A 126,303-nucleotide genomic window follows, 5' to 3' on the forward strand; every position below is an offset into this window, starting at 1 on the left:
AGCAGCGCTTTGGACGCAGCACATGTCCACTCAGTCCAAAGCGCTGCCGACTTTTGAACCCAGGTGATTGCGCATGTGTTCAATGAACCGTGCGGAATTTCTTCAAATCCCATTCACTATTCTGTAACATCTGGCCGCTGCGGATGTATGCAGCGTTCAACCCACAGGGTTTCCTGACCGTGGGAACATACCTTAGAACTTTTCTTTAAGTGCAATTCTTACTGTCAGCCTCATGATGTCAGCAACATACACCAATGGTTTCCAGTGTCCCCCAACGAAATAACTGAGAAATGTGGTTTTGTATAGAAGCAGTTTCGAGAGTGAAAGGTTATATAAAATTTACTCTGGAAAACCTCCTTTTAGTTTTTATTCTCAATTCTTTAATATTAAGAAAAAAGGGAACATAGACTTAACAGTAGCAGGATAATATCTTTTAAAAGCTTTGAACAATTTCAATTGAAGTTTCGTCTATCCCACAAATAACTGCAATTAAGACATGCCTTTATCTCTCAAACTATCACCTATAATAGTTTTTAAATACTCAGTCACTGATGCTATCGCCTCCACTGACTCTACTAGACGACTAATTTCATGTATCCATAAACAACCATCGTTGATTCAAATGGCTTAGGGATAGGAAACAAAGGGTGGTTATTAATGGAGCACACTCAGACTGGGTCACGGTTAGTAGTGGGGTACCACAGGGGTCAGTATTGGGCCCTCTTCTTTTTAACATATTTATTAATGACCTTGTAGGGGGCATTCAGAGTACAATTTCAATATTTGCAGATGACACTAAACTCTGCAGGGTAATCAATACAGGGGAGGACAATTTTATATTACAGGCTGATTTATGTAAATTAGAAGCTTGGGCTGATAAATGGCAAATGAGCTTTAATGGGGATAAATGTAAGGTCATGCACTTGGGTAGAAGTAATAAGATGTATAACTATGTTTCCTTATTCTAAAACTCTGGGCAAAACCGTCAATGAAAAAGACCTGGGTGTATGGGTGGATGACAAACTCATATTCAGTGTCCAGTGTCAGGCAGCTGCTACAAAGGCAAATAAAATAATGGGATGCATTAAAAGAGGCATAGATGCTCATGAGGAGAACATAATTTTATCTCTATACAAGTCACTAGTGCGACCACACTTAGAATACTGTGCACAGTTCTGGTCTCCGGTGTATAAGAAAGACATAGCTGAACTGGAGCGGGTGCAGAGAAGAGCAACCAAGGTTATTAGAGGACTGGGGGGTCTGCCATACCAAGATAGGTTATTACACTTGGGGCTATTTAGTTTGGAAAAACGAAGACTAAGGGGTGATCTTATGTTAATGTATAAATGCAGCGCCCCAGAGTCCTGGTCGTTGCAGTACTGTGGCTCCGCCACTAAGGGGAGCCATGGTGCGTTCGATGGCACTGAAGGAGTTCCTCCAATCAGGTATCACAGACACCAATATGTTTCACAGCTGGGCCTCCGGGGGGAGCTAAGGGTGCTATTCATTAGGCCACTCCCCACCATAGTGGGTAAACTGGGGGTCAGGCAGGAAGTTAGTGGAGAAAGCTGACTGGATCGAACGAAGCAACACCTAGTGAGAGAGGGTGTTGTGGAGGAAGAGACAGTAGGGTCTCTGCCAGGGGTGGGATCCTGGCAGAGGCTTGGCATTGAAAGAACGTAACGGGACCGTGCCTGCTCAGAATAGCGGCGGTGCCCTAAGAAAGGATTAGAAGCGAGATAGATTGTGCTGAGTGAGAAACGAAATCAAGCAGAAGGAGAATACCAGCAGGGGTTTTGTTGAAAGAGGCAGCACCTTGCTGAGGCGCATTACCGGTGGCCGGAACGCCGAGGGAGTGGAATAATATACAGCTTTAAGCCATACTCCAAACAGCGGCAGGACAGTCAGTCTCAGGCGGGCTGTCTACCACATATCACCTATGAAGTCTTGGGGGGCAATTGCGGGAGAGGGGCGTCTCTAGGGTCCCGGAAGAACTCCAGGCCTACCTGACAAACGGGTGCCGTTCTTACTGTAACATCAGGAAGGGACGGAAGATTAGCAGAAGATCAGTTAATCGAGTTGTGAGGGAACTTAAGAAACAGACACAACAGTTGTGGGGTACTTTCCGTAAGCACAGCAGGGAAGGACTACAACACAAAGCGCTAAGAAGGAAGGCACTGATTTCCACCTGTGAGGAGAACTCTGGAAGTGCCATTGGACCGGCCGGACTTGCGCAGCCTGGTGGACCGGATTCTGGACTGAGGACCGAGAGATCTCCAGTAAAGAGGTAAAGAGACTGCAACCTGGTGTCCTCGTTATTTACCGCGACCTGCACCCCACAACTGCACCGCTATACCACCGTTAACAGCACCTATTTGCAACGGACGTCCCCCACTGACAGACAGGGCCACGGACCGGGTCTAGCCACCGTGACAACCCCAGGACTGAGATCCCAGAGGCCCGGCTCCGGGTACCCCTGGGCCCTGCGGCGGTGTGGGGGCGCTCCAATTCTTGGCGTCACGAACAGGATCTACTTAAGCCTGAGGAATCAGGTCATGTGTGCCTTGGAACTGTGATTTGTTGTGCTTGGACTGTGCTTTATTACAAGGACTGTGTGTTGCCACTTGCCGCCAGAAGTTCCCGCCAAAACCGCCGCCATTACAGCGCTAAGGAGAGCGCAGGAGAAGAAGAAGGGCGTGGAAGTGGGCGTGAACAAGCTGAAGAGCGCGAAAGACAATGGCCGCCCAGTCTAAATATCTCGGCCCCTTGAGGACGTGTCCGTCAGCAGCCGAGATCCGCCTCCTGATCCTTAATGGTGGGCAGAGACAACGAAAACGAAACCGCCCACGAAGAAGAGAGCGGGAAAAGGACCAGGAAGAAGGAGCGAGCGACATGGAGGACGCCATGGCGAGCCGCCCGGAGCCGGAGCGTGGGGTCGGAGCAGAGGACTCCCCCAGCCACCCGGAGGGGCACCGCAACCAGGCCTCCACCGCTGATGCTGAATTCCTGCAGGCCGGAGTGGACGAGCTCAGCGACCGACCCCGGCGGACGCAGCTGAGCACCGAGGCCGGGTGGAAGAAGGCCATCATCAGGAGCCTCACCGGACATCTGTCGGCAGCCTCATCTGGTCCGGAGCAGGGAAGAAGTCCCAGCGCTCCGAAGCTGGAAAGCAAGGCCCTGCCGGAAAGCGAGGTGCTGCAAGCAGAGATGACAGCGTCGCAGAACAAGGCCCTGCAGCCAGCGTTCCAGACCCCAGCGGAGACGGAGCAGACCGGCACCGGAGGAACCGCATCTGAAGCAGGTAGGAAGAGCCACCCTGCCCTGACGACCGACACCACCCCAGCGACTGCTAGTGCCACAGCTGCTGACTCCGTTCCAGTGACTGATCTTGCAGCAGCCGCTACCTCTGCTGCAGCAGATGCCCATACTCAAGCTGCGCAGACCTCCATCGCTGCGCATGATTTAATCGTACATGAAAGACGGATTAACGGCGTTTGTCCAGCACTGGGTGTAACCCTGGACCTCACTTTGCCCAGGCCAAGAAGGGTTAAGTGCCAGGTGCAGCCCTGGAAGCCGTCCAACTAAGCCTCGGAAACCTGAAACTGTAAATAGTTAACTGTTTATTTCCTTGCTGTTTTGCTGCTAAAACCCGTCCTGGGTTAACTCTTAAAGGGATCCCTTTGTTTACCCGGGATCCCTATTGCTTTTTATTTTTGCTTTCACTTTCATTTTTGCTTTTTGTTCCACAATGTTATAAAAACTGCTGAATCATGAACAGTGCATGATTTGAACTTTTTTTGTAAATAGTTTGCACCTTCTTAAAGGTGCTTCCTACTGGTTTTGTTTAAAGACATTTTGCGAAGATACCATTCCGGAGCCTTTACATGGACTGGTAGGCTGAGAAGAAGAGCTACCTCAGAAAGACTTGATCTCCTCTTAAAGGGGAGGTTAGAATTGAACTTGAAAGTGATACTGTTTTAGAACAGTAATGTCAAGATAATGCTTTGAAGGAAATGTAACTGTTTTTCATGGAAAAGTTATGTGTGTTTAATTTGTTTAAAATGTGAAACCTAGATAATGTTCTTTAAAGAGAAAGATGTAGAAAGCCCGTAGGGGTAGATGTAGAGTTCCGTTTAACTGAAAGTAAAGAAGTAATAACGAAGGTGAGGATAGAAGGTAAACCCTGCGTCCCCATAGAAAGTTAGTTCGTTACTAAGGACAGAAAGTAGACCCGTAGGGGTTAGTGAGTGAGTCCTTATAGGAGCCAAGCAGAGTGTGCTCCATGCTCTCAAATTGAAAGGAATGTTATGTCTATACTATGTATAGTAGAGAAAGGCAGTAGGCCCTGGCTGAACGGGGCGGTCCTGTAAAAGAAAGGAGAGGCAGTAGGTCTGGTGCCATAGGGACAGGCGGTCCTGCAGGTTCAAAGTAGGAGAATGTGAAGTTACCTTGCCCTGTAATGTGATTATAGGAAGGCCTTTGATAAACTAAGAGTGTATGTTTCTTAAAGGCAATGTTAATTTATTGTTCCAGCATTTGCACTTAGTAGAATACCCGGTTGGGTAATGAGAGTTAATTGTAGCCTGTTGCTATGATATTTGATTATGTTTTGTAACGTTAAAGTGTCCTCACCTCCCATAAAGGGAAGCCTGTTCAAGTATGCTTATTGTTTTGCACTCAACAAATTTGTATGTCTTTTTGCTAACCCGTATTGTTGTTTTCTTCCCAGTCCCGGAGTACTGTGTTTAACCAGGGGGGAGTGCAGCGCCCCAGAGTCCTGGTCGTTGCAGTACTGTGGCTCCGCCACTAAGGGGAGCCATGGTGCGTTCGATGGCACTGAAGGAGTTCCTCCAATCAGGTATCACAGACACCAATATGTTTCACAGCTGGGCCTCCGGGGGGAGCTAAGGGTGCTATTCATTAGGCCACTCCCCACCATAGTGGGTAAACTGGGGGTCAGGCAGGAAGTTAGTGGAGAAAGCTGACTGGATCGAACGAAGCAACACCTAGTGAGAGAGGGTGTTGTGGAGGAAGAGACAGTAGGGTCTCTGCCAGGGGTGGGATCCTGGCAGAGGCTTGGCATTGAAAGAACGTAACGGGACCGTGCCTGCTCAGAATAGCGGCGGTGCCCTAAGAAAGGATTAGAAGCGAGATAGATTGTGCTGAGTGAGAAACGAAATCAAGCAGAAGGAGAATACCAGCAGGGGTTTTGTTGAAAGAGGCAGCACCTTGCTGAGGCGCATTACCGGTGGCCGGAACGCCGAGGGAGTGGAATAATATACAGCTTTAAGCCATACTCCAAACAGCGGCAGGACAGTCAGTCTCAGGCGGGCTGTCTACCACATATCACCTATGAAGTCTTGGGGGGCAATTGCGGGAGAGGGGCGTCTCTAGGGTCCCGGAAGAACTCCAGGCCTACCTGACAAACGGGTGCCGTTCTTACTGTAACATCAGGAAGGGACGGAAGATTAGCAGAAGATCAGTTAATCGAGTTGTGAGGGAACTTAAGAAACAGACACAACAGTTGTGGGGTACTTTCCGTAAGCACAGCAGGGAAGGACTACAACACAAAGCGCTAAGAAGGAAGGCACTGATTTCCACCTGTGAGGAGAACTCTGGAAGTGCCATTGGACCGGCCGGACTTGCGCAGCCTGGTGGACCGGATTCTGGACTGAGGACCGAGAGATCTCCAGTAAAGAGGTAAAGAGACTGCAACCTGGTGTCCTCGTTATTTACCGCGACCTGCACCCCACAACTGCACCGCTATACCACCGTTAACAGCACCTATTTGCAACGGACGTCCCCCACTGACAGACAGGGCCACGGACCGGGTCTAGCCACCGTGACAACCCCAGGACTGAGATCCCAGAGGCCCGGCTCCGGGTACCCCTGGGCCCTGCGGCGGTGTGGGGGCGCTCCATAAATATATGAGGGGACAGTACAAAGACCTTTCTAGTGGACCCGTGGAAGCGCATAAGCGCGAAACGGCCGTCGTCCTTTCCTTTCCTCCTTTTCCTGTCTCCCTTTCCCAGCCGCCTCTCCACATGACACGTGTTTTATTGTAAAGATGAATAAAGGATATTAATCAAGCAGTGCTGAAGGGTGAGTGCCACATCTCTTCTTGATTCTTTATGGACGATTTTTGTTATTATATGTTGAGCACCCCCGTTTATGCCTGCCATCGTTGCTGCAGTGTGAGACCAATGAACCTCGGTGCCAATAAAGGAAGCATATAGCCACACAGCCTAGTGCCGTCCGCACACCTTGGAATTTTTGCCTTCAACAAAGACCTTTCTGCTGATCTTTTTAATCATAGACCGGTGACAGGGACAAGGGGGCATCCTCTACGTCTGGAGGAAAAAAGGTTTAAGCATAATAACAGACGCGGATTCTTTACTGTAAGAGCAGTGAGACTATGGAACTCTCTGCCGTATGATGTTGTAATGAGTGACTCATTGCTTCAATTTAAGAGGGGACTGGATACCTTTCTGGAAAAGTATAATATTACAGGGTATATATATTAGATTCCTTGATAAGGCGTTGATCCAGGGAACTAGTCTGATTGCCGTATGTGGGGTCGGGAAGGAATTTTTTTCCCCATGATGGAGCTTACTCTTACCACATGGGGTTTTTTTTGCCTTCCCCTGGATCAACATGTTAGGGCATGCTAGGTTAGGCTATGGGTTGAACTAGATGGACTTAAAGTCTCCCTTCAACCTTAATAACTATGTAACATAATCAGGGCTGGCGTTATGCACAGGTAGACCGGGCAGCTGCCTGGGGACCCCGCTCCTCCAAGGGCCCGCTGCTGGTTCCACAATGGAGCTTGCTTAAAATTAAAATAGCACAAGGCAGTGCTTCGCTTTGCAGAAGATGCAGACATAAGTGCATCTTTCTTATCTGTTCTGCAATGTGAGCGTTTCCTGGCGGCGCTGCAGCCTGCATTGCCTTGTGTTATCTATTGTAACGTCAGCTGCAATCCCCGAGGCAGAAGCAGTCAGGCATGTTATAATGACCTGACCTGCGCTCTGCATGTTCTCCTGTTCTTCTGATATGGCCCTCCATCCTCACTCTGCAGCAGGCTTCAGGGTTATCATTTATACTGTGTCCTGGGCTGGCAGCTGCTGTTCAGCGGCAGGACCTTCCTATGTGACACCTGACCACTGACGTTGTCCTGACGCTGCACAGCAGCCCCTGTCAGGATACAGTACAGGAGCTGTGCTGCCACCCAGTAGAAGTGTTCCCATATAGACACTTCACTGCTTACTAGTGAGTTTTTTTTAAACTGCACTACCACACCAATCACACTGGCCACACCACCTCATTTTTTTGTTTCTTTAGCATTTTGTGTCTTGTGTACTGGGGTTTTTCAGCAGTAAAGAAACTGCTAATGGTTTTTGAAGAAAAAAATGCTCAAAAAGATGTCCAGGCGTCTTCTAAGCCACTGACTTGTAAAGTATAGAGTTTCCTCAGAAAAGAAAACCCCTGAGGGTCTCTTGTAACCAGGGCTGGACTGGTCATTGGGCAGTTCTGGCAAATGCCAGAAGGGCCGGTGCCAGTAGTGGGCCGCTGGGTGCCGACTCGCCCCCCCACCAGCGTTTCACCGCCGCATTCAACAATACCGGCATCTATGATGCCGGTACAGTTGAATGCAATGATGGAGGAGAGCGCGTCCGCTGACACTCCCTCTCCCATCATTCCCCGCTCTGCCTCTGACACTGTGGGTGCGCACACGCTGTGTGCCAGGCAGTGCAGCGGCAGCCGGCGAGACAGGCGCAGGGAGCAACGCGGGCACGAAGAGAGGTGAGGAGTGTTTTTTTTTTTTTACTGGACTGTGGGGCCATTCTCGGGGGGGGGGGGGGGGAGAGATGCGTGCTGTGCTGTATACCAGTGTGGGTTGTGCTATATACTACTGTGCGGGTTGTGCTGTATACTACTGTGGGCTGTGCTACATACTACTATGTGGTCTGTGCTATATACTACTGTGTGGGCTGTGCTGTATACTACTGTGTGGGCAGTGCTGTATACTACTGTGTGGGCTGTGCTGTATACTACTGTGTGGGCTGTGCTGTATGCTGCTACATGGGCTGTTATCTGCTATGCGGGTTGTGCTATATGCTATGCGAGTTGTGCTATATACTATGCGGGCTTTGCTATATACTATGTGGGCTTTGCTATATACTATGGGGGTATATATTCTATGGGGGAGGCCGTGTTATATACTATGTGGCTGTGTTATATACTATTGTGGGGGTATATTATATTCTATGGGGGAGGTTGTGTTATATACTATGGGGGGCTGCATTCTATTCTATGGGGGCTACATTATATATTATGGGGAGGTGGGCTGTATTATATTCTATGGGGGTCTGTATTAGATTTAATGAGGGATGATTGCATCATACTCTTTGATGGGGCTGCATTATATTCTGTGGGGAGGTGGGCTGTATTATATTCTATTCGGGGCTACATTATATTCTATGGGGGGCTGTATTATATTTATATTCTTTGAGGGGTGATTGCATTATACTTTATGAAGGTGCTGCATTAAACTATGAGGGGGATGCATTATATTCTGTAGGGTGGTGGCTGCATTATACTATATGTGGGCTGCATTATACTGTATTGAGGACTATGGGGAATACGTTATACTATATGAAGAACTATGGGGTGCATTATACTATGGGAAGTGAATTGTACTACATGGATGACTATGGCAATGCATTATACTATATGGAGCACTATGAGGAGTGTATTATGCTATATGGAGGACTGAGCAGTGTATTTTAATATATGGAGGACTGAGCAGTGTATTTTAATATATGGAGGACTATAGGGAGTGTATTATACTATATGGAGGACTGTGGTGCACATTATAATATATGGAGTACTATGGGGTGTATTTTACTAAATAGTCCAGTCAAAATACGAAAAAAAAATACTTTACCCTGAACAAATTCCAAAAAGCGTTTTATTGTTTTTTTTTTTGTAGTATTCCATATAGGGAAAAATATACTAAAAGTTTACCAAGATAGGGTTACCACAAAGGGTCCAAATGTGACGTCAAAGAATATGGCCGCCAAAGCTGTAAAATGTTAAATGTGACTCGCCTTTCAGTGTCTATCATATTTCTTTTACAATTACTACTATTATATTTATTATTTAACGATGTATCTTCTTTTACAGAGCTGAGAATGATGGAAAGTCAGGAAACTTGCCCCTTATGCAGCCATGAAGTAGAAGATGACGGAGAAAGAGTGGTGATTGGTGCGAAAGGAGCTGAAGGGATCAATAAAGTATTGAGAGGGGCGTTAGCACTGTGGTAGCTGCTGGAGCAGTGGTGCACAAGAGATGTCGTATGAACTACATAAACAAGAAGCAAATAGACTTGCATAAGAAAGCTACTTCCGTTCATCGTTCACCTGCCAAGAGAGGTACATGGGTGTCTACTGGATCCTATGATAGCGCGACGCAGTGTTTGTTCTGTGGACATGAAGTGGTGAAGACAAGATGTAGTAGTGATTTCGATGACTATAGCTTTGTTAAAACAGATGGATTTGTAAGGTCATGTCACATTGCAAACAGCATAATGATGACTGGGCAATCACTATTCAAGGGAGAATCGCGTACTTTGGGAAGGACTTACATGCTGCAGACTGTCCGTATCATCGTTCATGTGACATTAACTTTTGGACAAATTACGGAATTCCAATGCGTCATGGTGGTGGATCTACTACAAAGAAACCGCGGAAGGTAGGGAGGACGATGAACATGGACCAAGAGCAAGCGTTCTTGAGAATGTATGCATTTCTTGAGGACGATGAAGAGCAACTGACTGTCACAGATCTTGCAAAGAAAATGACGGAGTATCTTGTAGAAGGAGACAGTGCTGCCTATAGTAATAAATGGCTGAGGTATGGCGATTTGCTATTCATAGCAGAGTGTGAAGGGTTGCCTAACATTGTAACGTTCCGTGAAAAGACCAGAATAATCCTGAGGGACTATTTCCGTAGTCAGGAAACGGATGAAGCCCAGAAGAGAGCCAACATAGAGACTGCGGCCAAACTAATCAAAAGCGATATCAAGTCTAAGATCCCATCTTCAACCGCTGAATATCCGAAAACTTCTTCGCTTGAATGTCAGTCTGCCTTAGATTATCTCCCCGAGTTTGCTTTGCTTGCTTGAAACCCTCTTCGTTGGAAAGGACATTCACAGGAAGGTCGCAAGCATTAGACAATCAGTTGTTCAGGCTGTACGTCCCAGGGCTGTAGTAGCTCCATTGCAGCTTGGGTTAGCAGTCCAGCTCCATCATCATCTCTTGGTTTTTGGAATCGGAAAAAAAATCGGTCTGTGCTAAAATCTTTTACACACCTAGCAAAAACAGAGCTAAGATTGAAGACGCTGGGTGTAAAGCGATGGTGGCATTGTTCGGGGGCAAACCTGGAGACAATCTGTCTGCAATGAGGTATTCTACTCTCTGCAAAAAAGTTGGTTCAGCCAAAATCTTTGTTACACCTGAATGACTGCCACTAACCTCCTCTGCAACGAAGTATCAGGCCCTTACCTCCAAGTGATGCTTTGGATGGAGAATGGTGAGGCCATGGACACTACTGAATGGGGATGGGAATTGCAGAACAACAGTCTAGTTCCAGTGATCATGGATACTTCACCCGCGCCAGAAACACTTCTGAAAATAATTCACTGCAATTGTTCTCGTGGTTGTAGTACACTTCGGTGCACTTGCAAAAGACACGGACTTACCTGTTCACGGGTATGCGGACCATGTCAAGAAGGGCATTGTGACAATATGAGTGAGGAAGCAGTGTCTGATGATGAATATAGTGACTATTGACCTGACACGCTTATTCAGTGATGAAGTAGGTCTTAAAATGCACTGTGTATTAATTCTATAATTTCTAGAAATGTACATATTGATGACGTCATGACCTCGCCTGTCCATGTAGTTAGTATAAAACTTTGTATAAAAATTGTTATATGAAAATATATAGTATACAAAATGCAAACTCTTCTGTAACCTAAAGCTACAGCTTTGAAATAGGGAAATATTCGTTATTTTTAGTTCGATGGCTGTCATCGTCTTATGATGTCATAGTTAGGACCTTTGTGGTGATCAATATGTTGTTCCCCACATATAATAGTAATAAAAAAAAAAATCATAAAACGCTTTCTTGGAATTTGTTCCGGGTCAAACCGTATTTTGACTGGACTATCTCTCACAGTTTTAATAAAGCCTTTTGAAGGGAAGTATTTGAGGCGAGACTAGAACCGGAGCCCAGAAATGTATATTGTCTATTTTGGAGGGAAAAATAGACTCTCCAATGGCTCTGGATATCTCGAGGATTCTTTTTCATGCATGTAACTGCTGACATATCATTGGCTAGATTTGAAAACTCTAACCTTAACAGAATTAAAAAGTAAAATTATTAATACTATATTTATGGAGAAGAGAAACGTGATGTGTAAATATGAGTCGATGTGGGGACCCTGGTTGAATACTCCTGATTTGCCTTCCTATATACTAAGAGAGCGATTCTTTCTATTCTCAGTCCTATTACACTTAAGTTTTGAGAAAAAAAGGAATCAAAATTGGAACCCAATGACAGAAAAGTCAACGAGAATCAGCTGTTGGTTAGATGGAAGTCTCTACACAAAGGCTAGTTAATACCAATTCCTGTTGCTTTATCATTGTGTTTTATTAATTGTGTGTATTCATACACACACATACCGTATTTTTCCGACTATAAGACGCACTTTTTTTCCTCCAAATTTGGGAGGAAAGTGTGGGTGCGTCTTATAGTACGGAAATAGCATGTAGGGAGGGGGGCAGCAGCCAGTGGGATCGCAATGATATCCCACTTCAGGATATCCCTGCTGCCGGAATCAGCTGCTGGGGAAACCACATGGCCCCGCTTATTAAGTGCAGTGAATATTCATTAGCGGCTCCCCGCCCACCGATCAGCTGAGCGGTGAGCAGCAAATGAATACTGCACTTAAGCAGCGACACACAGTTTCCCCAGCACTGATTCTGGGGAGAATCTGTGTGTCCGGGGGAGGAGGCAGCAGCAGCAGGGGCCAGGAGATCGCTGCATACCTGCCTGTGCTGGACGCTGAGCTGTCTGTGGTGCACAAGGAGGACCTGTGTGATGTCAGGAGTGGGCGGGCTGGAGCATCACATGGCAGCTCAGAGCCCTCCCTCTTCTGACATCATCATAGGTCCTTCAGACTCCCACCTAGAATCTGCAGCTTCCTCTTATGTCCTGCGTGTGCGCTGTGGAAAGGCAACAAGAGAGAGGGCTCTGTGTGTGCAGCCATGGGATGCTCCAGCTTTTACCTCACCACAGGCTGGCTCCCACAATTAAGAGGTTAGTCTTTACAAAACACAATAAAGCACTCTGCCACTTCTTTGGTGAACTATAACTCCCAGCATGTCATAGGATCTGCAGGACATGCTGGGAGTTATAGTTCTCCCATGGGATTTTAAAGCAGCACTCCAGTGTTATTTTGCAGTGCTGGAGTGGTGCTTTCAATATAAGCCCTGTGCCCCCAATTCTTATACTCACCCTCCAGTGTCTTCATATAGTACTTTACAGACACCACACTGGTCCCGCAGCTTCCAACATAATAACGTACTATTATATATAATAACACCACATATAATAGTATGTTATTTATGTTATTAAATATTTTACCACATTTTTTTTGCTTCAAAAATTTTTTTCCCTATTTTCCACCTCTAAAACCTGGGTGTGCCTTATAGTCCGGTGCGTCCTATAGTCCGAAAAATACGGTATATACCATGATTGTCTTGAACTAATCTGTAACTATGTCAATAGCTTATGTTATTATTTCCTCTTCCTATTAACAAAAAGAAAAACAGCATGTAAAGAGGTTTTGTTTAATAAAAAAAATGTGATTCAAAAGAAGCCATTTCTATTACGTCATTCCTAAAACAAAAGAGTAGCCGTAGTACTGCCAACTTTAGTGGGTCAGAAAGTGATACATAATTCTTTATTCTGTAAGTTACAGACCTGGCATATTGTAAAGCGATTGGTGGCATTTTCACAGGTATGAGTATTGCAAACAACTTTGCATCAGAAGGATAAAAAAAAATGCAAGCAGAGACACAAACATACTAAAACTACTAAGATTCATGCTTGTCACTTCTACCTATATTCAACAGAACTTAATAAACCAACATTTTTTGCAATTCTGCTAACATTTAAAGGACGACTGAGTACGAAATGACTGTTCAAACCAAGCATAGGCACTCCGTGTACCCTCAGCGAGCTAAGCAGTTCAGTGCATCTTCTCCCCTTAACTTATTTTCCCATTCATCTCTGCCCCCCTTATTCACTGATTGACAGCTTTGGTTTTACGGGAGCAAGGGTAGGGCAGAGATCGCTGGAAAATAAGTAGGTGGGAAGGTGTACTCAAATGTTTGGCTACACCAAGCGCATGTACTGGGTTTGAACAATCACTCTGATCTTTAACTTCCTTTAACTCACTGAGTAGGCAAATGAAAATATATTTTAAAAAGATGTTTGAATAAGAGCAATTTTTTTATATTGTTGTGAAATTAAACATTTTCTAAAATGATCTAACTTATTTTCAAATGGTTAATAATCTATAGTGTAAACCGTAATCATAACACTTTTTGCAGATACGATTTGTTACAAAACTTCTGGAACGAAGTTCTGTACAATGCAAGTAAATATAATTTTAACAAATTGCATTCAGCACAAAAAATAAAAATCCACATCAGATTGTCGGCTCGGTGTGGATTTTCCCAACTGTTCTGAATTCCATCTACGAAACAGATTAAAGACAGCCAAATCACATAGAAATCGCCAACAGCAGCCACGTATACAGACTGTGCCTGAATTCAGGCTCAAAGTGCAATAAAGAACTTTTACATGAGTCAGACCAACCCTTATTTACTTTCTATTGCAGATTCACAAGCAAGGAAGATATATAAAGTGTTGATTTTATTTCCGAGCACCGTTTTTGCTTTTCCCCATTACAATACACAGTCTACGCCATAAAAAAATAATTATAAAATAATCTGCATTAGTCCTGGTGTGGTCTCCGATGTTCAGTAATGAAAGTCATTACCGCTGCATAGAGCACATATACAAAGAGAAGGAAGAGCGTACAGGATACGGGTCCCATAGATGATAATCCGCAGCACACAAAGTAGAAAAGAAGCAAATACATCAGGACTCGATAACTGGCAAAGAATCGCAGACGTATGCGGGGAACTGTTGGGTCGTAGGTATTACTGGATGGCATGGGGCTCATTCTCCCAATGGGCTTGCTACTCAGATGATAGCTACAAAACTTTCCCATGAAGTCTCGTCTTCTGCATAGTGAAGCCAATGTACTGCCAAACTGAAAGACAAAGCAATTACTAGTGAGAAACTAAAAGAAATTCTGGAAAACAAATCAAGAAGGATATAATTAAAGTACATATTTTGAACACCAATAGCCAAAATTCTGATGACATTACAAGCTTTACAGTGGGAAGGCAACACCAAAATGTAACCTCACCCTTTCATTTAATACACTAGAAAGTTGGTAGAGGAATCGCACTAGTGTAGCATTCTCATAGCTGCGGATGGGCTGGAGCTCAGGATCACCGTAGTACTGTAGGTCAAACTTGCGTAATCCATTTATTATCTGAAATTACAAGACAAAGAGCGTCTTTATTCACACAATGGAGGTTTAATGGGAAGGTAAAAAATTATCCACATCTATAAAAACCCCTCTGCTCTTTAACCTTTTAAAAACGAAGGAATATTTTGTTTTATATCTCGCTTTCTTCAAGAGCCATAACTTTAATTATTCCGTAGCACAGCTGTATGGTGGCTTGTCTTTTTTTTTGTGTGTGGGGGTCGACTTGTAGTTTTGAATAACATCATTTATTTTACCTATAAAATTTCAAGTTTGATGAAATAAAAATAAAAAAATGCTCTTCCACCATTGTTTTTTGAGTTTTGTTTGTACAGCGTTCATTGTGCAGTAAAAATGGTCTGGAAACATGATTGTTCACATCAGTCTGGTTATGGCAATATCAACCATGGATCAATTTTTTTTCTATTTAAGTGATGAAAAAATTCATAATGTAAAAAAAAAAAAAAAAAAATTCTCTTGCTTTTTGTTGCCATTTTCTGAGACCAATAATTTTTTTTTATTTTTCTGTTGATGGGGCTGAATGAGGGCTACTTTTTGTGCAGTGAGCTAAGGTTCTTATTGATACCAATCTTGTATACATATGATAATTCAATTCCTTATTACATTATTTTTATTTATTTTTTTTTAATGGAGGTGACCAGAAAAATGTAATACTGGAGTTCTGTTTTTCTTTTTTGCTCTTTAGAGTGTTTACCGATTGGTTACTTTATTCCATATTTTAAAAGATTGCTCCTTTATGAAAGCGGCAATACCAAATATCAATATTTTTTTTTCCTTTTTAATGAGGAAAGGTGGTGATTTGAACTCCTATATATCTTTTTGCTTTTTAGTTTCCTTTTGACACTTAAACCTTTAATCTCTTATACTAGATGATGCAATACCACAGTGTGAACAAAAAAGAGGGATTTTTTGGTACTTACCGTAAAATCTTTCTTGGAGCCTACATTGGGGGACACAGATAACCGTGGTTGTATGCTGCTGCTAGGAGGCTGACACTATGCAAAAAAGGAAAAAAAGAGGAGCTCCTCCCCGGCAGTATACACCCACCGACAGGCACCAAGTACCTCAGTTGGTGTAAAAAGCAGTAGGAGAAGCGACCAGAACTCAGAACATAAAAGTACCAACTCAACCACGGCGCTTAGACCCAAACACGGTACCAGAAGAAAAACAAGTAGGGAGGGAGCCGAGTCCCCCAATGAAGGCTCCAAGAAAGAGATTTTATGGTAAGTACCAAAAAATCCCTCTTTCTTTCTCGCTTCATTGGGGGACATAGATAACCGTGGGACGTCCAAAAGCAGTCCCAGAAAAGGGTGGGTAGAAAATGACTAAGAGAAAGGGCTCAGGTCGTACGGTGCGCAACCGCCGCCTGCAGTACCTTCCTACCAAAACCTACATCAGATGAGGCCTTGGGTATGAACCCCATAGAACCTCGTAAAAGTGTGCAAGGATGACCAGGTTGCGGCCTTGCAGATCTGTAAGGCGGAAGCCTGGTGGCAAACCGCCCAAGAAGCTCCGACAGCTCTGGTGGAGTGGGCCCGCGCACCCCTGGAGGGGACAGTTTCTCATGAATGCGGTAGGCTTCCTTTATCGCTGAACGAATCCAACGAGAGATCGTGGACTTGAATGCCTGAAGACCTTTCCGACGACCCTCACAGATGACAAACAGAGAATCGGATTGGCGAAAGGAGGCAGTTCTAGAAAGATAGACCCGAATGGCCCGGACCACGTCCAGTTTGTGAAGAGACTTTTCCAGGGGATGAACTGGGGAAGGACAGAATGAGGGAAGAACTATGTCCTCATTGATGTGGAAGGTGGACACCACCTTGGAAATGGACAGGTCTGAGAACTACCTTGTCCTGATGTAGAATCAGAAATGGAAAACGGCAGGATAAAGCTGCCAACTCGGAGAGCCTCCTTATTGATGTAATAGCAATCAGAAAAGCCACCCTTCCAAGGAAAGAAGGAAAAAGGAAATGTCCTGAAGGGGTTCGAAGGGCGCAGCCTGGAGAGCACCCAGAACCAGGTTGAGATCCCAAGGTTCCAACGGGGCCTGGAAAGGAAGGGCAAGATGCGCGACTCCTTGGAAAAAAGTCCATACCTGAGGGATGGAAGACAGGTCCTTCTGAAAAAGAATGGACAGAGCGGAGACCTGACCCTTCAGGGTACTAAGGGATAGTCCCGAGTCGAGACCTGCCTGAAGGAAACCAAGAAAATCCGGAAGGGAAAAAGACATCGGAAAAACATGGTTTGATTCACACCATCGGAAGAAAGCCTTCCAGTACCTGTGGTAAATATGGGAGGAAGCTGGTTTTCTAGCTCTGATCATGGTCTGAATGACCTGGTGCGAAAAACCGGACTCCCTTAAGACCGCGGCCTCAACGGCCATGCCATTAAACAGACTGAGAACTCTGGTGGAAGAGCAGACCTTGTGAGAGAAGGTCTGGGCGGTCTGAGAACCTCCAGGGGGTATCCGAGAGCATGTTCATGAGTTCCGCATACCAAGGGCGCCTTGGCCAGTTTGGCGCTATCAGGATAACCAGAATGCCCTCTGCCTTTATCTTTTTTACGACCCTTGGGATCAAGGGAAGAGGAGGGAACATGTAAGGGAGCGGAAACTGGGACCACGGAATTACCAGGGCATCATGGACGATGGCCAGAGGATCCCGGGATCTGACTACGAACTGAGCTACCTTGTGGTTCATCCGAGACGCCATGAAGTCGACATCCGGAGAGCCCCAACGCTGACATATCTGATCGAAAACCGAGGGATGGAGAGACCACTTGCCTGCTGCCAGGCCTTGGTGGCTTAAGAAATCGGCTACCCAATTCTCGACCCCTGGAATGTGAACGGCTGATATGGCCGGAACGTGACGTTCCGCCCAATGCAGAATCTTTGCAGTTTCCGCCATCTGACTGCCGCGAGTCCCGCCCTGGTGGTTCAAGTACACCAAGGCCGTAGCGTTGTCTGACTGTATGCGGTCAGGCTCGCCTGACAGGAAAGACTGCCAGTGTAATAGGGCAAGAAAGATCGCTCCCTACCAGGACTGAGGAGGACAAAGTCCACCTGGTCAGGGACTGCCGGACTGACAGAGGCAGACGAACTGGATGGTCCAGGAAGTCGTGGTCTTGTTCCAAGTGGACAGAAGGAACAACTGGAGGGGGCGAGTGTGGAACTGGGCGAAAGACACTTCTTCCATGGATGCAACCATCTTTCCCAGGACTCCCATACAGAATCGTAGGGGACGGGGGGATGGGTGTTTTAGAGATCGGACTGCCTTGCGGAGAACTTGTCCTTCGGGAGAAAGACCCGAGCCAAGTTTGTGTCGAACTCCATGCCCAGAAAAGTGAGACGCTGGGAGGGGATCAGGGAGGACTTGTCTCGATTGATGATCCAGCCGAGACGGGTTAATGAGTCCAGAGAAATCTGAAGGCTTTGCGCACAGTCTTGATGAGAAGTACCCTTGATCAGCAGATTGTCCAGGTAAGGGATAATGAGAATCCCCCTGGCACAAAGAATGGCCATGACAGCCGCCATGACCTTGGTCAAAACCCTGGGGGCAGATGCCAGGCCGAAGGGAAGGGCCGTGAATTGATAGTGATCGTCCTGGATTGCAAACCGAAGGAATCTCTGGTGCCTCACACAAATAGGGACATGCAGGTAAGCATCCTGATTGTCGACCGAGCAGAGAAATTCCCCCGGCTCCATGGCGGCGATTACTGACCGCAGGGATTCCATCCTGAAGTGGTGGAGACGAACGTGACAATTCAGCAATTTCAGGTCTCGAATTGGACAGAGAGAATCATCTTTTTTTCATGACTACGAAGAGATTCGAGTAGAACCCCGAAAAAGTTCGTTAGAAGGAACGGGAATTACTACATCAGCGGTGACCAGAGAGGATACTGCTCGGAGAAAAAAGGGTAATTGGGACGGCTGCTTTGGTGGGCGAGAGGGAAAGAAGCGATTTTCTGGGAGGGAAGAAAACTCGATCTTGTAACCGGAGGTAACGATCTCCCTGACCCAGGTATCGCTGACCACCGACAACCAGGCGTCCTTGAAAGAGAGAAGCCTGCCTCCCACCCTGGAAAGACTTCCAGGTGGGGGCGACCCGTCACTTAGAACAGACCCAGTTGGAACGGGACCCAAAGGACCTCGAGGGTTGGCCCTTAGGCCTCCAGCGGGGGGCTCATTTGTAAGAGGGTTTCCTTCGTTCGCCTGAGGCACGCTCATGTTGTGAAGAGGAATATGAAGCTGCAAATGGGCCGAGGACCCTTTCTGTTGAAAAAACGCTTGGGTCTAGACTGAGGGAGAGAGGTGCTTTTGCCCCGGTAGCGTCCGAAATTATCTGGTCTAGCCGAGCCCCAAAGAGCCTGGAGCCTTGGAAGGCCAAGTTGGTGAGGGACTTCTTGGAAGTGGTATCTGCACTCCATGCCTTCAGCCAAAAGATGCGGCGTATAGCAACGATGTTGCTATTTGCCCTGGCCTGAACAAGCTGCTGCATCCAAGGAGGCAGCCAAAACGTATTTGCCACCGTGGCCAATCTGGTCTGGCAGTTAGGCTAGCTCATCCGGAGAAGCCGAATCTAAAATGCCCCGGCGAAGAATCTTAGCCCAGGCAGAGATGGCCTTTGCCACCCAGGTGGAGGCAAAACTGGGGCAGAGGGAAGCGCCAGTTGCCTCAAAGGCAGATTTGGCTAGTGTCTCGATCTGCCTGTCCGTCTCGTCTTTAAGAGAAGCACCATCTGGTAAGGAGAGAACAATCTTGGAAGAAAGACGAGAAGCCGGCAGATCCACCTTGGGGGACTCTGCCCACCTGGCAAGGAGATCGGCACTAAAAGGGTATAGGACGTCTAGGTGTTTTCTGCCCGTAAAGTGCTTTTCGGGATGCTCCCAGTGCTTAGACAGGGTAGACTCAAACTCCTCGTGGTTGGGAAAGGAGCGAGAGGGACGTTTTACCCGCTTAAAGGAAACGGAAGGATCCTGGGGAGGAACCTCATCCTGTTTAAGTTTGAGAGATAGCCGAGATGAGACTATCAACAATTGCCTGCATACTGGAAGTCTGGTCTGAATCAGAGTCAGACCCGGACTGTAAATCTATATCCGACCCAAGGTCCTCCTCTGAAGAGGGGAATTGGGAAGAAGAGAGCAGCTTGGGTGCTGCGGAGGGACCCAGAAAGCTGGATGAGGAGCCAGACAGAGTCCTCTTCCTAGAACGGCTGGCTGGTCTGTCTCTTTGAGGGTCGGTATCAGGTGCATGCGAATCACCATGAGAGACGATCGGAGCACTGGTGGCTGCAGACAGCTGTGGAAGTCGTTCAAGCGCCTAGACCAGGGACTGGGATACCTTAGTCAGGTCAAAGACCGACTGGGACATAGCAACGGCCCACTCTGGGGGAGGGGGGGGGCTCCTGTGGGGTAGACATGGTAGGAGGACTGACAAGAGAGACAACCACTGGCCTGAGGACCACTTTTTCTTACAACGTGCATAGGCGTAATGGATTATAGTGGGCTTGGAAAGAGAAGCCCCTGCAGAGTTGGACATATGTAGAGCCTGTTATGCTATCTGCCAGAGGTATCTGGTGGATATACTGCAGAGAGGAGGCTAGCCAAAAAATCAAGGGCATATAGAAAGCCGAGAACAAGAGCCTACCCATCCAGCAATAGCAGCAACAGACATTAGTTGTGTCCCCCGAGCCAAAAGAATCCGTCCAGGCAGAGCGGTGCACGAGGTGCTGCGCAGCTTCCAGGATGGAGAAACGCAGGAGACCTCGTGTGAAGGAGGTGTGGCCTAGTAGTAGAGCCGATGTGATAGGACGGGTGGCAAGAGAGGGGCGTGTCCTTGCCAGGGACAACGTCTGATTGGCCCTAGGAGGCGCCAAGAAGGGTGCGCACAAAGTGGGGGCATGGCTGACTCGGCCAAGCGAAGGAGAAAGTGCCTGGGAGCGCGCCTGCAGTGGAATGAGGTATGGGGTGACTGGAAGTGGAGGGGACGCCAGAAGGGGTGCTGAAAAAGTAGGCGCGGGTCCGCTGGGTGGGAAATTTCAATTTAAGCGCGCTCCTGCAGGTGTCCTTTACCTGACAGCTGTCCGGTCCGTGATCGCTGAGGATCGTCCAGGGGCCCAAGGGTGGGAGGGTCGCTGGTAAATCGGATCCCTCTTCCCATACCGCCTCCAGACGGTGTAGAAGACGGCATCATCCCCCTAGGGAGGGAGGAGGTCGCCGCTGGCAACCACAGTCTTCCTCTCAGCCCTCTGCGAGGAGTGGGGTGAGGAGGAAAATGGCGAGGACTGGCCACCAGAATCAGCCCTGGAGCACCCGTGAAGGTGACGGGATATAGTCCTGCCGGCGGGCCTGAGAGTTGCGATGTGGGTGACACCACACTGCTCGCTCAGCCGCCTATAATGGGAAGGTAGGGTGAAGAGAACACCCTGTTTCCCTAACGCTGTATCTGAAAAACAAAAGGAAAGTGTTCATGAAACACAACAAACCTGTAAGAAAAAAAGGGTTAGCTGCGGATCTGGGGAGATCCAGATCCGCCTCCTACAGACACTAAGCACAAACTGAGGTACTTGGTGCCTGTCGGTGGGTGTATACTGCTGGGGAGGAGCTACTTTTTTTCCTTTTTTGCATAGTGTCAGCCTCCTAGCAACAGCATACACTCACGGTTATATGTGTCACCCAATGAAGCGAGAAAGAAAAAGGGTGTGATAACATGGAAAGAGGGCTGACTAGTCTGGAGAACTAACGCCCCATCGACTAGTCAAAGCCATCAATAGCATAGTGAAAGCGGAGATTATAAACACTTTTTTAAAGCATTTATTTAATGGAATTAGATTATATAATGCTGGTTAGGGAGGGAGTTTAATCACACATCGCTGAATACTGTGGGATTGGAGGGCATGGCGGACCTGACAAATTCCCTTTAAATGGTTAATAGCCATGTCCAGAACCTGATATCAGATGTGACTATTAGAGACAGATGATGGCTATATAATATAGCTGGGACTTGCTGCTTGTGAAGAGAGCTCACCTGGAGACCACTTCATACGTGAAGACCCCTTCCCAGGACATGAATACCCCTTTCCAGGACGTGAATACAATGTCCTTTTGCTGAAAGGTGTTAAGATTTGGGATGATGTGAAGAATACTGGTAAATTTATCTTCCTTACTAACGTAAACTTGTGGCATGGACCTATGTATGCTCACTCTCTTACTATACAGTAAGGTTGTGGGGCTGTACTACCCCTGAATGGTTTAGATTCCTTGCCTTTATCACCTCTAGCAATGATGGGGTTTTTTTTTTAATTAAAAAATGCGTTGATACATTTGGATATTGTCAATACCTTATATGAAAGTCGTTGCGTAATATATTAAATAGAGGATATTTTTGTGACGTTATAGTGGCTACATGAATCATCAATGTGATGTACTTTTACCCTCTAAGAAACTTGTAATACATCATTTACCTGCTGTCTGCCTAATGGGGTCAGGCAAACACCATTTTCATTTTGTATAAAATCGGGCAGTTGATTCCTCTGGTTTTCGTCCTGCGCGTTCCCCAAGTTTACTGTAAGGTGACTAAGTTGTGCAGAATTCAGCTAAAAAGAGAATACAAACACTAATCTAGAGATTGTTCACACGTTGTTTGTTCTAATGCAAAAATACAGACAAAAAAAATCATGATTTATTGCATTAGCAAAGTGAATGAGTGAATAAGATTCCAGGAGCCTCGGGCACATGTTGCTGATTTTTTCCTTCCAGATTTGAAGCAGTTTCATATCTCCAGCAGGTCAGTTCTTGCAGCAAGTAAAAACAGCATAAAAAAGACCGTATTTTATGCAACGGTTTTCCTGCCAACACTCCAGTATTTGGAGCAGATTTCTTTGCTGCAAATACTGACCCGTGTGCCCATAGAACAGTGAAGATTTTTTTTAATAAGGGTCAATGTCATGCACAATCTATCATAAGTGGAATAAGAGGCTACATTTAAAATTATGTATACAGCTCAGATACAGAAGAAGCTGCACTAGTATATACAGTTAGGTCCATATATATTTGGACAGAGACAACATTTTTCTAATTTTGGTTATAGTCATTACCACAATGAATCTTAAACAAAACAATTCAGATGCAGTTGAAGTTCAGACTTTCAGCTTTCATTTGAGGGTATCCACATTAAAATTGGATGAAGGCTTTAGGAGTTTCAGCTCTTTAACATGTGCCACCCTGTTTTTAAAGGGACCAAAAGTAATTGGACAATTGACTCCAAGGCTATTTCATGGACAGGTGTGGGCAATCCCTTCGTTATGTCATTCTCAATTAAGCAGATAAAAGGCCTGGAGTTGATTTGAGGTGTGGTGCTTGCATTTGGAAGGTTTTGTTGTGAAGTAAACATGTGGTCAAAGGAGCTCTCCATGCAGGTGAAACAAGCCATCATTAGGCTGTGAAAACAGAAAAAACCCATCCGAGAAATTGCTACAATATTAGGACTGGCAAAATCTACAGTTTGGTCCATCGTGAGAAAGAAAGAAAGCACTGGTGAACTCATTAATGCTAAAAGACCCGGGCGCCCACGGAAGACAACAGTGGTGGATGATCGCAGAATAATCTCCATGGTGAAGAGAAACCCCTTCACAACAGCCAACCAAGTGAACAACACTCTCCAGGAGGTCGGCGTATCAATATCCAAATCTACCATAAAGAGAAGACTGCATGAAAGTAAATACAGAGGGTTCACTGCACGATGCAAGCCACTCATAAGCATCAAGAATAAAAAGGCTAGACTGGACTTTGCTAAAAAACATCTAAAAAAGCCAGCACAGTTCTGGAAGAACATTTTTTGGACAGATGAAACCAAGATCAACCTCTACCAGAATGATGGAAAGAGAAAAGTATGGCGAAGGCGTGGTACAGCTCATGATCCAAAGCATACCACATCATCTGTAAAACACGGCGGAGGCAGTATGATGGCTTGGGCATGCATGGCTGCCAGTGGCACTGGGTCACTAGTGTTTATTGATGTGACACCGGACAGAAGCAGCCGAATGAATTCTGAGGTATTCAGAGCCATACTGTGTGCTCAGATCCAGCCAAATGCAGCAAAACTGATTGGTCGTCGTTTCATACTACAGATGGGCAATGATCCAAAACCTAAGGCCAAAGCAACCCAGGAGTTTATTAAAGCAAAGAAGTGGAATATTCTTGAATGGCCAAGTCAGTCACCTGATCTCAACTCAATTGAGCATGCATTTCACTTGTTAAAGACGAAACTTCAGACAGAAAGGCCCACAAACAAACAGCAACTGAAAACCACCGCAGTGAAGGCCTGGCAGAGCATCAAAAAGGTGGAAACACAGCGTCTGGTGATGTCCATGAGTTCAAGACTTCAGGCAGTCATTGCCAACAAAGGGTTTTCAGCCAAGTACTGAAAATGAACATTTTATTTAAAATTATTGAATCTGTCCAATTACTTTTGATCCCTTTAAAAACAGGGTCGCACATGTTGAGGAGCTCAAACTCCTAAACCCTTCATCCAATTTTAATGTGGATACCCTCAAATGAAAGCTGAAAGTCTGAACTTCAACTGCATCTGAATTGTTTTGGTTAAAATTCATTGTGGTAATGTCTATAACCAAAATTAGAAAAATGTTGTCTCTGTCCAAATATATATGGACCTAACTGTACATAGGTTTCTATGTCACAGTTGGCCATCGATCTTATGGAAAACTGCATTATAAACTAATGTAGTATCATACATACACATTCCTATACAAACAGAATATATTCCAGCATGGACAAGTAAGGTCCTCTTCCCCTCTATTACATGCACGAGGCCAGTGCAAAGTGGGGCGTCTAAAGCAGAAACATTTCCAGAAGGTTAAGGCCACGTTCAGTATTCGGTCAGTATTTGACATCAGTATTTGTAAGCCAAAACCAGGAGTGGGTGATAAATACAGAAGTGGTGACGTGTTTCTATTATACTTTTCCTCTGATTGTTCCACTCCTGGTTTTGGCTTACAAATACGGATTGATCAAATGCTGATAGTGTGAACGTGGCCTCATAGTAATATAGCTTAGAAATTCATATTCAGACTTACCCGGAAGATTTGACAGAGATACTCCAGCGTTTTTTCCAGGTGTTCATCAGTTTTCCGAATACTGTCATACCCCACCTCATCAAGGTCATTCCCTGTGTAGGTATTGTTCTGGTCCTGGCTATTTAACCCAAACCAGGAGAATAGTGTCTGGCTGCCTGTATCTGGATACTGCTCCGAGATGGATTTAGCAGTTTGCTTGGCTTGTATGATCAATTGAGCAAGTCGCAGAACCTGTGTATAAAATGGAATAAGATGTGTGCGATATATATCAGCGTACACTCACATATAGACTAATAAATTGCCCTTTCCAGGACAAAGGAATTCACTTAAGGGCAGAGATCTTGTTCCAGGACAACGATTCCTATATCTATATATCCATGCTCACAAAAATTACTGGAATTAGGAATAATACTTGTAGTGAAAAGACATCAGCTATTTCAAATAGGACAAAGCAATGTGGAGGTCCGACTGCGTGTTGTCCCACTGGCCTACTCATGTGAAACAGAGTACAGGCCACAAAGCAGTGCAATTTGATGACTCGGTCATAGCTCTCCGCTACATTGGTGAGTGAGTGGCGCAGCGTCACTCTCCCTCAACTCCCATCTGGTGAATGTGGCCCAGTGTGTCCTCTACAGTATAAACATTCAGGAGTCAATTCTTCCTCTTTTGGTCCACGTAGATACAGGTCTCAAGAGTGTCACTTGGTCATCCAACCTCATGGGGGCAATGTTTTGGTTACAAACTGACACACGACATGCAAAATCTTATGCATATTAGAATAGAAAAACAAAAATGTGGAAGAAATGACTTGGGAAGGATATTTACATTAATAACCAAAGAGAACCCCATAATTAAATCCCTCTCCAACAATTATAAATTTAGCTTTTATTATTCATGTTTAAAAATGTACGTGGTCATGATAAAAATTCTGTCCCTAATCTGCCACTAGTATAATATATAAACAGTAGTGATGAGCGAGTATACTCGTTGCCGGGGTTTTCCTGAGCACGCTCGGGTGACCTCCGAGTATTTGTTATTGCTCGGAGATATAGTTTTCATCGCCTCAGTTGCATGATTTACAGCTTCCAGATACACTGAATACATGTGAGGAATGCCTGTTTGTAAGGGAATCCCCACATGTATTCAGCGTATCTGGCAGCCGTAAATCATGTAACTGAGGCGATGAAAACTATATCTCCAAGCAATAACAAATACTCGGAGGTCACCTGAGCAACGAGTACACTCGCTCATCACTAATACACAGGCATTTGCCTGGACTGATGGATGATGGCACCCCGGGGTGCCATCCCTATTTTGGCAGAACAGGACATATAATTTTAAAGTATAAAATAGAGTAATCTGAGAACTACTATTTTATGGTATTATTTTTTTGAGAACTCTTTCTAAATTTTGGACTGTGATCCCCTTGATCGATTATTGATATAATTATAAAGGACATGTGCCCCCCCCTTTGGTAATAATGTAAATATATTCCTCCAAGTTCATTTCTTACCCATTTTTTGTTTTTCTAATATATTTATACTCCTGGGTTTATTGCCCTCATTTGGGGACTTGTGTAAGGTGCAAATTAGATTAAATATAGATAAATATAAAGATTGTTAGTTTTATTAGTACCGTATATACTCGAGTATAAGCCGACCCGAGTATAAGCCACAAAAAACTGGGAAAACTTATTGACTCGAGTATAAGCCTAGGGTGGAAAACGCAGCAGCTACCGGTGAATTTCAAAAATAAAAATAGATACTCTGCACCATTCATTATGGCCCCATAGATGCTCCACATAAAGCTGTGCCATATATAATGCTCTGCACCGTTCATTATGGCCCCATAGATGCTCCACATAAAGCTGTGCCATATATAATGTTCTGCACCGTTCAGTATGGCCCCATAGATGCTCCTTATAAAGCTGTGCCATATATAATGCTCTGCACGGTTCATTATGGCCCCATAGATGCTCCTTATAAAGTTGTGCCATATACAATGCTCTGCACCGTTCAGTATGGCCCCATAGATGCTCCTTATAAAGCTGTGCCATATATAATGCTCTGCACGGTTTATTATGGCCCCATAGATGCTCCTTATAAAGCTGTGCAATATATAATGCTGCTGCTGCAATAAAAAAAAAATGACATACTCACATCTCTTGCTGCCCGCAGCTCCTTAGCTCCTCAGCGTCCCATCTTGGCGTCTCTCCGCACTGACTGTTCAGGCAGAGGGCGGCGCGCAGATTAGTACGTCATCGCACCCTCTGACCTGAACAGTCAGAGCAAGAGGACGGGAAGACGGAGCGGCGCCCGGCGTGTGGAACGCGAATAGGTAACTATGACATACTTACCTGCTCCCGGCGTGCCTGGCTCCTTATCACCGTTACCGTCATTAGAGGAATGAATATGCGGCTCCACCCCTATGGGAGTGGAGTCCATATTCAAAACTTTAATGAGTGGTCCCACGTGACCGCTGAACAGGGGAAGAGCTGCGGCACCGAAGACCATGGGACAGGCAGGGGGAGCGCCGGGACTAGGTGAGTATGCGACAGTCCTCTCTCCCCCTCACCCGCCGACCCCACCGCCGATCATGACTCGAGTATAAGCCGAGAGGGGCAATTTCAGCCCAAAAATTTTGGCTGAAAATCTCGGCTTATACTCGAGTATATACGGTATTTATTTTTCATTTCTTGTGTCTAACTATTCATCAATCCCCATTTATTTTTCCTCTTCCATTTTATTTTTATGTATTGTATTGGTCATCTTTTTGGGTTATTTACTGAGGAGGCATAAGTTCACCGAAATGACTAAAATGAACCCCTTCACCCCGAAGCCTGTTATCACCTTTCTGACCACTGTCACTTTATGAGGTTATAACTCTACAGACATTGTACTTCATATTGGTGGTAAATTTAGGTAGACATTTTTTGTGCTTATTTGTGAAAATATAGGAATTTTGGAGAAAATGTCACAAAAACATAATAACCCAAAGTGGTATGCCGTAAATCCACCCCACGCCGATCCCAGACTCCGCTACATCCGGATGCTTTCTTTGGTGAGCGATGACAGGCTGAGAGCTGGTCTCGCTGATCGCAGGGAGACCAAGCTAGGATGATGAGAGTTGTAGTCGGCACCTGGGAACAGCGCTAACTGTACTGCTTTTCCCAGCTGCCGGTACGTGTCATACGGATGTCATGGGTGTCATCAGTGTGTAAGTGTGCGGGACATATTGCTGACAGAAAAAAGTGACATGTCTAGATGTTTTGCATAAGGACACACGGCCCGTGGAAACACACTGACATGTGCGCAGACCCATAGATTTGAATGGATCCATATGTGTAAGTGTCTCCAGTACCTGTGAAAGCCATGCATACTTAAGACAATGAAGTGTGAAGGGGGTCTTAAAAAGGATTTTACGGTTTCAGTTGCAGTTTGTTTGCGCCTTGAGGATTTGGCCAAGTAGGCGGCACAAGCTGTTCAGAACTGCTAAGCTCAGTAACTTAGTGTAGCGCTGTTGACAGAATGTCAGCACTTCAGTCAATAGGACACCAGGAACAGCGGTGGACTCTGTGTTAGACCCACCCTCCTCAGGTCCCATCCAGCATCTCTGCCTTGGGATTGGTGCAGGGTAACCTAACATGAACAGCACTGCAGCCAGTCACTGGTCTTAGCAGGCTGTGCACTCTACATTGGCAGTGATTGGCTGCAGTTATGTCTTATCCATAACACTACACTTACCAGATTTCTTGTCTCACTACCAAACATTTGTGTATACTGGAAATCCTGCCCCTCCAGGCTATACACATGACTCTTGATCCTGAAAGAAGCATCTGTAATCGGTGGCTGCCAAGATGAAAGGAAGCTTCCACCAAGGTTGGGGGACATAAGAAGTCGGTGCTGCCGATGGGGCATAACAGGCTCTGGTTCTAGTAGTAATTGCTCGCCTGTAAAGATTGTGAATGAGTGCTTAATATATGTACCGCTGATGACAAGCACATCTGACATTGAACAAAGGTTTTATTTTTTACCTTTCTGGATCATCTCTGTGAGATTGGGTTGGGAAAAAACCTTTGCTACTCTGAAGAGCATTAGTGCATTCTTGGGGCTGACAAGGTCACTACGAATGGCGCGGTTCAAATAACGGAGGAAGAGCTTTGTGTACATCAGCAAGTTTTCCTGCACAAATGGAGCCCTGTTGGTAGAGAACAGACGTATAAATGTATTTGTACTGCACTTGTAATGCATTCTAAAATGTTTATACATAACAATTTTGACTTAAAAGGAGCCAGTCATGTCTGATAATGCTATTAATCAGCAGATATAGGGTTAATCTCCACCCTAAGGCTATGTTCACATGTTGCGTTTTTGTTGCATTTTTTTTTTTTTTTGCTGCATATTTTAAGCTGCTTTTACATCAGCAAAGTCTATGAGATTTCAGAAATCTCATGCATATGGATTTTTTTTTCCTGACTGATTTGGAAATCTGCAGCATGTCACTTTTTTCGGCATTTTTTTTAAGTGTATTTGGAGCGTTTTTTCACCTATAAAAACCAATGGGTAAGTGCAAATATGCAGCAAAAAAAATGCAGGTATTCATTTTTGCTTCATTTTTGGTGCAAAAGCTTAAGTTAAATCATGTTGTTTTTTTTTTGTGCCACTAAACTTTATCAATATGCACAAGAAACAATAAAACGCATCAAAAAACGCAACGTGTGAACATAGCCTTATAGTGTTATGGAGGTCCCCAAATGCAGTACTGAAAGTGCAGCACCGAGAAAAATGAATCTTGTTTCTCCCGGGAGGCACCAGCTTTCAGTCCTGCCAGCACAGCTACAGTCACCGCTCACTATATTATAAGCGTAGGCTTCAATCACGGCCCGTCACATTGACTGTCACTCAGCTCAATGATGTTGCTCACTACATCATCATCACTGTCCCCACTGGGACTCACAATCTAGATTCCCTATCAGTATGTCTATGGAGTGTGGGAGGAAACCGGAGAACCCGGAGGAAACCCACGCAAACACGGGGAGAACATAAAAACTCTTTGCAGATATTGTCCTTGGTGGGATTTGAACCCAAGGTTGCAGTGCTAACCACTGATATGCACACAACAACTGTCTACTCCAGGTAAAGTGGCATTTCCATACTGCATATTTATGGTATGGCAGTAAAGTGCCCTCTGCCGTGTACTCGGGCAGCCATCTGCATTGTCAGCATTGACTCACCATTTTTCTAAGACTGCACGGTTCTGTTCATTGCTGAGCGGTGAAGACGATCTCTCAGGAACATATCTCCAGGGCTGCACATAACTCAGCCACATCTCCAGTACCTGCAAAGAGGATGGATTATTCTTATGATCAACATATACAAAATTAAAATACAAAAAAAAAACAGTGCGTTGATTTTGCAAACTCAACCCCCGTAGGACACGGCCCATTTAGGCCACTAATAAACAAGTTGTTTGTGATCCATACCGTTTGTAACTGCACTCATTTTAAAAAATAACTTGTTTTAATATTTCATTGTACATACCGCTCTGAAGGATGCATCCAGAGGCCAGTGACCAAAGCAATGTTGCAGAAAGATGTACAGCTTAGGCTGAATGAATCTAGAAATAACAACCCTAACAAGAAAGGGGAAAAACATGAGCAATGGAGTATATATATATATAGCCAAAGTTTGAGGGTGGAAATTGGGAAAAAATGGTTTTTGTCATAAAATGGTGTGTGTTATAATCCGTTTATCCAATTGCTTACTGGGGGGGGGGGCAGCGGTGGTGGAGCAGGGTCCCAGGTGGCAGGGTCAGTGGTGGCGGAGGCAGGAGATGCTGTGGGCTCCAGGCTAGTAGGACAGGGTGTTCGGAGGAAGCAAGAGTCGGGCCATGGCTGCGGGCCACAGGATGGTACGACAAAGTGTTCAGTGGTGCGGGGGCTCTGCCAACATTTTGTGATAGTCTGGAGCCCCGCACCTTCAATACTTTCTAATATGGTGGACTCCGGGAAAATGGCCGCCACAAGCGGCACATGCACCATTTAGATCTCAAGAGCAGAGATCTCAATTTGCGCATGTGCCCATTTTCACGGAGTCCACCGCACCTCATCGTACTAGCCTGGGGCAGCCATCGCCCCGACTCCTACAGCCGCCGAAGCTTCTGGCAGGAGCAACCCCCTGGGACCCTGCTCCACTGCAGCCACTATTCGGATTATAAGACTGACCCCCATTTTCCCTCAAAATTTTTAGGGGAAAAAGTGCATCTTATAATCCGAAAAATATGGTATGATATATCATACCATATTTTCGGCACTATAATTTTGGGGGAAAATGGGGGTGCGTCTTATAATCCGAAGCAACAATGGCAGCTCCTAATTCCTGGCCAGCATTAGAATAACTACATATGCTCAGTTACCTTTTCAGCTCTTCCAATGGACTTGGGGTCTGAGAGTGAGCAGAAGGGGATGATTGCTCCGGTCTTAAGCTATTGGCAAAAGCGTGCAAATGCTTCACAAGAACTCTGACCAATAAGACATGCTCCTCCGTGGGCTGGAAAGAATCCTACAAATCAAGTATAAAAGATGGATTTTACGGTTTTACATTTCCTAGAGCATGACAACAAATGGCAGGAAAAAAAAAGGCACTAAAGCATGGCACTTGAAGATGAGTTGTCAGATGTTAGTAAAAAAAATTGCATTCATCCCTTTCCACAGTAAAGTGTGAGACCCAGCAGCCAAAAAGTGACTAAAGGACGTATCTATGTATTTATATAGCATATGAGCCGAGCTAAAAATACCATTAATATGGTTAAACATGCAATACTTCTCTGCTGAGTGGTAAATTGGATAGGTTACACTAATTAGAATGAATGCACCTTTTCTGTTAAAATTCATAACTTGTATACAAAAAAAAAAAATTATTGAGCCAAAGCAGTTTACTGGTTATCACACAGTTCCAGCCAAAAAATAAAGACAGGCAAAGCAGCATCCCCTGAGGCACCCAGAAAAGAGAAATACATATGCAGAGTTAGAAAGCATCGAGAAAAGCAAAATAATACAGAAACAAAGCTGCTCTAATCAGTACACCATAGTCAACAACTGTTAGAGCCCTTTAATGCAGCCTGTGCCCATCATTACCCAGATTGTATTGGCTAAAAAGTGGTGAAACATGGCAGAAGCCCCATCCTTCCCCACAACTACAATTTACAACACAGAAGTGTGTCCCAGAGAACTGGAAGTACTTGGTATGAATGGAAGGAGCCGGGCTGAGCAGGATTAATGTAGGAAGTACTGGACACACTGAGCCTGTGGTGAAGCGCTTCCAGCTGAGACACATAGGAGCCAACGAGTGATGAGAAATTGGGGAGAAGTAGGAACAAAAAAATAGAGAGATAACAAAAAACACAAAACATGGAATGAGAGAAAACATACTGTGTTATAAAAAAAAAAGACTGGACAACACAACATGAGACTGAGAGCCAAACACTATTCGATAAGACTATTGCACTGCCGGTACGTTGGCTGCCACTAGGCTACAAAAACAACTAAACGTGGCAAAACCTAGACATCTACTTCTGCAAGGCTAAGTCATCAACATACAAACAATAGGAAATATGTTGCAAAGACATAAGAAAACATATGAATACACACATGCACAACACAGGGACAAAACCAGAAGACATAATGGCTAGTAAAAAAATAAGTACACAGCCTGTCATGGCCGATAACTAATAAAGGAATTCAATACCATGGATACAAAATCGGTCGTTACCTTTGCATGCGGAGACTGCATTTTATGGTACATTTCTAGAGAATAATGGTGAAGCCACATTTCTACAAATATCTGCAAGTAGGAAAATATATACAGAAAACATTTGTGACACATTCTAATCACATATCAGTAGTTATTACATACATTGCCTGACAGATTCACTTAACCACATGTCACGGCCATTTTCCATTTCCTCCCCTTCGTCCAAGACCCATAACTTTTTTATTTTTCCCTCAATATAGCTGTATGAGCGCTTGTTTTTTTGTGGGAAGAGTTGGATTTTTAAATGACACCATTCATTCTACTACAAAATGTGTTGGAAAAAACTCCAAGTGCGTTAAAATTGCAAAAAAAAGTGCAATTTCACAATTTTTTTTCTGAATTTTAATATTTACTATGTTTATTATATGGTAAAACTGTACACAGATACCAAACGTATATAGGTTTTTTTAAAACTTATTTAAGTTGTGAAAAAAATTCCAGAAATTTGTAAAAATAAATAAATAAAAAGTAATTAAAAAAATTTGCTTTTGTCGCCATTTTCTGAGACCAGTAATGTTTTAATTTTTCAGTACACGGCCCTGTGGGGTGGGCTTTTTTTTCTGCGCCCCGAGCCGACATATTTACTGATATCAATTTGAGGAAGATATGATGATCTGATCACCTCTTATTGCATTTTAATGAAATGTTGTAGAGGCCCTCAAAAAATAATTTTGGCGTTTTGATTGTTTTTTTCTTGCTACACGATTTACCATTTTTTTTTACTTTTTACTGTATTCAATAGTCTTGAAGCTGCAATAATCTGATCACTTGTGCTATACATAGCAGTGCTAATGCACTGCTGTATCTAGTGACAATCACAATCTCCTATCAATGCCGAGCTGACTTTCATAGGAGGATTGTAATGACAGGCACAGGGGTCTTCAGCAGACCCTTGCTGTCCCATCGGCACCCCATAATCACATCACGGGTGCGCAGATGGGAGCGTGAAATGACGCACCTCACTGCCGATGCATGTTAAATGCTGTTGTCAGAGATTGATAGTGGCAGATAGCAGGTTAACAGCTGCGAGCTCTGCTCCACCCGTAACCATGTTACAGTAACATGGTGGCTGATTAAATCAGCCGTCATGTGCATGACAAATTCCGGGCTCCCATTGTGAGCCCGCATCAAAGGCAGGTACACGACATTAGTTTACGTCATATGACTTCAAGAGGTTGAAGGGGGTTTTCCAGGAAAATTTTTATGTCACTGTGCTAATAACTGACAGGCAGGTAGTTACTGCCTGGCACCGGTTCAGAGTGATCACCAACTGCCTCTGACGGTAATTCTGCTGCGCCATGTCAACACAGCAGCTCTTCTTTTTCAGGGATGCTCTATCGAGGGGGCGTGACTGCTGATCTCATGCAGTTATGTGGCAGGGAGCTCACTGTTAATTAGCATGACATCAACAGTCACACCCCGTCAACAGAGCAAAGCGGAAAAGAAACAGCTGCTCTGTCGACGTGACGTCACCGAAAGCCGCAGAGCGGTGTGTGACCACTCTGAGCCAACAGATATCCTTGCCAGGCACAGCAGGTAGGTAGTTAACTACTTGCCTTTAAGTTCTTGGGCCCATGAAGAAAAAAAAAATTATTATCCTGGATAACCCCTTTAACATTGACATGATGCCTGCCATCCCTTCTCCCAATTATAATCTTAAACTGAATTAAAATTATTCTTGCACAAAACCCTGCACAAGTTAAGAAATTCATGTCCCTGTATGTCACAATTATGGAACTGTGTGAGGAAGGCAAGCTTGTGTGAAACGCGTGTTGTGAGTGAGTGGCAGCAGCAGCATCTCCACCATGTACCCTGGTCAGATTACCGCAATGTCACAAAGCCATCGATGTATATCACTTCTATATCAACTATCAAAACACAGCTCAAAAAACAGGATTTTTGGTTGCTTACCGTAAAATCTGTTTCTCGGAGCCTTCATTGGGGGACACAGGAACCATGGGTGTATGCTGCTGCCACTAGGAGGCTGACACTATCCAAATAAAAAAGTTAGCTCCTCCTCTGCAGTGTACACCCCACCGACAGGAAGTAGGATATTCAGTTAGTGAGAAAGCAGTAGGAGAAGCAACGTGTAAACAAGAATGAATAATAATATAATAATAACAATAATAATCTTTATTTATATAGCGCCAACAAATTTAAGCAGCGCTTTACAGTTTAACAGTTTCAAACACTCAAAGAGCGTTCAAAGATCGCAAACGTTAACAGTATAACATAATAAACAGAGCTGTTCAACTTGGGAGGGTGCTGTGTCCCCCAATGAAGGCTCAGAGAAACAGATTTTATGGTAAGCAACCAAAAATTCTGTTTTCTCTATCGCCTCTCATTGGGGGACACAGGAACCATGGGATGTCCCAAAGCAGTCCCTGGGGTGGGAACAGCATAATAATAATAATAATAATAATAATAATAATTTTATTTATATAGCGCCAACATATTCCGCAGCGCTTTACAACTTATAGAGGGGACTTATACAGACAATAGACATTACAGCATAACAGAAATCACAGTTCAAAACAGATACCAGTAGGAATGAGGGCCCTGCTCGCAAGCTTACAATCTATGAGGAAAAGGGGAGACACGAGAGGTGGATGGTAGCAGCAGAAAAACTCCACATGCAAGATCCTTCCGCCTAGGCTGGCAACTGCCGAAGCGCAGGTATGGAGCTTATAACCTTTGGCAAAAGAGTGAACGGAATACCAGGTTGCCGCCTAACAAAGTTGTAGGGTGGATGCCCCATGGTGTACCGCCAGAGTGAGTCTTAATACCAGGAGGAGTCACTCTGTTCTTGACCCGGTGAGCCTCCAGAATGGCAGGTCTGATCCAGAGAACAATCGTAACTTTGGAGGCCGGCAGGCCTCTTGGCGTACCGTCTGGAATGACAAAAAGACAGTCCGTCTTCCTAAAGAAGGCGGTCCTAGACAAATAGATCCTCACCACCCTGACCAGGTCTAGCCTGTTCAGCGAACGCCCCCGAGAATCGATCGGAGCAGGACAAAGGTGGAAAGGACGATCTTATTCAAGTAAAAGGAGGACACCACCCTGGGAAGAAAAGGCGACGAAGGCCGTAAAACTACCCTATCCTGGTGAAGAACCAAGAAATGGGGCAACAGGAGAGAGCCACCAACTCCGAGACGCATGGAGATGGCCACCAGAAACGCCACCTTGCAGGACAGAACAGACAGTGAGGATCATGGGGAGGCTCAAGGGGGGAACTCCACTGAGCCTCCAGAACAAGATTGAGGTCCCAGGGATCCACGGGAGTGTGGTACAGGAGAGCCGCATGCGCCACTTGAAGAAAAGTTCTGATCTGAGAATGGGACGGATATAAATCTTCGTACCGTGATAGCCAGTAGCTAAGGACCTCTGAAAGGGACTTCAGAAAAAGGATGGAAAGGGTTGCTATCTGACCCTTCAGAGAACTAAGGGCAAGGCCAGCATCAAGTCCCACCTAGAGAAAACGGCCAAAATGGAAGGTTTCAACAGCAAAGCTGTTAACTTAAGCCACCAAGAACTCTGCAGCAGATGAACGATCTCAGCGAACCAGAACCTTCTGGGCCAATCTGGTGCGGTCAGAATGACCGGCACTCCCTCCGCATTGATCTTCAACAGCCTGGGAAGAAAGGGAAGGGATGAACAGAAAGGGAAGTACAAATTGCGACCCAGGAATGGTCAAAGTATCGGTATCCACAACAAGAGGATCGCGGACTTGGAAACGAACAGTGGAACCTTCCTAAGTAGTCGGGCTGCCAGGAGATCCGTGTCCGGAGTTCCTCATCAAAGGCAAATTTGAAGGAAGACCTCCTGAAGCAGGGACTCTTGTCCTGCCGCAAGGCCCTCGTGGCAGAGAAAACACTGCGGCCTAGTTGACCTCGCCGGGGATATGCACTGCGGATAGTGCCGAAAACCGTCGCCTCTGCCCAGAGGAGGATCTTGGATACCTCCGCCATTGCCAAGAGACTGATTCCCTCCCTGGCGATTGACATAAGCCACAGCCGAGGCATTGGACGTCTGAATTCTGACTGGCAGACCTCTGAGAAGCCTTTCCCAGTGACTCAGGGATAGAAGAAAGGCCCCTATCTCAAGGGTGTCGATCGGCGGAGAGGACTCTTGCTCCGACCAACGCCCCTTCAATGACGGATGGCGAGAAAACGCACCCCAGCCGGGAAGGCTGGTGACCGTCGTCACCACCTGCTTTGGGAGGACCGGACCTGGGGAATGAGAGGGGATGACAGCCACCAGTTGAGAGGCTATTAGAATCGGACGGAAAGTCGGATCGGAGGATCCAGAGACAGCACAGGCGTGTCCCACTGAGGAAGGATGGTCTGCTGAAGTGGTTTCAAGTGGAACAGCGCAAAAGAGAACGCTTACGGAGCTGTCACCATGCATCACAGGACCGTCATAGCTGAACGGAAGGAAGGCAGCCGAGGGCCCTGCAGAGAGCGAACTCCGTATGGAGAATTGCCCGCTTCTCGAGAAGAAAAACCCCCGGCGGTGTCGAACAACATGCCTAAGAGGACGAGACGCTGACTCGGAACAAGACAAGACTTTGTTCTGTTGGCCAGCCACCAGAAACGGGACAGGGAGTCGAGGACGATGGTCAGACTCTCCTGGGCCTGAGAGAGGGGCAGAGGCTTGATGAAGACGACTTCAAGGTATGGAATGAGCACTAGGCCCCTGATCCTCAAGGAAAATCAGGACATGGAGCAAGGCATCTTGGATCCATGGAAGCCAGGACTGAACAGAGGAACTTCATCCTGAAATGCCGCAGGCGGAAGCCTCTGTTCACTAACTTCAGAGACAGAATGGGTCGAACTGCGCCGCTCTTCTTCGGCACTACAAGCAGGTTTGAATAGAAACCTGTGAAGCGTACCTGCTGTGGGACGGAAACAATAACCTCCTAACAAAGAAGGAAGGTAATGGACGCAAAGAAACCTGGGATCAGAGGAGGATTTTTAGAGGGCGGGATTCGAAGAAGTGATTCCGGGCACCGAAGTGAACCCTATCTTGTATCCAGAGGATACCACCTCTCTGATCTAAGCGTCCTCCATCGAAGCCAGCCAAACATCCCTGAAAAAGGCAGGAGATGCCCACCCAAACTGGAAGAAACATTGGGCCGTTAGCACGAGTTATGCTGAGGAAGATCTGCCAGGTCTAGGCCTGGTGGACCAACCATGTGAGTTGCGGGAACGCCGGGAAGGGGTAGGCTTAAAGGAAGCCTTTTCTCTAGCCAGACGAGATCGCAGTCTGTGTTAGCTAGAGGAATCTTCCGACGCCGCAAAACAGCGAAAGGACAAAGGGAACTCGTGCCTCCCGTGGCGTCATTAATAATTTGTTCCAGCATGTAGCCAAAGAGACAGGCCCCCTGGAAGGGGAGGCCGGTAAGGGACTTCTTGAAGACAAGTCCGCCTGCTGTGTGTAGAGCCGAATATTCCGTCGGATGGCCACCATATTGCTGGGCGCGTGAGATGCACAAGCCGCGCATCTAGGGAGGCAGATACCAAATATTTCCCTGCATAGGAAATCTGGTCCGGCAGGTCAGCTAGCTCCCCCGGAGGAGCTCCAGCCGGGATGCTCTTACAATGCTGTTTGGTCCATCTATTTATGGTCCTTGAGACCCAGGTAGAGGCAATGGCCGAGGCACAAAGTAGAAGCAGCCGTTTCAAAGGCTGATTTATCCAGCGATTCAATAATTGTATCCTTGGAACCCATGCCAAGTTGGTAGACAGTCTGGGAACTGACGAGTCCAGAATTGCCCGCTTCCTGCCGTGGAATCAGTCCAGTTAGCGATGAGCTCAGGGGAGAAGGAATATAGGATGCCGAGACGCTTCCCTGTCTGAAAGCATCTGGTATGGCTCGCATTTCCCCTGGCAAGTACCACCACAAATTCAGTGTGTGGGGCAAAGACCTTGGAAGGTGGTTTGACCGTCTAAACGAAACCGCCTATTCTGCGGTTCCGTAGAGGTATCCATGATGCTTAGGGTCTGGTTGATCGCAACAATAAGGTTATGTACCTGTAGTGAAACCAAGTCTGAAACTTCATCTGCAAACATGACCGAGGAAGCCCGTCTCTCTCTCTCTCTTGAGGAGGATCAGGAAGAGGGATCTCACCGGTCCAGACCGGAGGGCAAGATGGAGCGGGAAAGAAAGGTGTCAGACGTCCATGGGGCTGATGGTGGACGTCCTCGTCTCCTCCAACCGACAGGCTCTGGAGGGCGAGTGGGTGGGGAATGGAGCTGGGACCGAACTTCTAAGCACGCTAGTGTGCTAGGATCATGGTCCTGCTGTCGGATCTATGAGGATACGGGGTGAAGTACATGCCGTACTCATAGTCCATAATGTGGGATTACAGGTGTGACTGTTCACCCTGTATCCCTCCCAAAAAAAGGAACCTAGAATTTTGCTCTGTATCTCTTGTGGCCTGAGTTGAACAAGGCTGGACGGAGAATCCTGTGACCCACTAGCAACTGCGGTCAGGCACGGACACCAAGGTCGTGACATCCTGGTGAGGTCCGCCCCAGACTGAGACAGAAGGAAAGCCCACCCAGGGATAGGGGTCTCGGTCTCACCCGGGGTAGGGACTCCTGGACAGGGAGTTGCTGCAGCTGACAAGAGGAAGCAGAAGGACGGGGACGCTCTCCTTATAGGATTAGGCCTGGGAGCAGACCCACTAAATGATGCCCGAAGGTTAGGGGAACAGGAGAGGGGAGTAATAGACTGCATAGCAGTAGCTACTCACATAGTAGAGTCCTGTAGACTGCTCCCGGCTGTAGCTGCGACCGGCATCATGGCACAGGTCCAGGGCACCAGCGATGAGATGGCAACCTAAGGAGGATGCAGGGGACCACGCCGGAGAAAGCGTGTGCTGGGGAAAAAAGGACCCGGCTGCAGTCTGGATGAACCACAGATGGTGACCGCTGAAAGGGCGCTGGAACGTGCGCCCTGCTGCGATGTGGCGCCAAGCAGCGGCGTAGAAGTCATGGGCCCAGGAGCACCAAGATGGCGCCGGTGGGCGGGGAGTAAAGAGATTGTCGGGCGGGAGAATGCGGAAGTGGACGGAGCGCGGCACCGGAAGTAGGCCCGGGCAGAAGCCGGGGCCTAAATTACAGGCCAGCGACCGCCGGAGGAGAGAGCCACGGCGCCAGAGAAGTGTGCCGCAGTTAGAAAAACGGCGCGGCAGCCTGCCAAGGCTGTCACGCTGGAGAGGATGGAGCGGCCGCCATGAAAACCCGTGGCGCCAGTGCAGTGCGCCGCAGCAGCCTGACAGGGCTGTCGCGCTGGAGAAGGTAGTGCGGCCCCATGAAAACCGCGGCGCCGGAGCAGTGCGCCGCAGGAAGAGCCGGCACGACAGCCTGTCAGGGCTGTCTCACTGGGGAGAGTGGTGCGGCATAGGAAGCGGCGTGGCAGCCTGTAAAGGCCCCGCGCCGGAATAGAAGGCAGAGGGGCCGCAGATGCCGCATGGGAACAGTAATCCCGGGCCGTGCTGCGCAATCTGGGTGCATGCGACGACCAGGTATTCTGGGAGCCCCTAGCAAGACCCCCCTTGAAAGATTTGGGATGGGAAATACTCACCTCAACTTCCCACGCCGATACTAACCTGAAGAGGAATGAGATGTCCAAGCTGATGGACGTCCTCGTCTCCTCCAACCGACAGGCTCTGGTGGGTGAGTGGGTGGGGGACGGAGCCAGGACCGGACTTCTGAGCACGCTTGTGTGCTAGGATCATGGTCCTGCTGAGGGATCTATGAGGATACGGGGTGGCAGTACACGCCGTACTCTTAGTCCGTATTGTGGGACCACAGGTGTGACTGTTCACCCTGTATCCCTCCGGAAACCTGAAAAGAAACGACGCACATTGAGGTAGATAAGGGTCTAATAAAAGACCCGTGTCCACCTCCTACTGACACTAAGCTAAACTGAATATCCTACTTCCTGTCGGTGGGGTGTACACTGCAGAGGAGGAGCTAACTTTTTTATTTGCATAGTGTCAGCCTCCTAGTGGCAGCAGCATACACCCATGGTTCCTGTGTCCCCCAATGAGAGGCAATAGAGAAAAAATATATAATCCCAGGTTATAAAATGCTGTATGCTTAAAGATTTAAAAAATAAATTTTTATTGGAAATACGGGGGATTAGACCTACACATAATATTGGCAACAAAGGAAAAACAACGACAAAAAATTCCAATATAATCAATGATAGTAAATTAATTATTTTATTAGGGTGACCAGGTACAGAGGAACAGGGGGAGGGAAAAAAAAAAGAGAGGAAGATGTACCCTCTCACACATGTCAAAGTAAGACAGCCCACAGAAACCAATTATATATCACAAAAGGCTATATAGGTATAGACTATGATAGGATAACCATTACAATTATTGCACATTGACCCCATATGGCCATAAAACAGAAATCACGGCACCCTTCATGTACTGAATAAGGCCATAGCCACAAGGGCTATTATAGTTACCAGTGGGACCGAAGGTCTGACTGTGGGCGTCCTTCCCGACGCGCGTTTCGGCGTGCAGCCTTTCTCAAGGGAGAAAGGCTGCACGCCGAAACGCGCGTCGGGAAGGACGCCCACAGTCAGACCTTCGGTCCCACTGGTAACTATAATAGCCCTTGTGGCTATGGCCTTATTCAGTACATGAAGGGTGCCGTGATTTCTGTTTTATGGCCATATGGGGTCAATGTGCAATAATTGTAATGGTTATCCTATCATAGTCTATACCTATATAGCCTTTTGTGATATATAATTGGTTTCTGTGGGCTGTCTTACTTTGACATGTGTGAGAGGGTACATCTTCCTCTCTTTTTTTCCCTCCCCCTGTTCCTCTGTACCTGGTCACCCTAATAAAATAATTAATTTACTATCATTGATTATATTGGAATTTTTTGTCGTTGTTTTTCCTTTGTTGCCCATGTTATGTGCGACTCTTCCACTTTATGTCCCCTAGCATCATAAGATTGTTACATCCTTTATGCTTGTGATGTTTGTTTGCATAAGGTCTGTTCAATCTACACATAATATTGTTTCCAGGAGTCCATCCTGACGGCACCTGGAAACAATCAGGTTGTCCTATCATTATACGGACAGGAAACACACAATAGGTTAAAAGACCCCTCCCACCCACACCCACCACTGATTTTCCAAGTACCACACCAGGATGGATGCAATTCTATTTACTGAAATCCTTTACAAGTTAATCATCATGCCTACAGGACATGTTTAAGGTAGACCAAGGAGCTGCCCTGCAAATCTGTTCTACCAATGCCCCAGCCCTTTCGGCCCATGATGTTGCTACTTGTCTGGTGGAATTGGCCTTGAGACCCACAGGTATAGGCAATTTCTCGGCCTCATACGCTAGGGAGATGGTGGGTTATCCATCTAGCTAATGAAGGTTTTGATGCCTTTTTCCCCTTATTTTTGCCACCATATTGGACAAATAAATTAGTGTCCTATCTCCACTCACGACTGGCCTCGAACGTCCAAAGAATGGAAGAATCTCTCTTTCGGGTATTTAGGGTGCTGGCAGAAGGAGGGAATTATTATCTCCTGATTTAAATTTCAAGAAGAGACTACTTTAGGCAAAAAGGTGGGATTACGTTTTAGAACTATATGTTTGTCAAAGATCTGAATATACAGGTTCTGGACCAAAAGAGTCTGAATTTCGCCTAGTCTCTTGGCTGAGGTGATAGCCACTAAAAAGACTGTCCTGAAAGTGAGTTTCGCAATGGTAATGCTCTCTACTGGCTCATAAGGTGCCTTGCACAAGGCGTTGAGGACTAGATTTAAATCCCATGGAGGGACTGATTTCCTTATTGTGGGCCTCAATCTCTGGATGGCGGTTGAGATGCCAGGGGAGAGTCTTTGCAACTTTAGCGTGCTTGGTTTCAACACTTTATTAAACCCTGCCTGAAGGAAATCAAAGATCTTTGGAATGTCAGGGTGAGAAGAGTCTATAGAAGAGTTACCACATTCCAAGCCAAACTTCTTCCAGATTTTATTGTAAACTGCACAAGTAACTGGCTTACGGGTAGCCTGGATCATGGAGATCACCTGGTTGGAGAGATCTCTAGCTCTTAAGATCTTCTTTTCAGGATCTGACCTGGCCCTTGAGAAAGTAGGTCTTTCCTCCCTGGTAGCAGGAGTGGCTCTTCCCGGGACATCTTCCTTAGCAGGGGAACCAGCTTTGTCTTGGCCAAAATGGGACTACCAGTATCACCAATGCTTTCTTCCTGGATCTTTTTGAGGATCCTTGGGATCTTGGCAATGGGAGGGAAGGTGTACAGGAGATCTTTTTCCCATACCTGGCTTAAGGAATCGATCCAATCCGGGTTGTCTGCTGGATTGACAGAATAGAATCTTCGGACCTTGGCGTTCTTCCTGTTTGCGAAGAGATCCAGTTGGAGGATGCCCCATTTATGACACAGTTACCTCAATATTTCCCCATTCAGTTCCCACTCGGTAGACTGGATCCTTCGTCTGCTCAAGTAATCGACAACCGTGTTCTTAGATCCTTCTAGATGTACTGCCGATATTGACCAGACTCTTCTTTCTGCCCAAGCAAATATCCTTGAGAATAGGTCCTGTATGAGGTGGTGTCTTGGACCCCCCTGGTTGTGAAGAAATGACACCGCCGTCATGTTGTCTGACAATCTTTATATGTCGACCTCATAAGCAGGACCGATTCCGCTTCAGGGTCTCCCAAACTGCATTACTCTCTGAAATTTGAAGAATGGAACTGGATGTCTGGAGACCAAACTCCCTGGAAACATCTTCCTTCCAGATGAGCTCCCCATCCTTCCTTGCGTCTATGATGATCGTGACACAAGGCAACAATATCCGCGGGACTCCACGACTGATATTCTTGGAAATGGTCCACCATTCCAGCAATGTCTTTAATGCCGGAGATAGATGAATTTCTTTGTCCAGGGAACTTAGTCATCTGTCAAAAGATTGTTCTCAGAAGTCCTCTTGTGTGGAACTGACTCCATCGGACACGTGATATGCAAGCAGTTAAGGTTCCCAAGACCTTCATTGCCGTTCTTATGGAAACTTGATTTTGAAGGCGTAGACAGATCCTGATTATCACTTTCTGCTTCTCCTCTGGCAAAAGCGAGATTTTTTGCCTGGAATCCTGAATAACTTCTAGAAATTTCTTCCTGGTCCCTGGTAGCAGGTCTGATTTCTCCTGGTTTAGGGTCCAACCCAGACTTTCCAATGTTGAAATCATCATCCTGAGCTGCTCTTCTAGTTCGGTCTCTGAAGGGGATAATAGCAGAACATCGTCCAAATATGGAACTCTGACATTGACCCACTTCTGATTGGGGAACTGGAATCACTACTTTCAACCTTAATAGGTCTTTTACCTCTGCCCATATGGGGGAGTTGAGGGATCTGGAAAGAGGATTTGTAACTAGAAATATTCTTGGGGGTGATCTGACAAATTCTAAGGCATAACCCTGAGAAATGGTGTTTATGACCCACTGATTTTGGGAGATGAGTCTCCATGAATCTGCAAACTCACTGAGGCGACCCCCTACAGATATGGCGTCATTTCCTCCCATTTCCTGAACCCTGATCCAAAGTGCGAGGGCAGGGCTCTACCTTTACCCCCTTTAGGGTGGCTCCACCAACTAAACTTCCCTTTTCCCCGATATTCCTGCCTCTGAAGGGACGGGTCCTCTGAAAGGGATAGTATTCGCTTAGATTTTTCCTCGGGAAACTCTTTCTTGTTATCGGTGGAATTTTCTAGTATATTATATAGAACACCCTTGACCCTGAAAATGGTATGGCACACAGTTTATTCTTAGACTAATAATCTCTCAACCAAGTCTTCATCCACATGGCTCTACGAGCCGCGTTGGATAAAGAATTGTTTCGGGCTGCAAACTGCACAGATTCCGCCGAAGCATCTGCCAAGAACCCGGTTGCAAGTTTCAATAAGGGAAGACTTTCTAACATGTTATCCCTAGAAGTTTTCCTCTTTAGCTGATCCTCCAGTTGGTCGATCCATAAGTACATAAATCTAGCAACTGAGGTGGCAGCTATATTAGTTTTCATCACTGCCGCTGACGCCTCCTAAGCTCTTTTAAGGAGCCCGTCCGCCTTTCTGTTCATAGGCTCTCTGAGGCTAGAGGAATCTTCAAAGGAGATTGAGGTCTTTTCCGCTCGAATGGGTATGCGGCTGAGGAAACCCCCTTCGGGGGGTGTCAGCCCTGGACCTCGTTACTGGGGAAGGAGAGGATGGACCCCTGATCCCCCTGAGCCCGCAAGGTAACTGAGGAAGCGCCGGAGCACTGGTTGGTGTTAGGGGTCTTTTAACCTCTCATGTGTTTCCTGTCCCTATAAGGATAGAAGGACAACCTCCATGGTACTGTCAGGAGGGACGTCCTGGAAAATACAATAAAATAAGCAGGTGAACATACAGCTAATAAGGCTACGTAGAGCAATTAATATACCTATATAGATGGCTGAGTACATATAAGATATGTTTTCAATTCAGGGTTAGGGTACAGCACACGTGCATATATAGTAGTGATTTACTTAGTATAATAGCCTCAGAGTATAAGGGCATCCTATATAATTGCCCAGCACAACAGCCTCAGAATCTGCCCATTCTACAAAGTTTTTAACGTGACATTAGAACATGTAAGGTGCAGAATGCAAATGCATAATCTGCTTATATGGCTAATATTATACCAAATAAACTCACATGCCAAGTAGGGGTGTGTGTGTGTATGTATGTATGTATGTATGTATGTATGTATGTATGTATGTATATATATATATATATATATATATACATATATATACACATACATATAATACTTTTTTGGGCTGTGTTTTGATGAATCCAGGTCAGTGATGTTTTTTCACCATTTTTTATTATCCACACTTGTGGCATCGATATTCACTTCACTATTTCCTTGTACAACCTCTGTTTTTACAACATTTTAGCTTCTAGTGCACTTGCACATTATTTGGGAGTACGGTATATTTATTTGTTATATCGTTTATACATGACCATGTATTATTCATGGTGCTCATGTTCCTCCTCCTCCCAATTTTTAGTTTGTATTCGTTTTTAATTTGCTCTTGTTTTAGGTTTCTATATTGACTTGTCAAATTGGAGTTTCTATAATAAAGTATTAATTTGTTAAACCCCTTTTGGGTTATTCAATGACTTTTCTAAGCAGTTTTTTTTTTTTAGGGTATACAATTATGGAACTCACCTGCAATAAGGTTTCCGACCTCCATATCTCATGAGCTGCAGGGTCAGCATTCACCAAGTGCTGGTGGGAAATGTGTCTCTTTAAAAGGCTGGGGCTAGTCCCATACGAAGTTAATGAAATTGATGGCGATCTGTACATACAAAATGACATCAGTCAAAATTCCCTTATACCCCATATGGCCCCAAAAAAACCCTCACAAAATAATTTAATAAGTTATTTCTTTGCCTGGTTGTAAGGGCTTGAAGTAGCCAATTTGTGGGCCCCGCTCTGTGGACCTACTTTAGAGCCACTACAATCAAGCTGGCAATATATTATGGCCAATTCCATTATTTAACAATAACATGCTATTAAACACAGATCATTATAACCTCCATACACATCAGCCAAACCCACTGATGTTGGTGGCACCAGCCAACCATCTGATGTATTTGGGGATATCCCCCTACAGGCCATGTATGAATTTAAAGGGGACACGAGTGAGGTGTCCGGCAGCAGATTTCTCTGCTCTCTCTTTGGCACAGCCTAGAGCTTGTGTGTAGAGGTTGCCGAATGAGCGTTGGACTGATGACCATCTCATCTGTATGGCCAGCTAAAGTCAATAATGCCAAGCATAGCACCTTGGTGCAGGGGATGGCACCGTTCCTCCAGGATTGGCAAAATGAGGTTGCGGGACATTTCCTTCTATGGGAAGGAAACAATTCAGGTATTTCTCCACCAAGATGTAGTAGGCGTTATCAGAGTAGTTGCAGACTTGTCCAGTGATAAAGTTCTACATGGGGAAAATGTATAAATATATATAGAAAATCATTGATCTTTTTATACAAAGAAAGTAAACCACAAATATCAGAAATATCTCAGTGCGCAATCATAGTAATCATTGTTTTGAAAGATTCTCTGACTTATTTTAAAAATGAGCATTTTCAGTGGTAAACACCTACTCTGACATGAATTTTCACAGTCAGTACCTCTGCTCCATCAGGTCTAAGAAGTCAGCCTAATAAATTATGCAGTCTAATGTGAAATCTAGTTACAAATCTACTTTAAAAAGCCTACATAGAGAAAAATTGTAATAGCATGATTGACAAATAAGAGTAAAGTGAGACCCTCATCACCCATTAAAATCACATATATGAATTCACGGGATTCTTCAAAAACCTCAGAACTGTAGGAAAGTCCCCTTCTGATTGGATGAACATTATACAAAAATAACTTCTAAGAAGCAGGGAATTCCTGTAACAACTGGCCTCTGTAGGAATATAAAGTGTAGGAAGAGACAAATGTAGTCTGAGTCCCGATTTAACCAAATCAGATAGTACGAATCCAAGGTCGAGTGTTGCCGCTACTCCAGTCTCTGTCTTTTGGCTGCAGTAGTGACACAAGGTAGAAGCTCACATCATTGCTGCAGCCAAAGGAGAGTGGCTCGGGTCATCTATCTTGGTCGAGCCATCGAGTCCAGTGTAAGCTGTCATCGAGACGTCACCGCTGCAGCCAACTCACTGAGACCAGAGGACCGGCAAAGAGCACGAGAACTATTGGATCTTGTTATTTTACAAGACAGTAAATGTTTGAGGTCTACATTTCTAAAAGTGAAAAACCTTTGAATTTTATACCATTCACTGAAAATATAAAAAATGAATTCTGGATACCCCCTTTCAAATGCATCAGGGCACCCATCAAAAAGAACAACCATGAGATCACAGATAAGAAAAGCGTTTCTGGATAAATAGAAGCTGAATTTCCTTTTTTAAAACAGGTTTCTATTTGTGTATAACAGGACTTATCACAGAATGATTACTTACCCGCTGAATGATTAAGAAGATGGCAAAGTGGAACATAAAATACTCAAAAGCATCTGAGGAGGCGATTAAGAAAAAACATGGCAAGCAAAGCATGGAGAGGAAAATGTCAGAAAAATAAATAAAACTCTAAATCATTTGAACATAAGTGAAGATAAAGTACTGACAGGAAATAAGACACGGGTCTCAAATTCAGACGGCTAAATAAGTCGTACATAGAAAAAATTTGAAGTTGACGGGCCTCATTGCTCAAGGAATAAGAAATAATATCCTGTGCCCTGGTGCTCATCCTGTAATAATGACCTCTGTCCTGGCTCTCATCCTGTAATAGTGTCCTCTGCCCTGGCTCTCATCCTGTAATAGTGTCCTCTGTCCTGGCGGCCATCCTGTAATAACGTCCTCTGTCCTGGCGCTCATCCTGTAATAACGTCCTCTGTCCTGGCGCTCATCCTGTAATGTCCTCTGTCCTGGCGCCCGTCCTGTCATAATGTCCTCTGTCCTGGCGCATGTCCTGTAATGTCCTCTGTCCTGGCGCCCGTCCTGTAATAATGTCCTCTGTCCTGGCGCTCATCCTGTAATAATGTCCTCTGTCCTGGCGCCCGTCCTGTCATAATGTCCTCTGTCCTGGCGCATGTCCTGTAATGTCCTCTGTCCTGGCGCCCGTCCTGTAATAATGTCCTCTGTCTTGGCGCATGTCCTGTAATGTCCTCTGACCTGGCGCCCGTCCTGTAATAATGTCCTCTGTCCTGGCGCTCATCCTGTAATAATGTCCTCTGTCCTCGCTCTCATCCTGTAATCATGTCCTCTGTCCTGGCACCCATCCTGTAATAATATCCTCTGTCCTGGCGCCCATCCTGTAATAATGTCCTCTCTCCTGGCGCCCATCCTATAATAATGTCCTGTCTCCTGGCACCCGTCCTGTAATAATGTCCTCTCTCCTGGCGCCCATCTTGTAATAATGTCCTCTGTCCTGGCGCTCATCCTGTCATAATGTCCTCTATCCTTGCGCTCATCCTGTAATAATGTCCTCTGTCCTGGCGCCCATTCTGTAATAATGTCCTCTGTCCTAGCGCCCATCCTGTAATAATGTCCACTGACCTGACGGCCATCTTGTAATAATGTCCTCTGTCCTGACGCACATCCTGTAATAATGTCCTCTGTCCTGGCGCTCATCCTATAATAATGTCCTCTGTCCTGGCGCCCATCCTGTAATAATGTCCTCTGTCCTGGCACCCATCCTGTCAATGTCCTCTGTCCTGGCGCCCATCCTGTAATAATATCTACTGTCCTGGCGCCCATCTATACATATAATTGTCTAAGGTCCATTTCCGTCTGTTTGTCTGTAACAGAAATCCCGCATCGCTGATTGATCGCGCCCGGCCGGCCGCGACCAATCAGCGACAGGCTTTACTATTGGTGCTGCCTATGCAGCATCAATAGTAAAAAGATATGTTAAAAATAATAAAAAAAATAAATAATCGTGCTATTCTCACCTTCCGGCGGCCCCCGAAGCCTTCCCCATCGTCGCGATGCTCTCGGCAGCTCCGTTCCCAGTAATGCTTTGCGAAATGACCCCAGATGACATAGGATCATGCGAGATTGCTACGTCATTATGGGATATTGCCGCAAAGCATCACTGGGAACGGACATGGCGAGAGCATCGCTAACTCCTGGGCTGGATCCGGGGGCTGCCGGAAGATGAGTATATAACTTTTTTATTTTAATTATTATTTTTTTTTTTAACAGGGATATGGTGCCCACACTGCTATATACTACGTGGGCTGTGCTATATACTACGTGGCTGTGCTATACACTACGTGGGCTGTGCCTGTGCTATATACTACGTGGATTGTGCTATATACTACGTGGATTGTGCTATATACTATGTGGATTGTGCTATATACTACGTGGGCTGTGTTATATACTACGTGGACTGTACTATATATTACCTGGGCTGTGTTACATACTACATGGCTGCTATATACTACGGGGCTGTGCTATACACTACGTGGCTGTACTATATAATACGTGGATTGTGCTGTATACTACGTAGACTGTGCTATATACTACGTGGACTGTTATATACTACGTGGACTCTACTATATACTATGTCGACTGTACTATATACTACGTGGATTGTGCTATATACTACGTGGACTGTGCTATATACTACGTGGGCTGCGTTATATGCTACGTGGGCTGTGTTAGATACTACATGGCTGTGCTATATGCTACGCGGGCTGTTACTGTATATGCTATGTGGCTGTGCTATATGCTACTTGGCTGTGCTATATGCTACGTCGCTGTGCTATATGCTACGTCGCTGTGCTATATACTACATGGGCTGTTATATGCTACGTGGGCTTGTGAAGGGTTAAACTAAGAAAAATTAAAGCAGGCTTAATTTTGTGCTTTTTGACTCTATCTTGCGGTTTTGAGATACATTTTTGTTACTAGGTAAAGTTCACAGCTGTTACGAGACCTTGATTGCTTCAATCTGGACAGGACATGAGACTGAGGGTGTATTGTTCTACGAGACTTTGACGTACAGACTGTTCCTGCATTCTTATAGGTTAAGAACTGTGAGCGTGTTCTTATGCGGATTGGTTGAAGTATAACTTTTATGATTATGAAAAGTGATACACAATAAATGGGGCCAGAGATCTGCTTCGATCCCCCCAAACAGACACACATCTCCGTCTGGTCATTTTCAGTTGCCGGCAACGCTCTGCAAGATCAATTTGAAAATCACTGAGTCAACCGCGAAGGATCACTTTAGATCCTCCCTCAACAGCTTGGCGCCCGAACGTGGGGCTCCAAACAGGAACGCCTCTGCCCCCCAGAGAACAACAAGACAAAGGACTCTTGGACCGGACACAGGCACAGGAAAATTGGGACTATCATCCCCCACAACAAACACGGTAAGTTGGCAGTTATACTGTTCAGACTGACAGTTTGGTGTGGTTGTTGCTGCAAAGAGGACCTGAGGTTTGTCCCCGATGGTGGGGTGATTCTTGGGTGGAATCATATAGAGGTGTAGTTCCATTGGTGGCCCAGTGGTCGAACCGTACCTCATAAGGGATGGACACCCCGGATTGACCAGTGATGTAATTCTCTTTATAGTCAAAATATCCTGAAATCCTGATCACTGTTAGAATCAGGCGTGGTGAGGTGATCGAAGATGGGGATGCGTAACTCAGGAATATAATATAATATAATATAATATATATATATATATATATATATATATATATATATATATATATATATATATATATATATATATATACACACATATATATATATATATGTCCAGAGGTGTCTGGAGGGTTAGTCTGAGACGCACTCCTCCTTTCACTGGGTACCGTGTTTTTTGGGTTGTCCCAGTGGGTGACAGGTAAACCCGGTGGAACAGACTATACGGCCGCTCTAGTGCAGTGCACAACTAAAGTAAGGATATTTAGCTCTAAAGGAGAATCAGTTTCCGTGGAAGAAAAAGAAGAATTTGTGTGATGAAGGTTTGGTAGAAATTAATTAAGTCTGAGAACTGCTGTATTCTGTTTCTGTGTGAAATTTCTAAAAATCTGATGGGAGGGGCAGTCGTAACAGCTGCGCGATTGCTTTCTCCTTTCTGTGTTGAGGAATGCTGTGAATTCTTATCTCCGCTGAAATCTCGGAAGGGAGGGGGCACGTAGCTTCGCTCAAGATTCTCTGTATATTCTGTCCTTGGTGTAACACGCGCTGGGAGATCTGTGTTTTGTTTAAAGCAACAGTACTGTATTGAAGTAGAAAGAAATACTGTAAGTTGAAGTTGAAAGTGAAATATGGTTCCTAGCTTTAGAAGGAAACTGTGATTGTTTGGTTATCAGTGTGATTGAAAGATTGGTAAAAGATTCACCTGCTTCAAGTTGAGTGATTGATATATAGCAAATTGAGGATCAACAGAGGAAGTGAGTTCTAATTGTTTTTGTTACCGTTATGTTGAAAAAGGAAAGCGGTCTACTTCTAGGACAAAGACTGAGAAAGTGGCTGGATGTTTTGTTTTGCAGGAAGGAATTGAGAAAGTGCTTGAGGGTAACATGCTAGAAATACGAATAATTAAAAATAATGATCTGGGACAGGGGGGCTCCCTGTTAGATGATATGGTCCCTCCCCAGGAAATTAAGCTTCTTCTTCTGACTGTAAGCCCTATGCCCCTTAACCCCAAGGCACCAATATATCCTGGACTGCCGAGAAGTTTTATGGGCGTCTCATGGTAGTATTTAAAGATCTGGGATTCTCATTGTAAAATAAAGCCCATTCACACATTTTTGTGGCAGCTTTAATGTCCGGCCTTAAATCTGAATTGAAAGAGGCAATAATGTTAGTTAGACCTGATATCGAGATTTCCACTCCAGATGATGCATTGAAAATAGTAAAAAAGTTTTCAGAAGAATTTAGCCCGCTCTGCATCAGCAGGGAAATTAAAGGTTAAACCAGTAGCCGCAGCGATTCCTGCTCCAACCTCAGCCACCACCCCAGCTACAAGGACACAGATCCTTCCTTATAAGTGGCCTGGCAGCAGCAGCAGTAGACTCTATAGCTCCAGCCCTCCTCCCATACACAAATCCAGTCCCACACTCCAATATCCCTTTTAACCCTATGTCTGGGAATAACAAAAGAAAAAAGGAATATAGTCAGCTTACCGGTCTTAGACGAAATCCCCAGACCTGCCAACGCCCAGCACGGTTCGGGGTGAGCGCCCACAGCAAATGAAGACAAAAAGAGAAATGATCCAGCTGGAGGTGGAGGCAGTTCAGACTTTGTGAGACTTTATTAGACAACTAAAGCGATAAATAGTTCTTCAAAATGAAAAATCTTTACATAGCAAACACCTGGCACACCAGTGAGGAGGATCAACGCGTTTCAACTATGAAGTCTTACTCATGATCTACCTGATAGTGCAATGAGAGCATATATATATATATATATATATATATATATATATATATATATATATATATATATATATATATATATATATAGTGTGCACATGACATTGATTGGACAAACAATTAAAAATGCAAAAAAAAAAAAAAAAAAAGGGAAAAGAATAAGGAAAATCACCGGTTAAAATTATCATAGAAATAACAGATTGACATATGAAATACCCTTAAGAGACATGGCTTGAACATTACTTGAACATAAATTAATATTGCTTTATTAAATCATGTCTAGCATTAAGGCCATAGGGAATACGTGTGTCTAACATGAACATCCAATACGTTTCCCGATTAAAAAGTTTCTGCTGTAAATTACCTCCTCTCGGAGGTTTGTAAACCTTTTCTATTCCACAGAATCTGAGGCTAGTTAAATTACCTTTGTGCACGTTGTAAAAGTGTCTGGACACAGCTGAGGCAGACAGGGCTTTAGAATTCACTGCATCTGATAGATGCCGTCTCACTCGTACTTTCAGTGGACAAGTAGTGCAGCCTATGTACTGAACTTTACATGTAATACATTCTATTAAATACACTACATTTTCGGTGTTACAATTAATGTAGTCATGTATATCAAATTGTTTATGGTTATGAAAAGATGAAAATTTGTTAGTTTTATGCACATAGTTACATGTTTTGCAACGAGTGGCTCCACATCTAAAAAACCCTGTGGCGTTGAGCCATGTAGCTCTGTTAGTGTCCCGTGGAGAGCTGGAGAATAGACTTGGAGATAGGATCGAGCCCAAGGTGGGAGCTCGTTTAGCAACGAATTTGATATCGCTCTGTATTAAAATTCGTTTTAATTTGTCATCTTGTTTTAGCATGGGTAAATGATTCTTGACAATATCCACGATCTGCCTGTATTGTGAGCTATATGGGGTACTGAATACTACATTATTATTGTTTTTCTGGGGATTATTATAAGTAGATTTATAGTTTTTCGTTGTTAATACATTTTTGCGATCTACTTTGGAGATTTTTCTACGTGCTTTGTCCAGATTCCATTTAGGATACCCTCTATGAGAAAGACGCTCACAGGTTTTCTCTGTCTCTGCCAAAAAAACGTCATTATCAGAGCAATTCCTTCTTGTTCTGATAAGTTCACCATATGGAATGTTATTTATGACATGATTTGGATGGCAGGAATTGGCTCTAAGAATTGAATTACTTGAAGTAGGTTTTCTATAGGGAGTAATCTCAACCGTATGTTTTAGTGTATTACCTGAGAGATTCAAATCCAAAAAATTGGTGTGTTTTTTCTGAAAGGAATGGGTGAATTTTAAATTAAAATTATTATTATTAATATGATCAACAAATTTAGTCACTTCCTCTTGTGAACCCCTCCATACTAGGATCAAGTCATCTATATAGCGACCATACCATACAATATGTTTGCATATATCGTTATCATCATTGTAGATATGGCTCTCTTCCCATTTCAACATAACAATATTCGCTAAAGAAGGCGAAAATTTAGCGCCCATGCTCACTCCTGTTAGTTGTCTGAAAAACCTATTGTCAAAACAAAGTAATTATGATTAAGTAAAAAGTCCACTGCAGATATTAAAAAACTTTTTGTATCATTATTATAGGCAGAGTATGTATCCAGATAGTATGACAAACTCGACAATGCCACTGAATAGGGAATTGATGGATATAAGCCTACCACATCACATGTAAGCCATGCATATTCTTCCTTCCAGTAAAATTGATCAAAAACTGAGGTTACATATTTTGAGTCCCGTATGTAACTAGGGGTATTTTGCACCAATGGTTGCAGGTAATGGACCACCCAAGATCCCAATCTTTCCCCTATGGAACCAATACCTGCAACTATTGGTCTCATTGGGGGAGGAAACACATTTTTGTGTATTTTAGGGAATGAATGATAAATTGGTGTAACTGGATGATCATTTTTTAAAAATTCTGCTATTCTATCGTCAATAACATTCATATGTACACCTTCCTGTAACAGGTTGTGCAACAATGAGTTAAATTCTTCGGTGGGGTTAGAACTAAGTTCTGAATACATCTCCTTATTTTCCAAGTCTTGTAAATTCAGTTTTTTGTACAGCCCTGCGTCTAGTAACACAATAGTGCCTCCTTTATCTGATTGTCTTATTATAATATCCTGGTTATCATGCAGCTCTTTCAGCGCTTGTCTTTCCTTTTTTGTCAGGTTGGAATAGTTATTTTTGGAATCTAAAACAGATTTGATCAGATTGACTAATTCCTTTTCAACTAGGTCCTGAAATTGATCCAAGACTACTGGTCTGGATTTCAATGGATAAAAAGATGGATTACTGACAGAAAAAGAATCATTAAGAGAGACAGAACCTAAAAAGGATTCTCTCTCCAACGCTTTTAAACTGAGAAGTGCTTTTTGTTCATGAAACATGCGTATATTATCAGTAGTGGAATAATCAAAATTCTCTATACGTACAGCATTTTCACTAGCAGCATCTGAAAGAAAATGGCATTTTACTGTCAGGTTATGTGCAAATTTATTCAAGTCAAGTAAGGTTTTAAATATATCAAAGTCAGTAGTTGGAGAGAAGCTTAATCCCTTGCTGAGAATTGCTATCTGTTCTTCTGAGATCACATAGCTGGATAAATTCCACACTGGAGCCTCTAGTAGTGGCGGCGATTCCTGTTCCGGGTTGGATATCTTCTTCCTCTTGTGCTTCTGGCCTGCACGTTTCCTGCGTTTTTTGGAATCGCTCCACTAGCACTTGGAATATTGGGAACTGATCTCTGCTGCATTGAATATGTGCGATATCAAATTCGTTGCTAAACGAGCTCCCACCTTGGGCTCGATCCTATCTCCAAGTCTATTCTCCAGCTCTCCACGGGACACTAACAGAGCTACATGGCTCAACGCCACAGGGTTTTTTAGATGTGGAGCCACTCGTTGCAAAACATGTAACTATGTACATAAAACTAACATATTTTCATCTTTTCATAACCATAAACAATTTGATATACATGACTGCATTAATTGTAACACCGAAAATGTAGTGTATTTAATAGAATGTATTACATGTAAAGTTCAGTACATAGGCTGCACTACTTGTCCACTGAAAGTACGAGTGAGACGGCATCTATCAGATGCAGTGAATTCTAAAGCCCTGTCTGCCTCAGCTGTGTCCAGACACTTTTACAACGTGCACAAAGGTAATTTAACTAGCCTCAGATTCTGTGGAATAGAAAAGGTTTACAAACCTCCGAGAGGAGGTAATTTACAGCAGAAACTTTTTAATCGGGAAACGTATTGGATGTTCATGTTAGACACACGTATTCCCTATGGCCTTAATGCTAGACATGATTTAATAAAGCAATATTAATTTATGTTCAAGTAATGTTCAAGCAATGTCTCTTAAGGGTATTTCATATGTCAGTTATTTCTATGATAATTTTAACCGGTGATTTTCCTTATTCTTTTCCCTTTTTTTTTTTTTTTTTTTTGCATTTTTAATTGTTTGTCCAATCAATGTCATGTGCACACTATATATATATATATATATATATGCTCTCATTGCACTATCAGGTAGATCATGAGTAAGACTTCATAGTTGAAACGCGTTGATCCTTCTCACTGGTGTGCCAGGTGTTTGCTATGTAAAGATTTTTCATTTTGAAGAACTATTTATCGCTTTAGTTGTCTAATAAAGTCTCACAAAGTCTGAACTGCCTCCACCTCCAGCTGGATCATTTCTCTTTTTGTCTATGTCTGGGAATCTCCTTCCCCAACCCCACCATGTCAATTCTCAGATCAAGAGCTTGTTTTAATTAGAGTAGATGGCAGACCCAATAAACATACTCTTACAAAACCCATCCCTGTGGGACCCTTCCCTGAGGTCACGGCCCAGTTCCTAATCTCTCCCACATGTCCGGTAAATTTACCGGGGGCAGATTTATTATGACAGTTCCGCTCCAGAATACAATTCTAAGATGATAGTCAGATGGTCCTTACATTATATAACCCTTATGCAGATGAACACAATGAGGAGATCTGTATCCTACATGCCCCTCCCACGGTTATAAGGGCCCTGATATGCCCAGATCCACCCCCAATAATGCCTGTAGAACCAGTAAAAGTGTTTCTCAAACCTGGTGCCCCTTTTCCCAAAGTCCATCAATACCCTTTGAAACATGATCAGGAGTGGGGCCTCAAGAGGGAAATACAAACGTTACTCGATAATGGTGCCCTGGTACCCTGTGTTTCCCTATATAACACGCCCTTGTTTCCCGTTAAGAAAAAGACCCCACCCGGCCAACCCCCTGTGTAACGGCTGGTACAGGATCTACGGGCAGTTAATGCAGCTACTGTTCTAGAAACTCCGGTGGTGCCTAATCCACATACTCTCTTGTCCCAGACACCTCAGGATGCTGCTTTGTTCACAGTCATCGACCTTGCCAATGCCTTCTTCAGCATTCCATTACACCCAGATTGCCAGTTTCTGTTTCCATTCACTTATCAGGGACGACAATTGACGTGGACAGTTATGCCACAAGGGGCTCAAAACAGTCCCAATCAGTTTGCAAAAAATATGGGCCAGTGTCTTTTACCCTGGCAGTTAAATCACCCCTATGTCACGCTGTTTCAGTATGTGGATGATCTTTTGTTGTGTGCACGAACAGAGCAGGAAGCCATTGCTGCCACTGTTAGCCTCCTCAAGTATCTGGCAGATCTGAACTATCAGGTTTCGGCCTCGAAACTTCAGTTCTGCCTTGGTCAAGTGACATTTTTGGGTCACTGTCTCCTTCAGGGTGTCAGATACCTCACAAAAGAAAGAAAAATAGCCGTCAGCTCCCTTCCTTTTCCGAAAGATGAGACTGAACTCCAGCGTTTTCTTGGACTATGTACCTATTGTCGTCAGTGGATACCGGACGCATCCCGTATAATGCAACCTCTCTACAATACCTTGAAAGACGGTATAATGAACAATAAAGAAATATCACCGGTTTGTATGGAAAGCCTTTATAGTGCCTTCTCTGAATTAAAGCAGCTTATTGCTTCCGCCCCTGCCTTGGGCATCCCGGACTATACTTGACCGTTATGGGCCAATCGAGGGTTTGTTACTACCGCTGGGACTCCAGTGAAGAATGCTGAAGCTGTTAAAACCCTTATGGACTCAATCAAATTACCTACCCAGGTGGCCATTATCAAAGTTAAGGCGCACGGTCCTAGGAACAGACCACAGACTGTTGGTAACGCCTTTGCAGACCACACGCTCTCAGCGTAAACAGTTACAAGCAACACTGACTCTACAGAAACCTGATGATCGGCGCCAGACTGAGGTTTTCTGTCGAACCCCACTTAATGACGATGCAGAGAATGTCCCCAAAGGAAGAAGTGAAGCAGTGGAAGGCTGATGGAGCACGTATGGACAATGGATCTGGAAAAAGGACCAACTTGTGCGCCTCCCTAAGCGGATGTACCCTGGTATTGCCACGTGGGCACATGGACCCACATATCAAGGAAAAAACCAAGCCCTAGCTCTTGTACAAAAATTCTATTGGGCTCCAGGTATTTCTACAGTCCTGACAGCACTCAACCGTGCATGTAATATCTGTCAGACCTGCAATCCCGGTCAACTTCAACGTGTACCCCCGAAGCACCTTGCTAAGCCCGACTATCCTTTCCAAAGGCTCCAGGTGGACCACATCACGTTGCCTAAGTCTGGAAGGTATGAATATTGTCTGGTGGTTGTCGACATGTTCTCCAGTTGGCCGGAAGCATTCCCCGTTACCAAAATGACTGCAAAAACTACAGCAAAGAAACTGGTGATGGAAGTCATATGCAGATATGGTGTTCCAGAAGTCGTTGAAAGTGACCAAGGCCTGGCCTTTTCTTTTCATGTGTATCAGGAGGTTCTGACAATGCTTGGATCCACTGTATCCCTCCATACTCCGTACCATCAATCTACTGGGAGAGTTGAGAGCCTGAACGGCACACTGAAGGGACAATTGACCAAAATGATGCAGGAGACTACGGCTCCATGGCCAGAGCTCCTACCCATTGTACTGTACCACATTCGTACTACCCCTATTGCAAAACATGGCCTGTCCCCATATGAGATATTGTTTGGTGCTAGGCCCCCAGTTGCAAATTTCCAGCCTCAGTAGTTATCAGAAGAAACTTGCTAACACCCACGCTCTAGTTTCTTCTTCCCTTCCAGATTCAGCAGAAAGTGAAACCGATATTTGTTATAACTTGAAGCCTGGTGATTTTGTGGTCGTGAAAAGGCATGTCAGAAAACACGGACTAGAACCCTTGTATGACGGTCCCTATCAGGTCCTCCTTATCACTCCTATGTCAGTAAAGCTGGAAGGAAGGCCGACGTGGATCCACGCATCGCACTGCAAGCTGGTTAAACAGACTAGTAGCAAATAAGGGGACATAATGTTTTTGTTTTTCGCATTTTCCATATTAACATTGGTAACCGCATGGGACAGTCTAAATTCCCCAACATCCTTGAATATGTTTGTACAATATCATGAAAGATTAGTAGTACAGATGGGTATAGCCAATAAAATTGTCAGTTCTATTTTCATTTACCCTATGATTACACAAATGTGGGATAAATTGGTTAGGGCCATAGACTATCTAGATGATCAAATTTGGGATATATTGGATATACTCGACCTGTCGGCTGCCTTTGACACAGTGGACCATTCCCTATTATTACAGACCCTCTCATCCCTTGGCATCACAGACTTGGCCCTATCCTGGATCTCATCATACCTAACAGACCGGACATTCAGCGTCTCCCACTCACACACCACCTCCTCACCTCGCCCCCTATCTGTCGGAGTCCCGCAAGGTTCAGTCCTTGGGCCCCTGCTCTTCTCCATTTACACCTTTGGCCTGGGACAGCTCATAGAATCTCATGGCTTTCAGTATCACCTCTATGCTGATGACACACAGATCTACATCTCTGGACCAGATATTACCTCCCTACTAACCAGAATCCCTCAATGTCTGTCCACTATTTCATCCTTCTTCTCTGCTAGATTTCTGAAACTTAACATGGACAAAACAGAATTCATCATCTTTCCCCCATCTCACGCGACCCCCCCCAACGAACCTAACCATTACAGTAAATGGCTGCCCACTCTCCCCAGTCCCACAAGCTCGCTGCCTCGGGGTAATCCTTGACGCTGATCTCTCCTTCAAACCACATATCCAAGCCCTTTCCACTTCCTGCCGACTTCAACTCAAAAATATTTCACGAATCCGTTCATTCCTCAACCAAGAATCTGCAAAAACCCTAGTCCATGCCCTCATCATCTCTCGCCTTGACTACTGCAACCTCCTGCTCTGTGGCCTCCCCTCGAACACTCTCGCACCCCTCCAATCTATTCTAAACTCTGCTGCCCGACTAATCCACCTGTCCCCCCGCTATTCCCCGGCCTCTCCCCTCTGTCAATCCCTTCACTGGCTCCCCATTGCCCAGAGACTCCAGTACAAAACCCTAACCGTGACGTACAAAGCCATCCACAACCTGTCTCCTCCATACATGTGACCTCGTCTGCCGGTACTTACCCACACGCAACCTCCGATCCTCACAAGATCTCCTTCTCTACTCCCCTCTTATCTCCTCTTCCCACAATCGTATACAAGATTTCTCTTGCGTATCACCCCTACTCTGGAACTCTCTATCACAACACATCAGACTCTCGCCTACCATCGAAATCTTCAAAAAGAACCTGAAGACCCACCTCTTCCGACAAGCCTACAACCTGCAGTAACCACCCATTGACCAAACCGCTGCATGACCAGCTCTATCCTCACCTACTATATTCTCACCCATCCCTTGTAGATTGTGAGCCTTCGCGGGCAGGGTCCTCACTCCTCCTGTACCAGTTATGACTTGTATTGTTTAAGATTAATGTACTTGTTTTTATTATGTATACCCCTCCTCACATGTAAAGCGCCATGGAATAAATGGCGCTATAACAATAAATAATAATATACTTAATACTACTGTTGCTGTCCAAAACCTACTTATCATAGTCACTAATCAACATACTGTAATACTGGATTACTTAACAGCAGCACAGGGTGGTATGTGTCAGGTTATTGGACCCGCTTGCTGTCATTATATAGATCCCAATAGCACTATGAAGTTAAAAGTTAGAAAACATTCAAAGACTCAGATTAATATGATAAAGACAATGACCATAATAAGGACAGTTGGTGGGCAGACACCTTCTCCTTTCTCAATCCAGCCAATTGGTTTAAGGGACTTGGGGGCTGGATAGCTGGAATCTTGCAAAGTTTGTTACACATCGCTGCCTTTATCCTTCTCATGTATGTAATACTAAAACTTGTTCTTTGGTGTATTTCTGTATGTATTAGGAAATTCTGCACTAGGACAACTAATGATGATACCAAAAGCGTTGCCACCCCTGCTCTTCTCTACACCCATTTCACAAAGTTACCTGATGAAGATGTTGAAGCCAAGCGCATGGCTACCTTCAAAAGACCTCCTCCACCGTTATCAAAAATTGTTATCCGTAAATTGTAGCATACATGGGGGACGGGTGCGTCACAACAGCCATGGCTGGTAACATGGCACCAGTCACGTGAAGACCGTACCCCTCGAGCTTATAGCTCGGGATAGTACCGCTGATGCTGCATATTAGTTAACAAAATTTATCTAGGGGGGAATCTGAAGGGTTAAACTAAGATCAAAATTAAAGCAGGCTTCATTTTGTGCTTTTCAACTCTATCTTGCTGTTTTGAGATAAATTTTTGTTATTAGGTAAAGTTCACAGATGTTACGAGACCTTGATTGTTTCAACCTGGACAGGACATGAGACTGAGGGTGTATTGTTCTATTGTTCTGAGACTTTGACGTACAGACTGTTCCTGCATTCTTATAGGTTAAGAACTGTGAGCGTGTTCTTATGCTGATTGGTTGAAGTATAACTTCTATGATTATGAAAAGTGATACACAATAAACGGGGGCCAGAGATCTGCTCGATCCCCCCAAACAGAGACACATGTCTCCGTCTGGTCATTTTCACTTGCCGGCAATGCTCTGTAGATCAATTTGAAAATCACTGAGTCAACAGTGAAGGATCACTTTAGATCCTCCCTCAACAGGCTGTGTTATATACTATGTGGCTGTGCTATATGCTCCGTGGCTGTGCTATATACTACGTGGCTGTGTTATATACTATGTGGTTGTGCTATGTACTACGTGGGCTGTTATATACTACGTGGCTCTGCTATATGCTATGTGCGCTGTGTTATATGCTACTTGGCTGTGCTATATATTAAGTGGCTGTGTTATATACTACGTGGGATGTTATATGCTACGTGGCTGTGCTATATGCTATGTGGCTGTGTTATATAATATGTGGCTGTGCTATGTGCTACATGGGCTGTGTTATATGCTACATGGCTGTGCTATATGCTACATGGGCTGTGTTATATACTACGTGGGCTGTTATATGCTACGTGGCTGTGCTATATACTAAGTGGCTGTTATATACTACGTGGCTGTCCTATATGCTATGTGCGCTGTGTTATATGCTACTTGGCTGTGCTATATACTACGTGGCTGTCCTATATGCTATGTGCTCTATACTACATGGCTGTGCTATATACTATGTGGCTGTGCTATATACTACGTGGCTGTGCTATATACTACGTGGGCTGTTATATGCTACGTGGCTGTGCTATATACTACGTGGCTGTGCTATATACTACGTGGCTGTGCTATATACTACGTGGCTGTGCTATATACTACGTGGCTGTGCTATATACTACGTGGCTGTGCTATATACTACGTGGCTGTACTATATACTTCGTGGCTGTGCTATATACTACGTGGCTGTGCTATATACTACGTGGTTGTGCTATATACTACGTGGGCTGTTATATGCTACGTGGCTGTGCTATATACTACGTGGCTGTGCTATATACTACGTGGCTGTGTTATATACTATGTGGTTGTGCTATATACTACGTGGGCTGTTATATGCTACGTGGCTGTGCTATATACTACGTGGCTGTGCTATATGATACGTGGCTGTGCTATATACTAAGTGGCTGTGCTATATACTAAGTGGCTGTTATATACTACGTGGCTGTGCTATATGCTATGTGTGCTGTGTTATATTCTACTTGGCTGTGCTATATATTAAGTGGCTGTGTTATATACGTGGGAGGTTATATGCTACGTGGCTGTGCTATATGCTACGTGGCTGTGCTATATACTACGTGGCTGTGCTATATACTACGTGGCTGTGCTATATACTACGTGGCTGTGCTATATACTACGTGGCTGTGCTATATACTACGTGGCTGTGCTATATACTACGTGGCTGTGCTATATACTACGTGGCTGTGCTATATACTACGTGGCTGTGCTATATACTACGTGGCTGTGCTATATACTATGTGGTTGTGCTATACACTACGTGGGCTGTTATATGCTACGTGGCTGTGCTATATGCTATGTGTGCTGTGTTATATTCTACTTGGCTGTGCTATATATTAAGTGGCTGTGTTATATACGTGGGAGGTTATATGCTACGTGGCTGTGCTATATGCTATGTGGTTGTGTTATATACTACGTGGCTGTGCTATATACTACGTGGCTGTGCTATATACTATGTGGTTGTGCTATATACTACGTGGGCTGTTATATGCTACGTGGCTGTGCTATATACTACGTGGCTGTGCTATATACTACGTGGCTGTGCTATATACTACGTGGCTGTGCTATATACTATGTGGTTGTGCTATATACTACGTGGGCTGTTATATGCTACGTGGCTGTGCTATATACTACATGGCTGTGCTATATACTATGTGGTTGTGCTATATACTATGTGGGCTGTTATATGCTACGTGGCTGTGCTATATACTAAGTGGCTGTTATATACTACGTGGCTGTGCTATATGCGCTGTGTTATATGCTACTTGGCTGTGCTATATATTAAGTGGCTGTGTTATATACTACGTGGGCTGTTATATGCTACGTGGCTGTGCTATATGCTATGTGGCTGTGTTATATAATACATGGCTGTGCTATATGCTACATGGGCTGTGTTATATACTATGTGGGCTGTTATATGCTACATTTACTGAACAAGTTCTGTCATATATATTCTAGAATACCCGATGCGTTAGAATCAGGCCACCCTCTAGTCCTGTAATAATTTTCTCTGTTTCGGCCAAGGCCAAATACCAGTTAGGGTGAGGGCCAGCATATGGCAGCGTGAAGAAATTATCAGCAGAACAGTAGGCAAATTAGTGAACCGAATGATTAAGAGAAATATTAAACGGCTGTGCACACAGCATAATTTAGACGCCAGCGCAGCTCTCGAGTTTTTCTTGGCGAAGCCGCTTCAGGATAATGCCGGTGGTCGTTTTCCTGAGGCAGGTTAGCTTTCATGACAGTAAGGCCGCCTCAGGGAATTGACCAGGGCTGTGGAGTCGGAATCCATTTTGGTGGAGTCTGAATAAAGTGGACCGACTCAAACTTCTAAAATATATAATAAATTGGGTTCAGTAGTTCAGTGCAGTATGAGCTATAAATGTTTTCAGAATTATGTGGGAAAAGTTCTGAAATGTCCTATAAATGTCTGTTCTGTTCCTGATCTAAGGATCTCAGCTTTTAGGGGAGATGAATCTGTGCTGCACTTTATGTACATGCTCAGTAGGGGGCAGTGCTGTGGGGTCAAAGTCAGGGAAATTGGGGACTCGAAGGTTTGGCTTACAGACCCCTCGGCCCTGAAAATAACTGCCGATGGCTTCTTTATATTCTTTAAGCATAGGGAGTGGGTGAATTCCTAAGAGAATATGCCCCAAGGATGGTCATGTCACATCTTTTCATCGCTTTGGGGTTTCTGAACCTTAAAGCTTTTAAAAGTGACATAACATGAAATGTGCGCACAGTGCTGTCAATTTTACATTGCAGTACATTATGGTCATTTTTTAGGGGACTTTTGTGATGCTTTTTCAGGAGAACTCTGGGAAGAATCCACCTGAAAAAGATGCTATGCCCATGAAATCTACTGTGCCAGAGGACCACGATAGGTCTTCTGCCTCAAATGTCAAGGATAAATTTACTGATTGGAAAGTGCTACATTAAGTTCTAGCAGCTGGAGCATAACTAGGATTCATGTTGCCCATTAGCAAAATGAGATGAGCCCCCACCGCCTAGTGATCAGAAACTAAAATAGCAGTAACAAAAAAAAAAACACAAAATGTTATACATACACACACATATGTGTGTATTATATATATATATATATATATATATATATATATATATATATATATATATATATATATATATATATATACATATACACATACACACACACACACACATATTATATAAATATATACATAGCACAACATAGTAGAAAGCCAGTAAGTTGCTGCTAGAAAAAGATTGCACGTTCATTAATAACCTGCTATGACTTTAAATACACTAATATCTAGCTTGTCAGCTGAAAGAACACAAAAATGGATTCATGTCAGAATGGCTCTCAATGCAATTATAAGAGAAAGATTGCAAATTATAAAAAGATACTTGAGGAGGAACAGTGCAGGCTTTCTTCAGGTGCCTATGTGTATATTGCTGTTCTACACTTCAATATAGCACCATTAAAGAAGAAAGTCTCATAGTGGCCATCATCACACAGGAGACTTCAGCTGCAGTGCCCACATCACTAGTATTCAGCACTCAAATCATGGATGGATTATTGTGTGCAGCTATACATCTCCAGCATAAGCTCCACTGAGTTCATAGACTTCTATGTAAGTCAAAGTAATACCTAGAAATCAATAAGGAGTAGGAAATTGCTTCCAAAGGAAGTGTGTGGTGCAGACTGACTTTGCCAGCACTTCCTGAAAACTGCACAAGGGCTAAAGGTATTACTATAGCCCACAAATGTATATCTCTATCTATATAATATTTTTTTACCTTCCTGTAGCAATAAAAAGGATACTAAGAGACAAATGTAGTCCAAGTCCTCCAGCGGACGGGAACTGGATCTTGTTATGATAGAAAGGACACTCAGGCAAGACTCTCTCCTGTATAGATGCACGTACAGGGCCCTGGAAAAAGAAAACTACGAGTTAAAACAAATGGAATCTGTTAGGTTAGGGCAGTGTAAAACCTTTCCAACTATACCCGTTTCTTTGCTATCTGGTCTTTCCTTGCTCTGAAACTCGTCTGTCATACATATGCAAATTAGCTTTGCTTGCAATCCTCTGCTACTCTTGACAATACCATGTCCGCTTCATTACAGACAATGGAAACAGAGTCTCTGCTGTGGAGGACTGCAAATGCATTGATATACACACCAGTGCACTTGGGAATCCCATTTCATATAAAATAAATGATAAATTATAGAGCAAGGAAAAACCAGACGGAGAAGAAACAGGTGTCCTTGGAAAGGTTGTACACTACCCTCGCCTGCAGTACATTTGTTTGCCTAGGACAGATGTCACTGACAGATCCTCTTTAAAGAGGAGTGTGATGCCATCTCCACAAAGTGGCCAAAACTAAATGTTAGGTCCGTTTCGCACAATTTTTTTTTCCCCTATGTGAAAACAATCCGTGCTTTTTTCAGTGTGCACAATCCATTTTTGGTCCATGTGTCAGTTTTTGCAATCCTTGCTGCATCTGTTTTTCACGTATTAAAAAGAAAAAAAAAACGTAGCTTCTCCCGACAAACAATAAAATACGGACAACAGAGATGTATGTGATGCCAGCCCATCAGGTCAAGTAAACAAATACCAGGAAAATTAACATACATTTTGATATATTTTTTATCTTCGTAAATTGCCTGTTGCAAGTAGGGCTGTGGAGTCAGAGCTGGGGCCCATTTTGGTGGAGTGGGTATAAAATGGACCGACTCCAAAATTATATAATAAATTAGGTACAGCAGTACAATGCAGATTGTGCCGTGAATGTTTTCATAAGAATTTGGGAAAGTTATGAAATGTTCTATAAATGTCTGTCCTGTTCCTGATCTAAGGATCTCAGCTTTTAGTAGAGATGAATCTGTGCTGCACTTTATATACATGCTCAGTAGGGGGCAGTGCTGTGGAATCGGGGAAATAGCAAGCCCTGGTTGCAAGGACTTTTTTTTTCTAAACCCTTTAACTACCATACTTCCCCCTTGCATACCAAATAAATAAAGGCTTACTTACGGGTAGGAATGAAACAGGAAAATCATATCTGTATTCCTCTGCTTGTAGTTTGTAGACTAGTTTCATCATTGCACCACTAAATCATAAAAAGAAAAAAGCAGTTCATTGTCATGAAAAACAAGCCATTTTTCAAAAAGAGGAAAATGGATCGCAAACAACATGGACTCACACGGGATCTAAAAAAAACAATGTGGTATGGAATTCCAGTGGAGTCGTCTTCTCTTGTAAGCATCTTAGGTTCCAGCCCATAATGCTGCCATCCAGACTGCCAAACACCTGCTCTACTAGCCATGGAAAGATGGCATGCAGTTCCTTTAATGAAAAAAATATATTCTGATTGAATTGTACACAAACAAATGCACATTGTGAATAATACAGCGTAGATAAATAAAAGGTAGCTGCATACATGGCAGAAAGATCCAAGTGTGCATTTTGCTGTAAATCAAATTAACTGTAAAAAAAAAAAAAATTACAAATGGTTAACTCGCTGATTGGCATCTGATGTCCCCCATTTTACAATGAAAGGATGTCAAAATGTTTATTTTGTTGAAATCTCACATGGCAGGCGCTGTAATCTGGGATTTCCACTAATATTTTTCCTTGTGCAAATGAGCACAGTACGTGTGCCTATACCCAAAGGCTTGGGTCTCACCCACCATATTTTCTTTCATCCAAGAGGACCACACTTCGACCTGATATTCTTGGATGAGAAGATAGAAAAAAAAAAGTCTCCATTTTCTCAAATCTACAAGTCGTACCGCACTTGGATGTGATCTGAGTGCGGTCTGATGTTTTCTTCTACGGACTCATTGGTCTGCATGGTCAAGTAAAACTCGTGCACGTTGCGAGTTTTTTTCCTCTGGGAAAAAAAAAATCACATGTGTGCCGAGCCCCATAGAATAACATTGGTCTGAGTGTGAGTCAATGTTTTGTCAGCTCACACTCGGACTAAAAATTCAGTTGTCTGCACCTGCCCTTAGGGTAGGTGCATATGTTCAGAAATTGGCAGCACGTGGAACGCTGCACATGTCTGCTGAGTCCAAAGCGCTGCTGTCTATTGAACGCAGGTAAATCCGCATGTGTTCACTGAACCGTGCAGACTTATCGCGTTCAATACATTGTATGCGTGATATTTATCCTGTGGAGAAGCCATGCGGTCTGGAAAGACGCGCTGCATGTCCGTCTCCGCGGGTTATCTGCAAGCGTCTCTGGTCGCATAGTGGGCATGGGATTTCTTGAAATCCCATCCTCTATGCTGTAACATCTGGACAATGCAGGTTGGATGCTGCACTAGTACACAGCGTCCAACCCACAGCGTTTACTGATCATCCGCACCCATCCTAAGAAAGAGAACATATGGCACAAACACTAATGCCTGCTATTATCACAGCTTACAACAGAACATAGTACCTTTGCAGGAAAATCGTCAATTACTCTGATAAGGTCTTGACATCGGAGGGGTAAGGGTTTATTGATACAGTCAGCCTTCAGAGAAGCCTATGTAGGAAAAAGCGAAAGAATATGTGAAATGTGACAGTCAGCATGCGCTTATTATTAAATCTAATACATGGCCTAATCCTCTGCACTGTCTAAAGGGCACTTCAGTAATGACGCTACTAGTGATACAGACGGCAGCTGTTAATTCTCCAAGCAGCAGTGTTTCTCACCACTCTTTGGGACTTTTTTCAATCATCATCTTCTGTGGAGCTGTTGATTATTGGGACAGACTTCAAGAGTATTATTGGGCTAAGTTCACACTAGACGTTTTTGCTGCTTTTTTATGCTAAATTTCAGCTGTATTTTACAGGACCAGATATGTCTATGAGCTTCCAGAAATCTCATGCACACACATTGTTTTTTTTGTCATCAGTGTTTTGTTCTTTGCTTGGTATTTTTTACACAGAGCATACCACTTCTTTCAGTGTTTTTCATCATTGAATTGAATGGAAAAAAGGATGAAAAAACGCACCAAAAACATTGCAAAAAAAAAAAAAAACAGCAAGACATTTGTTTTTGCTGCAGCTTCTTTCCTGCCAAGCACTCAAGTTTTGCTGCAGAAAAAAAAAACGCAAAAACGTACACGACAACTTTGCCCACGACATGGAACGCATACAAGGATCGCTTGGTGCCGCTGCTACATCACAGCACAATACAAGTGAATTGAGACCCAGAAGTTACTGCGCCAAAAACCTGACGAGGTTGGACTTCTTGGGACTTGCTAGTCATCATACTCTCAAGGTCACAATGTGACCCGTTCACTTGAGATGAAGCCGAGTCACCTCACCACAGGTGTCGTAGCCAAAGTTGCCATGTAGCCGCAGCCTAGAGGACTTCTCCCGGAGTTTACTATACAAACTGCATACAATATTAAATAGACCTTGTGAGGCTGGTGTACTTACTGCAAAAATCCATGTCAGAATGGCTTTGTGAAAGATTCTCTAATATTAAGGAGTCTTTGGTGGTCCAGCTTTAGGATTTTACTGCCATTCTAGCATGGATTTTCCAATTAACTACACCGGCCTCCTCAGGTCTAAGGGATCTGGAGCAGCACTCTAGCGAGAATACACTGGCATTATGTCACCATTGTCTGCGATAAGACAAGGCAAACAGATGGCTTTATTTACAGCATGATGGATCCGTCAACGGACAGGTCTTCTGCTCCAGTTATATTGGATTTGTCAGGTTCCTTTATTGATTTGCTGGCTAAAGGGAAGTTCTACTGCAGTCCTGGTCAGAAGGAGAACAACAGAAAAGAAGGCGCGGACACGGCCTCAGCTTTCTAGCGGTCACCATTACAGCACCTGTTCTCTTATCACCCAGCTTTCCTATGCTCCTGAACAGCACATTTCCCAAACTGTGCAGTAATACTGTGGGATCCTGGAAAATGCAAAATTGCCATTCAGGACTCTATGAAAGCTGGATGATGGCAGCATTAGTGATGGTCACCGAGGCTCCTGCAGAATGACTCTACAGCGCCCCCAATCATAGGATGCACTGGGAACTTGTGGTAGTCACCAATCTGCTGCCGCATGCGGAGCCATTTATAGCCCGGGCACAAAGTGATCAGGACTCCTATGGCGGCTGGGACAAGGGAACGAGCGGCGGGCGGAGGGAGCCGTCACACTACTCACCAGCAGGTAGCTGGGCTGCGCACTCCCTCCCGGGAGACTCATGGTCACACAATTGCCAACAGTCCCCGTTCAACCACCGCGCCAGACAGCAAAGTTACTGGTCGCGAGTGACTGACGTCATCACACGGCGTCGCGGGGTTATTCACATTGAAAAACGAAAGTAAAGTCCGGTTCACGAGTAAGAACATGGCGGCCATTTTGTTGAAGACCAAACTTCGCAGCGCTGTAATATCCTTCACCGCTGCCAGCGTCACAGGGGACGTTGCCGAAGTTGCGAGTGACCGAAAGCATGTGTTTCCCGTCAGTCAGCTGGCTGTATCACAGTGATAAAGATGGTTTCTAATTCAGCAGCTTCATATTCTCAAAGCATTTTTTACAGGTTTAATAACAATAAGAAAGCATCACAATAATAAAATACAATGCCCTGAAGTGACTACACGTAAAAGTACGTGCGCAAAAATAGAAAAGTGGCACAACAATGCTCATGAAAGTGGGAACCAAAGGTTATTGAAAGGGTTAAAAGACTTCGGGCCACGGATCTCGCACTGCGCACACAGATAGGGATGCCTATCATCAAATTCTGGTCATGCCGGCCCGGGCCAAATGGCTTCTGGGCATCAGAGCGGGCATCGGAGGGGGCAGATGATCCATTTTCACAATTTGAATAAGAGACTGATGTTTCTAAACTGTTAAATAACTTTTTGCCACAGATCTCACACCACCATTACACGTATTTGTAGCAACACCTCCATAAAAATGCAAGAATAAGCAATCACAATGTTGTATCTACCTAAAAAAATGTATAAATAAAAGTGCATGCCACGCAAAGAAAAAAGCCTGAACACAGCTCCAACAATGGAACAATTAAAAATTTAAGGTTTCAGAATATGAAAATGTGGCGCCCCAGGGTCCTGGTCGTCACAGTGGTATTGCTTTCCTCCCGGGGAGAGAGGCAAGAAAGGATAACTGCATCCAGGTTATCACAAACATGCAACACATTCATACTCCAGGCCACCAGGGGGAGCTTCTTCTCCTATTTATTAGGTCACTCCCTATATATATATATATATATATATATATATATATATATATATATATATATATATATATATATATATATATATATCTCTAATATATAAAGCTGAATGTGTGTATGTATGTATGTGTGTATGTCCGGGATTGGCATCTGAACCGTCGCAGCTACAGCCACAAAATTTTGCACAGTCACACGTCTGGACCCCGAGAGCGTCATAGGCTATGTTGTGAGGTGAAATTTTAACCCCGCGCTTTCCAATTCACCAAACAATTTTGCCCCTATCTACATAATGGGGAAAAAATGAAAGGAAAAGTGTTGGAGGCAAATTAACAGCTGCCAGATGTGAACAAGGGGGACTTAAAGAATGACAGCGATGGCGCCAAAGAGTATATACTGTACAGTTGCTAAGGTGGGGCCCCGACATGGGATAATCACCACACCACCACGGGGATATGAACACACACACAAAATGAGCCACACACTACCACGTGCTCGAACACATATACCACCCTCACCGCACATTTCACCACACACACACCAACCTCGCCACATAAAAGTCGAAACACAAAAGTCACCACTCAAAACTCGCAACGCGCAAAACTCGCTACATGCAAAACTCGCCATATGCAAAACTAGGCTCACGCAAAACTCGCCACACGTGCAAAACTCACCTCATGGAAAACTCACCTCATGCAAAACTTGCACACACAGAAAAATTGCCACATGTACAAAAGTTGCACCACATGCAAAAGTTGCCTCACACAAAACTTGCACATACTCAAAACGCACCACACATAAAACTCGCCACGCGCAAAACTCGCCATGCACAAATCTTGCTGCACACAACTTGCTACACTAACCTGTCACATGCAACTCGACACACAAAATGTTGCTACACGCATGTCGCCACACAAAACTCATCTCACAAAAGTCGCTACACGCATTTCGCCACACGCAACTCAACACACACAACTTGACACATGAAACTCGCCCTAAAACACACACAAGTCTGGTATTGTCCTTCAAAAATAAAAATCTGATTAATAAGCAGACAAACTACAAGAGCAACAAATGTACCATATTGGAAATACGGCAGCTGTCAGTCACATGACCAGTCTATTATGTGTATGTGTGAGCTAATATATACTGCCAGGGGGGAGGGCTTCCTGTTGGCTGGGGATTTATCAGGCTGCCAATAGCAACCAATCACAGCTCAGCTTCTATTTTGCTACAGTTAATTAACCTGAGCTCTGATTGGTTAATATAGGCAACAAAGACATTCTCAGTATAACAAAGCTAATATATGTTGTGAAATTCTTCTATTAGCTTAGTTTTTGCCTTTTAATAATTACATTTCTATCTATTTGTTTTGTGGTTTTTGTGTGCAGATTAAATTTTTGTTAACACATTCTATTTTGCTAACAGCAGTCATTAACCCGGGCGAAGCCGGGTAGTAGAGCTAGTATATATATATAACTGGTAGTCTGTAGGGAAAGTAGTCAGTTGCTGGCTGAGCTCAGCTCAATCAGTTCCAGACAGTAGTCTGAGGAGGACAGAGGGTCAACGGAGCTGTGCATGCCCTCAGAGCTGTAGCTCCCAGAAAGAGACATTCTGACAGCAGAATTGTATTGCAGCGAGCGTGAAGGAAGTCGAAGCTAAGGAGAGGATACCAGAAAGGGACCAGCCCTGAACATGCTGCCTCCTTCTGAGGCGCAGAACACCGGTAGCCAGAACACCGAGGAAATAAGGACCTCTACGCCTTATTCCAGAGACCGGCAGGACAGCTAATTGCAGGTTACCTGTCCGCACCTACACCCAGGAGACACGGTGACACCCCATAGAGCCGGGTTATCTAAGAGACCCTATAAACAGGCTCAGGTCACCAGTCATGCGGGTTTTGTCCTATCCTATATGGGGGACAGAGAGAGCGAAACATCACATCTTTGAGACCCTTATGTGAAGCCATAGGCAGTAAGGGACTACACCACTGCAGCACAAGGGAAGGCTGTTGATTTCCACCTGGACAAGGGGACTCTGGACTTGCCTCCAAACCGGCTGGACTCTGCCTGCCCTGTGATTTGGTGCCCTGGACTGTGGATGCTGAAGCCTTCAGTAAAGGTAAAGAGACTGAAACCTTGTGTCCTCGTTCTTCACTGCACCTCTCACCATTCTACCATCTACATACTGGGAACCCCTGGGGCCATACTTCACCTGTGGGAAGGTATACCATCTAGCTGCCATAACATCACCCCAGCGTACCCCTTAAAGCAGAGTCGATCACCCTGACTGAATACCACAGGTGGCGTCACGAACATAAACTCTATCCCTTTAACCCCTTTCTGCCATTGGACCTACTATTATGTCCATGTGGGGTGGGCCCTAATTCCCAAGGACGGAATAGTACGTCCAGCACGATCGGCCGTGCTCACGGGGGGAGCGCGGCCGATCGCGGCCGGGTGTCAGCTGCCTATCGCAGCTGACATCCGGCACTATGTGCCAGGAGCGGTCACGGACCGCCCCCGGCACATTAACCCCCGGCACACCGCGATCAAACATGATCGCGGTGTGCCGGCGGTACAGGGAAGCATCGCGCAGGGAGGGGGCTCCCTGCGGGCTTCCCTGAGACCCCCAGAGCAACGCGATGTGATCGCGTTGCTGCGAGGGTCTCCTACCTCCTATCCCTGCAGGCCCCGGATCCAAAATGGCCGCAGGGCTGCATCCGGGTCCTGCAGGGATTACTTCCGGGTGCCGTGCCGACTGCAGATGAAAGCTGCAGCCTGCACGGCTGTAAATGAGATCGGTGATCTGACAGAGTGCTGTGCACACTGTGAGATCAACGATCTGTGATGTCCCCCCCGGGACAAAGTAAAAAAGTTTTAAAAAAAATTCCCACATCTGTAAAAAAAAAAAGAAAAAAAAAATCCTAAATAAAGAAAAAAAGAAAAAATATTATTCCCATAAATACATTCCTTTATCTAAATAAAAAAAATCAAACAATAAAAGTACACATATTTAGTATCGCCGTGTCCGTAACGACCCCACCTATAAAACTATATCACTAGTTAACCCCTTCCCATGAACACCGTAAAAAAAAAAAAAAAACCGAGGCAAAAAACAACGCTTTATTCTCATACCGCCAAACAAAAAGTGGAATAACACGCGATCAAAAAGACAGATATAAATAACCATGGTACCGCTGCAAACGTGATCTTGTCCCGCAAAAAACGAGCCGCCATACAGCATCATCAGCGAAAAAATAAAAAAGTTATAGTCCTCAGAATAAAGCGATGCCAAAATAATTATTTTTTCTATAAAATAGTTTTTATCGTATAAAAGCGCCAAAACATAAAAAAATGATAGAAATGAGGTTTCGCTGTAATCGTACTGACCCGAAGAATAAAACTGCTTTATCAATTTTACCAAACGCGGAACGGTATAAACGCCTCCCCCAAAAGAAATTCATGAATAGCTGGTTTTTGGTAATTCTGCCTCACAAAAATCGGAATAAAAAGCGATCAAAAAATATCCCGTGCCCGAGCATGTTACCAATAAAAACGTCAACTCTTTCCGCAAAAAACAAGACCTCACATGACTGTGGACTCAAATATGGAAAAATTATAGCTCTCAAAATGTGGTAACGCAAAAAATATTTTTTTGCAATAAAAAGCTTCTTTCAGTGTGTGACAGCTGCCAATCATAAAAATCCGCTAAAAAACCCGCTATAAAAGTAAATCAAACCCCCCTTCATCACCCCCTTAGTTAGGGAAAAATAAAAAAAATTAAAAAATGTATTTATTTCCATTTTACCATTAGGGTTAGGGCTAGGGTTAGGGCTAGGGCTAGGGTTAGGGCTAGGGTTAGGGATAAGGTTAGGGTTAGGGTTAGGGTTAGGGTTGGGGCTAGGGCTAGGGTTAGGGTTGGAGCTAGGGTTGGGGCTAGGGTTAGGGTTGGGGCTAGGGTGGGGGCTAGGGTTGGGGCTAGGGTTAGGTTGGGGCTAGGGTTAGGGTTGGGGTTAGGGTTAGGGTTAAGGCTACAGTTAGGGTTGGGGCTAAAGTTAGGGTTAGGGTTGGGGCTAAAGTTAGGGTTAGGGTTTGGATTACATCTACGGTTGGGAATAGGGTTAGGGGTGTGTTTGGATTAGGGTTTCAGTTATAATTGGGGGGTTTCCACTGTTTAGGCACATCAGGGGCTCTCCAAACGCGACATGGCGTCCGATCTCAATTTCAGCCAATTCTGCGTTGAAAAAGTAAAACAGTGCTCCTTCCCTTCCGAGCTCTCCCGTGCGCCCAAACAGGGGTTTACCCCAACATATGGGGTATCAGCGTACTCGGAACACATTGGAGAACAACTTTTGGGGTCCAATTTCTCCTGTTACCCTTGGGAAAATACAAAACTGGGGGCTAAAAAATAATTTTTGTGGAAAAAAAAATATTTTTTATTTGCATGGCTCTGCGTTATAAACTGTAGTGAAACAATTGGGGGTTCAAAGCTCTCACAACACATCTAGATGAGTTCCTTAGGGGGTCTACTTTCCAAAATGGTGTCACTTGTGGGGGGTTTCTACTGTTTAGGTACATTAGGGCCTCTGCAAACGCAATGTGACGCCTGCAGACCATTCCATCTAAGTCTGCATTCCAAATGGCGCTCCTTCCCTTCCGAGCCCTCCCATGCGCCCAAACGGTGGTTCCCCTCCACATATGGGGTATCAGCGTACTCAAGACAAATTGGACAACAACTTTTTGGGTCCAATTTCTCCTGTTACCCTTGGGAAAATACAAAACTGGGGGCTAAAAAATAATTTTGGGGGGAAAATTTTTTAATTTTTTTTTCACGGCTATGCGTTATAAACTGTAGTGAAACACTTGAGGGTTCAAAACTCTCACAACACATCTAGATGAGTTGCTTAGGGGGTCTACTTTCCAAAATGGTGTCACTTGTGTTTTTTTTTTACTGTTTAGGTACATTAGGGCTCTGCAAACGCAATGTGACGCCTGCAGACCATTCCATCTAAGTCTGCATTCAAAATGGCGCTCCATCCCTTCCGAGCCCTCCCATGCGCCCAAACAGTGGTTCCCCCCCACATATGGGGTATCAGCGTACTCAGGACAAATTGTACAACAACTTCTGGGGTCCGATTTCTCCTGTTACCCTCGGGAAAATACAAAACTGGGGGCTAAAAAATAATTTTTGTGGGAAAAAAATGTTTGTTTTATTTTTACGGCTCTGCATTATAAATTTCTGTGAAGCAGTTGGTGGGTCAAAGTGCTCACTACACCTCTAGATAAGTTCCTTAGGGGGTCTACTTTCCAAAATGGTGTCACTTGTGGGGGGGGTTTCAATGTTTAGGCACATCAGTGGCTTTCCAAACACAACATGGGGTCCCATCTCAATTCCTGTCAATTTTGCAGTGAAAAGTCAAACGGCGCTCCTTCCCTTCCGAGCTCTCCCATGCGCCCAAACAGTGGTTTACACCCACATATGGGGTATCAGCGTACTCAGGACAAATTGTACAACAACTTTTGGGGTCCAATTTCTTCTCTTACCCTTGGGAAAATAAAAAATTGGGGGTGAAAAGATAATTTTTGTGAAAAAATATGATTTTTTATTTTTACGGTTCTGCATTATAAACTTCTGTGAAGCACTTGGTGGGTCAAAGTGCTCACCACACCTCTAGATAAGTTCCTTAGGGGGTCTACTTTCCAAAATGGTGTCACTTGTGGGGGGTTTCAATGTTTAGGCACATTAGCGGCTCTCCAAACGCAACATGGCGTCCCACCTCAATTCCTGTCAATTTTGCATTGAAAAGTCAAACGGCGCTCCTTCCCTTCCGAGCTCTCCCATGCGCCCAAACAGTGGTTTACCCCTACATATGGGGTATCGGCATACTCAGGACAAATTGTACAACATCTTTTGGGGTCCATTTTCTCCTGTTACCCTTGGTAAAATAAAACAAATTGGAGCTGAAGTAAATTTTGTGTGAAAAAAAAGTTAAATGCTAATTTTTATTTAAACATTCCAAAATTTCCTGTGAAACACCTTAAGGGTTAATAGACTTCTTGAATGTGGTTTTGAGCACCTTGAGGGGTGCAGTTTTTAGAATGGTGTCACACTTGGGTATTTTCTATCATATAGACCCCTCAAAATGACTTCAAATGAGATGTGGTCCCTAAAAAAAAATGGTGTTGTGAAAATGAGAAATTGCTGGTCAAATTTTAACCCTTATAACTCCCTAACAAAAAAAAATTTTGGTTCCAAAATTGTGCTGATGTAAAGTAGACATGTGGGAAATGTTACTTATTAAGTATTTTGTGTGACATATCACTGTGATTTAATTGCATAAAAATTCAAAGTTGGAAAATTGCAAAATTTTTAAAATTTTCGCCAAATTTCCATTTTTTTCACAAATAAACGCATGTAATATCAAAGAAATTTTACCACTATCATGAAGTACAATATGTCACGAGAAAACAGTGTCAGAATCACCGGGATCCGTTGAAGCGTTCCAGAGTTATAACCTCATAAAGGGACAGTGGTCAGAATTGTAAAAATTGGCCCGGTCCATAACGTGCAAACCACCCTTGGGGGTGAAGGGGTTAAAGACCTTTCCCTTATATACGGATGTCCCAGGGCCACGGACTGGGTCAGCCACTGTGACATCCCCCCTGTGAATGGCAGGACCCGGTACCGAGTACCCCCTTGCCCTGACAGGGCGCTCCAGAAATACAAAGCAATTTTTTAAATTCTTTTTTCAAAATACCATTTTTCATCGCTGTAATCATATTATTTTTTGTTACCGTATAAATGCACTTAGATTTTTTTTCCTTTCTTCAGTACAGTGTATGGGTAATATATGTGGTGTCATTTAAAGGGAACCTGTCACCACTTTTCTGTCCTACCAGCTAAAAATATCATTTTATCCAGTGTCAGCTATGCATTCCCTAAGTACTTATGTAACCCCCTGACTCCCCATGTATCACCCATAAAAACAGAGCGAGAAACCATTTCACTCTGCGGGCGCGATATCTCACAGCGATCTGCGTCATCCACGTCAAGGACTGTGTGCAGCAGCCGAGGAGAGGGGTGGAGTGAGTGAACCAAAGCCATGCCCATTGGACAGGACCAGTCAAGCAAAAAAGGCAGCACACTGCAGCGCTAACACATGCAAACATGAAACACAGAAATTGAACTGCATTACTGCACTAAAAATATGAAAAATGAGAGCGTTTAGCGCATAAAAAAGGCCAATTTTATGTGTACCTGGTAGCCACTTTACGGCATCTCTCTTATACCAGGTCCTACGCTTTCCTTCCTCGCTGAGAATAAACGTCTCCATGTGAATGGGTACCTATGAAAACCTCTCATGAGACTAACATTCTCTTTCTCCGTGGAGGGGTACTGGACCTGCTGCAATTAAGACACCTGTGACTAGGAGGCGGAGTGCTCGGTCAGAAGGCTAGACAATACATTTGAAAAAACTGACCATCACATCCAAACATAGATCAAGTGTGAACAGGTGCTGAACCTTAGAGAGGAGTTGGTGACTCTAAGGTTCAGCACCTGTTCACACTTGATCTATGTTTGGATGTGACGGTCAGTTTTTTCAAATGTATTGTCTAGCCTTCTGACCGAGCACTCCGCCTCCTAGTCACAGGTGTCTTAATTGCAGCAGGTCCAGTACCCCTCCACAGAGAAAGAGAATGTTAGTCTCATGAGAGGTTTTCATAGGTACCCATTCACATGGAGACGTTTATTCTCAGCGAGGAAGGAAAGCGTACGACCTGGTATAAGAGAGATGCCGTAAAGTGGCTACCAGGTACACATAAAATTGGCCTTTTTTATGCGCTAAACGCTCTCATTTTTCATATTTTTAGTGCAGTAATGCAGTTCAATTTCTGTGTTTCATGTTTGCATGTGTTAACGCTGCAGTGTAATGCCTTTTTTGCTTGACTGTATAGGAGTTGGTGACTCTAAGGTTCAGCACCTGTTCACACTTGATCTATGTTTGGATGTGACGGTCAGTTTTTTCAAATGTATTGTCTAGCCTTCTGACCGAGCACTCCGCCTCCTAGTCACAGGTGTCTTAATTGCAGCAGGTCCAGTACCCCTCCACAGAGAAAGAGAATGTTAGTCTCATGAGAGGTTTTCATAGGTACCCATTCACATGGAGACGTTTATTCTCAGCGAGGAAGGAAAGCGTAGGACCTGGTATAAGAGAGATGCCGTAAAGTGGCTACCAGGTACACATAAAATTGGCCTTTTTTATGCGCTAAATGCTCTCATTTTTCATATTTTTAGTGCAGTAATGCAGTTCAATTTCTGTGTTTCATGTTTGCATGTGTTAGCGCTGCAGTGTGCTGCCTTTTTTGCTTGACTGTATAGGAGTTGGTGACTCTAAGGTTCAGCACCTGTTCACACTTGATCTATGTTTGGATGTGACGGTCAGTTTTTTCAAATGCATTGGACAGGACCAACCCTATTAGCATACATGGCGGGAGAAATATAAAAAGCTTTTATGGGTGATACATGGGGAGTCAGGGGGTTACATAAGTACTTAGGAATGCATAGCTGACACTGAATGAAATGATATTTTTAGCTGGTAGGACAGAAAAGTGGTGACAGGTTCCCTTTAAAACTTCTGCTCGTCCCACAAACAAAGTGCCCTCGTATTGCTATGTTGATAGAAAAATAAAAAAGTTATGACTCTTGAGAAAAAAAAAACAAAGAGCGAAAATGAACGCTTTACCGGTAGTCACTGAAGGGGGTAAAAGTCATACTTATTTTTTGTCTTGCTCTGCAGACTCCTGCCTATAGGTGGCATGTGCCATTATAGATGGGGTGCTGCTATTATATAGAAAAGTAACCAGTCGTGAACTGTATAAAATTGAAATTTGTATTCCTAGCTTGTGGCACAATGAGTGGTAAATAAAGCCGGATTTCAGTGAAGAGCCTTGTCTAACATAGGAATAAAGATCAAGGGTTTTCTTTTATCTTCAGTACATGGCTAGAATGCCTGCTGATTACAATTAAATCTGTGTGAAGAATAATTACATGACCAAAGACATGATCTGCCTAATCAGATAGATAGAAAGGGCAAAAAGTCATGTGAAACAGTAACCGCAATCCATTTATGGCTTTTATTTGTTACTGGTGTGGACATAATAGTTGAACTTCAGTTTAACCCGGACATAATAGTTGAACTTCAGCTTAACCCCTTAGTGACAGAGCCAATTTGGTACTTAAAGGGAACCTGTCACCTGAATTTGGCTGGACCAGTTTTGGGTCATATGGGCGGGGTTTTCGGGTGTTTGATTCACCCTTTCCTTACCCGCTGGCTGCAATATTAGATTGAAGTTCATTCTTTGTCCTCCGGAGTACATGCCTGCGCAAGGCAATATTGCCTTGCGCTGGCGTGTACTCCGGAGGACAGAGAATGAACTTCAATCCAGTATTGCGGCCAGCATGCAGCCAGCGGGTAAGGAAAGGGTGAATCAAACAAATTCAGGTGACAGGTTCCCTTTAATGACCGAGCCAATTTTTACAATTCTGACCACTGTCACTTTATGAGGTTATAACTCTGGAACGCTTTAACGGATCCTGCTAATTCTGAGACTGTTTTTTCGTGACATATGGTACTTTATGTTAGTGGTAACATTTCTTCGATATTACTTGCGATTATTTATGAAAAAAAATGGAAATATGGCAAAAAAAATTAAAATTTTGCAATTTTCAAACTTTGTATTTTTAGGCCCTTAAATCAGAGAGATATGTTACACAAAATAGTTAATAAATAACATTTCCCACATGTCTACTTTACATCAGCACAATTTTGGAACCAACATTTTTTTTTGTTAGGGAGTTATAAGGGTTAAAAGTTGACCAGCAATTTCTCATTTTTACACCATTTTTTTTTTAGAGACCACATCACATTTGAAGTCATTTTGAGGGGTCTATATGATAGAAAATAACCAAGTGTGACACCGTTCTAAAATCTGCACCCCTCAAGGTGCTCAAAACCACATTCAAGAAGTTTATTAACCCTTTACGTGCTTCACAGGAACTGAAACAATGTGGAAGGAAAAAATGAACATTTAACTTTTTTTTGCAAACATTTTAATTCAGAACCATTTTTTTATATTTTCACAAGTGTAAAAACAGAAATTTAACCATAAATTTTGTTGTGCAATTTCTCCTGAATACGCCAATACCCCATATGTGGGGATAAACCACTGTTTGGGCGCACCGCAGAGCTTGGAAGAATGCAGAATTGGCTGGAATTGAGATCGGATGCCAAGTCATGTTTAGAGAGCCCCTGATGTGCCTAAACAGTGGAAACGCCCCACAAGTGACCCCATTTTGGAAAATTGACCCCCCCAAGGAGCTTATCTAGATGTGTGGTGAGCACTATGAACCCTCAACTGCTTCACAGAAGTTTATAATGTAGAGCCATGAAAATAAAAAAAATCATATTTTTTCGACAAAATGATATTTTCACCCCCAAATTTTTACTTTCACAAGGCTAACAGGAGAAATTGGACCCCAAAATTTATTGTGCAATTTATGCTGAGTAGGCTGATACCCCATATGTGGGGGTAAACCACTGTTTGGGCGCATGGCTGAGCTCGGAAGGGAAGGAGCGCCGTTTTGGAATGCAGACTTTGAAAGAATGGTCTGCGGGCGTTATGTTGCGTTTGCAGAGCTCCCGATGTACCTAAGCAGTAGAAACCCCCCACAAGTGACCCCATTTTGGAAACTAGACTCCCCAAGGAAAATATCTAGATGTGTTGTGAGAACTTTGAATGCCCAAGTGCTTCACAGAAGTTTATAATGCAGAGTCGTGAAAATAAAAAAATAAAAATTTTTCCACAAAAAATATTTTTGTAGCCCCCACATTTTTATTTTCACAAGGGTAACAAGAGAAATTGGACCCCAAAAGTTGTTGTCCAATTTGTCCTGAGTACACTGATACCCCATGTGTGTGGGGACCACTGTTTGGGCGCATGGCTGAGTTCGGAAGGGAAGGAGTGCCGTTTTGGAATGCAGACTTTGATAGAATGGTCTGCGGGCGTTATGTTGCGTTTGCAGAGCCCCCGATGTACCTAAACAGTAGAAACCCCCCACAAGTGACCCCATTTTGGAAACTAGACCCCCCCAAGGAACTTATCTAGATGTGTGGTGAGAACTTTGAATGCCCAGGTGCTTCACAGAAGTTTATAATGCAGAGTTGTGAAAATAAAAAAGATTTTTTTTTCCACAAAAAAAAGATTTTTTTAGCCCCCAAATTTTTATTTTCACAAGGGTAACAGGAGAAATTGGACCCCAAAAGTTGTTGTCCAATTTATCACGAGTACGCTGATGCCCGATATGTGGGGGTAAACCACTGTTTGGGCACACGGCAGAGCTCAGAAGGGAGGGAGCACCATTTGACTTTTTGAGCTCAAAATTGGCTGTGGCGTTTAGAGACCCCTTGATGTACCTAAACAGTGGAAACCCCTGTATTCCAACTCCAACCCTAACCACAACACACCCCTAACCCTAATCCCAACCCGATCCATAATCCTAATCCCATCCCTAACCCCCAAAACACCCTTAACCCTAATCCCAAAGTGTAATAATTATAGGGGATAATTCAGGAGACTCTTTGCGTGGAACAAGACAACAGGACACAGTTTTATGAGTGGTAAAGTTTATATTATCACACGGTGATTCAAGCAGGTGCAGAGAGAAACTCAAGTCCACAACACTTGGTGCAAATAATAAACGCAGCTTAGCAGTCAATAGGAAACTTCAGAGGTAGATGCAAACAAACAGAAAGTCTATGAAGCACAGTTATACTTGAGGAAACTTGACACGAATAGATCCTTGACTTAGTCCAGACACAGATAGATATGCTATTAGGCAGTTCAAATCATATCTTAGCTCAACCAGGGAGGCCTGGTTAATAGTCTCAGGTTTTGCAGAGCAGAAACAGCTTACATGTCCAGCAAATGCAGATGGAAGTAACACGAGCAGCAGATGAAGGAGGATTACTGAACACTGGTGTATGCAGCAGGAACTCAGAGCAGAGTGGCAGGATCTCCAACACAGGTTCACAAGAGCAGGTGCAGGTGCAAGGCCAGGGAGTAATCAGGAGCTGGATGCAAAATAGAATAATCTAGCACAGACTGAAGGCTGGGGTGGAGTTTTATAGCAGGAAGACAAGTGCACATGAGACCAAAGACGCCATGTTGGAAAAGGGCAGTAATGCACAAAAGGTAAAAAATGTTCAGTGTCCTGACATTACTCCCTCCTTAGAAGCGGCCTCAGGATGATCCTGGACCTGGTTTCTCAGGGAATCTCTGATGAAAACGAGAAATCTTCTGTTGGGCATTGATGTTTTCCACAGGTTCCCAAGAGTCTTCCTCAGGGGGATATCCCTGCCATCTTATCAGATATTGGAGCCGATTCCTGCGAATCCTGGAATCAATAATTTCCTCCACCACGAATTGTTCTTGCCCATCAATCACCACAGGCTGCGGAGGTGGCACAACACGTCCCTGGAAGGTATTAGGAGATACAGGCTTTAGTAAAGATACATGAAAAACTGGGTGTACCTTCATTGTCCTAGGTAGCTTCAGCCAGCAGGCCACAGAGCTCACAATACCGTTGATCTTGAAAGGGCCAATGAATTTCTGTCCAAGTTTTTGTGAAGGAACATTTAACTTCAGATTCTTAGTTGCTAACCACACGGAATCTCTTACCTTGAACATGGGTGCAGGTTTACGGAATCTATCAGCCGATCTCTTATAACGTTCTTGAGCCGTGGTCAGGGATTCCTTCAGAACCTCCAGATTTTGTCTCATCGCAGTCAGCCTTTCCTCCACTGCTGGAACCAGAGAATTAATTGGAGACCTAGGTAAAATACACGGATGATAACCCAGATTGGCAAAGAAAGGTGTAAATTTAGTGGAGGCGCTCTGAGAATTATTATCTGAAAATTCGGCTAACGGCAACAACTCCAACCAATCATCCTGGAGATGGCTGACATAGCATCTTAGATATTGTTCCAGCGTCTGGTTGCTACGCTCAGTCTGACCATTTGTCTGGGGATGGTAAGCAGAAGAGAGACAGAAATTAATATTGAGTGCAGAGCAAAACCCCTTCCAGAATCTTGAAGTGAACTGTACTCCTGTTGTGAAATTGGATTTTGGGCTCCCCCGGTGGCCACTGGTGGAATTGAACTGGTGTGCATCATCCCCTCTGTTCACCTGTTTCCATCAGGATGTGGGAGTCGCTATTTAACCTTGCTCCTCTGTCACTTCCATGCCGGTCAACATTGTAATCAGAAGCCTTTCTGTGCATGTTCCTGCTGCTAGACAACTCCCAGCTAAGTTGGACTTTAGTCCTCGTTTGTTTTTGCATTTTGTTCCAGTTCACAGCTGTAGTTTCGTTTCTGTGTCTGGAAAGCTCTTGTGATCTGAAATTGCCACTCTGATGTTATGAGTTAATACTAGAGTCTTAAAGTAATTTCAGGATGGTATTTTGATAGGGTTTTCAGCTGACCATGAAAGTGCCCTTTCTGTCTTCCTGCTATCTAGTAAGCGGACCTCAATTTTGCTAAACCTATTTTCATACTACGTTTGTCATTTCATCTAAAATCACCGCCAATATATGTGGGGGCCTCTGTCTGCCTATCGGGGAAATTTCTCTAGAGGTGAGCCAGGACTATATTTTCCTCTGCCAGGATTAGTTAGTCCTCCGGCCGGCGCTGGGCGTCTAGGGATAAAAAACGTAGGCAACGCTACCCGGCTACTGTTAGTTGTGCGGCAGGTTTAGTTCATGGTCAGTTTAGTTTCCATCCTTCCAAGAGCTAGTACTTATGTTTGCTGGGCTATGTTCTCTTGCCATTGAGAACCATAACAGTTTGACCGGCCAAAAAGGGGTTAAATTAATTGACAGAGAAAGGAGAGAAAAGAGAAGTCTGCTGAAGTTTTTTTTTTTTTTTCCCTTCCCTTCAGTTTTGAGTGTGCTTGTAATTGAATCTCTTGCAAGTCTGCCTATATTGCAGCCTTTCTCTCTATCTCTCTCCTTCTAATCCTGGAATGGCTCTGTGTTCACCTGTTTGAAATGGATATTCACAGTTTAGCTGCAGGTTTGAATAATCTCACCACGAAAGTTCAAAATTTACAAGATTTTGTTGTTCATGTTCCTATATCTGAACCTAGAATTCCTTTGCCTGAATTTTTCTCGGGGAATAGATCTTGCTTTCAAAATTTTAAAAATAATTGCAAGTTGTTTTTGTCCCTGAAATCTCGCTCTGCTGGAGATCCTGCTCAGCAGGTCAGGATTGTGATTTCCTTGCTCCGGGGCGACCCTCAGGATTGGGCTTTTGCATTGGCTCCAGGGGATCCTGCGTTGCTCAATGTGGATGCGTTTTTTCTGGCCTTGGGGTTGCTTTATGAGGAACCTCAGTTAGAGCTTCAGGCGGAAAAGGCCTTGATGTCCCTATCTCAGGGGCAAGACGAAGCTGAAATATACTGCCAGAAATTCCGTAAATGGGCTGTGCTTACTCAGTGGAATGAGTGCGCCCTGGCGGCGAATTTCAGAGAGGGTCTCTCTGATGCCATTAAGGATGTTATGGTGGGGTTCCCTGTGCCTGCGGGTCTGAATGAGTCCATGACAATGGCTATCCAGATCGATAGGCGTCTGCGGGAGCGCAAACCTGTGCACCATTTGGCGGTGTCTACTGAGAAGACGCCAGAGAATATGCAATGTGATAGAATTCTGTCCAGAAGTGAACGGCAGAATTTAAGACGAAAAAATGGGTTGTGCTTCTATTGCGGTGATTCAACTCATGTTATATCAGCATGCTCTAAGCGTACTAAGAAGCTTGATAAGTCTGTTTCAATTGGCACTTTACAGTCTAAGTTTATTCTATCTGTGACCCTGATTTGTTCTTTATCATCTATTACCGCGGATGCCTATGTCGACTCTGGCGCCGCTTTGAGTCTTATGGATTGGTCCTTTGCCAAACGCTGTGGGTATGATTTGGAGCCTCTTGAAACTCCTATACCCCTGAAGGGGATTGACTCCACCCCATTGGCTAGCAATAAACCACAATACTGGACACAAGTAACTATGCGGATTAATCCGGATCACCAGGAGATTATTCGCTTTCTTGTGCTGTATAACCTACATGATGTGTTGGTGCTTGGATTGCCATGGCTGCAATCTCATAACCCAGTCCTTGACTGGAAAGCTATGTCTGTGTTAAGCTGGGGATGTAAGGGGACGCATGGGGACGTACCTGTGGTTTCCATTTCATCATCTATTCCCTCTGAGATTCCTGAATTCTTGACTGAATATCGTGACGTTTTTGAAGAACCTAAGCTTGGTTCATTACCTCCGCACCGGGAGTGCGATTGTGCCATAGATTTGATTCCGGGTAGTAAATACCCTAAGGGTCGTTTATTTAATCTGTCTGTGCCTGAACATGCTGCTATGCGAGAATATATAAAGGAGTCCTTGGAAAAGGGACATATTCGTCCTTCGTCATCTCCCTTAGGAGCCGGTTTTTTCTTTGTGGCTAAGAAAGATGGCTCTTTAAGACCGTGTATTGATTATCGGCTTTTGAATAAAATCACGGTTAAATATCAATATCCGTTGCCACTGCTGACTGATTTGTTTGCTCGCATAAAGGGGGCCAAGTGGTTCTCTAAGATAGATCTCCGTGGGGCGTATAATTTGGTGCGAATTAAGCAGGGGGATGAGTGGAAGACCGCATTTAATACGCCCGAGGGCCACTTTGAGTATTTGGTGATGCCTTTTGGTCTTTCAAATGCCCCTTCAGTCTTTCAGTCCTTTATGCATGACATTTTCCGTGATTATTTGGATAAATTTATGATTGTGTATCTGGATGATATTTTGATTTTTTTCGGATGACTGGGACTCTCATGTCCAGCAGGTCAGGAGGGTTTTTCAGGTTTTGCGGTCTAATTCCTTGTGTGTGAAGGGTTCTAAGTGCGTTTTTGGGGTACAAAAGATTTCCTTTTTGGGATATATTTTTTCCCCCTCTTCCATCGAGATGGATCCTGTCAAGGTTCAGGCTATTTGTGATTGGACGCAACCCTCTTCTCTTAAGAGTCTTCAGAAATTTTTGGGCTTTGCTAACTTTTATCGTCGATTTATTGCTGGTTTTTCTGATGTTGTTAAACAATTGACTGATTTGACTAAGAAGGGTGCTGATGTTGCTGATTGGTCCCCTGCTGCTGTGGAGGCCTTTCGGGAGCTTAAGCGCCGCTTTTCTTCCGCCCCTGTGTTGCGTCAGCCTGATGTTGCTCTTCCTTTTCAGGTTGAGGTCGACGCTTCTGAAATCGGAGCTGGGGCAGTTTTGTCGCAGAGAAGTTCCGATTGTTCCGTGATGAGACCTTGTGCCTTTTTCTCGCGTAAATTTTCGCCCGCCGAGCGGAATTATGATGTTGGGAATCGGGAGCTTTTGGCCATGAAGTGGGCTTTTGAGGAGTGGCGTCATTGGCTTGAGGGGGCTAGACATCAGGTGGTGGTATTGACTGACCACAAAAATCTAATTTATCTTGAGTCCGCCAGACGCCTGAATCCTAGACAGGCGCGCTGGCCGTTGTTTTTCCCTCGGTTTAATTTTGTGGTGTCCTACCTGCCGGGTTCTAAGAATGTTAAGGCGGATGCCCTTTCTAGGAGTTTTGAGCCTGACTCCCCTGGTAACTCTGAACCTACAGGTATCCTTAAGGATGGAGTGATATTGTCTGCCGTTTCTCCAGACCTGCGGCGGGCCTTGCAGGAGTTTCAGGCGGATAGACCTGATCGTTGCCCACCTGGTAGACTGTTTGTTCCTGATGATTGGACCAGTAAAGTCATTTCTGAGGTTCATTCTTCTGCGTTGACAGGTCATCCTGGAATCTTTGGTACCAGGGATTTGGTGGCAAGGTCCTTCTGGTGGCCTTCCCTGTCTCGAGATGTGCGAGGCTTTGTGCAGTCTTGTGACGTTTGTGCTCGGGCCAAGCCTTGTTGTTCTCGGGCTAGTGGATTGTTGTTGCCCTTGCCTATCCCGAAGAGGCCCTGGACGCACATCTCTATGGATTTTATTTCGGATCTTCCTGTTTCTCAGAAGATGTCTGTCATCTGGGTGGTGTGTGACCGTTTCTCTAAGATGGTCCATTTGGTTCCCCTGCCTAAGTTGCCTTCTTCTTCCGAGTTGGTTCCTCTGTTTTTTCAAAATGTGGTCCGTTTACATGGTATTCCGGAGAATATCGTTTCTGACAGAGGAACCCAATTCGTGTCTAGATTTTGGCGAGCATTCTGTGCTAGGATGGGCATAGATTTGTCTTTCTCGTCTGCTTTCCATCCTCAGACTAATGGCCAGACCGAGCGGACGAATCAGACCTTGGAGACATATTTGAGGTGTTTTGTGTCTGCAGATCAGGATGATTGGGTTGCTTTTTTGCCTTTAGCGGAGTTTGCCCTCAATAATCGGGCCAGCTCTGCCACCTTGGTGTCTCCTTTTTTCTGTAATTCGGGGTTTCATCCTCGATTTTCTTCTGGTCAGGTGGAATCTTCGGATTGTCCTGGAGTGGATGCTGTGGTGGAGAGGTTGCATCAGATTTGGGGGCAGGTAGTGGACAATTTGAAGTTGTCCCAGGAGAAGACTCAGCTTTTTGCCAACCGCCGGCGTCGGGTTGGTCCTCGGCTTTGTGTTGGGGACTTGGTGTGGTTGTCTTCTCGTTTTGTCCCTATGAGGGTTTCTTCTCCTAAGTTTAAGCCTCGGTTCATCGGCCCGTACAAGATATTGGAGATTCTTAACCCTGTGTCCTTCCGTTTGGACCTCTGTTGTGAAATTGGATTCTGGGCTCCCCCGGTGGCAACTTGTGGAATTGAACTTGTGTGCATCATCCCCTCTGTTCACCTGCTCCTATCAGGATGTGGGAGTCGCTATATAACCTTGCTCCTCTGTCAGTTTCTTGCCGGTCAACAATGTAATCAGAAGCCTTCTGTGCTTGTTCCTGCTACTAGACAACTCCCAGCTAAGTTGGACTTTTGTCCTTGTGTGTTTTTGCATTTTGTTCCTGTTCACAGCTGCTGTTTCGTTACTGTGTCTGGAAAGCTCTTGTGATCGGAAATTGCCACTCTGGTGTTATGAGTTAATGCTAGAGTCTTAAAGGAATTTCTGGATGGTGTTTTTGATAGGGTTTTCTGCTGACCATGAAAGTGTCCTTTCTGTCTTCCTGCTATCTAGAAAGCGGACCTCGATTTTGCTAAACCTATTTTCATACTACGTTTGTCATTTCATCTGAAATCACCGCCAATATATGTGGGGGCCTCTGTCTGCCTTTTGGGAAAATTTCTCTAGAGGTGAGCCAGGACTGTCTTTTCCTCTGCTAGGATTAGGTAGTTCTCCGGCTGGCGCTGGGCATCTAGGGTTAAAAAACGTAGGCATGCTACCCGGCCACTTCTAGTTGTGCGGCAGGTTTAGTTCATGGTCAGTCTAGTTTCCATCTTCCAAGAGCTAGTTCTCATATATGCTGGGCTATGTTCTCTCGCCATTGAGAATCATGACAGTTTGACCGGACAAAAAAAGGTTAAATTACTGGCTGAGAAAGGAGAGAAAAAAGAAGTCTGCTACAATTTTTTTTTTTTTTTTTTTTTCCTCTAGTTCTGAGTGTGCTCTTAATTGAATCACTTGCTAGTCTGCCTATGCTGCAGCCTTCCTCTCTTTCTCTCCTTCTGATCCTTGAATGGCTCTGTGTTCACCTGTTTCAAATGGATCTTCAGAGTGTAGCTACAGGTTTGAATAATCTCGCCACAAAGGTACAAAATTTGCAAGATTTTGTTGTTCATGCACCTATGTCTGAGCCTAGAATTCCTTTGCCTGAATTCTTCTCGGGGAATAGATCTCACTTTCAAAATTTTAAAAATAATTGCAAATTGTTTTTGTCCCTGAAGTCTCGCTCTGCCGGAGACCCTGCGCAGCAGGTCAGGATTGTAATTTCCTTGCTCCGGGGCGACCCTTAAGACTGGGCTTTTGCATTGGCACCAGGGGATCCTGCGTTGCTCAATGTGGATGCGTTTTTTCTGGCCTTGGGGTTGCTTTATGAGGAACCTCATTTAGAGCTTCAGGCGGAAAAGGCCTTGATGTCCTTGCCTCAGGGGCAAGATGAAGCTGAAATATACTGCCAAAAATTCCGCAAATGGTCTGTGCTTACTCAGTGGAATGAGTGCGCCCTGGCGGCGATTTTCAGAGAAGGTCTCTCTGATGCCATTAAGGATGTTATGGTGGGGTTCCCTGTGCCTGCGAGTCTGAATGAGTCCATGACGATGGCTATTCAGATCGATAGGCGTCTGCGGGAGCGCAAACCTGTGCACCATTTGGCGGTGTCTACTGAGAAAACGCCAGAAAATATGCAATGTGATAGAATTCTGTCCAGAAGCGAGCGGCAGAATTTTAGACGAAAAAATGGGTTGTGCTTCTATTGTGGTGATTCAACTCATGTTATATCAGCATGCTTTAAGCGTACTAAGAAGCCTGACAAGTCTGTTTCAATTAGCACTTTACAGTCTAAGTTTATTCTATCTGTGACCCTGATTTGTTCTTTGTCATCTATTACCGCGGACGCCTATGTCGACTCTGGCGCTGCTTTGAGTCTTATGGATTGGTCCTTTGCCAAACGCTGTGGGTATGATTTGGAGCCACTGGAGGCTCCGATACCTCTGAAAGGGATTGACTCCACCCCATTGGCTAGTAATAAACCACAATACTGGACACAAGTGACTATGCGTGTTAATCCGGATCACCAGGAGGTTATTCGCTTTCTGGTGCTGTATAATCTACATGATGTTTTGGTGCTGGGATTGCCATGGCTGCAATCTCATAACCCAGTCCTCGACTGGAGAGCTATGTCTGTGTTAAGCTGGGGATGTAAAGGAACTCATGGGGACGTACCTTTGGTTTCCATTTCATCATCTATTCCCTCTGAGATTCCTGAATTCTTGTCTGACTTTCGTGACGTTTTTGAAGAACCCAAGGTTGGTTCACTACCTCCGCACCGGGAGTGCGATTGTGCCATAGACTTGATTCCGGGTAGTAAATACCCTAAGGGTCGTTTATTTAATCTGTCTGTGCCTGAACACGCTGCTATGCGAGAATATATAAAGGAGTCCTTGGAAAAGGGACATATTCGTCCTTCGTCATCTCCCTTAGGAGCCGTTTTTTTCTTTGTGTCTAAGAAAGACGGCTCTTTGAGGCCGTGTATTGATTATCGACTTTTGAATAAAATTACGGTTAAATATCAATATCCGTTACCACTGCTTACTGATTTGTTTGCTCGTATAAAGGGGGCCAAGTGGTTCTCTAAGATTGATCTCCGTGGGGCGTATAATTTGGTGCGAATCAAGCAGGGGGATGAGTGGAAAACCGCATTTAATACGCCCGAGGGCCATTTTGAGTATTTGGTGATGCCTTTTGGTCTTTCAAATGCCCCTTCAGTCTTCCAGTCCTTTATGCATGACATTTTCCGCGATTATTTGGATAAATTTATGATTGTGTATCTGGATGATATTCTGATTTTTTCGGATGACTGGGACTCTCATGTCCAGCAGGTCAGGAGGGTTTTTCAGGTTTTGCGGTCTAATTCCTTGTGTGTGAAGGGTTCTAAGTGTGTTTTTGGGGTTCAAAAGATTTCTTTCTTGGGATACATTTTTTCCCCCTCTTCCATCGAGATGGATCCTGTCAAGGTTCAGGCTATTGGTGATTGGACGCAACCCTCTTCTCTTAAGAGTCTTCAGAAATTTTTGGGCTTTGCTAACTTTTATCGTCGATTTATTGCTGGTTTTTCTGATGTTGTAAAACCATTGACTGATTTGACTAAGAAGGGTGCTGATGTTGCTGATTGGTCCCCTGATGCTGTGGAGGCCTTTCGGGAGCTCAAGCGCCGCTTTTCTTCCGCCCCAGTGTTGCGTCAGCCTGATGTTGCTCTTCCTTTTCAGGTTGAGGTCGACGCTTCTGAAATCGGAGCTGGGGTGGTGTTGTCGCAGAGAAGTTCCGACTGCTCCGTGATGAGACCTTGTGCTTTTTTTTCCCGTAAATTTTCGCCCGCCGAGCGGAATTATGATATTGGGAATCGGGAGCTTTTGGCCATGAAGTGGGCTTTTGAGGAGTGGCGTCACTGGCTTGAGGGGGCCAGACATCAGGTGGTGGTATTGACTGACCACAAAAATTTAATTTACCTTGAGTCTGCCAGGCGCCTGAATCCTAGACAGGCGCGCTGGTCGTTATTTTTCTCTCGGTTTAATTTTGTGGTGTCGTACCTACCGGGTTCTAAGAATGTTAAGGCGGATGCCCTTTCTAGGAGTTTTGAGCCTGACTCCCCTGGTAATTCTGAGCCCACAGGTATCCTTAAAGATGGAGTGATATTGTCTGCCGTTTCTCCAGACCTGCGGCGGGCCTTGCAGGAGTTTCAGGCGGATAGACCTGATCGTTGCCCACCTGGTAGACTGTTTGTTCCTGATGATTGGACCAGTAGAGTCATCTCTGAGGTTCATTCTTCTGCGTTGGCAGGTCATCCTGGAATCTTTGGTACCAGGGATCTGGTGGCAAGGTCCTTCTGGTGGCCTTCCCTGTCACGAGATGTGCGAGGCTTTGTGCAGTCTTGTGACGTTTGTGCTCGGGCCAAGCCTTGTTGTTCTCGGGCTAGTGGATTGTTGTTGCCCTTGCCTATCCCGAAGAGGCCTTGGACGCACATCTCGATGGATTTTATTTCGGATCTGCCTGTTTCTCAGAAGATGTCTGTCATCTGGGTGGTGTGTGACCGTTTCTCGAAGATGGTCCATCTGGTTCCCTTGCCTAAGTTGCCTTCTTCTTCCGAGTTGGTTCCTCTGTTTTTTCAAAATGTTGTTCGTTTGCATGGTATTCCTGAGAATATCGTTTCTGACAGAGGGACCCAATTCGTGTCTAGATTTTGGCGGGCATTCTGTGCTAGGATGGGCATAGATTTGTCTTTTTCGTCTGCTTTCCATCCTCAGACTAATGGCCAGACCGAGCGGACTAATCAGACCTTGGAGACATATTTGAGGTGTTTTGTGTCTGCGGATCAGGATGATTGGGTTGCTTTTTTGCCTTTGACGGAGTTCGCCCTCAATAATCGGGCCAGCTCTGCCACCTTGGTGTCCCCGTTTTTCTGTAATTTGGGGTTTCATCCTCGATTTTCCTCCGGTCAAGTGGAATCTTCGGATTGTCCTGGAGTGGATGCTGTGGTGGAGAGGTTGCATCAGATTTGGGGGCAGGTGGTGGACAATTTGAAGTTGTCCCAGGAGAAGACTCAGCTTTTTGCCAACCGCCGTCGTCGTGTTGGTCCTCGGCTTTGTGTTGGGGACTTGGTGTGGTTGTCTTCTCGTTTTGTCCCTATGAGGGTTTCTTCTCCTAAGTTTAAGCCTCGGTTCATCGGCCCGTACAAGATATTGGAGATTCTTAACCCTGTGTCCTTCCGTTTGGACCTCCCTGCATCCTTTTCGATTCATAATGTTTTTCATCGGTCATTGTTGCGCAGGTATGAGGTACCGGTTGTGCCTTCCGTTGAGCCTCCTGCTCCGGTGTTGGTTGAGGGTGAGTTGGAGTACGTTGTGGAAAAGATCTTAGACTCTCGTGTTTCCAGACGGAGACTCCAGTATCTGGTCAAATGGAAGGGATACGGTCAGGAGGATAATTCTTGGGTCACTGCCTCTGATGTTCATGCCTCCGATCTTGTCCGTGCCTTTCATAGGGCTCACCCTGATCGCCCTGGTGGTTCTGGTGAGGGTTCGGTGCCCCCTCCTTGAGGGGGGGGTACTGTTGTGAAATTGGATTCTGGGCTCCCCCGGTGGCCACTTGTGGAATTGAACTTGTGTGCATCATCCCCTCTGTTCACCTGCTCCTATCAGGATGTGGGAGTCGCTATATAACCTTGCTCCTCTGTCAGTTTCTTGCCGGTCAACAATGTAATCAGAAGCCTTCTGTGCTTGTTCCTGCTACTAGACAACTCCCAGCTAAGTTGGACTTTTGTCCTTGTGTGTTTTTGCATTTTGTTCCTGTTCACAGCTGCTGTTTCGTTACTGTGTCTGGAAAGCTCTTGTGATCGGAAATTGCCACTCTGGTGTTATGAGTTAATGCTAGAGTCTTAAAGGAATTTCTGGATGGTGTTTTTGATAGGGTTTTCTGCTGACCATGAAAGTGTCCTTTCTGTCTTCCTGCTATCTAGAAAGCGGACCTCGATTTTGCTAAACCTATTTTCATACTACGTTTGTCATTTCATCTGAAATCACCGCCAATATATGTGGGGGCCTCTGTCTGCCTTTTGGGAAAATTTCTCTAGAGGTGAGCCAGGACTGTCTTTTCCTCTGCTAGGATTAGGTAGTTCTCCGGCTGGCGCTGGGCATCTAGGGTTAAAAAACGTAGGCATGCTACCCGGCCACTTCTAGTTGTGCGGCAGGTTTAGTTCATGGTCAGTCTAGTTTCCATCTTCCAAGAGCTAGTTCTCATATATGCTGGGCTATGTTCTCTCGCCATTGAGAATCATGACAGACCTCCCTGCATCTTTTTCTATTCATAATGTTTTTCATCGGTCATTGTTGCGCAGGTATGAGGTACCGGTTGTGCCTTCCGTTGAGCCTCCTGCTCCGGTGTTGGTTGAGGGCGAGTTGGAGTACGTTGTGGAAAAAATCTTGGACTCCCGTGTTTCCAGACGGAAACTCCAGTATCTGGTCAAATGGAAGGGATACGGTCAGGAGGATAATTCTTGGGTGACTGCCTCTGATGTTCATGCCTCCGATCTGGTCCGTGCCTTTCATAGGGCTCATCCTGATCGCCCTGGTGGTTCTGGTGAGGGTTCGGTGCCCCCTCCTTGAGGGGAGGGTACTGTTGTGAAATTGGATTCTGGGCTCCCCCGGTGGCCACTTGTGGAATTGAACTGGTGTGCATCATCCCCTCTGTTCACCTGTTTCCATCAGGATGTGGGAGTCGCTATTTAACCTTGCTCCTCTGTCACTTCCATGCCGGTCAACATTGTAATCAGAAGCCTTTCTGTGCATGTTCCTGCTGCTAGACAACTCCCAGCTAAGTTGGACTTTAGTCCTCGTTTGTTTTTGCATTTTGTTCCAGTTCACAGCTGTAGTTTCGTTTCTGTGTCTGGAAAGCTCTTGTGATCTGAAATTGCCACTCTGATGTTATGAGTTAATACTAGAGTCTTAAAGTAATTTCAGGATGGTATTTTGATAGGGTTTTCAGCTGACCATGAAAGTGCCCTTTCTGTCTTCCTGCTATCTAGTAAGCGGACCTCAATTTTGCTAAACCTATTTTCATACTACGTTTGTCATTTCATCTAAAATCACCGCCAATATATGTGGGGGCCTCTGTCTGCCTATCGGGGAAATTTCTCTAGAGGTGAGCCAGGACTATATTTTCCTCTGCCAGGATTAGTTAGTCCTCCGGCCGGCGCTGGGCGTCTAGGGATAAAAAACGTAGGCAACGCTACCCGGCTACTGTTAGTTGTGCGGCAGGTTTAGTTCATGGTCAGTTTAGTTTCCATCCTTCCAAGAGCTAGTACTTATGTTTGCTGGGCTATGTTCTCTTGCCATTGAGAACCATAACATACTCCACGGTCAGAGATGATCTCATCTGGCACCCCATGCAACCGAAAGACATTCTGTATAACCAAGTTCACTGTATCTTTAGCAGAGGGGAGGCCGGTGCACGGAACAAAATGAGCAGCTTTAGTCAGGCGATCAACTACCACCATGATTGTATTCATGCCCCCCGATGTAGGCAGCTCCACCATAAAGTCCATTGATATAGACCCCCAAGGGCGGGATGGAACAGGTAATGGTTGTAGAAGACCCGTAGGTGCCACATGAGGAGTCTTGTAACGGGCACATACCTCGCAATAGAGAACATAGTCCTTGGTATCCTTCAGGCAAGTTGGCCACCAGAAGAATCGGCTCAGGAACTCTTCTGTACCCCCCTGTGACCAGCCAACTTGGAGTCATGTACCAACTTGAGGATCTGCAGACGGACGACCTCCGGGACGTAGATACGTCGATCTCTGAACCACATGCCACCCTTAAAGACAAGATTAATATACACAGGTGGGTTGGCCAGAAATACATCACCTTCATAGGCCTCCCTGCACTCCTTCCACAAGTCCTGATCGTGGATAACTCCAATGAAATTGGCATCAGATAGAATGGTCTTGGACGGGGCTCCAGGTACGGAATCCGCAGCATGGATTTGGGATAAAGCATCAGCCTTCCCATTACGAGAACCTGGACGGTACGAGATAACAAAGTTAAATTTGATTTAAGAATAAGTTCCAACGAGCCTGACGAGGAGAAAGACATCTAGCGGATCTAAGGAACTCTAGATTGCGATGGTCAGTTTGCACTATGATCTGTTGTGCAGTTCCTTGCAGATGATGCCTCCATTCTTTGAAAGCCGCAATAATAGCCAGCAATTCCTTGTCTTCCACGTCGTAATTCTTCTCTGCTGAGGTTAGTCTACGGGAAAAGAAAGCACAAGGATGTAGCAGACCCTTCTCTCCAGTCCTTTGGGAGAGAATAGCCCCCAAAGCATTATCAGAAGCGTCCACCTCCACAATGAAAGGATGTGTTGGATCTGGGTGTATCAACAGCGGTGCTGATGTGAAACAGATCTTCAGCCGATCAAAAGCTTCTTGAGCCTGTGATGACCACTTAAAGGGCTTTTCCTTCTTTGTCAAGGAAGTAATGGGACAGACAATATCAGAAAAACTTTGAATGAAGCGTCTGTAGAAATTTGCAAAACCAATAAAACGTTGGACCTCCTTAACGTTCTTGGGTGCCGGCCAGTCAAGGATAGCCTGAATCTTACCAGATTCCATGTTCAGCCCCTGGGGAGAGATGATATAACCCAAGAACTGTATCTCAGAATGATGGAACTCACATTTCTCCGGCTTGATATACAGTTGGTTCTCTTTCAGACGTCTTAAAACAGTTTTGACATGTTCTTCATGTTCCTGTAGAGAGTCAGAAAAGATTAGTATATCGTCCAAATAGATCACCACAAACTAGTCCAACAAATCTCTGAAGATGTCATTAACAAGGTGTTGAAATGCTGCAGGGGCGTTACAAAGCCCGAAGGGCATCACAAGAGATTCAAAGTGTCCATACCGGCATCTGAATGCTGTCTTCCACTCATCCCCTGGACGAATACGCACCAAATTATAAGACCCATGAAGATCCAGCTTAGAGAACACCTTAGAGTGGCGGACTCTTTCCAGTAATTCGGGAATCAGAGGCAAAGGGTAACGGTTTCGTACGGTTACCTTATTGAGTTTCCGATAGTCAACACAGGGTCTCAGGGTCCCATCCTTCTTCTTTGCAGAAAAAATGGGTGCCCCTGCTGGTGAGGAAGAAGGACGTATGAAGCCTTTGGCCAGATTTTCATCAATATACTCCTTTAAGGCTTGACGCTCAGGTGCCGCCAAAGGGTATACGTGACCAAAAGGAATATCTGCGCCAGGAAGCAACTCAATGGAACAGTCATAATGCCTGTGTGGAGGAAGCTGATCTGCATTCTTCTTGTCACAGAGGTCAGAGAACTCTTTATATGCTGGAGGTAAAGAAGATACCTGTACATGTGGTTCCATAGCCGTGGATTCAGGGACAGCTTCTGTTAACGCTGAGTTGCTCCTTGTTGGAAAGATAATCTCCTTTGTCTCCCAGTTGATAATTGGGTTCTGAGAACGCAACCAAGGAATGCCTAAAATCACAGGAAAATGAGGAGAAGAAATTAGCAAGAAAGAAAGTTGCTCCTGATGATTAGGCTCCAACAAAATTTCAAGGGGTACGGTCTCCTGATCCACAGGCCCAGAGATTAAAGGTGACCCATCCACTGTTTCCATGGTAATTGGAGAGGCTCTTTGCTGAATTTTAATACCATGTTCCTTGGCAAATGCGATATCCATGAAATTGCCACCTGCACCAGAGTCAATCATAGCTGAACTGGAAATCCACTTTCCTGAACACAGGATCTTAATAGGGAGAGAACAGTGAGAGTTCTTTTCCTTCAGCTCCTTGGCTGGTGAAGTCATAGAAAGTGAATGGAATACAGCGTTTAAAGGCAGGCTACATTCAGAGATGTCAGATTCATCATTACAGTTGTCATACTCCCCTATTGCTGCTAGCACCTTGTTAGGCCGTCTAGGACACTTAGGACAATTGATCAAGAAGTGGTCAGACTGGCCGCAGTAGAAACATAGACTTTCACGAAGGCGATGCTCCCGGCGCTCCTTGATCTCGCGTCTCTGAACGGAATCAATTTGCATGGGCACCTCCTCCACTTCCCGAGATGTTTTACCTGCAGGCTCTTTGGAAGGAAAGGAAAAGTTAGAAATACGGTTATATGCAGCAAATTTCTCCTGCCTACGCTCAGTAAGGCGAATGTCTATGCGCACACAATGCTGTATAAATGTCTCTAGTTCTTGTGGTGACTCTGAGCGAGCTAGTTCATCTTTTATAATACTAGACAGACCCCTTTTAAAAATAGGCAATTGTGCATAACTGTCCCAATTGGTATCTACCGCCAATCTCCTGAATTCAGTGGCATACGCAATAACAAAACGTTTAGCCTGGCGTAAAGACAACAAAGCAGATTCAGCGGTTGCACGGCGATTAGGGTCATCAAACATTAATGCCATAGCGGCCAAGAAATCATCCAAGTCATTTAACCGTGGGTCACGAGACTCAATCATCGGATTCGCCCAGGCGAGCGCTCGTGAGGTCAGTAGCATTATTACACACAATACTTGGGATCTATCAGTAGGAAAACGGTCAGCATGCACATCAAAATATAGCATACATTGATTCACAAAGCCACGAAATTTGTCGCGATCACCATTAAATCTGAATGGGGGCAACTTAGGTGGGCTAGCTGGTGGCGGTTGCCCAGAGGGTAAAGTCACTTGTGCAGCTATTTGCGTGCTTATGTCCTGAAAAGCCCGTCCATACTGGGACTCTATGCCAGAAAGTTTGTTTTCCTGGGCTGCCATGCAGTGATCTAATTATGGAAAACACCTGCTCTAATCTGCTCTCTGCAGTCATTGTTCCAGCAGTCTCCTTTTTTTTATGGCTAGATTATCCTGTAATAATTATAGGGGATAATTCAGGAGACTCTTTGCGTATAACAAGACAACAGGACACAGTTTTATAAGTGGTAAAGTTTATATTATCACACGGTGATTCAAACAGGTGCAGAGAGAAACTCAAGTCCACAACACTTGGTGCAAATAATAAACGCAGCTTAGCAGTCAATAGGAAACTTCAGAGGTAGATGCAAACAAACAGAAAGTCTATGAAGCACAGTTATACTTGAGGAAACTTGACACGAATAGATCCTTGACCTGTCCAGACACAGATAGATATGCTATTAGGCAGTTCAAATCATATCTTAGCTCAACCAGGGAGGCCTGGTTAATAGTCTCAGGTTTTGCAGAGCAGAAACAGCTTATATGTCCAGCAAATGCAGATGGAAGTAACACGAGCAGCAGATGAAAGAGGATTACTGAACACTGGTGTATGCAGCAGGAAATCAGAGCAGAGTGGCAGGATCTCCAACACAGGTTCACAGGAGCAGGTGCAGGTGCAAGGCCAGGGAGTAATCAGGAGCTGGATGCAAAGCAGAATAATCTAGCACAGACTGAAGGCTGGGGTGGAGTTTTATAGTAGGAAGACAAGTGCACATGAGACCAAAGATGCTATGTTGGAAAAGGGCAGTAATGTACAAAAGGTAAAATATGTCCAGAGTCCTGACACTCGAAGTCGAAGCGGGCAAAAAACAGGGACCATCGAGCCTGCCGTGGATTAAGCCTCTGCGCTGTCTGAAGGTAGGCCAAATTTTTGTGGTCAGAGAAAATTACGAATGGATGAACAGCTCCCTCTAGCAGATGCCTCCATTCCTCCAGAGCCAGCTTTATGGCTAAGAGTTCTCGGTCTCCAATGGTATAATTACGTTCCGATGCAGAAAATGTTTTAGAAAAGAATCCGCAAGGGACCAGTCGACCCATAGGGGACCTTTAGGAGAGCACCGCTCCGGCACCCGTGGAGGAGGCATCCACCTCGAGAACAAATGGCTTGTTAATCTCTGGATGGTGTAGTACAGGAGCGGAGGAAAAAGACTGGTTCAGGAGCACAAAGGCATTCTCGGCCTCCGGGGTCCAAATCTTGGGGTTGGAACCTTTGTGGGTGAGAGCAGAAAGAGGCTGAATTACTGAGGAGAAGTGAGATATGAATTGCCTGTAGCAGTTAGCGAATCCCAGAAACCGCTGGATGGCTTTTACTCCATAGGGACGCTGCCAGTTAAGAATGGCATTCACTTTCTCAGGGTCCATCTTAAGACCAGAATCTGAAATGATGTATCCAAGAAAGGGCAAAGAAGTTTGTTCGAAGAGACACTTCTCATACTTAGCATAAAGACGATTTTCTCTCAAACGTTGCAAAACCAAACAGACACTTCTCCTGTGGGTCGGTAAATCTACCGAAAAAACTAGGATGTCGTCTAAATACACCACAACACAGGAGTAGAGAAGGTCTCGGAAGATGTCATTAACGAATTCTTGGAAGACTGCGGGAGCATTGCAGAGACCGAACGGCATGACCAAGTATTCATAATGACCGTCTCGAGTGTTAAAAGTGGTCTTCCATTCATCTCCGGCGCAGATTCGGACTAGGTTGTAAGCACCCCGAAGATCTAACTTAGTGAAAATTTGCGCCCCTCTAAGTCGATCAAAGAGCTCAGGAATGAGAGGTAGGGGGTACTTGTTCTTGACCGTAATGTTGTTCAAACCTCTGTAGTCAATGCAAGGTCGTAGCGAACCGTCCTTCTTCTTGACGAAGAAGAATCCCGCACCTGCGGGAGAAGAAGACTTTCAAATGAATCCTTTAGTTAAGTTTTCTTGGATGTATTCGCACATGGCCTTGGTCTCAGCAGGTGAAAGTGGATAAATTCTCCCTCTAGGTGTGGTGGAACCGGGAAGAAGCTCGATCGGGCAATCATAGGAACGATGCGGAGGAAGACTCTCAGCTTCTTTCTTATCAAAAACATCTATGAAGGACCAGTAAGGAGAAGGTAGTCCAGAGGGAACAGAAACCACCAGTGGAGGAACAACAGGGCAAACGGACTGAAGGCATTGTTTTTGACAAGTGGATCCCCAACGGAGCACGTCACCCGAACGCCAGTCAAGAGTAGGTTCATGAGTTCGGAGCCACGGTAACCCAACTAACAGAGCATGGGCGAGGTTAGGCAGGACGTAAAAAGTGAGCCTCTCATGATGTATAGCTCCGATCCGCAGTTCAACCTCTTCTGTAACCCTGGTGATGGCGTCTTGCAAGGGTCTCCCATCTACGGAGGCAATCTGACGAGGAGAGTCCAAAGAGAGAACTGGAAAGCGTAGCCTCCGAACCGCCTCAAGACTGATAAAATTGCCTACCGCACCCGAATCCACATACGTGACCTCGGAAAAACGCTTCTGATTAAGAACAAGTAAGACAGACAGAAACAGGGGTTGAGAGGAATCTGGGACACCTAGGGAGGCCTCTCTTACCTGTCCTAGGCAGAGGAGTTTTCCGGTCTCTCAGAGCAAGACCGCAACAAATGCGAAGCGCTACCACAGTAAAAGCAGAGTCCTTGGGAACGTCTCTCCCGACGATGTTGCTCTGCCATCTTGACACGATCTACTTGCATGGGCTCAGGTACGGATGCAGTAGGAGACGTCAAAGGCCGCGGACTTCCAGACCTGCGGACAGATGGTAAGGAGCGATTAGGCCTCCTTTCTCTAGCGGACTCACGAGTTCGCTCTTGGAAGCGTAGGTCAATGCGCGTAGACAGAGATATGAGGTCTTCTAAAGAGGTTGGGGTATCTCGTCCAGCCAACTCATCCTTTATCCGACTGGACAGGCCTCGCCAGAAGGCGCCAACTGTCATGATCTCTGCAGGCAGAGATCATAGCAAGCCTATAGAGGGACAAGCTCTCGGAAGATGGAACTATACTGACCATGAACTAAGCCTGCCGCGCAACTAGAAATAGCCAGGTAGCATTTCCTATTTATCGCTAGATGCCCAGCTCTGGCCTAAGACCTAAATAGCTAGCAGAGGGAAATATAAGACCTGGCTGACCTCTAGAGAAATATTCCAAAGAAGACAGTAGCCCCCCACATATAATGACGGTGAGTTCAGATGAAACAACAAACGCAGCAGGAAAATAGTCTTAGCAAATTTGAGGTCCGCTTACTAGATAGCAGAAGACAGATAGTATACTTTCATGGTCAGCAGAAAAACACTAACAAAACACCATCCAGAGATTACCTTAAACTCTGGCATTAACTCATAACGCCAGAGTAGCAATCCCTGATCAACGAGAGCTTTCCAGACACAGTAACAAAACTTCAGCTGTGAACTGGAACAAATAGGCAAAACAAAACATGGACAAAAGTCCAACTTATCTAGTAGTAGTCTAGAAGCAGGAACAAGCACTGAGAGGCATCAGATAACATTGTTGACCGGCAAGAAACCACCAGAGAAATGAGCTTAAATAGCGACACCCACTACTGATGGAACCAGGTGAAACAGGAAAGAGGATGACAAGTCCAATTCCACAAGCGGCCACCGGGGGAGCCCAGAATCCAAATTCACAACAGTACCCCCCCCTCAAGGAGGGGGCACCGAACCCTCACCAGATCCACCAGGGCGACCAGGATGAGCCCTATGGAAGGCACGAACAAGATCAGAAGCATGAACATCAGATGCATTGACCCAAGAATTATCCTCCTGGCCGTAACCCTTCCAGTTGACCAGATACTGGAGTCTCCGTCTGGAAACACGAGAGTCCAAAATCTTCTCCACAACGTACTCCAACTCACCCTCAACCAACACCGGAGCAGGAGGCTCAACTGAAGGTACCACAGGTACCTCATACCTGCGCAATAACGACCGATGAAAAACGTTATGAATGGAAAAGGACGACGAAATAGAAACCAAAGGTAAGTCCCCATGAATACCCTTACATCCCCAGCTCAACACAGACATTGCTCTCCAGTCCAAGACTGGGTTGTGAGACTGCAACCATGGCAATCCCAGTACCAAATCGTCATGTAAATTATACAGCACCAGGAAACGAATAATCTCCTGGTGATCCGGACTGATACGCATGGTTACTTGTGTCCAGTATTGTGGTTTATTATTAGCCAATGGGGTGGAGTCAATCCCCTTCAGAGGAACAAGAGTCTCCAAAGGCTCTAAATCAAAACCACAACGATTGGCAAAGGACCAATCCATAAGACTCAGAGCGGCGCCAGAGTCAACATAGGCGTCCGTGGCAATGGATGACAAAGAGCAAATCAGGGTTACAGACAAAATAAACTTAGACTGAATGGTGCCAATGGAAACAGACTTATCAAGCTTCTTTGTACGCCTAGAGCATGCTGATATAACATGAGTAGAATCCCCACAATAGAAACACAATCCATTCTTCCGTCTAAAATTCTGTCGCTCGCTCCTGGACAGAATTCTATCACACTGTATACTTTCTGGCGTCTTTTCCATAGACACCGCCAGATGGTGCACCGGTTTGCGCTCCCGCAGACGCCTATCAATCTGAATAGCCATTGTCATGGACTCATTCAGACCTGCAGGCACAGGGAACCCCACCATAACATCCTTAACGGCATCAGAGAGACCTTCTCTGAAAGTTACCGCCAAGGCGCACTCATTCCACTGAGTAAGCACAGACCATTTACGGAATTTTTGGCAGAAAACTTCAGCTTCGTCTTGCCCCTGAGATAGTGCCATCAAAGTTTTTTCTGCCTGAAGTTCCAAATGAGGTTCCTCATAAAGCAAGCCCAAGGCCAGAAAAAACGCATCCACATCGCGTAACGCAGGATCCCCTGCTGGCAATGAGAAGGCCCAATCTTGAGGGTCACCCCTGAGCAAGGAAATCACAATCCTAACCTGCTGAGCAGGGTCTCCAGCTGAACGAGACTTCAGGGACAAATAAAGCTTACAATTATTTCGGAAATTCTGGAAGCTAGCTCTATTCCCTGTGAAGAACTCCGGCAAAGGAATTCTCGGCTCAGATACCGGAGCATGTACCACAAAATCTTGTAAATTTTGTACTTTCGTGATGAGATTATTCAAACCCGTAGTTACACTCTGGAGATCCATTATTGTCAGGTGCACACAGAGCCATACAGAGATTAGGAGGAGAGAGAGAAAAAAGACTGCAGCAAGGCAGACTGGAGGAAAAAAAAAAAAAAAAAAAAATTCCAGCAGACTTCTTATAACTCTCCTTTCTCAACCTGGGTCTTTAACACTTTATTGGCCGGTCAAACTGTCATGATCTCTGCAGGCAGAGATCATAGCAAGCCTATAGAGGGACAAGCTCTCGGAAGATGGAACTATACTGACCATGAACTAAGCCTGCCGCGCAACTAGAAATAGCCAGGTAGCATTTCCTATTTATCGCTAGATGCCCAGCTCTGGCCTAAGACCTAAATAGCTAGCAGAGGGAAATATAAGACCTGGCTGACCTCTAGAGAAATATTCCAAAGAAGACAGTAGCCCCCCACATATAATGACGGTGAGTTCAGATGAAACAACAAACGCAGCAGGAAAATAGTCTTAGCAAATTTGAGGTCCGCTTACTAGATAGCAGAAGACAGATAGTATACTTTCATGGTCAGCAGAAAAACACTAACAAAACACCATCCAGAGATTACCTTAAACTCTGGCATTAACTCATAACGCCAGAGTAGCAATCCCTGATCAACGAGAGCTTTCCAGACACAGTAACAAAACTTCAGCTGTGAACTGGAACAAATAGGCAAAACAAAACATGGACAAAAGTCCAACTTATCTAGTAGTAGTCTAGAAGCAGGAACAAGCACTGAGAGGCATCAGATAACATTGTTGACCGGCAAGAAACCACCAGAGAAATGAGCTTAAATAGCGACACCCACTACTGATGGAACCAGGTGAAACAGGAAAGAGGATGACAAGTCCAATTCCACAAGCGGCCACCGGGGGAGCCCAGAATCCAAATTCACAACAGCCAACCAAAGCTTCATTGTTCCACCCTAGCTCAGAGGCTAGGGTACGAAAACGGATGGCATATTGGCCAACAGTTAGAGAACCTTGTTGAAGGTTAAAAAGCGACTCCGTCGTGGAAGCTAAGCGCCCGGGCTCGTCAAAAACCCTGCGAAAGGTCTCCAGGAAAAAAGCTAATTGGGAAACTATGGGATCATCCCGCTCCCACAGGGGATTGATCCAAGCCAAAGCCTCCCCCTCTAAATGAGACACTATAAAAGCCACCTTAGCCCGATCGGTAGGGTATTGTTGGGGAAGGAGTTCGAAGTGGAGACGGCACTGGTTCAGGAACCCCCTACAGAGTTTGGGATCCCCGCTAAACCTGGGAGGTTTGCCAAGGCGAGGTGGCGGATGGGGCAAAGAACTAGAATTAGAGTCTTGTGAGACCACCTGAACTGAGGCCGCAGAGGCAGACTGTAAGTTAAATAAGCGGTCATCTATAGAAGCCATATAGGTCAGCATGCGTGCCTGCGTATCACGCTGCTGGGAGAGCTCTTGCTGCAGACTCGCTAGTTGAGTGGCATTAACTGGGTCGGTAGTCTGTAAAGAGGTCAGACGAGACTCCATGGATTTCATGAAGGACATGATGCGCTGCTGGTTGTCGCGCAAGTGTGCCAATTCTTTCTGGGCAGAAAACGCGGTACCTGCGGGGTCCATGGCCTGAGTGTACTGTAATGTTTTCTGAGGCAAGAACGAGAGTGGACCCTCTGGACCGTGGAAGAGACCTACCCCTGGGCGAGCTGACCTTGTGTTAACCAACCCCTATACAGGGGCTGTCAGGAGCAGGCCCAGAGATCACCAATCCATAGTAACAGATACCAAGAGGGACGGCTCAGAAGGAAGGGAACAAAAGAAGAGAACAAAACAGAAACACAGGAACGGGGTAGGTGGAACCAACAGCAGGACACGGAGAATGGACGTCTGGCTTGAACCTGAAGGAAAACTGGGACGGAGACGGAACTGTAGAGAGGGAGAGAGAAAGGGAGAGCTGAGTAAGTGGAGGCACAAGGAACGCAAGGCAAGGTGTAGAACACAGAGCTAGCACGGAGGTACTAAACACAGAGCGGAAAGTGGCCGGAGGCAAAAGCAGACGCAAATGACACTCAGGCACCTCCTAGCAGGGGAGGTGGCCTGAAATACCGTGAACCGTACCAGGATTGGCTGCTGAGGCTCTCCGGATCTAAACATCTGGAGCAGAAGATCCTGGACTGAGACGTGTGCGTCTATCGCAGAAGCCTGCACGCCTGCGCAGATGCTGCACACCTCCAGCAGAGAAGGCAGCAGGACGTGGAGGAGGAGCCCACCGAGGACGAGCTTCTTTGTTAAAAAGAAGTATGGCTCATCTGTCCCTGTATTGACTATAGGGGTCTCATCCAGATAACGATCAAGAATAAATATCCTCTGCCCCTCATATCAGAGTTATTTGATTGTCTCAGTGGTTCTTGAGTCTTTACTAAACTTGATCTGTGGGGAGCATATAACTTAATCTGAATACACCAGTGGGTCAAATGGTAGACTGCCTTCAACACCCGAGATGGCTATTATGAGTATCGCGTAATGCCATTTGGGCTTTGCAATGCCTCAGCAGTCTTATAAGAACTGGTAAACAATATCTTCTGGAATCTTCTCTAGTCTTGTGTGGTGGTTTACCTGGACGATGTACTGTTGTTTTTCTCCGATGCGACCACACACAGGAGGGATGTCCACCAGGCTGAGATTGAGAAACAACCATTTGTGCGCCAAGTTTGTGAAGTGCATCTTTGAGCAAACCTCTAGTCCCTTCTTAGGATACATCATCTCTGACATTGGACTGAGGATAGATCCCGAGAAAGTGTCTGCCATCCTAAATTGGCTTGAAAGGTATCAAGTGGTTTCTGGGATTCGCAAATTACTAACACCAGTTCACTCCACATTTCTCCACTAGGACTGCTCCAATTTTTGCCTTGACTTCTAAGGGAGCGAACCCTATGGATTGGACTCCGGAGGCTGAAATTGCTTTTCTTCCTTAAAACAGGCCTTCTCTTCTGCTCCAGTGCGGTATTGACCTGACAGTAATAAACAATTATTTTTGGAGGTGTATGCTTCTTCCTCTGGGACCAGTGCCGTTCTTACTCAGAAATTACCTACGGGGTGTATGATGACCTGCAGTTTCTTTTCCAAGGCCTTCTCAGCTCCAGAATGCAACTGCTCGATAGGCTATCGAGAGCTATTAGCAATTAAATTGGCTTTGGAGGAGTGACGCTTTCTACTTGAAGGAGCTGTTAATCCTGTAATTACCTATACCGACCACAAGAACTTAGCCTATCTGCAGTCCGCACAGCGCCTAAATTTGCGTCAACTCAGGTGGTCTTTGTTCTTGGCTCACTTTTATTTTGTTCGCCATTTCCGGTTGGCAGACAAGAACATCAAGGTAGATGCGCTTTCCAGGTCTTTTCTGTTTTCTGACCAGGAGGAGAAACCTCAGCGCATCATTGAATCCTCTTAGATGCTTACTATCGCTGGACTTGTATCAGGTCCCATCCGGAAAGACCTTCATCATTGAACTGGACCAGAATTGGGTTCTTCATTGAGGTCACGCATCTAAATTGGATGGTCAATCCAGACAGAAAAAAAATGGCTCTTCTCATTTCATGGCATTATTGGTGGCCATCCCTGCTCCAAGATATTGCTGATTTCATCTAGGCCTGTCCCTCCAGTGCCCAGAATAAGACTCCAAACCAGCTTACCACTGGTCGGTTACTTCCCTGCCCGTGCCATCAGCTCCCTGGTAGCACATCGCGATGGACTTCATTAGTGATCTTCCAGTATCGAACTGATATACCGTCATCTGGGTAGTTGTGTATAGCTTCTCTAAGATGGCCCATTTTACTCTGCTGTCCAGTCTCCTGTCTGCTCCTGTGCTTGCTGAGAAGTTCATCCAACAAATTTTCTGCCTCCATGGGTTATTTCTCCATATAATCTCTGATAGATGCGTCCAGTTTACATCCTGCTTTTGTAGGGCTACTGTTATGGTCTGGTGATTTAGGAATGACATGCGACTAGCTCTGAGCAGGTGGTAACTATACGGACCGCAGTTCCTGATCTTAACACAACACTAGCAGTAGCCGTGGGATGTTCCTGTCACTCCCTGGACACCTCATCACAGCCGGAGAACTAGCTACCCCTAAAGGTAGAGAGAATCCCCAAAGGATAGACAGCCCCCCACAAATAATGACTGTGAGTGGAGAAGGAAATGACATACATAGAATGAAACAAGATTTAGCAAAGGAGGCCACTTCTAGCTAGATAGATAGTACAGGACAGAACACTGTGCGGTCCATAATAAAAACTAGAAAAAGTCCACCGCAGAGAAATGCAAAAATCTCCACACCTGACTAAAGGTGTGGAGGGCGAAATCTGCTGCCCAGAGCTTCCAGCTTAGCTGAATAGATCCATACTGATAAGCTGGACAAATGAGCAAAACATAGAATGTGCTGAACAATAAAGTCCACAATAAGAGGACTGCAAAAGGACAAGCAAGGACTTATCTTTGCTGAACAGGTCAGAGTGTCAGGGAAATCCAAAAGAGCCGTGACTCCAAGCAGGAACAATTGACAACTGGCATTGATTGAGGGATAAGGCCAGACTAAAATAGCCGAGCCAGAAAGACGATCAGTGGAAGCAGCTGCTGATGCTAAATCCAAGAAGCAGCCATACCACTCAAAACCACCGGAGGGAGCCCAAGAGCAGAACTCACAAAAGTGCTACTTACAACCACTGGAGGGAGCCCAAGAGCGGAATTCACAACAGGCTACCTGGAAACTACTGAATGTCACCTTGGACTTCTCTTTAGCCTACCATTCACAATCCAATGGCTAGGTAGAGCGGGTCAATCAGATCCTGACCAACTTCCTGCTGCACTTCATCAATGCCCACCACATTGATTGGGTCAAACTCCTACCTTGGCCCGAATTCTCCTACAATAACAATGTGAGTGAGTCCTAGGCTAATTCTCCGCTTTTTGTTGTGTTTGGTCAACACCCCAATATTTAATTCTCTGTAGCTACGACCTCACTAAGGGCTTCTACAAAATTTAGGAGGACACCAAGGCCGCACTGGTGAAGTCTTCCGAACGGATGAAGAGACACGCAGACAAGAAGCGTCTAGACCTGCCTCAGTTTCATCCTGTGGACAAAATTTGGCTTTTTTTTAAAGTTTGTCTGGCTCAAACTTCCTCCGCACAAGTTGGGTCCTCGTTTTATTGGTCAATTTGAGGTTGTCAAACAGATAAATGCTGTATCCTACAAGCTCAAGCTCTCACACTCTTTACGTATCCCCAACTCATTCATATGTCACTCCTCAGACCTCTTATCTTAAACTCCTTCTTCAAGGACCTGGGTACCACTCCTGCTCCAGTTGGCTCTGAAGATGTCTTTAAGGTAGAGAATATTCTGGCTACTATAAGAGTAAGAGGAAAAACCCTTTTTCTTGTAGACTGGAAAGGGTTCAGTCCCGAGGAGAGGTCGTGGGAGCCCAAAGAGAACATCCATGCCCCTTTTCTCCTGAAGAGACTTCTTGTGGGCTTGAACAAGAGGGGCATAAAGGGGGTGTACTGTAGTGCTGACATCCCTGCACGCTTCCCATTCTCCTAACTCCCGTCATGGAAGCCAACTTACCACCTGGCCCTCTGTGCACGTCTTCTTCCTGCTCCTGCTTCCCGGCATCTACGTAAGCACTTCCCTGAGCACTGTGCTTAGGGCACACACGCTCTCCATCTCTTAAAAAGACTGCTGCGCCATCCTAAAGTGTCCCCAGCCAATGGCTGAGAGGCACTTATTATTTAAGGCACATCTACCTGCGCCTGCCAGTGCCTGCCTGTATGCCAGCTATAGCAGTGTGCACCTGTCATGCCCACCTGTATAATATCCGTACCTGCCAGTATCCACCTGTATACCAGCCATCCCTACCAGCACCTGCAGTTCCTGTGTTCCTGCCATGTCTGCCTGTACCATCCGAGCTTTACCTTTCTAGGCCTTTCTAGCTCCCTGCCCTTGAGGGTCAGCCGCCGTGTCTCCGAGGTTCGTCCTGGAGTAGCACCTGATGTCCATCTGGAGCCAAGTCTAACCCCATCATCAGGGGCTCAAGTGAAGAATCAGGTGTTCACCTAGTTACCCCCCCCCCCCCTCTAGTTACACCTCTCTAGGTTCGCTTCGGACCACAGCACAGTGGTTCCACCACCATTCACGTTACAGTTGTGTTATTTTATTAATGTTGCACAGTTTTGTCTTTTGGGGAAAAATGTAGATGTAGAGATAATCCTGGTTACGCAACTTAACATATTTTTTCTTCTTTGGCATAAACTAGATATTGGAAGAATTTCCAATAAATTTGTGTTTTAAGGCTAAACCTCTGGATTAGGCAACAGTCAGCGGGACTAAAGGTACCTTCACACTAAACGACTTTGCAACGAGAACGATAGCGATCCGTGACGTTGCAGCATCCTGGATAGCGATATCGTTGAGTTTGACACGCAGCAGCAATCTGGATCCTGCTGTGATATCGCTGGTCGTTGCTGAAAGTCCAGAACTTTATTTGGTCGTCAGATCGGCGTGTATTGTTGTGTTTGACAGCAAAAGCAACGATGCCAGCAATGTTTTACAATGGTAACCAGGGTAAATATCGGGTTACTAAGCGCAGGGCCGCGCTTAGTAACCCGATGTTTACCCTGGTTACCATTGTAAATGTAAAAAAAAACAGTACATACTCACCTTCTGATGTCCGTCAGGTCCCTGGCCGTCTGCTTCCCGCACTGACTGTGAGCGCCGGCCGGCCGTAAAGTAAAAGCAGAGCACAGCGGTGACGTCACCGCTGTGCTGTGCTTTACGGCCGGCCGGCGCTCACAGTCAGTGCGGGAAGCAGACGGCCAGGGACCTGACAGACATCAGAATGTAAGTATGTAGTTTTTTTTTTTTTTTACATTTACAATGGTAACCAGGGTAAACATCGGGTTACTAAGCACGGCCCTGCGCTTAGTAACCCGATGTTTACCCTGGTTACCCGGGACTTCGGCATCGTTGGTCGCTGGACAGCTGTCTGTGTGACAGCTCTCCAGCAACCACAGCGACGCTGCAGCGATTGGCATCGTTGTCGATATCGCTGCAGCGTCGCTTAATGTGACGGTACCTTAAGCTCTAAAGTGATTTGGTTTTGTCTTTCTTGTGTTTTTGTTTTTTCCCTAAACACCTGTACTGTTTGCTGGAGTTGAAAAAATTACCAGTTGAATGATATGGATGTCATTGTGAGGTCATATCAATGGAACAATAGACAGTCACACTGATCTGTGAATGTAGAAAATAGTAAACAAGGCTCAGTCATTTACACATTCTTTTGTCTAGATGTGTAAAGGTACCTTCACACTAAGCGACGCTGCAGCGATACAGACAACGATGCCGATCGCTGCAGCGTCGCTGTTTAGTCGCTGTGTGGTCGCTGGAGAGCTCTCACACAGACGGCTCTCCAGCGACCAACGATGCCGAAGTCCCCTGGTAACCAGGGTAAACATCGGGTTACTAAGCGCAGGGCCGCGCTTAGTAACCCTATGTTTACCCTGGTTACCAGCGTTAATGTAAAAAAAAAAAAAAACACATACTCACATTCCGGTGCCCGGCGTCCGCTTCACTGCACTCCTCCTGCATCCTGTGTCTGCACTGTGTGAGCGCCGGCAGTACAGAGCACAGCGGTGACGTCACTGCTGTGCTCTGCTTTCACTTTACGGCTGGCGCTCACAGTCAGTGCGGGAAGCAGACGGCGAGGGACATGTGACAGCAGAAGGTGAGTATGTACTGTTTATTTTTTTTACATTTACAATGGTAACCAGGGTAAACATCGGGTTACTAAGCTCGGCCCTGCGCTTAGTAACCCGATATTTACCCTGGTTACCATTGTAAAACATCGCTGGCATCGTTGCTTTGGCTGTCAAACACGACGATACACGCCGATCTGACGACCAAATAAAGTTCTGAACTTTCAGCAACGACCAGCGATATCACAGCAGGATCCAGATCGCTGCTGCGTGTCAAACACAACGATATCGCTAGCCAAGACGCTGCAACGTCACGGATCGCTATCGTTATCATTGCAAAGTCGGTTAGTGTGAAGGTACCTTAACTGTTATTTACTATTCTGTCCCTGGGGCCTGTGGCTGCAAATATGGCTCTGTGAGATGCTGAATCTCTTCACCTTACTTACAATTGGCGACGTTCGCAGATAGCTTAACTCAGCTGCTGGCACACATGTTATGAAGAATCCAGAAGAGACTTTTATTTCTTTAAGAATTCTTGTTGAATGCATACAAACAGCAGCAGGTAAAAAAGACTTTCTTCAGACAAGCTGAAAGCACATGTGCCTCTTATGAAGCCAAGATGGAGACTGAGACACAGGGAGAAGAAGAAGGAAGTGACATGACACCCAGCAGAGGGAGACAGAAGGAACAAACTTCATAGAAAGGGAGGATTTAAGCTATGCAAAACACAGGAACATATAGCAACAATAAACAATATGAGAAACTGCAATACAGCATGTAAAATGTACAGGACAGTCTGTAAAATGTCTCATTCATGGGACATAACATTAACTTTTTTGCATTAGTTAGAATGGTAATTTATCTCATGTGTTTTATCAGATTGCATTATTCTGACTCATGGGTATGTAGAACGCAGTGGTGCCTGGATAGACCTATTCTTTTGGGCGCTTCCGTATTGACCTGTACTCACGTTCATACCGATTTATCAGATAGCTTAACTCAGCCACGTTCTCATGTAAGAAGACTCCAGGAAAAGAGGATTGCTTTAACCGAAATTCTTGTATTATGATGAAAGTAGCAGGTAAAAAGGAATATTCAACAGAGGACATGTAATAGGATGCATACAGATATGGGGATGATGACAAAATGGAGAATAAGGGCGTGAACAAACATACATCACAGGACTACAGTGAGAGAGTTGGGACAAAATAAAGGGAAAGGCAAACTTCTGCCTAGAAAGAAAGGATGGAACACAAACAATGCAAAACATTGAATGATTTCCCAAGTCGTGGGACATGACACTCCCCGTCTGAAATCCTTGGATTTCACGATGTCCGTAATTCTTCGAAGTCGTTCGAACCTGAAAAAACAAGAGGAAGAAAACATGCATGCAATAATAAACATAAAAGATTTTTAAGTCCAACTCGTTGTTGTTGACCCGTAGATCACACCGAAAGATAAGTTCAAGTATATAAAACCCATCTTCAGATTGGGGAAGCCGCAAACATGCAAACTCTTCCACCAACCCAGAATCCAATGGGAATGTTAAGGGTTCAATCCAATGGAAAATGTCAACATTCAATAAACTGGGGAATGAGGAGGAATGCTCCCCGCCGTGAACAACGTCCAGGAGCATGTTCAGTTCATGTCATGTCCTCCTTTCGTAGAAGCAGCACGAGTTCAGTGACCGGGCGGAAGAAGGTTCGGGTAGAGCCCCCTTTTGTCACCTTAACTTCTACCTTACGAGTCTTTCCGTCCTCACCGGGTAGGACTTTGGTGATAAGTCCCATTGGCCAGTCATTACGATGAACCTCTTTGTCCTTTAAGAGAACAAGGTCTTCTTCTTGGATATTGGGACTGGGCGTCTGCCATTTGTGACGGTTTTGAAGCAAGTGTAAATATTTGGTCTTCCATCGATGCCAAAACACGTTAGCCAGGTGTTGTACTTGCCTCCACTGACGTCTGTAAATGTCCTTGTTATCGAAGTTCCCAGGTGGAACTGTAGCAGCTCCAATCTTCTGTGTGAGAAGTGTGGCTGGAGAAATATCAGAACCCAAGTTGAGGTCCTTTAGGTTTGTGGCGTGGTCCTCAGATGGAAACGCGTTCATTACGTCTTGTACAACTTCAGCAATTTCTACTGCCAATACCGCAGCGCAAAGCTCGAGTCTGGGTACAGAGTGTGCAGGCTTTGGAGTTAATTTGGCTTTACCCAGGATGAAACCACAGTGTACCTTGTTAGCTCCTAAGGTCATCAGATAAGCTACTGCGGCTATGGCTTCTGTAGATGCGTCAGAGAAAATATGGACTTCTCTTCTGATTGCAGTCAAAGGTGATCTTGGAGAATAACAACGTGGGACTTGGAGTTGCGCTAAGAACTTCAGAGACTTCTTCCACGCCTCCCACCTTTGCTGTTTCTGAGTTGGGAGCGGGGTTTCCCAATCCGTGTTCTCGGCCGTAAGCTGTCTTAACAGTATCTTGCCTTGAATAGTGATGGGTGCTACAAACCCGAGAGGATCATAGATGCTATTTATGACAGATAGGACTCCTCGTTTGGTAAAGGGTTTGTCATAGGGTGACACTTGGAAAGTGAAGGTGTCCCGTTTGATATCCCACAGTAGACCAAGGCTGCGCTGTGTTGGAGGAACATCGGAACCCAAGTTGAGGTCCTTTAGGTTTGTGGCATGGTCCTCAGATGGAAACGCGTTCATTACCTCTTGACTGTTAGAGATAATCTTGTGGAGTCTGAGGTTTGATGTGGATAGCATTTCCTGTGTTCTGGAGAGTAGGTCAATTGCATCTTCGCTTGTGGGCAAGGACTTGAGCCCATCGTCCACGTAGAAGTTCTTCTCTACAAATTGCCGAGCATCGGAACCGTACTCTCTCTCACCTTCCTGGGCTGTCCGTCTCAGTCCATAGATCGCCACAGCAGGTGAGGGACTGTTGCCGAAGACATGGACCTTCATCCGGTAGTCTATGACCTGATTGTTGACGTTGTTGTCCTTGTGCCATAGGAACCTAAGATAGTTTCTGTTGTCTTCTTTCACAATGAAGCAATGAAACATCTGCTGAATGTCGGCCATTATGGCAACAGGTTCTTGTCTGAAGCGGATCAATACTCCAAGGAGGCTGTTGTTCAGGTTGGGCCCAGTTAGGAGCAGGTTATTGAGAGAGAGGCCTTCAAACTGAGCACTGGAGTCAAACACCACTCTGATCTGATTAGGCTTGCGAGGGTGATAGACACCAAAGGATGGAAGATACCAACATTCTTCTCCCTCCCTCAGTGGTGGCGCAGGTTCAGCATGATTTCTGTCAAAGATGTTCTGCATAAAGTCAATGAAATGCTTCTCCATCTCTGGTTTCCTCTTTAGGGTACGTTTTAAGGATGAGAACCTTGCAGTTGCTTGCTGCAGGTTGTTCGGCAACCTCACTCTTGGGAAACGAAAGGGTAAAGGAGCTACCCAACTGTTGGAGTCGTCTTGAACAAATTCTTTATCCATAACCTTTATAAATTCTTTATCTTCCCTTGTGGGTGCCAACTTGTTGTCATTACTTGTGGAATCGAACACTGATGACCCGAGGTTTTCTTCCCAGGACTGGAGTGTGTTCATGTTGTTGAAGGATTCCTGTTGCCACTTGGTGTTGCTCACTTTCTCTTTCACCCAGTAGTGATGTGGGCATGGTTGGAAATGGGTGCTGCGACCATTTGACAAAATGTGTGTCTTGTAAGAGGAGATGTTGTTAGGTCTCTTCATCTTGTGTATGCAAACATTGCCTATGATTACCCAGCCTAGATCTAAGCGTTGGGCAAATGGTGCATCGTGTGGTCCATTAATTTGCTGACGCACCTTGTGCAGCCGGAGGATGTCTCTGCCTAGCAGAATCAGGATATCTGCACTGTTGTTGAGGGCTGGTATCTTGTTTGCTATCCCCTTGAGATGTTGGTGATGAAGAGCAGCCTCTGGCGTTGGGATCTCTTCTCGATTGGATGGAATCTGGTTGCACTCGACCAGTGTAGGTAACGGTATCTCGACGGTGTTCTCGAGAGATGTCGCTGTAAGACCACTGGCCCTTCTCCCATAAACCTCTGTAACACCACTGCAGGTACCTAAGGTGTAAGGGTAGGCATTTCCCTTTAAGTTAAACATATCAAAGAGTTCTGACCTTGCAAGTGATCGGTTGCTCTGATCATCCAGAAGGACGTACACCTTCACGGCTTTCTCTGGGTGACCGTTGGGATATACGTTCACCAGGCAAATCTTCGCACAGGACTTGTCCCAGAGGTCTTCTCCGCAGACTTCTGTGCATGAAGAAGATATTGTGGTATGGCTTGCAGTTTGAGCTGCGTCCTCCCCGCCATGGCTCGTGGTGGGGGAAGGAGTAAGTGTAGAGTCAGGACGGAATGGGTGGAGTGCTTGTACGTGGTCCTCACTGTCACACTCCATGCACTTAATTGTAGTTTTACAGTCTTTAGCAAGGTGTTCAGTAGAAGCACAACATCTGTAGCATACCCCGAACCTCTTTAGAAGCTCCTTGCGTTCCTGGAGCGGTTTCTTCCTGAAGCCGATGCACTTTTTTAAGGGATGTGGCTTCTTGTGGATGGGACATTCACGATTTGGGTTCTCTATCTTTTCACCTTTGTTACTCTTGTCTGGGGCTGGTGTTGGTAAGGGAAGAATATCCGTCTTCTTCACTGACACTGGACCCCTGCGGTTTCTGTCGTTCGAGCGTGCGCTGACGTATTTAGAAGGAGGTGAAGCTGAGCCACTGTATTCTTCGTAGGAAAAGCTTGGGTCGTTCTTGCGCTCTGCCACATCTTTTATAAACTCACAGAAGTAGGAGAACGGAGGAAATGACACTTGATGGTCTTTCTTGTATTTTGACCCTAGTGTAGTCCACTTTTCTTGCACGTTGTACGGTAGCTTGGAGATAATGGGATTTACTCCACGAGCAGTGTCCAGATAGCTGAGGCCAGGTAGGTGGGTGTCTGCCTTGGCCAGATGGAGCTCTAACAGCAAGTCACTGAGCTCCAGGAACTTTGAACTGTCTTTGCTTGATATCTTTGGAAAACTCTGTAGACGCTTGAACAGTGCATCCTCTATGGCTTCTGGACTGCCAAAGTTTTTCTCTAGTCTTTCCCATGCAGCCATGAGACCAGCCATTGGATTACTGATATGTACAGACCTGAGTCTCTTGACACGCTCGGTGGATTGTGGTCCTAGCCATCTGATTAGCAGGTCCAGCTCTTCGGCAGCAGTGATGCCGAGGTCACTAGTTACGGTTCTAAAGGCATTTTTCCAACCTCTGTAATTTTCAGGTTGGTCGTCAAACCTTGTGAGACCGGTTTTAGTAAGTTCGCGGCGAATCATGTACCTTGCGAAGTCGGACATGTCTGTTCTTTCTGACTTAGGATGCACGAATGTGGGCTGAGCGGTGTTGTACATAGGAGTGGAGACGTCTTGGACTTGAAAAGTGGGTAAGTATGGAGTGGCATATGCATTTAGTCCAGCAACCGGTTTGGTGGGTATAGTCTCTGCTACATGCGGAGCTGGCACTGTGCGGTTGTCGAGAGTATAATGACCTGCCGGTATATTGGGTTGCGTGTAGATAATAGCCTGTGGAGTTTGATGAGATGCAGGGTCTTGGCGCATACTGGAATACGAAGGAAGTTCAAGTTTGGGAGCATTGTACTGACCTTGAGTGTAGGGTTCTGTAAGTGGATCGGCATCCTGGTGTCCTGGAGAAGCATGAACGCCACCAGAAGTGTTAGTGATGATCTGCGGTTCGCCATTTTGGCTTAGCACGTAGTCTCTTGTGCGTTCAATAGGGTCCTCCGCCTCCACTTCACACAAACTGATGCTGTCTCTTTGACTCCCACTGATAGCTCGCTCCAGGATCCTTAACTCCGCCATGGCTGTTGCGTGCTCACATTCCTTCTCCAGAGCTTCCTTGCGTGCTGCATCCGCATCCATTTCTGCTCTCTTTTGTGCTGTGGCTGCTTCTATTTCTGCTCTCTTTTGTGCTGTGGCTGCATCCATTTCTGCTCTCTTTTGTGCTGTGGCTGCATCCATTTCTGCTCTCCTTTGCGCAAAGGTTGCTTGTATCTTAGACGTTTCTGCCTTAGCACGTGCCCTTATAAGCTGCTGGCTGAGAGTGGAATATTTTGATGAACTTGACCTAGATGAGCGTTTTGAGTGCTTAGACGATTTGGATGAGCGAGATGATGCATCTGGTGTCCGTGCAATTTTAGCCTCTATCTTGGTTTTAATGTCACGTACGGTGCAGTCCCTTTCAGAATTAAGCTGCTGGAAACTTTGCAATTCTTTTAAAGTCTCTGGCAGATTCAGTTTCTTCAGGAGAATAATGTATTGGTCAGTCTTCTCCATATACCTTTGGTATGCTGTGCATAATTGTTCTAGGACTCCCTCTAGTGGTAACTCATGAGAAGCAGGCCTTGATACAGTGTCTATGTGACTCAGCACTTTCTCCCACAGTGAAGACACATCACTATATACAACACATTTTTCAGTCTCTAAATTCTCCATGACTTTCCATGTAGGTTTAACTGTACGTTTTCCTCTTTCACTAGCTGGTGGATGGGGATCTAGGTCTTTGTCCTGTGTTTGTAAGTCTGGTAGGGACATTGTATTCCTTGCTTCAGACATGATTTGCTTGCAGGCAGGAAGAGTGGATGATGAGGGTTATACTTCTCACTGTTTATCTGCAGTGTGTGCTTCTATGCACACTGGGGTCTGGCTGGGAACTGGGTTACTGTGTATCTGGGAAATGTCCTTTTCCACTGAGGTTCAGCACAGACCTTGAGTTACTGTCTCTGAAGGCAGGCTATTCCTTTTTACTATTCTGACTCATGGGTATGTAGAACGCAGTGGTGCCTGGATAGACCTATTCTTTTGGGCGCTTCCGTATTGACCTGTACTCACGTTCATACCGATTTATCAGATAGCTTAACTCAGCCACGATCTCATGTAAGAAGACTCCAGGAAAAGAGGATTGCTTTAACCGAAATTCTTGTATTATGATGAAAGTAGCAGGTAAAAAGGAATATTCAACAGAGGACATGTAATAGGATGCATACAGATATGGGGATGATGACAAAATGGAGAATAAGGGCGTGAACAAACATACATCACAGGACTACAGTGAGAGAGTTGGGACAAAATAAAGGGAAAGGCAAACTTCTGCCTAGAAAGAAAGGATGGAACACAAACAATGCAAAACATTGAATGATTTCCCAAGTCGTGGGACATGACATGCATACTCCTTTAATACTAAAACATCTAAAGGGTACAGTTGTATAGTTGGAAGTATTCAATCTGCTTTTTTGTTTCCATTTTTATCTATGTGGGCTTTTTGTCTGTCACAATTAAGGTGTATACATATAAGGTGTATATATTCGCTTGATTATCCATACTTTACCTAAGAGCTGCGGTAATAAAAGATTCCATTGTATTCCACTTACAGAAACGATTCTCTAACATCAAACTCAACAGTTTAGGTTACCCTAATTTTATGCTATGCTCACATTTTGGGTTTATACTTTCCATAAGGTTTCTCTTGTCTCTTGTTTTGAAAATTTGGAGATGATGAAGAGGTAATGTAATGAGAAAGGTCAACTATATTAATTGGCTGGAGGTTATATACCCTAATTTTGGGTTAGATTTGGTAATATTTCCCGAAGCCACTGGAAAAAGTGAAATCTTACATGCACTTTGTGTTGAATATGAATATGTTAACATTTCTGATCTAACAGAAATATTATGACTGCACAACTCATTAGCAAGAAGAAAACTGTCCAGGAATACAGTATGTTTGTTTTCTATTATGGACTAAAACTGGACTGTGGAATCAACTCAGTTGTGTAAGTGACACCAAGGAGGGAATAAGCATAGAATCCAAGAAGAGAAGAAAATGTGCAATACCGACACAGAAGCCATAGATGTCTGAGAGCCCAGTGAGGACAGCATAACCTTGCAATATATGTTGGACTGGTCACAAGGGCAGAGCGTGGGAACTCGAATTAATAAAACTGGTGTGTGTGCTGTGTGAAGTCTATAAAGTGGCTGATGAAGTATATTGGATATATAGAGATGCTGCAACCCCCCAACCTACTGTCTCCTTCCCCACCATCCTGTAGAATGTAAGCCCGCAAGGGCAGGGTCTTCTCCCCTCTGTATCAGTCTGTAATTGTTAGTTTGCTTACTGTAAGTGATATCTGTAATTTGTTTGTAACTCCGTCTCATGTACAGCACCATGGAATCAATCATGCTATAGAAATAAATAATAATAATAATAAAGAGGTGTCTTCTGTGACTATAAGGTACAAATATAAATTCACAGAATGCAAAATTTACATTAATGGCTATTAGATCAAGACTGTGTCAGTAAATCTTATCACTTCCAAAATGGTATTTATTGATTGTGCTTACTTACAGTTGTGCTCAAAAGTTTACATACCCCGGCAGAATTTTTGCTTTCTTGGCCTTTTTTCAGAGAGTATGCATAATAACACCAAAACTTTTTGTCCACACATGGTTAGTGGTTGGGTGAAGCCATTTATTGTCAAACTACTGTGTTTTCTCTTTTTAAATCATAATGACAACCCAAAACATCCAAATGACCCTGATCAAAAGTTCACATTCCCCATCTCTTAAAGGGAACCTGTCACCCCCAAAATCGAAGGTGAGCTAAGCCCACTTATCTACAGCATTCTGTAATTCTGTAGATAAACGACCCGATGTATCCTGAAAGATGAGAAAAAGAGGTTAGATTATACTCACCCAGGGGCGGTCCCGGGCCAGCGGGGAAAAGAAACTGACATTAACCCCCGATAGTCCAAAAGGAAAAAAGTTTTAAACTGAGTGGAACCAGAGCTGCCACAAATCCAAAAATGGATCGTGACAAGGTTCTTTATTTTCTTAGATGGTAAAACTGCCCACTCTTCTTGGCAAAAGCCTGCAGTTCCTGTAAATTCCAGGGCTGTCTAGCATGAACTGCGCTCTTGAGATCTCCCCAGAGTGGCTCAATTATATTGAGGTCAGGAGACTGAGATGGCCACTTCAGAACCTTCACTTTGTTCTTCTGTAGCCAATGACAGGTCGTCTTGTCTTTGTGTTTTAGATCGTTGTCATGTTGGATCCTCCAAGTACGTCCCATGCACAGCTTTCGGGCTGATGAGTGCAAATTTGCCTCCAGTGTTTGCTGCATTCATCTTCACTTCAACTTTGACCAAATTTCCTGTACCTTTGTAGCTCACACATACAAAACATCAGAGATCCACCTACGTGCTTTACAGTAGGAACGGTGTTCCTTTCATCAGGCCTTGTTGACCTCTCTCCAAATGTAACGTTTATGGTTGTTACCAAAAGGTTAAATTTTGGTCTCATCATGCCAAATTACCTTGTTCCAGAAGTTTTGAGGCTTGTCTCTATGCTCTTTTGCATATTGTAGGCAAGATACTTTGTGGCATTTATGCAGTAATGGCTTTCTTCTGGCGACTTGAACATGCAGCCCATTTCTCTTCAAGTGCCTGTTTATTGTGCATCTTGAAACAGCCACACCACTAGTTTTCAGAGAATCCTGTATTTCAGCTGATGTTATTTGTGGGAATTTTCTTTGCATCCCAAACAATCTTCCTGGCAGTTGTGGACGACATTTTTGTTGGTCTACCTGACCATGGTTTTGTTTTTACAGAACCCTTGATTTTCCATTTGTTAATCACAGTTTGAACTCTGTTGACTGGCATTATCAATTCCTTTTGTATCTTTTTGTATCCCTTTCCTGTTTATACAGTTCAACTACCTTTTCCCATAGATCCATTGACAATTCTTTTGCTTTCCCCATGACTCACAATCCAGAAACATCAGTGGCTGGATGAAAGATGCAAGAGTCTGTCTGGATCCCAGAAACTCACTCAGCTTTTTGCACACACACTGATTACTAGCAAACAGGTCACAGGTGAAGATGTTACCTTTAGTAGCCATTCAAACTCATTTGTGTCAACTTCTGTGCATGTTATCAGGCCAAAATCTCCAGGGTATGTGAACTTTTGATCAGAGTCATTTGGATGTTTTAGGTTGTCATTATGATTTAAAAAGAGAAAACACAGTCGTTTGACAATAAATGGCTTCACGCAACCATTAACCATGAGTGGAGAAAAAGTTTTGGTATTATCATTCATTTTCTCTGAAAAAAGGCCAAGAAAACAAAAATTCTGCCGAAGTATGTGAACTTTTGAGCACAACTATATATAGCGCCATTAATTCCACAGCACGTTACATACATCATCATCGTTATCCCCATTGGGACTCACAATCTAAATTTCCTATCAGTATGTCTTTGGAGTGTGGGAGGAAATCAGAGAACCCGGAGGAAAAACACACAAACACGAAGAGAGAATAAAACCTCATTGCAGATGTTGTCTTTGGTGGGATTTGAATCCTGGACCCAATCGCTACAAGGTGCTAAACACTGAGCAACCGTGCTGCCCATTAGATATGAGACCAACTCTTAAGCTAAATATACAATATATAGGCAGCATTTGTTGATTGTAAGAGCTCAATCTCTGAAGTTTGTTTGCTCTCAAGTGGGAGATTGTAAGATATAAAATATTGAAATATTTGTATATCTCAATTTGTATCAGGGTCGGACTGGGCCACTGGAGAACTGGAGGATTCTCCTGTGGGCCCAGGCACTGACACCTGCTGTCATACAGGGCCAGCAGCTACCTAGGGCCCCTGTTGCCCCAGGGGCCCCCAGCCACTGGTGTGTCGCTAATAGCAGCATACCATGCAGCTGCTATGGGGACCCCCGGTGCCAGCAGAGCAGCAGCAGGTGACAGGAAGCCAAAGCCTGTTCCCGCTGCTAAGGAAAATGAATATTCATGCTTCCCCACGCCCCCATGGGCGTGGAGATGAGTGACTTCATTTCACTTTTAACAGCGGGCAGTATTTGCTGCAGGCTGCAGCTAACATTGCCCTCTGTCAGGGCCCGCAGACCAGCCCATGCGGTTGCTATGGGGCCGAAAGCCAGGGGGGCCTGGCATCAGTGCCGCCCCTTAGTGTGACACTCCCTCTCCCATCATTCCCCTCTGCCTCTGACACACAGCGGATGCCCGATGACATCGCGTACCTGCTGTGTGCCAGGTCGACTGCAGCGCAGCTCCTGACATCGCTGACATCAGAGCAGAGCTGCCGCTGAAATCAGCGTGTGAGCGAGGAGGAGAGGTGAGTATTGTGTTTTTTCATATGTATATCAGTGAGTCCTGGTTGTATGGTGGGGAGCTGCATGATACCCTATGGAGGGGAGCAGCATGATACCCTATGGAGGGTTCCAGTATGATACCCTATTGGAGGGGGCAGCATGATACCCTATTAGAGGGGGGCAGTATGATACCCTGTGGAGGGGGCAGCATGATACCCTATGGAGGGGGGCCCATTCGTTACATTGGCATCTGATTCTTAGTTGTTATTCACATCCGGCTTTTGTTTGTCACGCCCCCGTGTGGCCGTGCGCATCGCCCTTTGTGCGGGCGGTCCCGGCATGTGGGTGGGCGTCTGTGTGCCTCTTGCGCTAGTCCCGGCCCTTTGCTCTGGGCGTGCGCATCTGGTCTGACGCCTGTCCCTCATGTCGGACCTTCCTGCCGCAGCGCGCATGCGCCGCTAGCGCCATCATTACACTGGTCAACAGCATTTTTGGTGCCAAAGATATTTCATCGAATTTAGGGTATTTTTGGGGTGCTGATTCTGAATATGTCATCAGTTTTGCCAGATTGGCTCAAGTTTTTGAGATTTTTGGTATCTTATTTATAGCACTTGTTGGTAAATGCGACGCATCATCTCATTAATTTCTTTGGATTAGTACTTGAACTGAGCAGTTCTCAATATAGTTTTGTGTTAATTAGTGTTCTAAAAGTTTGTTCATAGCTTGATTTTTGCACTAACTTTATGTTGTTGTCTGTTTTCCAGTGAAAAGCATGAACTCATCAAGAAGAAGTTGTCTTAACGATCCAGACTCATTCTGTTACATTTGTGGTGAATACACACTGCCAAAACATAGAAGAAACATAACAGACTTCGTAAAAAAAGTGTATTTTGCCTATTTTGGGGTTATGCTTGGGGACCAAGACAAGTTTTGGGCACCACACATAGTGTGCAAAGCATGTATCGAATTATTACGAAAATGGAGCAAAGGACAAAGAAAAAGCTTCAAATTTGGTGTTCCAATGGTGTGGAGAGAGCCAAAAAATCATCATGATGACTGTTATTTATGGTAAACACAGGTACAGGCACATCTTCACAATGAGGGACAGGCCTTCTTGCAGATTCCATGTTACTCCCATTTTCGTTTCTTATGCTTATTGAATCCTTGCACTTGCACTGCACAGAAATAACAGTCATCATGATTATTTTTTGGCTCTCTCCACACCATTGGAACACCAAATTTGAAGCTTTTTCTTTGTCCTTTGCTCCATTTTCGTAATAATTCGATACATGCTTTGCATGCTTTTGCATGTATAACTCGTACAAATGTATTCTAAAAAAAGGTTTACTGCAGCTAACCAATTCCCTAATGAGAAGACCGTTGGCAAATTTTTTAAATGGCCTTAGAAATGGTAATCAGGATGTATATATTAATGTTTATGGTATTTTTTTACAGCACAAAAGCAACTGAGAATCTATGAAATTTCTTACTGTAGTACAACCATTAGGGAGTGATATCAACTGGCCAGCACTTTTCTGTTCTTTTGCCACACAGTGGGATTCAGTGTTTCTAGGTTGGAGGGAGAAGTAGACAAAGTCCAAAAAGTGATCTAAAAGAACCAAATGGGACACAAGGGAGACAAAGAAAATTAAGAGAGGTAGGAAAGACTGAAGGAGTTCTTAGGGCGTTCAAGAAGGAGTCCCTGGAATTTGTTGCCATTCAGTGATGGGTCCCTGATAAAGGTAGGCCATATGAAACAGGAGGCAAGGAGACATGAGGGTCACACCAATGTGGCATAACCAGGAGGCGCTAAGGAAAATGCCAGTGTGTTAAGGACTGCAGATAGAGACCTGAGTGTGTGAAGGGTTACTTTCTGGTAACTATGACATGATGGGAATGACCGGAAGTTTAAGGAATGTATGTTTCTTTGTAATATTGTAATGACTAAAGCCCCCGTCACACATAGCGAGATCGCTAGCGAGATCGCTGCTGAGTCACAAGTTTCGTGACGCAACAGCGACCTCAGTAGCGATCTCGCTATGTGTGACACGTAGCAGCGACCAGGCCCCTGCTGTGAGATCGCTGGTCGTGTCGGAATGGCCTGGACCTTTTTTTGATCGTTGAGGTCCCGCTGGGTAGCACACATCGCTGTGTTTGACACCTTACCAACGACATCGTTGACGACTCAGACACTGAATCATCATAATAGCTCCCATGTGACATCGTTGTACAGGTCGCTACAGGTCGCTGGTGAGATGTCAAACAGTGAGATCGCAGCTGCGATCGTTAGTAAGATCTCACTGTTTGACATCTCACCAGCGACCACATAGCGACGCAGCAACGATCCCTGACAGGTCGTATCGTTGTCGGGATCGCTTTAGCGTCGCTAAGTGAGACGGGGCCTTTAGATAATAGTTATCTGTCCTATCAATTTTATACTATTCATTTGAGTCTGTGTAGAAAATCACTACTTTCTCCTTCGCCTCATTGGGGGACACAGACCGTGGGTGTATGCTGCTGCCACTAGGAGGCTGACACTAAAGCCCCCGTCACACATAGCGAGATCGCTAGCGAGATCGCTGCTGAGTCACAAGTTTCGTGACGCAACAGCGACCTCAGTAGCGATCTCGCTATGTGTGACACGTAGCAGCGACCAGGCCCCTGCTGTGAGATCGCTGGTCGTGTCGGAATGGCCTGGACCTTTTTTTGATCGTTGAGGTCCCGCTGGGTAGCACACATCGCTGTGTTTGACACCTTACCAACGACATCGTTGACGACTCAGACACTGAATCATCATAATAGCTCCCATGTGACATCGTTGTACAGGTCGCTACAGGTCGCTGGTGAGATGTCAAACAGTGAGATCGCAGCTGCGATCGTTAGTAAGATCTCACTGTTTGACATCTCACCAGCGACCACATAGCGACGCAGCAACGATCCCTGACAGGTCGTATCGTTGTCGGGATCGCTTTAGCGTCGCTAAGTGAGACGGGGCCTTAAGTGATTCAAAGAAAGTGATCCCCTCCTCTGCAGTATACACCCTCCTGCTGGCTCTCAGCTAACCAGTTCTTGCTTAGTGTCTGTAGAAGGCACTTGGGTCTGGTTCAGACCCCAACGTTTTTATTTTATTTTTTACTTTTCTGTAAATTTTTATT

At 44.9% G+C, this 126,303-nt stretch overlaps 1 protein-coding gene across 2 annotated transcripts; it reads right to left on the reverse strand.

Annotated features, from left to right (window-relative positions):
- Nucleotides 1-12,902: 12,902 nt before the first annotated feature.
- SMPD4 (sphingomyelin phosphodiesterase 4) lies at nucleotides 12,903-70,125 on the reverse strand. 2 transcript variants are annotated; one of them, XM_077293585.1, is made up of 19 exons: nucleotides 69,971-70,125; nucleotides 68,250-68,336; nucleotides 67,009-67,151; nucleotides 66,840-66,915; nucleotides 65,630-65,738; nucleotides 47,673-47,725; nucleotides 46,491-46,642; nucleotides 45,874-46,003; nucleotides 32,576-32,647; nucleotides 32,046-32,129; nucleotides 31,221-31,366; nucleotides 30,347-30,437; nucleotides 30,040-30,143; nucleotides 28,840-29,003; nucleotides 28,550-28,755; nucleotides 24,807-25,037; nucleotides 22,176-22,307; nucleotides 14,569-14,697; nucleotides 12,903-14,409 (listed from the first exon to the last, which is right to left on the reverse strand). In XM_077293585.1, exons 1-19 carry the CDS (start codon nucleotides 70,010-70,012, stop codon nucleotides 14,089-14,091), a joined length of 2,472 nt encoding a protein of 823 aa, XP_077149700.1. In that variant the 5' UTR covers nucleotides 70,013-70,125; the 3' UTR covers nucleotides 12,903-14,088. The 2 variants fall into 2 exon arrangements, with proteins under 2 accessions (XP_077149700.1, XP_077149710.1); XM_077293595.1 differs by lacking the exon at nucleotides 32,046-32,129 and having other exon boundaries at nucleotides 12,904-14,409.
- Between the last annotated feature and the right edge of the window lie 56,178 nt (nucleotides 70,126-126,303).

Source organism: Ranitomeya variabilis, chromosome 1, assembly GCF_051348905.1.
Source record: "Ranitomeya variabilis isolate aRanVar5 chromosome 1, aRanVar5.hap1, whole genome shotgun sequence".
Classification (NCBI taxonomy): Eukaryota; Metazoa; Chordata; class Amphibia; order Anura; family Dendrobatidae; genus Ranitomeya; species Ranitomeya variabilis.

Excerpts from the sequence above, each read along its gene's own strand:
- SMPD4 (XM_077293585.1), bottom strand. The coding sequence starts at position 70,012 with ATGAGTCTCCCGGGAGGGAGTGCGCAGCCCAGCTACCTGCTG. Across the intron at positions 66,916-67,008 it reads TTGTTTTTTTTAGATCCCGT|TGGTGCAATGATGAAACTAG; the intron begins GTGAGTCCATGT and ends TTTATGATTTAG. Across the intron at positions 29,004-30,039 it reads CGTGCAGTCTTAGAAAAATG|GGCTCCATTTGTGCAGGAAA; the intron begins GTGAGTCAATGC and ends CTCTACCAACAG.